Here is a 144,179-nt window from a genome sequence, read left to right on the forward strand (position 1 = left end):
TTGTAAGCCGCCCTGAGTCTCCGGAGAAGGGCGGCATATAAATCAAATTTAAAAAAAAAAATGTCCATTTTGCCAAAAGGAAATCAGGTTTTCTCCACTTAATAAATTTCCCACGTTAAAAGGGTATTTCTATCCACTTCATGAAAACAAAAAGAGACAGAGAATGTTCCAAGAATTGCATTTAAGTAAAGACACTGTATTTTTCCAATAAATGGATTAAACGTCTGGCCATTTTCTGGGAGAAAAAGTGTCACCACACTTATGAAACAGGGAAATTTTTCATTCCGTGCCATAGATAATTCTATTTAAAGAGTGCTACATACACATATATGTACACACTAATAAATATGTAAAAATATTTGACTGGTGGGATGTTTTTCACAAACATCTTCATGCAATAGTTCAAAACTAACTGTAGGCTTCTATGAACACACAAAATGGGCTGTATATTTTATATGAAGCTGTTTTTTTAAACTCCACAGTAGCTTATTTGAAACTTGAGGATAAATGTTTCTTTTGCAGTGCCTAAGCTTTCCAAAGCTTATGGGTTACCTATTTTCCGATCTGTGAGCATTTATAATTTACTCAATTCTTGGCTTCCCAACCTCACTCTACTGGCATGGTAGCATTTCACCTTTGCAGGTTGTTAATATACTGTAGCAAGGACTGGCTTGGAAATCCCAAAGGTGCTTTTTCAGGAGGCAACTGGACTTACTTGTTTTTTCTTTGAAGACGTTTTGCTTTTCATCCAAGAAGCTTCTTCAGCTCTGACAGCAGTGGTGGGATCCAAATAATTTTACAACCGGTTCTCTGTCCTAATGACTGGCTGGGTAGGCGTGGCCATGGTGGATGTGGCCATGGTGGGTGTGGCCATTGGGTGTGACAGACAGGAGCAAAAATGGGCCGCAGGGGGGAACAGACATGATGACCCCCATGCCCCGTCTTGGGCCTAGGAGGCCTCCCTGAAGCCTCCTGGGAACCAAAATGGGCTGTGGGGGGGACACGCCACACACCCCCCGCGCCCCATTTTAGGCTTAGTAGGCCTCCCTGCACTTACCTGGGAGCCAAAATGAGGCGCGTGGGGACTCCTGGAAGGGGCGGGGTGAGAAGGCGCGGGGCGGGGTCAGCCAGCAATTTAACTATCAGTTCTCCCAAACCGGCTGAATCCCACCACTGTCTGACAGGATAGTGGGAATGGAAGCATTTATATTCCTTGCAGAGGAAGCATTTACATCCTTTTAGAGAGTCCTTGAAACACTTGGAGGTTTATCTGTCTCCTTAGGGTCACCTGAATAGTGCTCCTGGTTCCTGTAGTCTGCAATTTTTTTCCCCTCTGGAAATCCATTCCTACTCCCACACCATTCGAAGGGTGTTCATCCCAAATTGTATAGCTAAAAGTCTGTAAAGATTCTCAGTCACCCAGGCCACGGCTATCCCAAAGGTGCTTTTTTCAGGAGGCAACTGGACTTTCTTGTTTTTTTCTTTTGAAGACATTTCGCTTCTCATCCAAGAAGCTCCCTCAGTTCAGAATATAAATCCTTCCATTCCCCACTATCCTGTCAGAGCTGAAGGAGCTTCTTGGACCTGGGTGACTGAGAATCTTTACAGACTGGCTTGGAACCTTCCCTAGCATAGCTTCCCATCATAGTGACAGAGGTGGGATAGGGAAGAGAGAGGAGAGGGTTAGGAAATTGTTTTATTAGCATGGAAGAGAAACCTTAACCCTAACCCTCAAAACGAGGCTATAGAGCCTTGGTGGTGCAGCGGACTAAAGTGCTGTTAAGTAGCACTTAGCTGCCAGCTGCCTGCAATTACTGCAAGTTCAAATCTCACCAGGCTCAAGGTTGACTCAGCCTTCCATCCTTTCAAGGTAGGTAAAATGAGGACCCGGATTGTGGGGGCAATAAGCTGACTTTGTATAAAAAAGAACACCACTTAAGGGGCTCCTGAAAGCCCTACTAAGCAGGTATATACAAAAGTATGAAGGCTATTGCTTAACGCATTGTAAGCTGCCCTGAGTCTCCGGAGAAGGAAGGCATATAAATCGAACTAATAAATAAATTAAATAAATAAATAGAGCACTGCACATCAAAACAACTAGACCCAAGAACAGTTTTTTCCCCGAACACCATCAGTCTGCTAAACAAATAATTCTCTCAATACTGTCAAACTATTCACTAAGGCTGCATTACTATTAATCTTCTCATCGTTCCCATCACCCATCTCCTTCCACTTACGACTGTATGACTGTAACTTTATTTATTTATTTATTTATTTATTTATTTATTTATTTATTTGTTTGTTTGTTTGTTTGTTTGTTTGTTTGTTTGTTTGTCCAATTTATATGCCACCCTTCTCCGTAGACTCAGGGCAGCTTACAATGCATTATAGCAATAGTCTGCATACGTTTTTGTATATACCTGCTTATTAGGGCTTTCACCCCCCCCCCAAGCAATGTTGTTCTATACAAAGTTGGTTTATTGCCCCCACAATCCGGGTCCTCAATTTACCTACCTCGAAAGGATGGAAGGCTGAGTCAACCGTGAGCCTGGTGAGATTCGAACTTGCACTAATTGCAGGCAGCTGGCAGCTAAGTGCTAGTACTTAACAGCACTTAACAGCACTTTAGTCCGCTGCACCACCGAGGCTCTTGTTGCTTGTATCCTTACGATTTATATTGATATTGTTTCCTAATATGATTTGGTTGCTTATTTGTACCCTATGACTATTACTAAGTGTTGTACCTTATAATTCTTGATGAATGTGTCTTTTCTTTTTATGAACACTGAGAGCATATGCACAAAGACAAATTCCTTGTGTGTCCAATCACACTTGGCCAATAAAGAATCCTATTCTAAAAAAAAAATAAAAAAATGAGAAGACCTTTGGTCAAAGCCTGATCTTTGCATTTTTTCCCCTCTATTGGCCACTGAAAGGATCTTCTGGTGATCTCTGCCTATTTTCAGCATATCATTATTAACTGAAATGAAGCTTCTTGCAGCTCACTTTCAAAGTGCCTTGTGAAGGATTAGGGACAAGAGATGTTGACACCAGGGAAGCTATAAATAGTTGCATAAAAGATGGAAGATCACTAGATCTTGCATTTATCTGTCAATGCACCATTCTCATCCATTTTTTTCCACTGAATGGGAAAAAGAGTGTTATTATCCCCAAGAGAGTAGCAAGCAAGAGCAAGGAATTCTAGCTGCAGTCACACGTAGTGGGTTGTTATCTTGGAAGCAGCTTTGGGAAATGCCACAGCCAACTTCTTTCACTTGCAATTAAATCAGAGATATTCTAAGGAGGAAGTAGGTTGACAGCTGTCAAATGTTTGAGAGGCAATAGAAATAATTGTTCTCTTAACTGTTATTTGCTTGATACACCAAGGACAAGATTTTTAAGGTTTAAATTACTGACATGTAGGTGTAAGCCAAATGAAAATTTGCCGGCTATCAAAGTAATTATGCAGTGGATTGCAATTTAAGGAAGAGCTGGAAGAATGCAAAAAAGGTCATGCAAACCCCCCCCCAAAAGGAATGGAGCAGTTTGTCTAGGACACAGGTGTCAAACTCAAGGCCCATGGGCCATATCCAGACTGCTAGGGTGTTTAGATCTGACCTACGGGCAGTGGTGGGATTCAGCCAGTTCAGACTGGTTTGGGCGAACCGGTAGTTAAATTGCTGGCTGGCCCTGCCCCACCCCGCCCCTTCCAGAAGTCCCCACATGCCCCATTTTGGCTGCCAGGTAAGTGCATGGAGGCCTCCTAGGCCCAAAATGGGGCGTGGGAAGGGTGAAGCACAGTCCCCGGTGGCCCGTTTTTCTCCCAGGAGGCTGCAGGGAAGCCTACTAGGCCCAAAATGGGGCATGGGGGACGGCACTTCCCCCCCCATGGCCCGCTTTTGCTCCCAGGGAGGGTGCAGGAGGCAGAGTGCTGCCTGTCACACCCCCTGGCCATACCCACCATGCCCACGCCCACCCAGCTGGTCATTAGGGCAGAGAACCGGTTGTTAAATTGTTTGAATCCCACTAATGCCTGCGAGGCTGCCCTGGGAACAGCCCGTGGTGCCTCTGCTAGCAAAAATGGAGCTCGGGAGGGCCACACACACAGCCCTGCTGACCTCTGTTTTCACTGGCAGAGCATTCCGGCCACTACAGGCTCCCCCAACACCAGTGATGTCGAGCTGGCCATGACCCCTGCCCTCCCCCCCACCCCCCGAGGTCAAACACAACCCTGATGTGGCCTTCAATGAAACCTCCTGGTCTAGGAGAAATGAACAGGTAAATAGCAACATGAGCCCAACAGTGTAACTATTACACCACTCTAGCTCTCAATTTATCAACTCATAATTTCTATGTGTGGAAGACATACTATTCTGAAACAAACCAAAAGGGACGTCCTGATTCTTGGATTAACTATAACTGGATTCCCACAACATTCTGAATGACCTACTATCCAAGTCTCCCTTCCCCCCTTGTGTGTATGTGTGCGCACGCACGTGTGCCATCAAGTTCTTGACTCCTGGTGACCATTTGGATAAATCCTTGGAAAGATTTTCTAAGGTGGTTGGTCGTTGCCTCCTTCCTAGAGCTGAAAGATAGTAACTGGCCCAAAGGCAGCCAGCTGGTTTCAAACCTCAGGCAGAACTAGAACTCCCAGTCTCCTGGTCTCCAGCCTGTTGTCTTAAACCACTCAACCAAACTCATTTTCAAGCCCATTTTAGCTAATCTAAAATACAAAGGTAATTCTACATTGAATTATACTGCTAAAATATGGAATTAGACCAGTGGTGAAATGCAGCCAGTTCTATCTGGCTCGGGCGAAGCAGTAGCGCCGGGGTTGGGAGGCTCTGCCCATTATCACGTCCCATTTTTGACACTCTGCACATGCACAGAAGGTCCTGTGCTTGCACAGAGGCGTGCATGCAAGCGAAGTGAGTGAGTGCGCACGCTCTCATTTGCAAACTGATAGTGAAAGTAAGTGGATTTCACCCCTGAAATTAGACAGTTTTATGAAGGACTCTGGCTCTATTGAAAAAAATTGCTCATGTTAAATGAAAACACTCCTAATGTTAAGAGTAGATTCCAGAAATGAGTCCTCTATTGATCTTTGACTCATCCTTATATTAAAAAAAATATGGAGTATATGGTCCCAATATCATATTAATTCCTTTTATTCTTCAGTTTTAATTCACTTTAATCAATGTTGCATATAACATTTCTTTTTACTGGATTATCATTACATTATTCTTTCTTCTGTTTATTATATTTTGATGATTATATTTTTGTTCTCTGCGTGTATTGTACGAAGATAGTAATTGTTTAACAGCTCAGCAATATCCAATGAATTTGAATGTAAGGAATTCAGGAAAAAGACAAAGAACTACTAGTTCACAAAACATACAGTTGTGCTGCAGAATGGCTGCCTAAAAATTTCATGACATCCAGTAATTTAGAAATGGCCACCTGAACTTCATCCCATTTTAAAAAGAAGTTAAACGTGGAGGAAAGGCAGGGGTGAAATGTTACCGGTTCAGGGCGGTTCGCTCGAACCGGTAGTGAAAATGTTACTGGTTCGCCCAAACCGGTGATAGTTGGTTTTCCTGGTCACATGACCACCAAGCCACACTCACCAAGCCACGCCCATAGAACCGGTAGGGAAAATTTTTGAATTTCCTCACTGAGGAAAGGGCTATTAATAACTAAAAGTGTGACAGCTACATTTTTTTCCAGCTTAAAAGGAAGTAAACCTCTTCCTACTGATTGTTATAGAACATGAATGTGAGGTTATTATTATTGTAGGAGTCCTTGTAGCCATCTTAAAAGAATCTAGTTGCCCAATATAAAATAGAATGATATGTAGGCCTCATTAGATTTGGTCCATTCCAACACCCCATTTCTTCTGTTCTTACTGCTTAAGAATTTTCCAAAGTAACCCCTTTCTTATGAATTGCATATAATATGGGATTCAAGATGTAGAGGAATAAAGAAATATTTTTAACTTGGGGAAAACCTCTATTTTCTATTTAACATAATTAAAGTGGGGAAACTACCAGTGGTATAGTTGGCTTGCTGTCACGGTTCCGATGGATGCCCAAATTAAATCATGAGCCTTGAGCCAAGCTTAAAAAGAAATCCAGTTATTTATTAGGATCTCTATGTCGGCATATACCCAAATGAAGCCAACTCGGACCCCACGTAATTTACAGCCCTAATCATGACCCTCTTCCCCCCCCTCCCCCATCCCCTCAGGGTGTGTTATCAATCACATTTGCCAACGGAACAATTTCACAGGTTGTAGAGACCACGCCCCTCCGGCTGCTGTCGGTAACCCTGGGAGACAGCCTTGAGAAAGATATGTCTGGAATGTGCTCCTGTCTGTGGCTGCCGTGTTGCTTCATTGGTTTCCCATCCCCCTTGCCTATGGCAACTCAAGAGCAGGCCAGGGATGCTTTGCAAGTTGACAATAATGCTATGGAAATCTGCTGTGGAAAATCTCTGTGTAAATGCCTTATTCCTTTCTTAAATAAGAATCAAAAATTAAGAACTGCCTTGTACACTTTTCCAGAGTTACAGGCCATCGTTCTCCACCATCTTTTCTTGAACTTCAGTTAGGTGAGCTGCTTAAGCCATAACAAACTTCCATTCCCTGCTTCATGGCTCTGGGTGGAAAATCCAAGTAATAGCCTTTCATCTTGTGGGAAGAAATATCCACCTGGTTCAGTTCCAAGCCAGGAGAAAGACACTGGAAACATGGAGGCTCATTGGAAAGATGGTTTAATGATGAAGCAGAACCACATGGGTTCTGGGCAGCTGACTACATGGAGTTGAGAGTGGGGGGGCTTTTATACCTTCTCTTGGGCTTTGCACTTGAGCTTCCTGTTCCTGTGCAAGAGCATGTCCTTTAATATTCTGTTGGCTGTTGTCAGATTCCTATGTGGGTCATGTAAGGGTTATGTAGGGGTCATCGCTGGCTCTATAGGCAAAGTACAAATTCTAGGTGTTTGTCTGAGCTAAGTTTGGTTGAAGATTCTGAGGGTGATGCAATGAAGGGGCGTTGGGCAATTCCCTATGACTGGTGGCTTTTAGACGCAAAACCTTCTGCACATGCGCAGAATTGCTGCGTGCTCGCGAAGCAAGCCTGCACGCCTGCACGCTCCCAATAGCAAACCGGTAGCACCAGGATTTGAATTCCACTACTGCTGCACATCCTTAATTACTATTGTGATTAAGAGAAAGAAAGAAACTGCTGATATTCTGATCAAACAATCTCACTGGGGAAACCGGCACATATGATTTAGAGCAGGAACCGTAGGTCTGGAGCCCTGAAACCATTTACCACGGCTGTAAATTTAATTTAAACCTACACCCAAGGTAATGACTCAGTAAATCTCTCAATAAGTGTCTTCTGTAGCTGTCTGAGTGGCCTAAAATAAGACTGCCTTTTTCTGGGTTAATGAAGACATTGTGATAAATGGCCAAATATACTATCACCTTCTGTACTGTAGGATCAGCAAACAATGTCCATCAAGTCTTAGAAATATCTTTTTCTCTATGGATCCAGACAAATAATGTATGTTTCTCTTATTAACACAGAGCTAGCTCACATATTCAGATTGATCTGAGCGTCAAGTCAAGCTGAACCAAGAATATGTTGAGGCCAGCAGATTCAACCCTCCTTTGCTGAATCATCAGCAAATGTCCTTGCGTTGGGCTAATAAAATGTGCTTTACATTATGAACAGGAATGTGAATTTTGCCTTATCATGCATCAACTGCAATTCCCCTCTATTCCCAAACATCCAGTTTAGCTTTTGGAGCTTCCTTCACAAGATTGATGTTGTTGGAAATGTCTATAAAAGATCAACTTGGCTAATTCTCAGCTCTGGGAACTATGATTGTAACACATCCAGGGAGCACCAAATTAGAGAAGGCAGCTCAACGCTAAAAATGTTATTGGTTCACATTTTCATTTGAGTCAAGCAAATATAGGTAGTCCTCGATTTACAGCCACAACCGAGCCCAAAATTTCTGTTGCTAAGCGAGACGGGGTGAAATGAATTTTCCCCCATTTTATGACCTTCCTTGCCATGGTTGTTAAGTGAGTCACTGCAATTGTTAAGTTAATAACATGGATGTTAAGTGAATGGTCACTAAATGAACTGTTGCTAAATCAAGGATTACCTGTACATCCTTCTTAAGAATAGCAAAATAACATAGTTGGAAGGGACTTTGGAAGTCTTCTAGTCGAATCCCTGCTCAAGCAGGAGACTCTAGACCAGGAATGTCAAACTCGATTTCATTGAGGGCCGCATCAGGGTTGTGTTTGACCTCAGGGGATTGGGTGAGTGTAGCCAGGGTGGACATGGACTGCTTGATATCACTTGTGTTGGGGCACCTGTGGTGACCCAAGCGCTTTGCCAGCAAAAATGGAGCTCAAAAGGGCCACATGTAATGCTTCCGAGCTCTGTTTTCACTGCAGAGGCACCCCAGGCTGTCCTTCACTGTTTCCAGGGAGGCCCCATGGGCCAGATCTAAGCACCCTGTGGGCCAGATCCAGCCCATGGGCCTTGAGTTTGACACCCTTTTTCTAGACCAGTGATGGCTAACCTTTTTGCCATCGCGTGCCAGGAGGGGGGGGGCAGGAGGGAGGGTCACGCATGCACGTGCCCATGCGCATGCGCACACAACCCCACCCACCCCCGCTCCTGGCACATGATGGCCTGGTAGGCCCATTTTTCTTTCTTACCTGATTCCAGATCCTTTCTATGCATCTGGGAAGGTCGAAAACAGCCTTTCCCACTCCCTTGGAGGCCCTACGGAGGCTGAAAGGGCCCATTTCCCAACTCTCGGTGGGACAGGAAGTGATGTTTTTTGCTGTCCCCAGCCTCCAGAACCTCTCTAGGAGTCTCTAGGAGCCTCTCTAGGAGTCTCTAGGAGCCTCTCTAGGAGTCTCTGGAGGCTGGGATAGGAAAAAACATCACTTCCTGTTCCACCGGGAGTCGGGAAATGGGCCCTTTCAGCCTCCGTAGGGCCTCCGAGGGAGTGGGAAAGTCTGTTTTCGCCCTTCCCAGATCCATAGAAAGGATCTGGAATCAGGTAAGAAAGAAAAATGGGCCTTCCCACCCCCCACCAGGCCCTCCAGAGGCAGGAAACAGCCTGTTTCCCTACTTCTGGTGGGCCCAGAAGACCCAAAAATCAGCTGTCCAGCACGCGCATGCGCCCCAGAGCTGAGCTGGCGTGCCCACTAATATGGCTCCACGTGCCACCTGTGGCACGCGTGCCATAGGTTCGCCATCACGGCTCTAGACTATTTCAGACAAATGGTTGTCCAATCTCTTCTTAAAAACCTCCAGTGTTGGAGCACCTACAACTTCTGAAGACAAGTTGTTTGACTGATTTATTGTTCTGTCAGGAAATTTCTCCTTAGTTCTAGGCTGGTTCTCTCCTTGATTAGTTTCCATGCATTGCTTCTTGTCCTACCTTCAGGTCAGTGGTGAAAATTTTCCCCACCGGTTCTGTGGGCGTGGCTTGGTGGGCGTGGCTTGGTGGTCATGTGACCGGGCAGGTGTGGCTTGGTGGTCATGTGACCGGGTGGGTGTGGCTGCACAACTGACTCACACACTACAGAGTGACTACAGAGAGCTCAAAAATCAACTATCACACTTTAAACAAAAATAACACAAAAGCTGCACAACTAACTCACACACAATGCAAAAGCAGCTGGATTTCACGCAAAATGCCCCCTGCAACAGGCAGGAACCTCACAGACAATCAGGAACAGCTGATTGTCTCCCAGCTGATTGGTAGTAAAAAATACTAAAAAAGAAAAGTAAAAAAAGTTCTGACATTGCCCAACACAGCTGATTGTTGCATAGCTGATCTTTGGAACTTTTTTAAAAAAACTTTTTTAGCATTTTTTTACTAAGGTTTGGGCAAATAGGTAGTAAAAAAATGCTAAGAAAAAGTAAAAAAAAGTTCCAACAATCGCGTGGCACAGCTGATTGTCGTATTTTTTAAAGCATATTTTTACTAGGGGTTCGGGGAGTGGTAGCAATTATTACTACCGGTTCGGGCGAATCGGCCCAAACCAGTAGCATTTCACCCCTGCTTCAGGCGCTTTGGAGAATACATTGACCCCCTTCTTCTTTGTGGCAGTTCCTTAGATATAGGAAAACTGCCATTATGTCACCCCTAGTCATTCTTTTCATTAAACTAGACCAGTGATGGCTAACCTTTTTGCCATCGCATGCCAAAAGCGGGGGAGCACAGGGGGGGGGTTGCGCATGCGTGCCCACAGCCATACTTATAGGCACCCTGCCCCCCATGCATGTGTGCGTGCCCTCCCTGCTCCCCCTACTTCTGGCACACGATGGCACGATGGGCCTGGTAGGCTCGTTTTTTGCTCTCCCCAGGCTCCAGAGCTTCTCTAGGAGCCTGGAGAGGGCAAAAACAGCCTTCCCCACCAGCCCGGAGGCCCTCTGGAGGCCGGAAACAGTCTGTTTCCCTACTTCTGGTGGGCCCAGAAAGCCCGAAAATCAGCTGGCTGGCACACGCATGCCCGTCGGAGCTGAGCTCACGTGCCCACCGATATGGCTCTGTGTGCCAACTGTGGCACGCGTGCCATAGGTTCGCCATCACGGAACTAGACATATCTAAAGCCTTCATGTTTATGATATTTTTACAGTGAAACTTTCCACACTGAAAATGCGCACATGAGGAAGCACTGTTTTTTGTGAATGGAAAGCATTCCCATCCCAAGAGGTTCAGCTACTGAAAACAACCAGATTAACCAGGCAACATCACTGTCAAAAGAGTCAAAGTGCAAAGTTAACTGTACAACCCTCAAATAACTGTTGTTGGGAAATCCCATGAATAAATACAAGTGGCTGCCAGTTACCCACCAAAGGTGACTGTAGAGAAGACAAATGATGAAATGTCCATCATGACACAAATTATGCAACTTACATACTTGTGTCAGACACCAAGGTGTGTAACGGCATGATTTGCATCATGTTATCACTGTGGAACATTATCATTTTTGCATCATCAGATTTGGCTGAGGCTGCTGCTGCTGTACTCTCTTTTCATAGCAATAGCAATAGCAACAATTTGGGTCCTCATTTTACCCACCTCGGAAAGATGGAAAGCTGAGTCCACCTTGAGCCTGGTGAGATTTGAACTGCCAAATTGCAGTCAGCCGGCAGTCAGCAGAATTAGTTGCAGTGCTGCACTCTAACCACTGTGCCACCGTGGCTCCCCATACTTCGTGAAGGCTTGTTTCTTCATTCGTCATTCTTCTTCATTCTTCATTATTACTGTCTTTTTGTTTAAATTTTTATTTTAAAGGATTATAATAGGAAAAATGGCTCTTTCAGCCATTATTGTCTTTATGACTTCAGTGATGGTCAAAATAATAAAACCGGTATTTTTGACTTACTTTGTTTATCTGAACAAATAAGGTAGCTAATGTTTTCTGTTTCAACAACTTATCCAAGTATTATACATGGTCAGGATTCAGGGTCTGAAATAAAAGATTAGTAAGCTATACAACATATGAAAATTTAGATGTATTTATATAATAGAAATACCATTATAGAGCAGTGGTGAAATGTAAAATTTGTTACTACCGGTTCTGTGGGTGTGGTTTGGTGGTGGTGGGGTAATGTGACTGGGTGGGCATGGCCAACTTTTTTTTTTAACTTTTAATAGCATTTTTACTACAACCTCTTCGGCTGAAGAGGTTGTAAAAAAAATGCTTTTAAAAGGGTCTGACAATCAGGCAACTCAGCTGGGATCGTCAGAACCTTTTAAAAACATTTTTTCTTTTTTCGGCCAAGAAAAAAGTAAAAAAAAAAAAAAGCCTCCGATGATCGCGCAGCTCAGGATGGGCAGGGATTTTTGCTACCGGTTCTCCGAACCACCCACTGTCATCGCTACCGGATCGGGCGATCCAGTCCAAACCGGGAGCATTTCACTGCTGTTATAGAGAGACCCATTTTGGTATCTTGTTAAAGGCACCGGTCTACAAAGTGAATAACTGAACTGTAATTCTGCTTGAGACATGAAGTTGGCTGGGTGACTTTGAACCAGATACTCTCTCTCGGTATCCAAAAATGGTGCCAAGAAAACTTCAGGGACATGTCCAGGAAACTGCCAGGAGTCAAAATGGACTTGAAGGCCATAAACAAACAAATATGCAGAAGCAGCACCACCATCATAAATGCAGATGCCAGGGAACTTAACTGGGAACAGAGACCAGAAGGTAGAGACAGTTTTACATTTTTTTTAAAAAAAATGGAATGTCTCATGGTCAAAATATTTTAAGGGAAGAAGAAACACAGGATGCATGAATGAATATTCAAGCTGAGTCTGGCATCTGGTTCCCAGTGGTCTCCCGTCTGATGAGCTAATAAAACAAATGTATTTATCTTGAGCTGTGGTGGCGCAGTGGTTAGAGTGTAGTATTGCAGGCTACTTCTGCTGACTGCCAGCTGACTGCAGTTTGGCAGTTCAAATCTCACCAGGCTCAAGGTGGACTCAGCCTTCCATCCTTCCAAGGTGGGTAAAATGAGGACCAAAATTGTTGGGGGCAATACGCTGACTCTGTAAACTGCTTAGAAAGGGCTGTAAAGCACTGTAAAGTGATACCCAAGTCTAAGTGCTATTGCTATTGCTATCTTCAGCAATCGATTTGTTATCTCTTTCATGGCAGTGACCGATAATTTGCAAAGAATGATGCACAAAACCCTTTCTTTGGGACTCCCCCAAACCTTGAAAACCATATCAGCAAAATGTAGTTGCAAACAGCTGAAATACAAAGACATGATTTTCCCTCAGTTCAAAAGGAAGGGAGGGAGGGAGGGAGGGAGGGAGGGAGGGAGGGAGGGAGGAAGGAAGGAAGGAAGGAAGGAAGGAAGGAAGGAAGGAAGGAGATATTAAGGCTTTGGGTAGAATCGACCCCCTGAAAACAATTTAACATGTTCCCATGAATTCTAATCCTTTTTACTAACATAATTTCATTTTCATACATCCCTTGCACCCTCTGCCCTATGTATACTGACTTTTTGTTTTAAAGGAGGTGTAATGGGGGCGCGGTGACTCAATGGCTAAGATGCTGGGCTTGTCGATCAGAAAGGTTGGCAGTTGGCAGTTCGAATCGCTTAGCGCCGTGTAACAGAGTGAGCCCCCGTTACTTGCCCCAACTTTTGCTGACCTAGCAGTTCGAGAGCATGTAAAAATGCAAGTAGAAAAATAGGGACCACCTTTGGTGGGAAGGTAACAGTGTTCCATGCACCTTCAGCATTTAGTCATGCCGGCCACATGACCACGGAATTGTCATCAGACAGACATCAAACTCTTCAGCTTTGAAATGGAGATGAGCACCATCCCCTAGAGTCAGGAACGACTAGCACATATGTGCAAGGGGAACTTCTACCTTTACCTTAATGAATGAAGTTGACTATTCTAGATGTAAACTATTCCCTATCTATTCTATAACTATCTCTGAAACCATTCTTTCTCAATCTTGGTAACTTTAAGATGTCTGGATTTCGATTCCCAGAATTCCCCAGCCAGCATTGGCAAAGACTAAAATAATTTTGTGCATTTCTCAATGGTTCAGGAAGTTTGAGAGCCTAGCCAGTTAATAACATCAACGCTCTCCAGAGAGAAGAGATCTGATTGTGCTTTTTTGTAAAAAAAAAAAAAAAAAAAAAAAAGGCAAAACCAGCACAGTTGCGTCAATGCCTTATGAAGTGGTGATATTTCTAAATAGTCACAGCCTCAAAACAAGCTGGCTCTCATTAAAACTGTGGGCAGAAGCAGATGTCAAACTGGGTGAATGACAACCCTTTCTCTCTAATTAATTTAATTGTAGTGTACCTGTTTGGATTTTAAAAAAATATATATCTGGAGAACTATTGCAACTTCCAGAAAGGCAGTCTTTTTATGTGTGTATATCTACATAGAAGTGGTGTATATATAAACATATTTTCCACAGCTTTTTTGGAGCATTTCCCCCCCTCTTTTTTTTTTGTTTGCTCTATTGAAAGTCATTTTCAATTTTATTTCCTGCATGATATGAAGAATTAATGGCTCTTTCCTCCACAAGCTGAAGCTTGTTTTGAATTGTCATCCTTCACAAGTTTAGGTCTTCTAATTTTCAGGTAGAAATAATACATTTAAAACACATGTACCATAACAACAGCCATTACCACCAACCACCAGAAGATATAAGGAAAGCCATTCCAAAATTAAGTCAAAACTCTTGAATATAGAATTAATGGCAAAAAAGCTGGAGCAACTAAAACTTAAACTTTGAGGCACAGCATGGAGATTTTGGTCTAGTAAGGAAGATAGAGGTTAATTATTGGGAAAGGCAGAATTAAAATTCCCTTGAAGAAATAAACTTGAAGACAATATTTTATATATAAAATTTATTGGCCATCCATTTTACCACAGGGTAATTCTGGGTAACTTACAATATTAAATATACTGTACACACACACACACACATACATACACACACACACACACAATTTGTATTTTTTTTAAACAATAAGATTAAAAACTAGCACAAACAAGTGAACTTTTCTTCTGAAATGGCTCCTTTCAAAGAACTGAGCCTATGATTCTATGAATAACCTTGTCTGGATTGTACATCATGTTTTTTTTTCATTTGGCTTACCATACCGAGTAAATCTTTTTGATATAAAGACTACAGTTATAGCTTAATATGATGTTGCAGTGTAGCTATTGTGGCACATTCAACAGAGCATATCAAACCAAACCATGTTTTGGGAATAATGTGGGAATTAGGGTGGAAATAAGTTCTACTGAAGGTTAGCTGACAGAGATGCTTCGTGTTGGATGCAAAACATCCAGATTTTGTCTTCCTCTGACTAGTAAACAAAACTAGAAACTCCCCTACAAATTCCTGTATCTACTTCATAGAATAAGTAGAAGCAACATCAAGAGATGTCTGTATAAAAGGCATATATGACTGGGGCAAATACATTCTGATGTGTAGCTGAGGTGAAGAGAGGACGTATAGGTTTCTGTGTGAAAAGAAAATAGAACCACAACAGGGATAAAACTGCTTCAAAAAGAAGTCAATGGATTGGGTTTACAAATCATTTTAGGCCAGTGACTGGTTTGTTTGCATTGTTCAATTGACTATTTTAAAATCCACCGTTAGCGTTAGGTATAGGTGTGGAAAATAAGCTTCAGTGGAGTATAAGGCTAGCAGGAGAAGGGACTCAACTTTTTTTCCAAAGCACCAGAAGGCGAGAAAAGAAACAATTGATGGAAACCAATCAAGAAGACAAGCAACCTAGAACTAAGGAGAAATTTCCCAACAGTGAGTGAGAACAATTAACCAGTGAAACAGCTTGCCTTCAGAAGTCTTGGGTGCTCCATCACTGGAGGCTTTTAAGAAGAGACTGGACAGCCACTTGTCTGGATTGGTATAGATCCAAGGGGGGTTGGACTAGAAGACCTCCAAGGTCCCTTCCAACTCTGTTATTCGAAACCATGATAGCTACATATTAATTCTAATCCTGAGCACCATATGCCTTTTGCTGAAGAACATGGGTAGCAGGTAGCACTTATTTCAATGACCTACTTATGGGCTGCCCACTCATTGTAAGAGAAGGCTGAACTTGTTTGATCCAGCAAGGTTTCCTCATGCTCTTTTAGTTTTTACAAATAGACAGTTTCTGGGATACTAACAGTCTCTAGGGATCTTTTACTGTGGTGTCTATGGATTTAGGACTGCTCAATAAATGCTTTCAAGGGACGTGGTGGCTTAGTGGCTAAAATGCTGAGCTTGTCGATCGAAAGGTCGGCAGTTCAGCGGTTCGAATCCCTAGTGCCATGTAATGGGGTGAGCTCCCGTTACTTGTCCCAGCTTCTGCCAACCTAGCAGTTCGAAAGCACGTAAAAAATGCAAGTAGAAAAATAGGGACCACCTTTGATGGGAAGGTAACAGTGTTCCGTGCGCCTTTGGTATTTAGTCATGCTGGCCACATGACTATGGAGAAATCTTCAGACAGCGCTGGCTCTTCGGCTTTGAAACGTAGATGAGCACTGCCCCCTAGAGTCGGGAGCACATATGTGCGAGGGGAACCTTTATCTTTTAATGAATGCTTATGATAAATTTCCATTACGCTTCTACCCATCTATTTATGATTGCAAATAGGCTTTGAAAGCAATTGGAAAATGCATATTTTGAAATGAAATTGGTTGGTGGGGCGAAGCTAACCAACAACAGAGGGTGGGAATCTTATTTATTCTATCGCAGCCTATTTTCAACTCCACTAGAGGGCAAAATTCTGGTGTAACAAGCACAATCTATTTTCATTTGCTCAGTTTAATGCAAATCCCGGCAAGGATTTTCTTAACATGAATTTAAAAAAATAAAAATAAAACACAACTCCTTTACTATTTCAAACTTAGTAAACGGTTAAAAAAAAGTATTTTTAATAGCATAGCATCAATAACAAAATATTTTTCTGTTATAAGTGCTGTAATATGAATGCCAAATAAAACTGTGAAATAAAATGGCTTTCATTATTCCCCTCTGTCTTCCTTATTTCTGATGTCTTCGGGCATTGCTAATTATCTTGCCATTCCCCCAAATCCAGCTCAGTTCCCAAAGGTTTTTGTCCTTCACCTTCTCTGCTATCGCTTTCTCTTAATAAGCTTTCCTTTTTTTTTATTCTTGTCACTTCGCTTTTTTTTTTTAAGTTATTTAAAAACCAGGCTTTTGGTGGCAATTTTGATTCTGCTATCAAATCAAACTGGACAGACTGAATATCTGGTAATAGAAGTTAATTAAAGTGTCAGGATTTTTTAGCATCAAGAAATGGTTTGTTCTGGCATGAATCTCAAGGTCTTTTGACAAGCGCCTATAAAGTATACTCTCGTATTTAGAAAAATAAAAGGACCTCATAAAGAATAGAGGTGGAGCAGAGGTGAAATCCAGCAGGTTCTGACAGGTTCTGGAGAACCGGTAGCGGAAATTTTGAGTAGTTCGGAGAACCAGCAAATACCACTTCTGGCTGGCCCCAGAGTGGGGTGGGAATGGAGATTTTGCAATATCCTTCCCCCAGGAGTGGGGAGGGAATGGGGATTTTGCAGTATCCTTCCCCTGCCATGCCCAGCAAGCCACACCACGCCCACCAAGCCATGCCCACAGAACCGGTAGTAAAAAAAATTGAATTTCACCACTGGGGTGGAGAAGCATAGAGGAATAGGATTAGGAACTGGAACAAGAGTGATTTTTTTTTTTTTTTTGGTAATAGAGAGAAACAGAATAATTTCCCATGATGCCTTTCATGAAGGATAGTCAATGGAGTAAACTCAATTCATGGAGTTAAAAGGGCTAATCCTTTTAGCTCAACATGGTCTACACCAGTGTTTTTCAAACTTGGTTACTTTAAGATGTGTGGGTTTCAACTCTCAGAATTCCCCAGCCTGCAGACTGGGGAATTGTAGTAGTTGAAGTCCAAACATCTTAAAATTGCCAAGTTTGCACAAAAATGGAAAAACACTTTAATACCTACTGTAGGAAGTTAGCACCCACCCCTTTCCTAGAAGAATGAAATATTTTAGGAAATATTAAAAAGGCAGAATGTTATGTTTCCCTGTATGAGAAATGGAGAAGCATGTTTTAAAGACAAAGCAGCTCCCACCTTCCTGCCCCCCCCCTTTGTCAATGGACCATCATCTGCAACACAGTAGGACCCATCTAGCAACAGAAACTAACACAATAGGACCCATCTAGCAACAGAACCTCACCACATGGCACCTGGGAAGATTACATCAGCCAGCAAGGCTAGCTAAGAACCCCACCCCCTGAAAGTCTGACAACCAATCAGGATACTCTTTCGGGGCCCCAGGAAGTTCAAAGCCAGAGAGGGCATAAAATCCGGGGACTCACTGTGTCTCGCCCCCTTTTCTGTTCAGGAACTCAAACCATGTGATCCTGTCCACCATTAAACCATATTTCCAAGCAGTCTCCATATTTCCAGTGTCTTTTTCCCCACTTGGAGCTGAACCCAGAAGGATATTTCTTCCTACACTACCATGGAAGAATGGATGCAGAAGTTGATGGAGTTGGCTGAAATGGCAAACCTGACGACTGGTTTGAAGAAAAGAACATAAGTACAGCAGCAAGAATAATATGTGAACAAAACTGGAAAAATAATAATACACCAACGGAAGAAAATTTGATTAGAAAAGTTTTGGACAAGCTCACAAAAGAAATACAAGAAAAGGAGGAAACAATACTACATGGTATGGGAGAAATGGCATGAATGGTTAGAGGAGAGGTATAAAGGCCAAGGAAAGAGTAAATGAGGAAGATATAGGAGTTGAAATGTAGTAACAAACTAGTGGAAATGGAACCGACACAGAAAGTATGATTGAAATTGAGTACATTGTTATCTTTATGTATATAAATCAATATTAGAATTATATGTATAAATGGTAAATTGAAGTAAGGGAGAAAAATGGATATGTAAGAAATGTTTACTGATGCGAAAATGTCGAAAAGAAGAAAATTGTAAAAATTTTTTTGTTTAAAAAAAAAACTGTTTAATAAAAATTATTTAAAAAGGGAAAGGAAAGAACATAAGTACTTTTGTTTCCACATGGAAACTGCTTCGGAATTTCGTGCTTGATGTGGAAAAGAATGTAACTTTTGACTTTGCCACAGAGTCTGGTAATGTATTCCAGGCATTAACTACTCTGTTACTGAAGTCATATTTTTTGCAATCGAGTCTGGAGCGGTTCACTTTAAGTTTGTATCTATTGTTTGCTTGTGTATTGTTGTGGTTGAAACTGAAATAGTCACTGACAGGTAGGACATTGTAGCAGATGATTTTATGAGCTATGCTTAGGTCATACTGAAGGCAGCGTAGTTCTAAATTTTTTAAACCCAGAATTTCAAGTCTGGTGGCATAAGGTATTTTGTTACGAGCAGAGGAGTAGAGGACTCTTCTTGTGAAATATTTCTGGACGCGCTCAGTTGTATTAATGTCCAATATGCAGTGCGGGCTCTTACAGGTGCAATATTATTATTATTATTATTATTATTATTATTATTATTATTATTATTATTATTTTATTTCTATACCGCCCTTCTCCTGCGGGACTCAGGGCGGTGTACAGCCAAGATAAAACATTGCATATAAAATTTAAAAACAATTTAAAAAACAATTAAATAATTTCGGCCCAAGATATTAAAAACAACCCAATTAAAACCAAATTCAATTAAAACTGAGAGGATGGGATCAAGCCAGCCCAGCTAGATGGAACAGGTGTGTTTTCAGGGCCCAACAAAAAGTCCGGAGGTCTGATATCGTGCGTATCTCAGGGGGTAGGTCATTCCAGAGGGCAGGTGCTGCCACAGAGAAGGCTCTCCCCCTGGGGGTCGCCAGCCGACACTGTCTGGCCGACGGCACCCTGAGGAGGCCCTCTCTGTGTGAGTAAACCGGTCGGTGGGAGGCTATTGGTGGCAGAAGGCGGTCTTGCAGATAACCCGGCCCTAAGCCATGGAGCGCTTTAAAGGTGGTCACCAACACCTTGAAGCGCACCCGGAAGACCACAGGAAGCCAGTGCAGCTCGTGCAGGAGAGGTGTCATATGTGAGCGCCCCGTCACTCCCATAATCCCCCGCGCGGCCACATTCTGGACTAACTGTAGCCTCCGGGTGCACCCCAAGGGGAGCCCCATGTAGACAGCATTGTAGTAGTCCAGGTGGGAAGTGACGAGTGCTTGAGTGACCGTGCGTAGGGAGTCCCGATCCAGAAAGGGGCGCAACTGGCGTATCAGACGAACCTGATAAAAAGCCCCCCTGGCCACGGCCGTCATGTGCTCTTCTAAAGACAGCCGTGGATCCAGGAGGATGCCTAAATTGCGAGCCCTCTCCGTGGGGGCCAGTGATTTGCCCCCAATAGCCAGTGATGGCACCAGCTGGCTATATCGGGACGCCAGAAGCCACAGCCACTCGGTCTTTGAAGGGTTGAGTCTGAGCCTGTTTCTCCCCATCCAGGCCCGCACGGCCTACAGACACTGGGACATCACTTCAAGGGCATCATTGGGGTGGCCTGGGGTGGAGATGTACAGCTGAGTATCATCAGCGTACTGATGGAACTCCACCCCGAAGCCACGGATGATCTCACCCAGCGGCTTTACATAAATGTTGAACAGAAGGGGCGAGAGGACCGACCCTTGTGGCACCCCACACGCAAGGCGCCTCGGGGTTGACCGCTGCCCCCCTGTCAACACAGATTGTGACCGGTCAGAGAGATAGGAGGAGAACCACCGCAGAACGGTGCCCCCCACCCCCAGCCCCTTCAACCGGTGCAACATGATACCATGGTCGATGGTATCAAAAGCCACTGAGAGATCTAACAGGACCAGGATAGAGGAGCAACCCCTATCCCGAGCCCTCCAGAGATCATCCACCAACGCGACCAATGCCGTTTCCGTGCTGTACCCAGGTCGGAAGCCGGACTGGAGCGGGTCTAGATAGACAGCTTCATCCAGGTACCGGGGAAGCTGCCGCGCCACCACACTCTCAACAACCTTCACAACAAAGCGAAGGTTGGAGACTGGACGATAGTTAGCCAATACAGCCGGATCCACAGAAGGCTTCTTGAGGAGGGGCCTCACCACCGCTTCTTTCAAAGCGGCCGGCAGGACCCCCTCACTCAAAGAAGCGTTAACAATCCTTTGGAGCCAGCCTCATGTAACCTCCTGGGAAACCAGTACCAACCAGGAGGGACACGGGTCCAATAAACATGTGGTCGCGTTCAGCCGTCCCAGGATCCTGTCCACGTCCTCGGGAGCCACAGGATCAAACTCCTCCCAGATAACACTCTCAAGCCTTGCCTCAGCCATCCCGTCCGGACTTACCCAGTCAGAGGCCAGGCCTTCCCGAATCTGAGCGATCTTGTCATACAGATAGTGCACAAAATCCTCAGCTCGACCCTGCAAGGATATGCAATTGGGCTCTTACAGGTGCCAGATGTTTGTCCTTGAAATTTATAGGCAGCTAATTCTCCTTTCAGCTCACAACTGCCACCTCATTTCCATACCTGTCAGAAGTTTTTTGGCTTTTTTTTTTTAATTAAAGGATTAGCATTATTTTAAAATAGCACCATTTCTGAAATAATGCCATTCTGGAAGAGCAGTAAACCCATTCTCAAAAGGGGTCTGATCATCAATCTCCCTATGGATGCCCCCCATAACAACACACTTGTGCAAAAGCAGAGGAGAGCTTTGGCTGCTGGCTGTACCTGTTGCTCCAGTTACCTTTCAAATCATGCCTCCATCTGCAGCTCCCATTACAGAAAGCAATTTGTAGATGCTTTTCCAATTAGCTGGTGCTGTTTGGTGAGAATGCAAATGAAGCCAGGGGAATCCACCAAATGACTTCTTTAATTTGTCTTTCGTTAAAACTTGGAAGGACGATGTTGGTCTTCTGCCTCATTCCTGCAGCAGAATATTGCTAAGCAAGGGAGGCAGTGCAAAGAATGCCAACTTTTTTTTTTTTTTTTTTTGCAGCCTCAAGAATGGGAGGAAAGTCATGCATAATGAATCTAGGACAGGTTTGTCAACCTCAGCAAGTTTAAAGTGTGGATTTCAACGCCCAGAATTCCCCAGCCAGCTCTCAGGAATGCTAGGAGTCAGTGGTGGAATTCAAATTATTTTTACTACCAGTTCGGTGGGCGTGGCTTGGTGGGCGAGATACCAGCCAGAGGTGGTATTTGCCGGTTCTCCGAACTACTCAAAATGTCCCCTACCGGTTCTCCAGAACCTGTCAGAACCTGCTGAATAGCACCCCTGCTAGGAGTTGAAGTCCACACTTTTTAAGAAGGCCAGAAAATGTGGAAACTTTAGAAAGGAATTAAAATGAAGCTTCTTGGGAACAGTTGTTGGAGGACATAACAGAGGATTATTATGCTCAGGGACTTTGGTTTGGTTTGGTTTTTTGAAAACAAAAAAAAGCTGTCATCGATTCTGTTGAGAAATTCCTTCTATTAAGATAAAGGGTTGTCCCATTGAAAAAAAAAAGTTCTACTTCAAAATCATCCAGCTCTTAAAAGCATCGGAGCAATGGGACTGTTTGAAGCTACCCACCCCTCTCCTAGAAGGATGAAATATTTTGAGACATATTAAAAAAGCAGAATATTATATTTCCCTGGATGAAAAATTGAGAAGCATGCTCTTGGAGACAGAAAGCAGCCCTCATCTTTCTTGATGGCCCTCAGCAGATGTCAGCACTTAAGAGGTAAAGAGCTTATTGAGATCTAGGCAGCTCTATTCATAAGCAAATTCCCTGCAGCAAGGTCTGAACAAAGGTAGGATTGGCCCTCAGCCATAATAGGAATTGCCCATCAAGCCTCTTCATTGCATTAGCAGACCAAGCTTCAACCAAGCTTGGCGCAGACAACCTACAGAATCAGCTATAACCCCTACAACAGCCAATAGAATGCATGTTCTTGCACAGGAACAGGAAGCTCAAGTTCAAAGCCCAAGAGAAGGTATAAATACCGCACCCCTCTCAACTCCATGTGGGCAGCTACCCAGAATCACATGTGCTTGGTGGTTCTGTTTACCATTAAACCCGCTTTCCAATCAGCCTCCATGTTTCCAGTGTCTCCTGTGTCACTTAAAATCCAGTGTTTAATCTCCTGGCTTGGAACTGAACCAGATGGATATTTCTTCCAAAAGGACATTAAAAAATATCTTGGGGACATCAAATTTGGAGAATATGTAGCAAAATGTATAGTATAGAGACACAACAGAAGTTTAACTAAACAAGAATTATTCCTATACATACATCATGCAGCATGGTACGTGTAATCATGTACAGATTGATTTTTAAGAGGCTTTAAATGCTTGTAAATATTACAAATTAGTAGATATATAAAAGCAGGGAAGTCAGGAATTCAACAGCTTCTTTTTTCCTTTTCTATTTTTATTCTGCTTTTGCCTTATTTTATATTTTTTAGTATTTCAAATTTGCTAAGCTTTTTCTATTTGTTTGTTTTTCTCAGTAACCTATTCAAAAACATACAGTACATCCATATTTATACACAGAGAGAGAGAGAGAGAGATGTATGCCCTGCACCATGCAACAACACAATGGAGATTTTAATATCAAGTATTTTATCTTAAGATTAAACATTTATTATAAAAGAAATTCCTTGATGTATGTTCTTCCTTCAGTTTCTCATTTCATTTCCAATGTTATATTTAATTTTGAAGAAAAGTCAAATAATTATAAAGCTTGTAATATCCGCTCCCTCCCCCTTTAGCTGCGGTCTAAATCTTAAACTCTAAGTTGCCTAAATAAAAGAATATTAAGATTCAAAGTCTGTTATATAAATATCATTGTACTGAAGTAACATATTATACCAAAACTAAGATGGAACAAGAGATGGTCTAGAAGGCTAGATTTAATAATATGTGAAAGATTTTGAGCTAGTTCTATATGAATATTTTATGGATATATTTCTAGCTTCTACAAATGTCACTGTTCAGTATATTCTTTTCTGATTTTATTAGCGCTCTTATATTTTTGATTGTACTTCATCATATCCTCTGGTTATTATTCTTGCCAGTAATATTCTAGTAGGATATGATCTTCTGGAAATCACGCCTCCTTCTGTAGCTCCCATTACAGAAAGCAATTTGTAGATGCTACAAATTACAGGTAATCCTTGACGTACGACTGCAACCGAGCCCAAAATTTATGTTGTTAAGTGAGATATTTGTTAAGTGAGATTTGTACTTAACACTTTTCTCACCACCATTGTTAAGTGAATCACTGCAGTTGTTAAATTATAACATGGTTGTTAAGTGAATCTGGCTTCCCCATTGCTTGTCAGAAGGTCGCAAAAGGGGATCTCAGGACGCCGGCACAATGCAATCGTCATAAATATGAGTTGCTAGAAAGAAAGGGTCAGCATATGGGGGGTGGAGTAAAAGGATGGTAAAGTATTATATAATCTGTTATTAATTTGGGTTTTATTTTGGAGAAGCCACGGGGGGAGGGGAGGGTGAGGGGGGGGGTTAGGGAGGAGGGGGGGAAAAGGGGGGGGGAAATTTGTATTTGAAAAACTTTTTCAATAAAAAATAAATAAATAAATAAATATGAGTCGGTTGCCAAGCATCTGAATTTTGATCATGTAACCTTGGGAATGCTGCATAAGTGTGAAAAATGTTTATAAGTTCCTTTTTTCAGTGTTGTTGTAACTTTGAATGTTCACTAAATGAACTGTTGTAAGTTGAGGACTACTGTATCCAAACTACCCATTCTTACCAAGTAAGAATGATGTTCTGGAAATTATTTAAAAATCAGCCTTTTTCTCTCAAGTCATCAGATTGTATGGTTATGGAGCCACCATTGGTTGCTTCATATGATGTTTATTGGCATGTATAGCTCCTTCTTGATGCTTTTTGGCTTAGGCCACCCAAAGTCATTCTGCAACTGGGCAGCTTCTAAGTCAACTAATAAAAAAGGAGCAGTCCAAGGGCCACTTAATTTCAATCAAAATAGAGGTGGAAGCAGTGGTGAAATCCAATTTTTTTTACTACCGGTTCTGTGGGCATAGCTTGGTGGGTGTAGTGTGGCTTGGTGGGTGTGGCTTGGTGGGCGTGACGGGGAAGGATACTGCAAAATCTCCATTCCCATCCCACTCCTGGGGGAAGGATATTGCAAAATCTCCATTCCCACCCCACTCTGGGGCCAGCCAGAGGTGGTATTTGCCGGTTCGCCAAACTACTCAAAATTTCTGCTGCCGGTTCTCCGAACTGCTCAAAATTTCCGCTATCGTTTCTCCAGAACCTGCTGGATTTCACCCCTGGGTGGAAGGGACCTTGGAGGACTTCTAGTCAAACCTATGCTATTTCAGACAGGTGGAAGAGTTTTTAAGAAAAGTCCAGTCTCTTCTTAAAAACCTCCAGTAATGAAGCACCCACAACTTCTGAAGGCAAACTGTTCCAATGGTTAATTGTTCTCATTGTTAGGAAGTTTCTCCTTAATTCCAGGTTGCTTCTCATCTTGATTAGTTTCCATCCATTGTTTCTTATCTTGCCTTCTGGTGATTTGGAAAACAGGTTGACTCCCTCTTCCTTATGGCAGCCTCTCAAATACGGGGATACTGCTGTCATGTCACCCCTAGTCCTTCTTTTCTCTAGAAATTCCTTCAACCGTTCTTTGTATGTTTTTGTCTCCAGACCTTTAATCATCTTAGTTGCTCTACTTTGCACTTTTCCCAAAGTCTCAACATCTTTTTTGTCATGGGGTGACCAAAACCTAATGAAGGAGATATGCATTTTGAACACTGGAAAAAGGAAAGGAAAACCAAGAATCAATCCACAGGTTTTGCGTATTGTGGGTGGTACAATCAGTCAAAACAAATCCTTGCAAAGACATCAATTAGACACTAATTAATCTTGCACTCAGCTTTCTGGCAATGGATTTGTTTGGATACAGTCAGATTCCCCTGCGATGAGTTTCCCCAAGAATTCGTGCTTACAGATTTAAAGGAGCTCCTAACAAGGTTTTGCATAAGTTCTTTCTGTGACAGCTGTAGGAAGCATCTGGTGGAGAGAACACACACTCCTGTGCTAGGGGAGAAGTGAGCCCCATGCCATCATGTGCGTTCTGCTTTCTGTTCTTCCCCACACACTGTGTAGTTACAGGTATCGACAAGCTGCTCATGTGGTTTGAGCTTGTTTCTGATCAAATCAAGGGACGGAACTTGGAGGATGGATGCAGGAGAAGACATTTTTGGAGCCTCGGAGTGGATGGTAGATTATTCAAGGCAGGGGTGAAATGCTCCCAGTTCGGACCGGATCGCCCGATCTGGTAGCGATGGAGGCGGGTGGTTCAGAGAACCGGTAGCAAAAATCCCTGCTCACCCCGCCATGCCCAGCTGAGCCGCACAATCATCAGAGGCTTTTTTTTTTACTTTTAAAAGCATTTTTTCTATAACCACTTCAGCCAAAAAAATGCTTTTAAAACTAAAAAAAAAAAGCCTCTGATGATCGCGCGGCTCAGCTGGGATCATCAAAGGCTTTTAAAAGAAAAAAAACCCTTTTTTTCTTTTAAATGCCTCTGACGATCCCAGCTGAGCCGCACGATCATCAGAGATTTTTTAAAAAGCCTCTGATGATCAGGCAACTCAGCTGGGATCGTCAGAGCCTTTTGAAAGCATTTTTTTTACAACCTCTTCGCCGAAGAGGTTGCAGAAAAAATGGTTTTAAAAGTTAAAAAAAAATTGGCCACGCCCACCCAGTCACATGACCTCCCTCCCACCAAGCCACGCCCACAGAACCGGTAGTAACAAATTTTAGATTTCACCACTGATTCAAGGGCAAGGATAAGAAAGATGGGGGAGGCATTATTGCCAAAAGTGGAAAGTGGAACTCTTGAATAATTTAAGATTGGTGATCTGATCACACTTTATATCTAAAGTAGGCTGAATACAGTGGCTAGTCTTGCAGGTTGATGACCCTAAATCGCTATCTATCTATGGAAATTCTCAATCATCTGGGCCATGCAGTGCGGCCATGGAACCCGCACTGCATATCGGACATTAATACAATTGAACGTGTCCAGAAATATTTCACAAGACGAGTCCTCCACTCCTCTGCTTGCAGCAAAATACCTTATGCCACCGGACTTGAAATTCTGGGCTTAGAAAACTTAGAACTACGCTGCCTTCGGTATGAACTAAGCGTAGTTCATAAAATCATCTGCTACAATGTCCTACCTGTCAATGACTACTTCAGCTTCAATCACAACAATACACAAGCACACAATAGAGACAAACTTAAGGTAAACAGCACCAAACTCGATTGTAGAAAATATGACTTCAGCAACAGAATGGTCAATGCCTGGAATGCACTACCTGACTCTGTGGTTTCATCCCAAAACCCCCAAAATTTTAACCTTAGACTGTCTACTGTTGACCTCACCCCATTCCTAAGTGGTCTGTAAGGGGCGTGCATAAGAGCACCAGCGTGCCTACCGTCCCTGTTTCTTCTGTTTGTATCTATTTTATGTATCCAATCCATGCTTATACTTATTACCAAATACATGCTTGATAAAAATAAATAAATAAAAATAAAAATAAATAAATAAATGGTTGTCCCAAAGGTGCTTTTTCAAGAGGCAACTAGACTTTCTTCGTTTTTCCTTGAAGACGTTTCGCTTCTCATCCAAGAAACTTCTTCAGTTCAGTTCTTCAGAACTGAACAACTGGACTGAAGAAGCTTCTTGGATGAGAAGCGAAATGACTTCAAGGAAAAAGAAAGGAAGTCCAGTTGCCTCTTGAAAAAGCTTCTTTAGGACTAAGTGGCCATCAAACAGAGCAGAGCACGATAACGGACAGCATTCTTCCCAAAACTTTCCCTGTGCTTTGACAATGTTACCTTTCTGCATCTTCGTCACAGATATACATCATGCCACCTTCAGATACATGTGTAGCTATGCAGTTATAGCTGCTTCCTGGCCAATACAGTTCCATGCAGCCTTCATATGGCTTTCTAAGCTAGGCTAAGGATTATCTAGACCCAGTTTGCCTTCTGTTCCATGAAGTCAGTTGACCAAATTACTTTCTAATCACAATTCACAGTTCACTAACTCACATTGCTGTGAAATTCAGATGAATTGGCTCTGTAGCCTAGTCAAAAATGGCCAGCTATTCTAAAAGTTGTGGCTAATGCAGAGAAAAATCCATAGCACCATATAGTTATGTTACATTAGGAAATAAATGAATCCTGAGAAAGGGGGAAAAAAACCAAATTCTTAAATAAAGAAGAAATAAATAACATTTACATTCTGCTTTTTGCTTAAACTAGACAATGCAGTCTTTTATTCATTTATGACATGCTTCTCTATTTTGTGGTTTATGAGCAGAATCCTCTACAAAAATATGGGAAATACAGGGGCAAAACCCTCTAATTAATTAATAAATCAACTAACCACACATAGCACACATCATGAATACTCAAATCTCCTACAGAGACTTAAAGCAAATACTCAAAGTCATAGAACTTGTGGCCTTAGGTAGTATTGTAAGCAAAGAATTCAGAAGTATGAGTGGAGCAAGAAGGGACATTGTTGGACCTACACTCTCCATATTTCATACATAGAACCTCAGCAAGTTTCCTTGTGTGAATGTCAGATTGTGTTATCAATATCCAGGAGCCAAGTCATGTCATGTTTTAATGGTAATATAAACTTATAAAAATAGGGAGGCGTACATTTCTGTGATTTTGTTTTTTTAATACTTACTTGATCTACTTGATCACCTTATGAGAGAAAGACCAGATCAAGAAACTGACTCCATAGGAAGACTAGAACTATAAATTATTGACCTAGGCTAATAGCAGAATCCTGCAAGTCTGAAAGGTAAAATATTTTACTTTCCTCCCTTTTATAACCTTCTGAGTCAAGAACTGCCTCCTGCAGTACTCCGGAAGCCCTGTTTTGGGCCTGGACGGCCTCCTGGACCACTCTGGAGGCCCCATTTTGGGCCCGGAAGGCCTCCTGGACCACTCTGGAGGCCCCGTTTTGGGCCTGGACGGCCTCCTGGACCACTCTGGAGGCCCCATTTTGGGCCCGGAAGGCCTCCTGGACCACTCCGGAGGCCCCGTTTTGGGCCCGGAAGGCTTCCTGGACCACTCTGCAGGCCCCGTTTTGGGCCTGGACGGCCTCCTGGATCACTCCAGAGGCCCCATTTTGGGCCTGGATGGCCTCCTGGACCACTCTGGAAGCCCCATTTTGGACCTGGATGGCCTCCTAGACCACTTTGGAGGCCAAAAGCGGTTGCGGGGGGCGCATGCCCCACCCGTGCCCCATTTTTGCTAGCAGAGGTACTGAGGGCCGGTCCTTTGCTATTTCCAGACCAACCCCATAGGTCAGATCTAAGCACCCCGCGGGCCGGATCCAGCACTTGTCAAACTCAAGGGCCTTGAGTTTAACATCCCTGCCATGGACGCTTCCACTATGTAATGCTTGCAATTTTTTAAGCATGTGTTACGTTTACATTATAGTTCCACAGGCATATGAAAAGCTTTAAGCAAACATCAGGTTGGCCTTAATTCATAGACTGCAGCAAAATGAAGGAAAGGAGAAAAAAGGGGGAAATAACTGCTGCAGTAAAGAAGGAACAAGGGCTAGGAACTTGACACTATTGGGAAGTGTGTTAAGAAATCAGAGCAGGGTAACACATGATGGAAAACGTTACAGCTGAAAACGGCTCATGGGCCAGCTGGCAGGAAATGAGCATTAGTTTCTAGAATCATGATTTCATCTCCCTCGGGAGTTATTGCTGCCAATGGAATTGGACACTTGGACATCACTTTGCCGTCACTTTATGAGCCATGCGTCAATCCTTTGGCAGGACGGCTGCTCAAATGACCTGTAGGTGCATCTGATACCTCTGCCTGGAGTAACAGAACCCTTGCTTCCTCCCTCCCTCCCTTCTGTTCTATTCTTATTTCTTCCAAAACGGGAGGGAGACTTTTAAACATTTTATTCCCATTGCAAAGTAATCTCTATTTATAGTGCCAGACCAGTCACACATGCTTGTAATGCCAACAGTGATATATTTCAATCAACTGAATCCTGTCCTAACATGTCCATGATAGTGGAGTAATTAAGAAAGTGAAAATGCAGGGACATCTTACTTTCTTACAATGCTTCTATCTGAGAGCATTATGCTGAAGAACAGAACAAAGAAACTGCACACAGAGAGCAGTATCCTGACCTAGGTCATAAATCAATATTTTAGTGAAAATGACTGAAAATATTCCTGCATCCCTACTGCCAGAAAAGTGGATAGGAAGAATTCTGGATTTTGTAATCCTTGGTACTGTGTGAGCTTGGTTGTTTGCAGATGTTTTAATACCTGACTAGGTTACATCATCAATCCACCCATTCTGGACTTGGAAGATAATGCCATACCTTAAATTGTATACTGCTCCCTTCTCCAACCCAAAGAATACAAGATTCTAATGTGTGACCCACATCTGTTAGATAGAGAGATGAGAGATAGAGATAGAGACAGAAATAAAGACAGAGACACAGAGTTAGAGATAGAGAGATAGAGAGATAGATAGAGAGAGAGAGAGAGAGAGAGAAAGAGAGAGTCAGACAGACAGAGACAAAGAGAGAGAGAGATGATAGAGATAGATAGATCTATCATCTATCTATCTCTCTATCTATCTATCTATCTATCTATCTATCTATCCATCCATCCATCCATCCATCCATCCATCTATCATCTATCATCGTCTATCGTCTATCGTCTATCGTCTATCGTCTATCGTCTATCGTCTATCGTCTATCGTCTATCGTCTACGTCTATCGTCTATCGTCTATCATCCATCTATAGATCTTAGGCAACAAAGCAACTATGGCTCTTTTCTTGTTAAAGAAAATTATCAGTGCTTCTTAAAAAATATAGATTTTGCTAGTGAGAACATTGTTGGATGGTCCAATCTTGTAAATTGGGTTAGGCCCATGGGACTATGATTTCCCATTCTTCATTAAAAAACAAAAACAAAAACCTGAGTCTCCTTCTTTCTTCTTCAGTTTACCTCTAGAGACTTTGTTGTGATGAGGATATTTTGAATGAAGTCAAAGTGTTGATAAAAAAAGATAGGCATAAAAGATTAATTTCAGCAAAAATGAGGCCACCTATTGTAAGTACTTTTCCCGGCCTCCCTTTTTTGGATTCTGTAGATAGGAAGAGAACATGGCATAACACTTAGTAGTGGTGGGACTGAAGCTTGCTACAGTTAATTTTTAGCAAGGGCAAAAATATGTGGTTTAGTTCTCCCGAGACAGTGCATCCTCCTAGATTGCATATGAGCAAAGCCCAATGTCTGCTAAGTCTAGATTCATATTTTCTCCCCTAAAGCCAAAGATGTAGTCCAAGGAACACTTGTAAGTAACTTTAAAGTGAGATATTGCTAACCTCCTGCTGCTCCAAAGCAGGGGTCTCCAACCTTGGCAACTTTAAGACTTGTGGACTTCAACTTCTAGAATTCCTCAGCCAAAGGAAGTCCACAAGTCTTAAAGTTGCCAAGGTTGGAGACCCCTGCTCCAAAGGACACAACATTAAATTCATTATTTAGGTGAGTGCTAGCTGGCTAGAATGACTGGCTTATATCCAAGCAGTCAGGAGGCTATTTGTTTAACTGGCCAAGTAATGAATTGCTAGTCATTTTATTAATTCTACATCTTCATTTTAGTGGACTCTCATTTATATCTCCATGGGATGAAAAAAAAAAAAAGAGTTCACCTGAAAAGATCTCAAAACTTGGCAAGATGCGTAATTCTCTATCCCATTATTAACAGTTTCTCACAACTAACCCAACCAGCTTCTTCTTTGCTGAGCTACAGAAAAGTTTCTTTTTCATCTCCACTGCAGATGGTTAGATGGGTATGTGGTTTTTTTTAAGCAGGTAGCCCGTGAGGTCCCATTCGATAGTTGTTTCTCTAGACCAGGGTGTCAAACTCAATTTCATTGAGGGCCGCATTAGGGTTGTGTTTGACCTTGAGGGGCTGGGGTGGGTGTGGCCATCTCGACATCACTTGTGTCAGGGGCGCCTGTGGTGGTCCAAGCACTCTGCCAGTGAAAATGGGTTCCCGAGCTCTGTTTCTGGCTGTGACCAACTCCTGCAACCTTCTGCCAGTGAAAACAGAGCTCGGGAGGTCTGCACGTGGCCGTCCGGAGCTCCATTTCGCTGGCAGAGGCACTGTGGGCCAGTCCTTCAATGTTTCCAGGGCAGCCACACAGGCCAGATCGAAGCACCCCGTGGGCCAGATCCAGCCCATGGGCCTTGAGTTTGACACCTCTGCTCTAGACTGATATACTTTCTGGAAAATCTGTAACAGTAACAGAGTTGGAAGGTACCTTGGAGGTCATCTAGTCCAACCCCCTGCTCACGCAGGAAACCCATACTAGGGATTTGAACAGCTGAACTGCCAACCTTTCTGATCTACAAGCTCAGTGTCTTAGCCACTTGAGCCACCTAGTCAGGCTATTTCTTCTTGACTCTACATTAACATCCCTAGATAGCCCTGGAACATTTCATGATGAACTTTTACAAGCCAGCAGACTTCCGTAAGCCTTTGACACTGTGCCATACTTAATTTAGTGGTTCCTAAGAGCTAGTTTGGAGCAGTGGTTGAGGCATCAGCTAGAAGCCAGAAGACCCGTGTGAATTTTAGTCACACTTTAGGCATGAAAGTCTAGGTGACTAAACACCTTAGGCCATTTGGTCTCCCAGACTTAGAAAGCCGATAATGGCAACCGCTTCCAAAAATTTTGTTAAGGATACTGATGACTTGTCTAGACAGTCATCAGGAGTCAAAAATTGACTCTAAAGTAGAGAAAAAAACACTACTCAGGTATTACTCTTCTGCTAACAAATAGGAGAACAACAATGACAAGTTGACAGGAACCAGAGGTGTCAATCCAAAATGAACTGGTCGATCAAGGATGGAGTGTGAGAACGGAATGCAAAACTCCACCAAAGAGGCACTAAACCTCAAAGCCATTCCCAAAACATCAAAAACAAATGCTATTGGACACCGATGGACTGGTCAAGGGGGAAGGGCCAGGGAGATGGGGAAAATGCAGGTTTTGTGGGAATATTCTGATCCAGCTTTGCTTACGCTGTAACTGCTTGAACTTAGTAAAAGGTAGCCTTTCACTTCACCAATGGAGTGAATTCTGAGTTCCTAAGAATCCCAAGTTTCGTGGATTCCTGACACACTACTTTATGTGGCTTTCCACATGTGATGAGCTAGAAAAAAGCCTCTACAAGTATAAAAATAAACCCTCTCTTCTTTATGAAGACAGAGATTGACAATAGGAGACACCGATCAATGCCTATGTTCCCCAACCCAGTAAGGAGGAGTTGATGTTATTTTCCTTTAAAGTGCTTTTAAGATTCAGTTGTGTTGTGCCCTGGTTCCCCAGGCTGAGTCCCTGCTTCTTTGATAATTGCTGTGGTGAGCAATGAAGCATAAAGCAAGATAAACATTCATTGCAGATGGGGAAAAGCAATAACACACACACACACACAAAAAAAAAAGAAAAAGAAAGAAAAAGAAAAGAAAAAGAAGAAGAGCCCTTTCTGTGGGTCATCATAATTGGATGGATTCTGGACAAAATGCAATGTGATCTGCATTCTGATCCAATACTTTGCCACCCAGAAAGGAGAATGTGAATTCTAATTTACCTCAGAGTTGGCTAGCAAAATTCTCCCATTTTGCAATGCTGGGCTTCTGGGATAGAAACTAGGAATTTTCAGGGGCTCCTTTGGTGCCCACCATGCTTTCCCTGCCTCACCTTTCTGAATGTTTTTATAAAGATGATGCTAACATTAAAAATATATATATAAATGGGAATCTGGAACATGACGAAACAGTTTTCTGTGAATTATCTTTATTTTCACAATTGCTTCTGGTCTCCACATCAGCATTCTTTGAAAATAAACACGATTGAGAGATACAGCCTAGCTTTCTGTTTGGAACAAGGCTGGACAGTGAAAAGCGTTTTCATCAGTTTCCCCCCATCCCTTCCACAAAAATACATGTTGTGTGAATTTTCATACATACAGATTTTGGCCCATATTTGTTACATGAAGTTTCAGATTTTTATGATTAGCATGACTTTCATAACAGATTTTAAACAGATCATAGGCACTAAAATATTTCTCATAACTTTCATTTATGTCTTTCGTATCAGTGTGGTTATCTTGTTGACACAGTGTTATTTATCTAGCACATAATAATGGCCAAGGAGCATGTACCTCTAGTTTATTTCTAGTGTAAGCAGAATGCCCTCACTTTAAAATTTATTAGCCCATTTCCGGCTCTACCAGCATCTGTGCAGAGGTTGAAGGCCAATTATAGATCTGCTCTATCAATAATTTTAGCTGCCCCCAACAAATCATAGCAAAGTGACCAATTTTGATGAGGCAACAAATCAGCTGCGGATTTCACCTAACCTTCTGTAATTGATGTATGAGCCAAAAGGTTCTCAAGTTGTAAAAATGAGACACATTCAATATGCAAGTTTATGGCTCAAAAGCTTCAGTGCCATCAGCTACTAATTAATTACCACATTTACTGCATTTCTTTCTTAGCCACAGATCACAGTTTCTGACTTCCAGAAGAACCTAAACTAAAAGAAATTTCAACCATTGCCTTCATAAAGTAAGGAAATGGGACTGTATCTTATGTACAAAGAATTATCACATATACATAGATGTGCACTCATGAAATATAGCTCAAGATACTTAGAAGGGAGGAAACTAACATTGTTTCCATATAGGGTACCTTGGAGAAATTTCTCAATTGTTATCATCTCCCATTTAAATACAGAGGCAATATTAATAGAAGAGAGGCATTCACATTGAAGTGAGCATCATAAATTATACAGAGGTTCTCTTTGGATGCAGTGAATTGACCAATTGGAATGGATTGGAAAATAATTACAGATGGAAGGTTGGTTGACTTCCAGACCTGGACCAAACTGGAATAGAAGCCATTCACATGCTAAATATCTGCAAGTCAGAATATTGTGGCAGGCCAGAAGTAGGGATAATAAAAAAACAAATTAGTAAATTGGCAACTTTACATGGATCATCTTATTTGCATGAAGATGATGAAGACAAGAATGTTTCTTACGCTTTTGCTTCATAGTGGACAATTAGGAATGTATAAGTTAGACATATAGTACATATGTGATATGTTCTTAGTTCATATTTTCATACAGACAAATCTGTTTTTTCTTTCCAGTCAATATGCCGAATGAAACTGCTACCCTTTGGCATTTACAGTTTTCTATATTCAACAATGCAATTCTTTTTTTTTTTTTAAAAAAAGGCATAGAAAATGCACATAGCATGATACAGTGCCTACAAAAATGCTTATCTTGGTGAAAGTGCATGGCAAATATAAAGATTTTTTTTAGAAATAAAATATGTGCTTATTAGACAAAATTTGTAAAATGCATTACATTAGAATACAAAAGATGTATCATTTTCATGGATTTTTTTTTTTTAAAAATCAAAGGATCAGAAACACAATATAGCATTACATCAGAAAAATTAAAAATTGGAAGAAACCAAAACGTATTAATTTGGTCTGACAGGAGGAACCCTCTACATGAAAAATGTCTGCGAAGGGAATGTTGATGGGAAAGAGTTCCCATCCTAATCATAAAATTTCTATTGAATGAATGTATGAATGAATGATTGAATCAATGAATGACAGTCATAAAGTCACCATGCACCTATACTCATTAAAATCCCTTTCCTCCTTCCAAGTAAACTAAACATGTAGTTTACAAAGCACTTTGATCAAGGATTATAGATAATGGAGATTGATACAGAATACAGAATACCCAAGTTATTCTGCAGGTCTTCTAGTTCAATCACCTGCTCAAGCAGGAGACTCTCTCTCTCACTGATAAGCGATTCACTTATCAACTGGGGCAAGAAAAGATGTAAAATGGGGCAAAACTCACTTAACAAATGTTTCACTTAGCAACAGAAATTTTGCGCTCAATGGTGGTTGTAAGTCAAGGACTACCTTTACCACGGGTGTCAAACTTGCCACGTCACATTGCCGTCATGTGACATTTCATGACGTTTTCCCCCTTCGTGGAGCTGCGGTGGGCATGGTCTGTGCAGGATGCATCCAGCCCATGGGCTGCCAGTTTGACACCCCTGACCGGTACTATGTACTTACACTCAGATAATGAATATAATATTTACTTTCATGTCAAATAAACCTTAAAGGAAAATCTTAGTTCCATTTTTCTCCTGCAGTCTGAAATAGCATCGTGCAACCTGGTAACAATAGAAAAGTTCCTGCTTTGGACTATATTATTTAAAGGTAGGCTGGAAGCAGGACTGTCAGTGGCAATCCAAATGGGGACTACAACCACACTAATGAAGCCCCACCCCTTTTTTTCCACGCATCACTTGTGCAACACATGTAAAATGGGAGGCAAGGCTTTAATTTTACAATTATGGTCATCGTTTTGACTTTTTTATACCTCTGCTGAAAAGTCAAATTCACCAGCACTATTACAGCAAGGGACAATGACTTCAATTGTATGTACAGTTCCTTGGAAGCTGCCTTGCTTGGGACACAGGGCATTTCTGAAAACAGATGCAAAGAAACAAAGAATTCTGTCAATTTGTAGGACTACTAAATGCCATGGGAGAAATTCTGAGTACATTCATGCTGCATAAGAGCATATTAAATTGTCCTTTTTTAAAAAAAATAAAATAGAGCAGTTACATAAGAAATAAAGGCAGGCAAACCAGCTCGCTCTGCACAACTCTCGTTCTTCTGGCTGATTGTAAGTTGCATTTCTTATTTTTTACTTTTGTGTTATAAATCATATGCAAGTTTTTGCATCGCTGTGCCAAGATACGTGTCCAGGAGTGGGTCATTCTCAAGTTGATTATTTCTTATGTGTTTCCCACACACACTAAGGCAATTTTGGCATTTTCTTTTTGCAGCATTTCCCGCACGAGTCACATTTTTTTGTTTTAGTTTTCCAACAACTCAAGGATGCTACACGGAGTAGTGTCAGATGAGGTATATTCAAACTGAAAGACTGTCAGCCTTTCAGTGCCAATCTTTTCTCCAAAAGATGAAGGAGAGAATGTGAAGGCAGTATCTCACAAAATTATTTTGCTTCCAATTTGCCACTTTTCTCTCCTCTGGGCTGTCACCAGTGGGAGAGACTGTTCAATCAACTTTAATTTAGAAAGTCCAAATAGATGAGTATGATGTTTGTTGAAAGAAGCCCTCACCTGTAGCAGATTTATGTAAACCATTGAGAACAATAGAAAAAAAAAGTAATCCATCAAACCTGTCCAAGACGCATTCATCCTGCGGTTACAGAGTACACATTTGGCTAATCTCAGAGGTTCCTGGATTAGGGTTTTTTTCACAGAATTGTTAACCATTTGTATCAAAGAGTGGAGGTAGCAGTGGAAGAATGATTAAAGAAATGATGAATCAGGTTGACCAGCTTCAACAGATAATTTTCAGATAACCTGATCATGCTGCGTACTTAATTCTTGCAAACAGAACACAACACCATTCAAGGATAGAGAGTGCATATGCAGCATTCACAAAGTGATAGCTCCTTCTCCAACAATGTTAAGGAGAAGGGTTTCATGGAGATCTTGAGCCGTGATCCTCACCGTGATGGTTTTACAGTTCCTCTTGTGCAGATGGAAAAACAAGGGTTGGTTCTTTTCCATCCAATGGTCCGTTCTTAGAAATCGCTGACATCTTAAGAGAATAAGGAAGATCTCAGAGGAAACTCAACCTGGATATAAGCAGAAGTCTTCTGAAATATGAAGAGACTCTTCCAGAATGTCAGAAAGCTCTAGAAGTTGGTTTCCTTCCCTGTCTTGCCAAGCACTTCCTTGACTGGATGCTGGGATCCCACTTCAGAACATTCCCTTCCAGAAGTGCCCATCAGATGCTTCTTTGGCTGGGGCAAGTCTTCTGCTGGAGCAGTGAGCTGGCGTAAGCGCTGTGGAAAGACAAGGAAAATGTCAGGCAGTATCTCTGTTAATTAAACGATCAAGCAGATCGACATCCAAATTAATCTGCCTCAGTTGGGGTGGACAAAGGCAGTCCAAAAGCCCATCCATGAAATTTTCATAAGGCAAGTTTATTGGAACATACATTTAAAAGAGCAGATGGGAAATGGTTTAATACTTTGTGCTATTTTGCTTTTAGGTTCACTGCTTGTTGACGTATGATAGCACACAATAAAAATCCCAACAATGCTTACAGTAGGGATGTTTTTAATAGATTGCATACTTACAAAAGCATGAGATTAGGAAGAAAAAAACACTCATTTGTTGTGGCAATTAGAGATGAGAATTTTGCTTCCATTAAGGCGTTCGGGTTTTTATTTTCCAAACTTAAATTTGTTTTGTCCTATTCCTATAAGAATTTGCTTCTTTGTTTTTACTTCTCATGAGAATATGTACATTGTCACTGTCATTTCTCCACTATATGCACGTTCATGCAATTATGGCTAACTAGATAGCTTTATATTCAATTTTTAATCAGAAAAATACATTATAAAGCTTGCAATATCATTGTTTTTGGTTCATATATTGATTTGAGATGTGTAAATTAGATAAACATGCATTTAAATGCACAGCAAACTAGCTATTCTTTCATACCCATGAGGGGAAAGGTTTCATAAGTCAGACTCCTATGTGAATAGTTCTGTCTCTAATAGCTTTGTAACACTCAACAAACTTCAGCTTTTCTTTCCGTAATGGTCTCATGAATAAACTAAACATAGTTTCACAACCTGGAGACCCACACAGGCCATAGATAGGACTTCAATGGCCTTCAACTTCACTTTGAAAGCCCTCTGCAAAAAATGAGTTAAGACGCCTGAAAAATGCTATAGATTTATCCCCTGCTGGCCTCACTCTTTCAGAACTTCCACTATCTGTTTCTCTAGTTCACCCAACGCTAGTCATTTGAGAAATGAGTGTATGAAGATTCTCATACAGTGTTGATTCTCAGTTTTTTCCTGAGAACCATCTGTTCTTAAGGCTCTAATACAACTGTGGTACTACAAGAATAGTATCTCCTCAGAAAGTTCATCGTGAAGATGGAAGGGGAGACACTGTTTCTATCATGGAAACTGGTATAAATAGTAAATAAAATTAATGAAACCATTTTTTTTCAATGAGTTGCTCAACCATCAAGACACCTCCACTCAATTTAAGAGGTCCTTGTGCAACTCTGGCTTGCTCATTTAGATTGCTACCCATCCAGTTTTCTCTACGTAGAAGAACAAAATATTGTCGCCTCCTTACTAAGATTAATGTAAGAGCTCTTAGTTTTCACAACTCCTGATGTTTTCTAAGATATTCTCTTTACATTCACATGGAGGTTTTATCATGTGAGAAGTTGCCAAATGGATGTGATTAGGCCACCTCCGACGCAAATTGCTGTACTCCAGGAGTTGTATGTACTGAACAGTATGGCTGCTCTCTAGAGTGTTTCAATATCATTTTTGTAAAATGATTATGTTCTCTTGAATGGTTGCGCAAATGGAAATATTAGTAGTTATAGTACTTATATTATTTGTTTATAGCACCCAACAGGAGCCCTATAATCAAATCCATTGGCGGGGTGACTAGTATGTTTTTTAAGGTACTTGGATAGTACAACACTCATAAACCAAATGTTAGTTTGAAGAGCAAAACTGGAGCTGACTGTGCTTTTCTCTGTGGAAGTAATTTTAAAAGTTTCTACTTCTGGTACTATTAATTAACAGATTTTCTCACTATATTGTTCCGCATCTCTACTTTTCTATTAAATGATGTGCAAAATTTACTCTAGGTCAAATGTTGTTTTTTTGTTGTTGTTGTTGTTTTAATTATTATGTAATAACTGATGTTTTTAACATTTGCTCCAGCTGTTTGTGTTAATTATATTCTGTGTTTTTTGTTTTGGCCTTTGGCAATAACAATAAGCTGAATTGCAAAAAGCAACCCTAATGTAAATTATGTTTTGCCCTCACCTTCTTCATTTAAGTCTTGTTACAGTCTATTTCATCAAGCAAAATTCAGACTAAAGTCATGCTGTTCCACATTCAGATTGAAAGGATTCTACCCTAGATTTAATGCAATGTGGTTTCCCCCATTCCAATCCATAATATACATTTGCAGAGCAAAATGGGATGTAGAATGACTCTCCCTAGCACTTAGATTTATATACCGCTTTATAGTGCTTTACAGCCCTCTCTAAGCGATCAGCATATTTCCCCCAAAAATTTGTGTCCTCATTTTACCCATCTTGGAAGGATAGAAGGCTGAGTCAACCTTGAGCCTGGTGGGATTTGAACTGCCAAATTGCAGGCAGCCGGCAGTCAGCAGAAGTAGCCTGCACTACTGCATTCTAACCACTGCGCCACCGAGGCTCTCCCTGATAGACAACCTAAGGTAAACTCCACATGCTGGATTGATCCTATTTTTTTTTAAAGAAGAGCACAAGTTTTTTCTAGATTACACTTCCTCAATTGGAATATTGTCGATGAAGAATTTGAAATACTCAGAATTCATGACCTGATGTAACAGTTGCTGAGATTTTGAGAGATGAAGTCCACATAGCGGAAGGATTGCCCAGGTTGGCAGTTAAAAAGTAACTTAAAAATGACTCCCAACACTAAGGTGCTACCTCAGAGGAATATCTGCAATCTATCATCATCTTTTAATGACCCCATAATCCCTTGCAGGGTGGAGTCTGGACAACTGATTGGAGCTAGCAGAGTGTTTAATGGCCAGATGCCCTTCCTGTCATCAATGCAGAGTTTTGTTTAGCAGATATATTATCATTGTTCATAGAGAGAGAGAAATATCAGCCTCTACCTAGGATCGAACTTACTGCCTCCTGATTATGAGGCAAGAGTTCCACCTCTAGGCCACTGCACCACTCCTAGGAATATCTGCAATCTATGTAACATGTAAACAAACAAATGAAGATGATTTCAGAGGAAATGGCTAGTAATTACATCCTGGTAATTTTACTATTTCTTTCAAGTTTACGCTCCAAATGATAGAGATGTACAAACTTAAGGTTCATAATGTAGGAGCTACAACAGGAGTAACTCTGGAATACACACACATGCACACAAATTATTTGTGACAAATGAGTGGACAGAAGTGAGAACTAATGGACCTTAGAGCAGGGTGTCCAACCTTAGCAACTTTAAGACTTGTAGACTTTAAGCCCCAGAATTCCCCCATCCAGCAAGACTGGCTGCAGAATTCTGGGGGTTGAAGTCCACATATCTTAAAGCTGTCAAGGTTGGAACACTTGGAGGGAAAGATTTGAGTTAAATTGGCAAGAGCTGGTTTTCCAATTATTTAACAATAAAAGCAACAACCCAGGTAGCCTTGTATAAATCAAACTGCTGAAAAGAAGATTATTTTAAATATCCATAAGTGATATGTGAGCTGTCACTTCAGAACAAATTTCTAATCTACAAACACATGAATTATATATTCTGGTTGACCTTCAGTTTCTGACAAAAAATGTCAGGTAGAACTTTCAAACTCAAAGAAACTAATTCTTGGTTTAAGATGGACTCACGCACATATTCAGCATAAATCCCACTCAATTTCATGGGATTTCAGTTTGTGCAATCTTCTTGCAGCAGCTAACTAGGTATTCCACTATTTCTTCAGCTTCTTTGCAAAGATGGCATTTTCTGTCTGCTTATCATTATTGCCTTTTTAATATTTTAATTAAAAACATAAAAAGAAGATTAAAAACTAGCAAGAACTAATACAAAGTAAGAGAAAAAAAAGAAAAAAAATAGGAAAGAAGCCAAAAGTATATTAAAAAAAAGAATGAAAAGAAATAGAAAAAGATTATTTCTGATTTCCTTTGCAGTGGTTATGCAGTGGTTGTAATTTAATACAAAATTACCTCTTACTTTATGCTTACAAAAAACCCTATTCTTTTCCATACACTCTGTAATCTACAATATCTATGGTTTTTCCTCAAAACCACAAAACCAAATCATAAGATCAACTGTTTCTGTTTCATGCAAAAAGTCTATACTATAAGAGGAAATCCTGTAAGAGGTTTCCAGTCAGCAGTATATGTAGATATTGTCTTTTCTCTAACCAAGTAAGTCAATTTAGCCACCTCTGCAAATTCCTCCTCTTCAGCAATTGTTAATCTTGGCTGCTTTTGATCTTACCATATTTTGTTTCAAGCTTTACTTTCTTTCTCTTGGTCTCTGGGTCTTTGTCTTATGTTATCTACCTGAGATGGCTATTAAATCAGGGCTGACTTATAATGTCATTTGTTATTACATCAATATCGTTAATCAGTAAATAAGGTCCTCTGGGGACATGGCATCATCTTTCTAAACTCTTGGGGATGGCATTGCTGCAAAGTTTATTTTAGGACTTGTGTGGGATTTCCCAGCCTTTTGAACTGGATTACAATTCAAATTATTCCACTAAGATAAATGTTCATGTCCATGAAAGTATTGAGTTCTATTGTTCTCCTCTATTGTCATTCCATAATCTTCATGTATCAGTGAAGAATCATCTATCAATGAGAAGAAATGGCTGGGTTTACACATTGGCTTCTGCCGTGGCTTATTTTAATCATGGTTTGTGGAAACACAAATCTAGGGCTTTTTCAATGGTTAGATAAATCATAGTAGTTGAACATGTAAAATTAAACTGTCACAAACGCATTATTTATAATGCTAAAATCAAACAATTCACATAATGGATCAGTGTGATTTGTGAATTCAACCAATGATTACCTGTAATCTATTACAGGTATGTTGCAATAACTATTACCTGATATTGGCTCCCAGTGGTCTTCCGGGTGCACTTCAAGGTGTTGGTGACCACCTTTAAAGCGCTCCATGGCTTAGGGCCCGGGTACTTACGAGACCGCCTTCTGCCACCAATAGCCTCCCACCGGCCAGTACGCTCGCACAGAGTGGGCCTCCTCAGGGTGCTGTCCGCCAGACAATGTCGGCTGGCGACTCCCAGGGGGAGAGCCTTCTCTGTGGCGGTGCCCACCCTCTGGAACAACCTCCCCCCAGAGATACCTACAATAACAGACCTCCGGATTTTTCGTTGGGCCCTGAAAACCCATTTATTTCAACTAGCTGGGCTGGCTTGAGTTAAATTTTAAATTGATTTTAAATTGGGTTGTTTTAATTTACGGCCAAAATATTTAATTATTTTAAACTGTTTTTAATTTTGTATGTTCTGTTTTTTTTACTTTGGCTATTCACCGCCCTGAGTCCTATTTGGAGAAGGGTGGTATAGAAATAGGAACAAATAAATATTGCAACATACTATTTTAACCATAGTTATAACCCGAAGCAAGTTTTGAATTTTATAGGCACTTCTTAGTTTGGATCCCATTTGCTCAGTGCCTCAATTTTCTGAGGTAGAGCAACAATTATAACTATGAGTGTCAATTAGACAGCATAACAATCTATGATTGGCAGTGACTGATTCTGATTTGTTAACATTTGCACAGGGTTAAGTTTCGAAGTTAGAAGACAAAAAACTCGTAACTAGAAGAAATAAAAATTGCATTTTGTCAGTTTGAAAAAGGATTGGGGTGTAAAACATTTCTTAAGGATTTGGGGATTATTTCTCCATTCTGTCTTTCATTATTTGCACATATTTTCCACTTGATTTGATCAGTATAATAGCAGTAAGGATTCAGAACAAGAGGCAGACAAACTAGATATGTTTAAAATACACAAACAGCCTTTCTGAAGAAGTCTTCGAAGCACTTCGGCAGGGGTGTCAAACTTGCATCGTCACGGCGGTGTCACATGATGTATCGCAAACTTTTTTCCTCTTTGCTAAACTGGGTATGGGTGTGGCCAGTGCATGATGCATCTGGGCCGCGGGCCACGAGTTTGACACACCTGCACTAAGGGTTTAGTCTTCTACAATTAGTAACCAAAATTTTTTTTAAAAAAATTTGATTTATATGCCGCCCTTCTCCTGAGACTCAGGGTGGCTTACAATGCGTTAAGCAATAGCCTTCATACTTTTGTATATTTATACAAAGTCAGCTTATTGCCCCAACAAACTGGGTCCTCAGTTTGTACTAACAAATTTGCTTTTGTTAGTTAGTTTTTATTTTATTTATTTATTTTCAATGTATATACCGCCCTTCTCCCTGAGGACTCAGGGCGGTGCACAGCCAGAATTAAAAACATGAAATACAAATATTAAAAACAATTAAAATCTACATAAATTTGGCCCAAAATTTAAAAAACCACAAACCAATTAAACATTTAAAAATTTTAAAAAATTTCTTCCTAAGCCAGCCCGGCTTGCTGGAAAAAGTGGGTTTTAAGGGCATGGCGGAAGGCACTGAGGTCTTGGATTCTCCTTATCTCTGGGGGCAGCTGATTCCAGAGGGTAGGTGCCCCCACAGAAAAGGCTCTCCCCCTGGGGGTCACCAGCCTACATTGTTTGGCTGATGGCACCTTGAGGAGGCCCTCTCTGTGGGAGCGCACGGGTCACTGGGAGGTCGTCGGTAGCAGCAGGCGGTCTCGAAGATAGCTAGGCCCTATGCCATGGAGCGCTTTAAAGGTGATAACCAACACCTTGAAGCGCACCCGGAAGACCACCGGGAGCCAGTGCAGCTCACGCAGGAGCGGTGTTACATGGGAGTTGTTTCATGTATCAGAAGGCTTTCTTCCATTATAAAGAGGCACCAACCCAGCTTCCATGGTGTGGATTTACTTTAGGCAGAGGTGGATTTCAGCAGGTTCTGACCAGTTCTGGAGAACCGGTAGCGGAAATTTTGAGTCGTTCAGAGAACCGGTAGTAAAAATTCTGACTGGCCCCACCCCCATCTATTCTCTGCCTCCCAAGTCCCAGCTGATTGGGAGGAAATGGGGATTTTGCAGTAACCTTCCCCTGGATTGGGGAGGGAATGGAGATTTTACAGTATCCTTCCCCTGCCACACCCACCAAGCCACGCCCACCAAGCCACACCCACAGAACCAGTAGTAAAAATTGTTGAAACCCATCACTGACTTTAGGGCTTATGTTATCATGGAAAAACAATTATCCTAGGATACAGAATATATCTTTTTCAGTAATACACATTGAAAGAACCTGTCAGTTCTATCTCTTATGAATGATCATGTAAAATAACCAAACGAAGGTTCTGTGACTTCAGAGAAGTTCTGTTCTTATTACCTCTTTGACAGATCCTTTTGTTTTCAGGAAGCTGAATATAATGTAGGACGGTATGCAGATCATAGACGACAAGGCCAACACCCAACCCACTGCAATCCCCCATGGAGGATACTCATAAACATTGTTGTATTTGAGGGGTTGGTATCTAATGAGTGAAAACAGGAAGGTAGCCTGAGGATGACAAGAACAGACAGCATGACAGCTATGCAGTAGTAAATTAGAAGCATCTGTAAGAGATAATTAAGGAGAAGAAAAAGTGCATTTAATCAAGGTGACCTTTTTCAGCCCTGAGCAAACAGAGCCTATAGTGAACTCCAATCACATCGGCAAAAATTGAGATGTTTATTAGGATCTACTAACTGACTGCTGGCTTTAGCTCAGACTTGGGCTTTAGCTTTCCATTTTTATTTTTATTTTTGCTTTTCGTCCCCGAGTATGGGAAGTCCTTGACTTATGACCACAATTGAGCCCAACATTTCTGTTGTTAGGTGAGACATTTGCTAAGCGAGTTTTGCCTCCTTTTACAACCTTTCTTGCCAATGATTAAGTGAATCACCATAGTTGATAAATTCAGTGAATCTGGCTTCCTCATTGACTAGCACTGATGATGTTACGTGGTTTGGGTAATGAAACATCTGTAAGAAAATAAGCAAGCTGAGAGAGCACCAAGTCCCACCCACCCACCCACTTCATTGACTTTGCCTGTCAGATGACCTTGGGACACAGCTACGGTCATTAGCCAGTTGCCAAGCATCTGAATTTTGATCACATGACCATGGGGATGCTACAATGGTTGCAAGAGTGAAAGATGGCCATACTTTTTTCAGTGCTGTTGTAAATGGTCACTAAGTGAATGGCTGTAAGTCAAGGAGTCTTTACAGCTGGAATGGTTATATTAATCCAGAGTGTCATGTATGATTTCTTGGGCAGCTCAGCAGAACATATTTATTTTGACTCCACAACACTTTCCATACAGGGCAGTGGTGGGTTTGTACCGGTTCACCCTGGTTCGGGTGAACCTATAGCGGCAGTGGCGGGAGGCTCAGCCCATCTGCCCGGACGTCATCACGGATGTTCTGCACATGCGCAGAAGGTTCTGTGTATGCACAGAAACACTGCGCGCAAGCGCTCACAGTTCCAAACCAGTAGCGAAGGTAAGTGAAACCCACTACTGATACAGGGATGGATTTGATTGAGAAAGGGAAGGTTGCTGTATTTTCCCTTCAAAACCCCTGATGGCCTGTCATTAAGCCTGGCAAGAATGAAGGCTGTATTGTGAAGGAGAGGGAGAATTTTGTATAAATACTTAAGAACAGATAAAGGTTACAAAGGTCAGTGTTGAAGTAGTAAAAAATTCTGCTCCTGTGTTCCTTCTGTAAATCTAGATCACTTGTAAGGCTCTCTCAGACTGACCTAAGAATCCACAAGAGGTCAAATTTGAAGCGATGGTATATGTCCGTGAGGAATCATACTTGTTGACAAGGAATAACTCCATGCAATAGGCAGCTTTTTTCCCCCAAATTAATTTTAGAAAATATATCAACTGGAAAATCCTGGTGCAGGGCTATTTTGATACATAACCTTGGTCCAGCTTCAAGCTGGTGTTTTGAAATGCAATGAGGGACATGGCGTACCGCTCTTAAGCACCTGGATTGAATTACCTCCAACTTTTTGATGTCTTTATAGGCATAATTTCCATGCCATCAAGTATTAGCTCAGCATTTTTGCTCTACAGTATAAAGTGAGATTGCAGTGGAAACATAATTATTTCCCTGCTGGCTGGCAAATCTAATTATTACATCAGATTTTTTTTTTCCTGCATGAGATGAAATATATTTTTTCATACCTTTCCTCCAGGTATTAGAAGATTGAAACACAATTCCTGAGCCATTACATGTTATGATGTTTAAAGATCTTAATTTCCTCAATCAAATTGCCAGTAGCTTTCCATTCATGGATGACCTTAATTCATTGCTTTGTGGATACAATCACTTTTAATTTACTACAATTAATTCCTAATTTTTGGTTCCCCACAATAAGCATCTGAAGCTTGTAAACTCTGATGAATATCAACTTCAAGGTCTTCAAGAAGTTGATCACATCATCTCTGTATACAAAAACACTTTTGCTAGCGCTAAGGCAGACGTGTCAAACTCAAGTCGTCACGGCAGCATCACGTGACATATTAGGACTTTTCCCCCCTTTTGCTAAACTGGGCGTGGGCATGGCCGGCACGTGATGCATCCGGCCAGGAGTTTGACAGCCCTGCACTAACGGGTGAAATTCAGTTTTGTTTAGGATCTGAGTTAAGGAGTGGATTAAATAAAGATTAACTAAAAAGCGGAGCAGAATACAACCTTGTTTAATTAGTAATAGCACTTAGACTTATATACCACTTTACAGTGCTTTCCAGCACTCTCTAAGCGGTTTACAAGTCAGCATATTGCCCAGTGGTGGGATTCTACCGGTTTGGACCGGTTTGGGCGAACCGTTAGCTCAGACTTTCAGCCGTGAGCGAACTGGTTCTCTCTTTCTTTGAAATGGGCTCACCTGCCCGCCCCTGCGTTATACTCACCTTTATTTCTGCTTCTGAAGCCCAGCTGATCGGGGCAGCAGAGTGGATTGCCGCTTCTGAGCTGTTTTCCTTGCTCTCAGCAATGCGGAAGTTCAGTTTTCAGCAAACTGCGCACGTTTTCACAGCGCGCATCTGACACGCGCACTCAGCAAACCAGTTGTTAAACCAATAGGATCCCACCACTGATATTGCCCCCAACAAACTGGGTCTTCATTTTACTGACCTCAGAAGGCTGGAAGGCTGAGTCAATGCCTGGTGAGATTTGAACTGCCAAATTGCAGGCAGCTGGCAGTCAGCAGAAATAGCCTGCAGTACTGCACTCTAACCTCTGCGCCATCGCGGCGCTTCCTCTTATAATGAGAATTGGGACTGAAACAACTCTGGTTACTGTACAATCGACCTATAAATATCTTGTAGCACATCATAATTAATCTAGTAAGACAGAAATCCATAGATGTCTTTAATAATTTCTACCACAATCCTCCCCTAGAGATCAAATTTTCAAATCTATAAAGGGAGCAACAAGGAAGCCTCAAGATGAAGAGTAATATTTTTCTGTTGGATGGTTTACAAAAATAAGTATTCAATAGTTGCTTGTTCTCTCTTGAAACGTATTTCTTAGTCAGTCGAAACTTGCTCTTTTTCTAAACAATCACTAAATTTCTCACATGGACATTTGGCACCTGGTTTATTAAAACATTTCAGAGGTTGATCAGATGGAATTTAGCAGGATTAGACTTATTGCCTTTCTTAATGATTGTAACAATCATTATCGGCATAAGTGGTATTATCGGCAATAATTATCGGCATAATCGCTATTATCGGCAATAATACCGATGTTTAGGCATCTGGAAACAGCACTCAATATGTGTGAAGAGGGAAGCCGACACAGAGGACTGCCATTCTGCATTAGCTTTTCTAAGTTCTGCAAGAATCAGATCTCCTCAACTGCTTTTCCATTTTTTTAGATGGGATATGAGGTTATAAGTTTCCAGTGTTGAAACTGGAAGCCTGCCAAGAAGGGACTTTATGCACTAAAAAAGACTGCTAAAATATTCAACCTATTTAATAACAACAGTTTAACAGAGATATTGAGTTTATGCCTGGGCAATGGTTTAGGTCAGGGGTCTCCAACCTTGGCAACTTGAAGACTTGTGGGCTTCAACTCCCAGAATTCCTCAGCCAGCAAAGCAAAGCTGGCTGAGGAATTCTGGGAGTTGAAGTCCACAAGTCTTCAAGTTGCCAAAGTTGGAGACCCCTGGTTTAGGGTGTTGAACTGGCAATCAACAGTCAGAAGGCAGTTTTTAATTGCCTGTAAGAATTTTCTCCACTTTTCTGTTTGTTCTTTCTTTGGAGACATACAGAACCTGATCTTGGGTCCATCTATGTACCCTTGCTTCTCCTACGTGACTTACTTCCTGGAAGCTTGAAGGGTCATTTCCTCAAAGTTGAACCTGTAATTCATTCAGATAATCAGAAAGAGAGCATTCTAAACACCCTGTCATTATTAATGGTTCCCAGGTCATGATATTATAGAATATATAATATATATATATATATATATTTCCTCAGGTTTTCGCGGGTGTTTGTATGTAGGTCTTTGGTTATTCGGGTCTTCTCCCACGTAAAATTGGAAGTGTCTTGGCGACGTTTCGACGAAGTCTCATCCGTTATCTTCAGGCTGGTGTTCTCGGCTTCGTGCTTCCAGGAGTGATCCAGCTGTGATCTCACATTGCTCCTGGAAGCACAAAGCCATGCATTGCATTGCACTTCATGTTTTCTGGAACTCCCCTAACTACAGTCTTCTTATTTAAATAGGACCATGTCTTGATGACATTTTATCTACCTGTAAATCACTTTCATTTTGTGTTATGCCATCTATTGATGTAAGTACCAATAGAAGAGTATAACTGTAGCTCAGGTTTAACTGTGGGCTCCTTGGTGCTGTCTAAGCTTGGTGATTTTCTTGCAGGTGTTTCATTACCAAACTGATGATGTTACCTAGTTTGGTAATGAAATGCCTGCAAGAAAACCACTAAATTCAGAGAGCACCAAGGACCCCTTTGATGTATTTGCAAGGTATAGCTGGATCTCTATCTCTCTCTTTCTGTAGATTCCTACCTTTGGCATCTCATTGTAAGCCACTTGAGTAGCTCATGACGTGTAAAAATATTTAAACTAAATTAAAAATAGCTAACAAGGACTACTACAGCAAACAATGCTAATAGAAAGAATTATACAACAATTAATAGTAACATTTCTGTATTGTCAGGCAAGGGACATTAAAGAAGGATTTTTTTCCCTACACCATCACCACCCTTGCCATATATGTGTAAAAGACACAGTCAATGTACTTACCAGACAAAGACCAGGTGTGAGGTAGAGCCAGCAGTATTTAATCAGGGGCCAGGGTTTGTGGCCAATCATATCTTCAATATTGTCATAAAAACGATCAGCTCCTTGACCATTACAAAAAGAAAACTTTATATAAACCTCATGCTGTCAAAAACCAGTCAGATAAAGAAAAAAGCCAACCCTCTGGCCTGGAATTCAATTGTATATCTTTCCTAGGAGATCAAAGCCATCTAAAACTCTCCATAGGGATCTGCTAGCTTAAACCAATTTTCTCTAACCCTCCAATCGTTCAATATTTCTCACGATTCTGGATTAGAATTCTTACCATTCTTTTAGAAAGTGTTATCTTCGTGGTAAATTGGATTATGGCTGCTCTAATCTTTAGCCATCATGGGCAGTAGAAGAGACACTTGTATTATTAGATATTAGGCAAATGTGAGGTCGTCTGAATGATGGGAACTGTAGTCTAACATATCAGCAGGCTGAGAAAGGCTGGTCCAAGGGATAAAGAGGCAATTTTGTCACCTTCATGAGTGATTAGAGTTTTAAACCAGGCTTCTCAGACCTCTGTACAATATACTATCATTATTAATATTGATCATGTATGAAAAAGCAAATAAAAGGGATTTTATCCAAATTGTTAGATATAGTCAAATGATAACAGAAAAAAGTCAGTACTGATGAATTTATAGCAAATCTGTAGAAACCTTTCATATTTATTTACCTCAACATCTGTATGAAGACTTCTAGAACTAATCCTTTCAAGATGACAGACATACTAAAATGCATATTTTTAAAACTGAAATGAAAGGTGAACATTACAGTTTTTATTGAAACATTAGACTAATAACAATGGAATCAACTTAGTAGTAAATGCCTACTAAATTCAAGGAGACATATGGCCATAAAAAGCCTTTATTACTGAGTCCCAGATAAATTGGACTTTAACTCTTATAATCCTTTAGCATAAAGGCAGGCAATCCATTGCACTAGTGGACATTTCTAATTTGTATTTGTCAAGAGGTATATATGGAAGAGCCTGATTTAGCAACAAAATGGTGGCCACTGCATCCTCTGACAAATGCTACCAATGGAGGCAATTGCATAATTCAGGGAAGAAAAGAGCTTAAGAGGCCTTCTTGTTCCATCTGAGCCTTTCTAAACAACATACCATAGGAGGACAGTTGTGTAGTTTACGATGGCAAAAAAACCCCTGGTAGGATCTTCTCTGAGTAACACATTGTATTAAAAGGCAATAAATTGTCATAAACTGAAGCTTGCGAGATGCTACAGTACAGTAGTGGGTTGCAAATCCCGTCGCTACCGGTTTGCTCATAGGTGCATGTGCACTTGCGCATGTGCTATGCTTCTGCGCATGCCCAGAAGCATCTGGGCGGGTGGGCGGAGCCTCCCACAGCCGCTGCTACCGCTTCGCCCAATCCAGGGCAAACTGGTAGCAACCCACCACTGCTACAGTAGCTAAAGTGATGTAGGATTGAAATTGAAGTGGGAGGAGCGACTAGAAAGATAGGTCAGTTACACAAAACCAGGTTACATGTGAGGCAAATTCCAAGCACCTCATCAATTAACAATGGTGATGTAGGAGATGAGGCTGAGGGAGGCTGAGCCCGAGGGAGGGGTCAAATATGTCATCAGTCATGAGTTCCTTTATGCCCACAAGAGATCTTAGTCCAGCCCTCCATGAATTCCTTATTTACTTCCAAACTGCTTTGACCACTAGTAGTTCCAGATTCATGTAGACATCTTAATCTTACAATAAATCTATCTACCCATTCGAACTGCCTCGCTCTCCTAATTTCCCTGGCGCTTGACAGACAATGTATTAAAAACCGCTGATGTATTACTATAATCTTAACTGTTTTTTGGGGGACCAGTTCCCCTCTAGCTTATTCATCATGCTATCTGATTTGCCTTTCGGTTCTGAATTATTTCTGGCCATGTCAGAGCAGCCTTTGACGTTTCTTTATATAACACAAAGGCAGCGCTCTCTTCCCGCCATTCTGCAAAGAAGTTCACTTCGTTGAGATTTGATAGTTGTGACTCTCCAGAACTGTGTTTCTCAATTTTTAATAACTTTTAAGATGTATGGATTTCAACTCCCAGAATCCCCAGCCAGCAACGCTGGCTGGGGAATTCTGGGAATTGAAGTCCAGGCATCATAAAGTTGCTAAGGTTGAAAAACACTACTCCAGAGGCTCCTGCACTGCAGCTTCCCACATCCATCACTATCGCCTGTGCTCTCTAAATTTTCTACAATAATCTCAATGGATCTGATCTACCCCTGATCTTGGCAGCAGAGAGAGAGAGAGAGAGAGAGAGAGAGAGAGGGAGGGAGGGAGGGAGGGAGGGAGAGAGAGAGAGAGAGAGAGAGAGAGAGAGAGAGAGAGAGAAATCTGTTCTTTTGCTCTTCTGTAACCTAAACAGCAAAAGAAGATAGCATGAGCCTTCACATCGCTGGTAAGTGCCAGAAGGGAATGAGTTGTGCCCAGTTGTTAAGGCAACATGAGGACGCTTGCTTAGCTTCCAAAACAATGCTACCATTGAGAATGAATATTCCCTGGTTGCTAAGCAACTGATTTCCAAGGCTGTAGGACCATCCTGGAAGTTATACAATCGTCCCTGCGCTAACAGTAAAATGAATGTGCAAAACTGGAGGTAGCCACAGTATAAACTATACCGACATTCCTACTACTGGTTTCCTTCCTTAATTTCCATTCCCAATAATAAGCAATAGCAAAGAGATGCGGTTTTAGATCCTGGCTTCTAATTTATGACAATTCCCAAAAGTGTGTTAGGTTTTGTAAAAAGCAGGATTCCTTCTACTTTTTTGCAGTCCTCGCAGGCTGTCTCCTTTGGCAGTTGCAACAACAGCAGCAACAACAAGCTGGCTGGAAACTAGAAGTTCTTTCAAAGGAATAAATCAGAATGCAGTAAATCCTCACTTTTTAGCAACAACCATCTGCTTGACAGGCGGGGGTGGGGGGGAATCCTGCCAAGCTGTGGGCGTTATTTTCGAGGCTGACAACAGACAAGCGTAGAAACATGTGTCTTTATTCGCAACATTTGCTATTACGCTTCATGGTGTAAACAAAGAGGATCCGGCCTGCCAAATCAGACACCCTGGCCATGAGTTTTTCATACCAAAACTGGGGGAGGATGAGGGAGAACTGAAGGAGTGAAAGATAAAGAAATCAGGGAATTCTTGATCATTTCCAGATGCACTATTTTGATACAAAAATAGGGATGAATGTTTTGCCTTGCAATAATCTAAAACAGCAATAGTTATTCAGGGTAAATGAGGAGAATGTTCTTTTACCCAGTCATGCATAGGGTTGAACTAGATCTTCCCCTTTGGTTATGTTGTAGGAAAATCTAAACCCAATCAATTGACCCATTGATTGGGGTCTCTGGCCCCCTCCTCCTCTTCCTCTAAGTAAAAGAAGGAGTGAGAAAAGCTGAAAAAATTTCCTCAGTTACAAAACTAATTTAACAACCCAGAACACAACTCTCAAACAATGATTGACTAAGACAGGCCAGTCCCTTTGCTAATGGGAAAGTTTTTTTTTTTTCATTTGATTATTGGTATCCCGCTTTTATTATTTTTACAAATTTTTACAATAACTTTACATATAGTAGGGAGACATATCCAACACACTTTTTTCCTTCTATTTTCCCCAAAACAACAATCCTGTGAGGTAGGTTGGGCTGAGAGAAAGTAACTGGCCCAAGGTCATCCAGCTGGATTTCATGGCTAAGGTGGGGTTTGAATTTAGGATTTCTTGCTTGCTTGCCTGGTGCCTTAAATGACAATGGGTAGCATGATTTTATGTTACCAGAGACACAGGTAAAAATGGATTGTATTAGTGGCTAACTGGGACTGAACAGGCTGTAGGAAGTGGATTATTCGGATCCTTTAAAATTAGGTTATAGCGGTATTTCCGGTTTGGCGTCACAGCGAGACAGCCGGGGAAATAGCGAGCTCTGATGAGCCCTGCAAAAACCCCGGCTGCTGAACCGCCGTCAATGGGTCTTCAGACCGAATCCGTCTTGTAGGGGCGGGGGGAGAAGAGGGGTGCCACGGACGACCAAGAGTAACAGGCAAATTCCTCAGAGGTTGAAGGGAACCCTCTGTGAGTCAGCGGCGGGGGGCGGCAGCAATGGCGGCTGCCACGAAGCTGTGACAAACCGAAAAAGAATTGTGCAGGAAGAAAGAAGAAAAGAACAATCTGCTTTGAAGCCGGGTGAGTGACACCAACCCAGGCAAGAAACAACGTTAAAGCATGGATTTTTATAAGTAAGACTTCTAGCCTTAAACAGCAGCTGTGGATTTGCGGGGCAAGAAGAGTTACTAAAGCAATTACAGGAGGTAAAGACCCATTAAGGAATTTTAAATACAGACCAATTTGGAATAATTGACATGCTAGAAAAATGGGGGGAATTTTTTTTTTAAATTGGAAATGACGATCTTTGGAGAAGGGGAAAAAAAGGGACAACACCTTTAAAATTTAAAGGGAAGAGACAAATGGATGGCTACATAATTGTAACAAAATGGAGACTGCTGTGACTAAGGGAAAGTGATGATTGCAGAAAGTCACCTTCTGTTTGAAAAAGAAACAATGTGATTTATCATTTATTCTGGATTACTTTGAAAATAACCAAGGGTTTTTGGTTTTGGAGATTCTTATTCTGTCTATGGGTGATTTTATTGGTGGAAAGAAAGAAGAAATATAGCGGAACTATTAAAATTGAAGCATTGGCACAGGAACAAAAGAAGGAAAGCTGATGGTTTTTGCATGGAATAGAAGCAACTAAAGAATTAAAATGACACATAGAATTTTAAATTTGCCAACACTGAATTTGAAATGGAATATCTATGGACAGATAAGGAAATAAAGAAATAAAATATACTTGGTTTTGAAATAAGAATATAAAATAATTTGATTGAAAATAAAAATGTTATATTTAAATGAGCTTTGAATTTAAACAGGAGGTGTTTATAGAATAATAAGGATGGGTAATAAAATAAGGTAATTTAAATAGAAAATTAATGTAAAGGTGGATAAAGATGGTATTTTTATAGAAGAATAAGAACATACATGAATATAAGAGAAACCTAAGAAAATGTATTTGTTCGTAGGAGAATATGTGGAGAATATATATAATATGTTTGATGCAATAAGTCTCAATGTTAAATTGTAAATAAAATAGAGAATGGTAAATATGATTAAATATGAATGTTTAATGTATTGTTGGATGGTAAAATAAGATTTACAGACGAACTAGTAAATTAAGATTGATGTAGTTTGGAAACGGTTAACATTTAGAAATATGCAGGGAATCACCCAGGAAGAATATGTTGAAAATTAGCTAAACAATAGTTGGAGGAGTATATGCTGAAAAGCAGCCAAAATAAAATATGCTGGGAATCAGCCAAACAATAGCTGGAGGTAGGAGAATATGCTGGAAAACAGCTAAAATAAAATATGCTGCGAATCAGCCAAAATAATAGATAAAACAATAGATATGGGGTGAAGAAGAAAATGTTGGAAGATTATTAAAATGAAGTGAGATGAATATGAAATGATTCTGTGTAAAATTAAAAGGGTAATTGATGATAAATTTAAGGAAATTATATGTAAATTAACAGAGCTTAAGACTTAAAGATTTGATGAAATGGGTCCAGGGATGAAGGAGTATAGATAGAAAGTTGATTTATAAATGGAAATAAAAATAGAGTTGTGTTTATTTGAAAATTAAGATTTGTGGTGATAAAATAATAAGGTAAATATTTAGATTAAGATGTTAGAATATTTGTTAAAAATTTGTGTTTTGATTTTTACGTTAAAAGATGCAATGGAGGAAATTCGGGAAAGAATTGTTAAAGAATTTTAAGCGAATGTACCTATTCATAACCAGATCAAGGATTTTGTTCTTAAAAGATGTATTTTATGTCTATGTTTTTTTAAAAAAAATTAAAAAAAATTTCAAAAAAAAAAATAGGTTATAGCGGAGGGACATTTTAGACCAATTACAAAAATGTCCTACAGAAAGTAACTAAATAATGAGCCTGTTCTGACCTTGAATAGTACTGTCATCATCTCGCTAGCGGAAAAAGAAACCCTTCAAATTCAAATCTAGCAGCACAACAAAATAAGTGCAGCCTATTCAGCTAGAAAAAAATAAATAAAAATAGGAAATGAGGTTTTCATCCTAGTTCTAAGTATTATGAAGCATTTAAGAGCCTGCAGATAGCATCTATTTAAGATGCTTAAAAATGTTACATAAGAAGTGCGCTGGATCAAATCAAAGCCCTGTCAGGTTCAGCATTTGATTCCCACAATAGCTACCAAATGCTAAAGGGAAACCCTCAGCTGGATTCAGTAATTCCTCTTGCTTTCTTCCTTAGCAACTGAGCTTCAACATCAGTTCCCTCTAATGCTTTAGAAATGCAGAATCATCAGGACCAGAAATCTTGGCAGCTTGAGCCAGCAATAAGTGGGGAAAACATGTGTGCTACTTGTCTTTTGTTTTTCCTGCTGTAAAAGGAGATATTTCTAAGGCTCAATACTTTCAATATTCATTTTTTGCATTGTTTTCCTTGGTATTATGTAATTATATGATAAGCCAGGTTGTGGTGGCTGTATTTAAAAGAGAGGGGGAAAACCTGCAGTACTCAATTCAGATCAAAATATGAACCCTTGAACTTCATATACCCAGTTTAATCTAGTGGTTAAGACACCAAGTTAGGAACTGGGAGACTGTGAATTCTAGTACCACCTTAAGCATGAAAGCTGGCTGGGTAATTTTTGGGCCAGTTACTCTCTCTCAGCTCAATCTAGCTCGCAAGTTGTTTCTTTGGGAAAAAAGGAGAAGGAAGGGGTAGTATGTATGTTCACCTTTAGCTATTTGTAAAAATAATAAAGGTGGTGGGATATAAATAAATAAAATAATAACAATAATAGTAATAGTAATAACAACAACAACAACAACAACAACAACAATATGTAGCCCATCAGACTCCATGCTGCGACTCTTGAGTAGACGGGGTCAAAAATCTGACTCCCCCCTCTTTTTTATTTTATTTTTTTCTTTTCTTTTCTTTTTTGGGGAAGGGAGAGTGAGTAGTTTAGGGTTTGGAACAGTTTTGTCCAAATGTCTGCCTTAACTCTTGCCATTGTTTAAAGCGTCATGAAAAACTATGCAGAAGCAGACAGGAGTTGTGTTTGTCTAATGCAGAGGTGCCAAACTCGATTTCATTGAGGGCTGCATCAGGGTTGTGTTTGATCTTGGGGGGCCAGGCTGGGCATGGCCAGCTCAACGTCATTTGTGTTGGGGGCACCTGTGGTGGCCCGAATGCTCTGCCAGCAAAAACAGGCTCCGGAGCTCCATTTCCAGCTGCGATGGCCTCCTGCAACCCTCTGCCAGTGAAAAAGGAGCTCGGGAGGGCTGCATGCGGCTGTCGTGAACTCCGTTTTCGGCTGCAATCCATGTGGCCCTCTTGAGCTCTGTTTTTGCTAGCAGAGGCACTGTGGGCCGGTCCTTCACTGTTTCCAAGACAGCCCTGAGGGCCAGATCTAAGCACCCCGTAGGCCAGATCCGCCCTGAGGGCCTTGAGTTTGACACCCCTGGCCTAATGTATGAATTGAAAAATGAGTGCACCAGCAGGTTCATCCAGTTAAAAGAATTGGAATAGGCATAGCTAAATGAGAGATAAAAGGTGAGATGCAAAAAAGCTGACCAAAAGAGAAAGAAATAGCATCTGCTTGGACCTGCTGCCTTGTGGGTATGTTGGATTACAATTCTCGGAATCCCCCAGGCATGCAATTGAGCAATGCAGCCTTGACATATCTAGAGAGCTGTTCTACTGTGTCGAACATGTCTTCATTCTTAAAGGGAGCCCTGTGCATCAAACGTTGCCTGCATGTAATTGGAGGCCTTACGTACCGTAAACCCACGCAATGCAGATGACTTCAAAGATGGCAAGAAAGAGAAGGCACGTGCCACTGGCTGCATAATAATCAAACAGCTGGAAGATGTACATCCCACCCTGCAAGAACCACAAAGCAAAAGGGTCAGAACCCAAAGCAACAAACATTAAAACCATTTAATTTAATGACGACCACTTTAAGTTATGGCAGCACTGAAAAAAAAAACATTTTTCACACTTAGAACCATTGCAGTATCTCCGTGGTCAACATGATTGTTAGGAAATGGGTATTGCCTAATTGGTTGGCCAGGAAATATATAAGCCAACATTGTATGTTTGTATTATGTGAATGTATTATGTAGCTTTAAGAATTGTGCTGAGTCATTCTGCATCCTGATTGGCTGAGCTCTGTAGCCAATGTATTTAAGGAGAGCTAAATTATGGTTAGCCGGAACACTACACCATTTTTATCTGCTGCTACTCTGTAACTCTTTTTGATCTCTCTATGGTCAACTGTTTGATCATGATTACTGCTTTCTGATATTTATTGAACTGTTTTTATATTGTTCCTGATTGTTCCTTGTATTTTTCTACAAACTAGTAAGAAGATTTTATATCCCTGGATTGATCTTATATTGCACTTTATATGGCTAAGACTTGGATTGTTAAAGGATTATGATTTTGCTTTTCCCTAAAAGTAAAATACTATCAAACCCAGTTTGTCTGTATGTTATTCACAATTACTCTCAAACCGTTTCTGTGCGTAAAATTCCAAATGTACTCTGCTTTATAAGCCACAACTTTGGGTGTAACTCAATAATATCCTTAACAATGATCAAAATCCGGACACTTGGCAATGAGGTTGCAGTGTTTCAGGGGCCATGTAATCCTCTTTTGCAACTCTCTGACAAGCAAAATCAAGTGGGAATCCAGATTCACTTAACAACCGTGTTACTAGCTTAACAACTGCAGTGATTCACTTAACAGCTGTGGCAAGAAAAGTTGTAAAATGGGGCAAAATTCACTTAACACTTAGCTGTCTTGTTTAACAATGGAAATTTTGGCCTCAATTATGGTCGTACATTGAGGACTACCTGTACATATTGTTTCTCATGCTGTGCTATAGAAATCAAAGCATGAGCAAAAAAAAAAAAATCTCTTCCTTTAGCTTTAAAACAAAAGGCTAATGCCAAAATCTGAACCTATCAACCTTGGGGGGGGGGGATCCTATTGCCCCAGGAATGTTTTCATAAATTTGCAGTCTTGTCACTTGTCTGACATCTACTCCTCTTCTCCCAATCAGTAATAAACTTCAAGCATTTTATAAATGGCTTTTTATCCTACATCCAGTCTTGATTTCCAAAAATCACAGGTGGATATTATAGCTGCCGTACGCTATCCATTCAGAGGCCCTGAACATACTGTAGTGCACTGTCCTGGGAAATATTGTTTCACTATGACCAATATATTAATGTTATGGATGAACAAGATTCAAATTCCTGCCTTCCCCCACCCAAATTAACATTTAGGAAACTGTAGCCAGATTTGGAGGACACAAATGGCAAAGCTTCGTGGTTACCATTCTGATTGTCTCCATTTCTATAGCCCTGAGTTGGAATTTGAGCTGAGAGACCAGCAACAAGAAAACAAAGCATTCTGGGTAGAAGTGCAATTGGCATATGCCAGGTGTGGGCAACTGTGGCCCTTTTACAACCTGTAGACTTCAACTCCCAGAATTCCTGAGATAGCCAAGCTGTCTCAGGAATTCTGGGAGCTGAAGTCCACAGGTTGTAAAAGGGCCACAGTTGCCCACCCCTGGCATATGGCATACTGAAGAAAACCAGCTGCCAAAAAACCCTTCCACAGATGCTGATGGCTGAGCAAGTATTTCGGACGAAACTACAAATTAGCTGTCCAGGAAAAAAAAAAGTGGGTGTCGTAACTTTTGATTTAAGGTGACCAAATCCCAAGAGAAAGCTGTACTGGTTCAAGATTATTTTTCAAATGCAGTCTTTGAAAACCTGTCATTCCCACCCCTTTCAAGATTCTGAGGGAATCTTCAGGTCCTACTCTCAGGTCAGAGGTTGAGTTGTAACCAGTGGCAGCAAGCAGTCAAAGGCCTTTTGGAGCTGTCCAAGGTTCAAAAGCTCTCTCAATCTTCTTGCCTTCTTCTCCATGCAACCTGGCTTTCTCCTGTGGATAAGTGGTGCCCCTTCCTTGCTCTCTCACAAATTCAGTAAGCATTCTTGGTATTTTTGAAGCTTAATTGGTTGGTGCAGTTGTGTGATAGAAAGCTGAAGGTAAATTATTTAGCTTATTGAAATATTACTGATTGCTTCCTTAGGACTAATGTTAGGTTTCTGTTGATTCTTTAACATATTCTATCTGCATCCATTTATACACTTAAAACTTATGTGGCAGCTCTCCTCTCCTCTCCTCTCCTCTCCTCTCCTCTCCTCTCCTCTCCTCTCCCTTTTGACATCTTCTCCTGTTATCATGGCTTTATGCCATCCCCTTTAGCTCTTTCTCCTATATAACCCAGAATAAGAGTAAGAAATAAGGATAATAGCTCTTATATCTTTGTAGTTGTCTCCATATCCACTATTACTCCTTCATTAAAACATTTCTTCATGTCCAGGATAATGAATCTCATTACCTGCACTAGGCTTTTCTCTATTTGGTTATGACCAATTGATCATTAAAGTTCCATTTTCAAGTTTCAATTAAAAAAATAATACCACAATGACTATACTAATTATAGACATTCTGCACCTTAAACCCACTATGCCATCTTCAGTAAGTACCTTTGAAGGAAGCAAAGTAACACACTTGTTACTTGAGTAGCAATCAGAAAGGAATTAACCATTCAGTCTGGTTAATTGAGGGGATTAACTGGGGAGACAAGAATGCCATAATTTTTTTAAAAAATCCTGTTCATGTGTTTAATAAGTTCAAATTATCACTGTGCACATGTGATGCTTCCATACACTGTATGCATATCTATTAGCAAGAGTATATCCTTCCTTCCTTCCTTCCTTCCTTCCTTCCTTCCTTCCTTCCTTCCTTCCTTCCTTCCTTCCTCTTTCTTTCTTTCTTTCTTTCTTTCTTTCTTTCCTTTTCTTTTCTTTTCTTTTCTTTTCATTCTTTCTTTCTCAATCAAATTTTGAAACAGTTCATCTCCTTCAGAGAGGGACAGAATGGATTCAATCTATTTCCAGAAATTTCATTTTTAGAACTTGGAAGAAAGGTGACCAAAGAAAGATGGTATATTATGTGTGACATTCTAGATGTTGGACTACAAGAATCAGTATTTCTAAATACTGACTATGTTGCATTGGGTGACAATTGATGACAATTAGAACCCAAGAACATCTGAAGCAGCACCACTTTTAAAAGAAAGCACAACACGGGATAGTGATTTCTTGGAATAGTTGCCTGAAAATAGGGAAGAATGCTGGGGGAAGGGAAGGGAAGAGAAGAGAACATATGTAAATAGAATGCATTTTGTGACCTCTTGATGATTTGGGTAACTTAATCATAGGGGCTGAAGTGTTGGAGAATAGTTGCTAATTTCACAGTAGTAGCATGTTGTTTGCAGTTGTCTTTTTTCCTCCCCACTGACCTCCACTTCTCACCTCCGTGACCAGCAGCAAGCCAATGAGATAGCAGATCACAGCAATGCCCAGGATCAGCAGCTCCCTACGTCCTTTCTTACGGAAGACTTCCGGGAACAAGTCAACGATGGCAGTCACTAAGCTCTCGACACAGACAAACTAGGGAAGAAAGTATGTCAGAAGACAAATTCCAAAGTTGCTAGCTCTCAATCTGTTTAGCTTTCTCCCTCTCGTTCCTTTCCTTTCTTTGCTAGCTATCAGCTTCCTGTAGCAATTTTAGCACATGTGCATTTCTCAACACATCCTGCATTAGGCTTGTGATATATTGCTACATGTCAAGAGATTTTCCCATCGTTCACAACACACACACCCAGATGAGTTTTAAGAATTCTTCCTACATGCACATGAATGAACTCTATGGTAGAAGAAACCATAAGTTTTGCCTATGGAGGGCTTCTAATTCTTAGGATTTTTCTGTAAAAATCTATTCAAATCCAGAGTCTGAATAAAGAACTCTGCTGGACAATCCAAGAGCTGCAAGAACAACATTTAGCTAAAAGGATCAATGGTCTGCAAAAGAAACCATCCACTAGCATTATGCACCTGGTGGCGATGTGCATCATATGTGAATATATGAGTAAATCCTTTGCCAACTTCTTACTTCTTTCTTAAGAGCTACTTGAGGGGGAAAAAAACAGCTCATTTCAAAGAAGAAAAGGCGAAAGAATCCATCACAAGAGAGTTTACACCTGCATTTGTATTGCAAACTATCTGTACATCTTAGCTGCATCAGATCAAAATTCTGCTCTCCCAATTTATATAAGCAATTAATGCTGAGCATCACTTATTCATGGGGCTCCTTTCTTTGCAAAAAAAAAACAAAACAAAACTGTGTTTCTTCTGCAAGATGTATTACATACAAAGATATAAAAATATTCTATATTCTTCAAATTAATGGAGTTAAGAATACATTAGAGCAGGGGTGTCAAACTCAAGGCCCAAGGCCTGGATCCGGCCCATGGATTGCTTAAACATGGCCCACGGATCTGCCCTGGAAACAGCAAAGGACTGGCCTGCGGTGCCTCTGCCAGTGAAAATAGAGCTCAGGGAGGCCGCACACGAGCCAGCCAGGCTCCATTTTCAGCAGCGACAGCCTCCTGCAGCCCTCTGCCAGTGAAAATGGAGCCCAGGCAGGCCATGCGTGGCCTCCCTGAGCTCCATTTTTGCTGGCAAAGGGCTGCAAGAGGCCGTCGCGGCCAAAAATGGATCCTTGATGAGTGACATCGAGCTGGCCTCGCCCACCCTGACCACAGGTCCAGCCACACACACACACACACACCGCCCCCCCCCCCCGAGTTCAAACACAACCCTGATGCAGCCCTCAATGAAATTGATGTTTGCATTAGAGGGTCTAATTGTTTTTTTTTTAAAAAAATCATCATACTTGACTGTCCAGCCCCAAGAAGATCAACATAAGGAAGAACAAACAGGCCCACAGCTGAGATATAGGCATCATGGTTACTGCTTTGGGGTAAGCAATAAATGCTAGGCCAGGACCTGTCAATCAAACAAAAAGAAGCAAAGCAATGTTCTATTAGCTTAAGATGAGGCACCGGCATCCTTTCAACAGTTATCAGATCACAGTTCCTGTTAAAACTTTATCCCACTGGATATGATGATTGGAGTTGAATGGGAATTCATGCAGAGAATACCGGTTTTCAGCTTCTGCTTTATCAAACATGCTTACTGGATTAAGATAGACAAATACACAGTTATCAGAGACTACCTGTGTTTTCCAACTAGTGCCTTCTGGATATGGGAGACAAAACCAGATAAGCATGGAGAACATCAACAAAATCAGACATATGTGAGTTTCTCTATCCATCTTGTAGAGCAGGGGTCTCCAACCTTGGCAACTTTAAGGCTAGAGGACTTCAACTCCCAGAATTCCCTAGCCAGCTGTTCCAAGTAAAGCTGCCTTTCACAATTGACTGATGGTGATGTTGTCAATGCCAATGGTGTTCAAGTGGTACTCCAGTTGTTTTGGGATTACTCCCAAGGCACCTAGAACTATTGGTACTATCTTTGCATTCCCCTAGCCAGCTGGCTGGGGAATTCTGGGAGTTGAAGTCCTCCAGCCTTAAAGTTGCCAACTTGGAGACCCCTGTTGTAGACAACTTGTATGGATATTCTTTAAGGAAGGCCTCCCCCAATTTAGCACAGGTGACAACTCACAGAATTCAAACCAGCATGGCCCAAACAGAAAACCAGATTGGGAAAGAGAGTCTTATGTTTATGTTATGGCTCCTATTCCTAAAATATAGACCCAGTGGGCACGCCAGCTTAGCTCTGGCGCGCATGTGCATGCCAGACAGCTGATTTTCGGGCCTTCTGGGCCCACCAGAAGTAGGGAAACAGGCTGTTTCCTGCCTCCGGAGGGCCTGGGTGGAGGGGGCAAGGCCCGTTTTTCTTTCTTACCTGGTTCCAGATCCTCTCTGTGTATCTACGGAGGGTGAAAACAGCCTTTCTCACTCCCTCAGAGGCCCTCCGGAGGCCTGAAAGGGCCCATTTCCCAACTTCCGGTGGGACAGGAAGTGACTTTTTTGCTGTCCCCAGGCTCCAGAGACTCCTAGAGAGGCTCCGGAGGGCCTCTGAGGGAGTGGGAAAGGCTGTTTTTGCCCTTTCCAGATGCATAGAGAGGATCTGGAGCCAGGTAAGAAAGAAAAATGGGCCTACTGTGCCATCACGTGCCAGGAGGGGAGGGAGGGGGGTTGCGCACGCAGGGCAGGGCACGTAGAATTATGGATGTGGGCACGCACACACGTGAACCTCCCCTGCCCCCCCTCTCCTGGCACGCAATGGCAAAAAGGTTAGCCATCACTGATATAGACCATAATTTCTATTTAGCTATCTCCTTCTGCAGCCAACAGCTCCTTACCTGATTCAGCTACTTTTGAAATGGGGACACCTTGTTCCTGCGCCATGAAGCCCAAGACAGAGAAGATGGCAAAGCCTGCCGCAAAGCTTGTGGCACTGTTCAGGAAACAGAGCATGAAGGAATCTCTGTGGAAAATTCCAGAAAGAGAGAGAGAGAGATTGTTGTCATTGGATGGTGTTAAAGATATTGTCAGAGTATGCAAGCTGTTCCAAGTAAAGCTGCCTTTCGCAATTGACTGATGGTGATGTTGTCAATGCCAATGGTGTTCAAGTGGTGCTCCACTTGTTTTGGGATTACTCCCAAGGCACTTTAGGACTATTGGAACTACCTTTGCTTTCTTTTGTCACCGTTGCTGTCAGCTTTGGAAGCCATATTAGGCCGGAAGCTTCAATGCTGCCACCTTATTTATTTTTATTTTATTTTAATCAAATTTCTATACCGCCCTACTCCCGAAGGACTCAGGGCGGTGAACAGCCAAGATAAAATACAGATAATACAAATATTAAAAATCCCTTAAAATTATTAAATATTTTGGCCGAAACACAGATTAAAACACCCAATTTATAAAATCATGAATTAAAAAATTTAAAAATTTAAAAGAGGGGAGTTAGGCCAGGCCAGCTTGCTGAAATAGAAAAGTTTTGAGAGCACGGCGAAACGTGCGCAGGTCCGGGATCCTCCGTATCTCTGGGGGGAGCTCGTTCCAGATGGTAGGTGCCCCCACAGAGAAGGCTCTCCCCCTGGGGGCCGCCAGTCGACACTGTTTGGCTGACGGCACCCTGAGGAGCCCCTCTCTATGGGAGCGTACTGGTCGGTGAGAGGCTATTGGTAGCAGAAGGCGGTCTCGTAGATACCCCGGTCCGATGCCATGGAGCGCTCTAAAGGTGGTAACCAAAACCTTGAAGCGCACCCGGAAGACCACCGGGAGCCAGTGCAGCTCGCGCAGGAGGGGGGTCACATGGGAGCGCCACGTCGCTCCCATAACCACCCGCGCGGCCGCATTCTGGACCAGCTGGAGCCTCCGGGTGCTCCTCAAGGGGAGCCCCATGTAGAGAGCATTGCAGTAGTCCTTCTCATGTGTCGGAAAATAGGCGGGGGGGATTAAGGAGAGGGGTTGTTAGTAGACATAATAGCATTCTTCCTGTTGGTCAAGGTCAGGGCGATCCAGCATCTGGAGAAGGAGTGGTCAGGGGGCTGGATTGAGATGGAGCGGACGTTGATTGGAGCATGTGATTGACTGAGGGGAAAGGGGATGGTTTTGGAAGCTTTGACTTACTGAAGGAAAACCTGGGCTTTTCAGATTCGGGTTTTCCCAGATGTGCCAGTTTGCCTATTCTAGTAAAGACAACTTCGGAAAAATGTTTGCTTCCACGTCTTTACTTGGAGTTGGGGTTTTTCTGGAACGCTGACAGTTGTTTTACTTCTATTTCCATGTTTATTTGTTCGCTCTTAATTATTGTTAATTTTTTTGCTTTATTCCCCTTTAACTATTGTTTTTGGAAAGTATTATCTGGGTAAGTTGTTATGCCATTATTGAACAAAAAAGCCTACATGTCAAATAGCTTGCTGGCCTTCACTGTAAAGTATTGTAACAATGAAGACACCAATTTAGCCCACAGTATCTCCACAAAAAAAAACGTGAGTCTGGGGAACGGATTCCAATTAGATTAAAGTAGATATTTTACGCAAATGGAAAAAAAATATGATTCAATATAAGGAGGTTTCGTGAGTGTGTGTTTGTATGTAACCCAGGGGTGAAATCCAGCAGGTTCTGACAGGTTCTGGAGAACCGGTAGTGGAAATTTTGAGTAGTTCAGAGAACCGACAAATGCCACCTCTGGCTGGCCCCAAAGTGGGGAGGGAATGGGGATTTTGCAGTATCCTTCCCCTGGAGTGGGGAGGAAATGGGGATTTTGCAGTATCCTCCCCCTGCCGTGCCCACCAAGCCACACCCACAGAACCGGTAGTAAAAAAAAATTGGATTTCACCACTGATGTAAGCATATGAGAGGCAGGGAAAGTCCGTAGACACACAGATACATATGTGTATTTAAAGTATATTTTCTTAGATATTTTGATCATTGAAGTAGAAGAAATCCATGCAAAGAACGCAAATATAAAATCATGTCTTGTTGTTAGAATGTCTTCACAGAACATATAAAATATATTAAAGGATATTATACACATAGACTAGAGATAAATTTCATTTCATTTCATTTATTCGAATTTCTATACCGCCCTTCTCCTTTCGGACTCAGGGCGGTGAACAGCCAGATAAAAAACATCTATACAAACATCACAGTTAAAATAAAGTTAAAATAATTTATAAATTTGGCCCATAATTTAAAACTTGTCAATTAAAATAAATATTAAAATTTTAAAACTAACCCTAAAATCAGGACAGACCGGCTAGCTGAAAAAAATGAGTTTTTAGGGCCCGACGAAAAATCCGGAGGTCGGAGATCACTCGTATCTCTGGGGGTAGATTGTTCCATAGGGTAGGTGCCACCACAGAGAAGGCTCTCCTCCTGGGGGTCGTCAGCCGGCATTGTCTGGCCGACGGCACCCTGAGGAGGCCCTCTCTGTGGGAGCGAACCGGCCGGTGGGAGGCTATTGGTGGCAGAAGGCGGTCCCGTAAGTACCCTGGCCCTAAGCCATGGAGCGCTTTAAAGGTGATCACCAACACCTTGAAGCGCACCCGGAAGTCCACCGGAAGCCAATGCAGCTCGCGCAGGAGAGGAGTCACACGGGAGCGCCCCGTCACTCCCATAATCCCCCGCGCAGCCGCATTCTGCACCAGTTGGAGCCTCCGGGTGCACCCCAAGGGGAGCCCCATGTAGAGAGCGTTACAATAGTCCAGACGAGAAGTGACGAGTGCTTGAGTGACCGTGCGTAGGGAGTCCCGGTCCAGAAAGGGGCGCAACTGGCGTATCAGGCGAACCTGACAAAAAGCCCCCCTGGCCACGGCTGTCATATGCCCTTCTAAGGACAGCCGCGCATCCAGGAGGACACCCAAGTTGCGGGCCCTCTCTGTGGGGGCCAATGATTCGCCCCCAATAACCAGCGATGGCGTCAGCTGGCTATACCGGGACGCCGGCAGCCACAGCCACTCGGTCTTGGAAGGGTTGAGTCGAAGCCTGTTTCTCCCCATCCAGACCCGCACGGCCTCCAGGCACTGGGACATCACTTCCAAGGCATCATTGGGATGGCCTGGGGTGGAAATGTACAGCTGAGTGTCATCAGCGTACTGATGGAACTCCACCCCAAAACCACGGATGATTTCACCCAGCAGCTTCACATAAATGTTGAACAGGAGGGGCGAGAGGACCGACCCTTGCGGCACCCCACAAACAAGGCGCCTTGGGGTCGACCGCTGCCCCCCTGTCAACACAGATTGCGACCGGTCGGAGAGATAGGAGGAGAACCACCGCAAAACAGTGCCCCCCACTCCCAGTCCCTCCAGCTGGCGCAACATGATACCATGGTCGATGGTATCAAAAGCCGCTGAGAGGTCTAATAGGACCAGGATAGAGGAATAACCCCTATCCCGGGCCCTCCAGAGATCATCCACCAACGCGACCAATGCCGTTTCCGTGCTGTACCCAGGTCTGAAGCCGGACTGGAGCGGATCCAGATAGACAGCTTCATCCAGGTACTGGGGGAGCTGTCGCGCCACCACACTCTCAACAACCTTCGCAATAAAGCGAAGGTTGGAGACTGGACGATAGTTAGCCAAAATAGCCGGATCCAGGGATGGCTTCTTGAGGAGAGGCCTCACCACCGCCTCTTTCAAGGTGGCCGGCAGGACACCCTCGCTCAAAGAAGTGTTAATAATCCCCTGGAGCCAGCCTCGTGTAACCTCCCGGGAAGCCAGCACCAACCAGGAGGGACACGGGTCCAATAAACATGTGGTTGCGTTCAGTCGTCCCAAGATCCTGTCCACGTCCTCGGGAGCCACAGGATCGAACTCCTCCCAGATAACACTCTCAAGGCCTGCCTCAGTCATCTCGTCTGAACTAACCCAGTCGGCGGCCAAGTCTTCCTGAATCTGAGTTATTTTATCATCCAGATACTGTACAAAATCCTCAGCTCGGCCCTGCAAGGGGTCCTCCCGCGCTCCCAGATGGAGGAGGGAGCGGGTCACCCTAAACAGGGTGGCTGGGCGGTTATCTGATGACGCGATAAGAGCGGAAAAATAGCTAGATTTCGCCGCTTTTATCGCCACTAGGTAGGTCTTAATATGAGACCTTACCAGTGTCAAGTCAGACTCGGAACGACTGGCCCTCCAACTGCTCTCTAGGCGTCTTTTCCGGCGCTTCATCTCCCTCAGCTCCTCGGAAAACCAAGGAGCTAAGTGAGTTCGGTGCCGGGTCAGAGGCCGCAAAGGCACGACCCGGTCCAAAGCCCCGGCAGCCGCCCTATCCCAGGCGGCCACCAGGTCATCAGCCGAGTCATGAGCTAGAGTCTCAGGAAATGGCCCAAGCTCCATCTGGAACCTATCAGGGTCCATCAGGCACCTGGGGCGGAACCACCTGGTCGGTTCCGCCTCCCTGCGACGGGGTACGGCGGTCAGAAAGTCAAGTCGAAGGAGCGAGTGGTCAGACCATGACAAGGGTTCGATATCTACATCCCCTATATCAAGGCCACTCAACCACTGACCAGAGATAAAAACTAAGTCCAGAGTGTGTCCCCCCATATGAGTAGGGCCGTGAATTACTTGGGTCAGGTCCATGGCCGTCATGGAAGCCATGAACTCCCGAGCTACCTCAGATGTTTCACTGAGGGATGGCAGGTTGAAATCCCCCATGACCACAAGTCTGGGGGTATCAGCCGCCACCTCGGCTATAACATTGAGGAGCTCGGGCAGGGTCATTGTCACGTGGCAGGGAGCCAGGTACGTGATCAACAGACCCATCTGCGCCCCACGACCCCACTTCACAAAAAGGGACTCACATCCGGCTATCTGAGGTACAGTGGTCTCCCTCGGATCAAGACCTTCTTTTAGAATGACCGCCACCCCCCCCGCCCCTGCCCTGAGCTCTCGGCTGATGAAATATCGAAGTATCTCTCTCTTTGTGTGTGTGTACATGTTTGTGTGTCTATATCTATATATTTACAGAAATGAGTAAATAGTTGTTATATGAAGCAGGCAGCAGGATAGAAGATAAACTGCAATGATTTCAACCATGGTGAAAGATCCTGCGTTTCAGAAGAATTGTCAGACTACAGGGAAATATATATTAAAGAATCCAGTGGATCACGAACACAGGTGGTCAATACACAATGACTGATACTACAAAACTCTAAAAGTCTGCAGAAATTAAAACTGGTGTTTTTACTTCTACCTGTAACAATTGTTGTTATATTTGTTGTAGCTGCCAAGAGCCGTCAAGCATCCTTGGCAAATGGCATATGAAAAGAAGATCTGAGTACCTGCATCCATCCATACCTGAAACAAGAAAAGGACAATAATTCTACAGTCAGGAGGTACAGTAGATCATCAAGAAGAACATGTTAACAGGTAAATGCCATCCCTAGAAAAAAGAAGAGAAGACGTTGAAGTGGAAACAGATGTCCTTGGTTGAAAAATTCACAAATATGGTAGCTGGATCCACCAAATAGAGAGGAATTTCCTACATAGGAAAAAGATCAGGGCAGATCTATTTAAATATTAAAGTATAGGTGCATCACACTGAAAAAAATGCATATTGCTGAATTCATGTGCTTTTCTAGTAATAACATATGGCTGTGAAAGTGGAACCATAAGAAAGACTTAATGAAGGAAAATGGATGCCTTTGAATCCTGGTGCTGGAAAATCTGTTGAGAATACTTTGGACTGTCTTTGAAGAGGAACAAATAATTCAATATTAGATGAAATAAAACCAGACTGCTCACTAGAAGCATTAATAATGAAGCGAAAGCTTAAAAATTGTGCATACGCAATGCAAAGGCAAGAGTAACTACTGTAGTGAAGATCCCCAAGGCTTAGAAAAATTGAAGTCAATGGAAAAAGAAGTCAACAGAAGATAAAGGGGGCTGCTACTATCACTGATGATACAAGCAGGAACTTACAAGAACTCAAAGATGCAGTTACATTGGACCATGAAGAGTTGGAAGTGATGAAACAAGTGATCAAATCAAAGGGTGCATCACTGAAAAATTCACAAATTATACATGTATAAATTGAAATCTAAAACCTTTTATATCAATGTGAAAATTGTTCTGACCTAGTCTCCCTTAAAAAGCAGGAAGCAGAGTCTTGCTCCTGGCAAAACCCCTTTTATATACACGACTATGAATTCCTTTCATTCACAGTCAGCAAGGCCTGGCAAACAATCTTTTCAGAAGAATATTTATCAACACAAACCTTATCTCACTTGGAAAGCTGCCAGATAACTAGTTTCCAAATGCAGTGCAAGGCAAAACTTGGCACAGTCTCTGGGAGTCAGGGACAGATCTTCCCATTCTTGAAACAACCAAACAAACAAATTGTTTCCTACAAAAGCCCACTCCCCATTTGCTCCTCTTTTGTTTCCTATGGGAGGGGCCAATCACCTCCAAGGTGTGGCTTTACTCCTAAATCGACCCTGCTTTCTTAGTTCTTCTTGTCTTCTGGCAGCTCTGCGCATGCGCACACTGGGAACAGGCTCCAGCTGTTCCTCTGCCTCACTGCTGTCTAGCTCCCTCGTTGCCTCCGATGCAAAGCCCGCGTCCGAGCTTTCCCCAGCCCCCAGGACTGGCTCACGTTCCTCCCCAAACTCCTCACTGCCAGACTCTGCTACCAGCTCTGCTGGCCACTGGCAGGCCACCACAAAAATAACTTACTTTGCAAATCTCCACAAAAGATTCTGAATAAATTTCTCTCACTCAGATCCTTTTGTCTAATAAAATAGTTTTTATCCTTTGTACTCCTTATAGTAGTACAAAGTCCAAAGATGGGGCACGAGACAAGACAAAAGCAACAACCTTTTCCAAACTGGTGGGCTGAAAAGCTGCAGGACTTCCATAATTGAAGTAGTCATTGTCTACGTTGTCCAGAAAATATGGGAGCTGAAGTCCAACACATGTCATGTGGAAAATATTGAGTTGCAGAAGAAATAAACAATTGTATTTTCATGAACACACACATTCTTGAAATACTCGATAGAGCCTCTAAATAGTCTGAAACTAGACTAGCCAAGAAGGCTGCCTCTCTAATGTAAACTTTCCTATATACTCAATCAATATTACATTTTCTAGGTTTAGCTATGTCATTCCAGGGTCAGAAGTCTAGCAAGAGAATGTGTGAGATGATAAAATACCCAACAATAGCAAAAATAAAACCAGCAAAAATAGCACTTTTGTTATTGTTTTAATATTTACAAATATTAATTTGTATTCATATTAAAAATATTGATTCTGTAAACTGCCTTGTGATATCTCTAAGAATTAAATATAAATTTAACAATAATAATAATATTTGGCAGATTGATGCCATACTTAGAAAATCTGAGCATTGACAAAATTTCTATCTGTCGATTGCAAAAGGACACATTGCTTGGATCCGCACCTATACTACACCGATACATCACAACATCCTAAATTCTAGGGAAGAACTCAATACATATGAAGGGCAATACCAGCTAAAGAACTGACAGCAATGATTTCACACTGTTGTATATATAATAATAACAAGCAACCATTTATATATTTGAGGACTACTTCATTTGAATGTGTGTACTGGTTTTTGGCTGGTTGGTTTCGTTTTTGTTTTGTTTTTTAATTTTAGTTTGATTTAGATTTATAAGTATTTTATTGTTATTTTATTTGTTTTAATATTTATTGATTTAATAAATGTATGTGCTGCTCATCTCTCCAATAGGTTAACTCTAGGGAGATGGGAGCAGTGGTAGGATTCAAATAATTTAACAACCGCTTCTCTGCCCTAATGACCGGTTGGGTGGGCATGGACATGGTGGGCATGGCCAGGGGGTGTGACTGACAGCACTTGACCTTGTGCACCCCCTGGGAGCAAAAATGGGCCATGGGGGAATGCAACACTCACCCACCCCCGTGCCCCATTTGGGGGGTAGTAGGCTACCCTGAAGCCTCCTGGGGACGAAAACAGGTCATGGGGGGGGCACACCACACCCTGCGCCCCATTTTGGGCCCAGGAGACCTCCCTACACTTACCTGAGAGCCAAAATGGGGCATGTGGGGACTCCTGGAAAGGGCAGGGTGGGAAGGGGCGGGGCCAGACAGCAATTTAACTACCAGTTCGCCTGAACTGGCCCGAACCAGCTGAATTCCACCACTGGATGGGAGGTATCTTTTGCTTGTGGTGAATTATCTTTTGGCGTGAGTCAAACTCATTATTTGACTCAAAAAGAAAGTAAAAATTTTCTCAATAATAAGGGTGTCAGCGTTCTTCAAATCCTTCAAAGGGATTTAGTAGGCAAAAGTTCAAGCTTCTCCTCTCTTTATATATGTCAGTACTGGGACGCTGACAAAGGGATTAAAAACATGATCAGCTGAACCTTCCTCAATTCAAAATGAGCAGTGAAACACAAATTGCATCCAGTTTAAAGTAAATTGTAGTAAAGAAAATTTAAAGACACAGAATTCTGTCTGCACCCTAAGAAATCTTTTTGCTGGGTTTCTCTTGCTAGGAACACCAGTCCCTCGGGGGAACTTTGGATATTAGACATGAGAAACTTGAACCAGTTCCCAGTCAATTGGAAGAGACATTATCTTTCTCTTGCCAAATCATTTTCAATTAGGACATAGCGAAACCATCTGTCAGATGTTGAAAATTTAATAGAAGAAACGGCAGTGCTGTGCCTTAACTGGTAGTGACCAGGTATATCTGTACCTGTGTGAATCCTTCAGTGAAGCTGGAGCTGCTTTTTAGGAAAGGTCCTTTGCCTTTACAATGGCATGCTTGGACCTGCCTTTCGAAGATTAAGTTTTCGCTAAGTCATGGGTGTCCAACTCACCACACCACGTTGCCATCGTGTGATGTTTCACAATGTTTTTCCCCTTCATGGAGCTGGGGTGGGCGTGGTCTGTGCATGACACATCCAGCCCATGGGCTGCCAGTTTGATGGAATGGGACTTTTCAGCTCCTACCATTGGCCGCACCTGCTTCTCCGCCAGGTCCCACCTCCACTCATTAACCTCTAGCTTTTCTCCTCAGGTGGCCTACCCTCACCATTTGCCAAGGATAGGAGCCATTTGCCAAGGATAGAAGCCATTCGCCAAGGGTAGAAGCCACACCCCCACCCATTCACGGCCAAGGGTAGAACCCAAAAAGTCCTAGATCCCCAGTTGATATCCCTGCCCTAAGTGACTAAAACAGCTTTGTCTAGGGCCGTGATGGTGAACCTATGGCACACATGCCAGAGGTGGCACACAGAGCCCTCTCTGTGGTTATCAGATTTCTGAGGTGTGCATGTGCCAGCCTGCCGGTCGTCAGGTTTCTGAGGTATGATGTGCACCAGCCAGCTGGTTGTCGGATTTCTGGCACTTTGGTGCATACATGCGCATGCGTGCACCTTGCGGGTTGGGCACTCTGTGCCTAAAAGGTTCACCATCACTGGTCTAGGATCTAGCAACACACAGCACAGATGAATAATGACAAGCACAGTAGTCCAACATGATATGTACATCCAGGTTGGAGAAGTCCTCTAAAATACACTTGGGAACACTGTTCACGCTAGCTGGGTTTGCTAGAAATTCGAATTCAGCCCTACCTCCAGGACCGCAAGTTCTCTGCCTCTAGTATTAAGCCCTGTTCAGAGATTCCTACTTCCATCCCTCACTCCTTATTATAGCACAGTCTCTCTGAAGGATTCTCCAGGCCAGCTCTCTTCTGTTTTATATGGGCTGTTAGGCTGGGCAAATACGGTGGTGGCTTTGAAATAACTTTTCTGTGATGATATGCCTAGTAACCTCATTTATTTGTTTGGATTTTTTCATTAGAGTTCCATGGTACGCTGTGACTGTTGGATTGTTTCAAAGATTACAAAACATATTGAAGAATTGCTAGCGCCCAGGTTGAATGTTTCCAAGTTATTCAGAGTGCTACCATGGGAGAGCTCTTAATGTATGTGTTGCAATTTTCCCCAACGTAGCAATTTCCAGATGCATCAGACCATAACGCTCATCATCCCCAGCTACCAGCACAACGGTGGCTAGGGACAACAGGTGTTTAAGCCAATGCACCTGGAGAGGACCCAAAAGGGAAAGTGATAGATGGTATTTTATGCTTTCATGTGCATTTTGTTTGACTGGATTTATTAGGTCACGCTTAAGATGTTATATTACTGACAATCCCTCAGGTAAGCAGTTAAGAGTAAGCATGTCAGATAAATATTTCAAAGAGTTCTTTTCAAGCAAATGGTGCAATCATCCAGGAAGGAATTTGTTGCAACAGGAATGAGCATGCAATCATCCACAGGGTCTGCTAGAATTCTCTTGAAAGATTCTTCTGCTTAAACATAGGCTTTTAAAAGTGAATACTTGGAAAAATTGTATGCAAAACCTGTATATCTTAGGAAAAGATAGGCACAAAATACACATATAGCAGGCAAAAATCAATACAAATTATCCTATGTGAAGGTTTGCATAAATTTGTAGATGATGCAAAACTTTGAGAGAAAGGAGTAACACTGAATAAATGACAATAACTAAATGTAGACTAGTTTATGCTCCTTATATTAGTTAGGAAGGAGCTCTGATCCTACGAAATTCAGCTGCCCCTATTTTATAAAACTCTAAGGACATCAAAAATCAGTTTGACCTGGCCAATAGGTCATCATTTATTTATTAGTCCAATTTATATGCCGCCCTTCTCCGTAGACTCAGGGCGGCTTACAATGCATTATAGCAATAGCCTGCATACTTTTTTGTATATACCTGCTTATTAGGGCTTTCGGGCCCACCAAGTGTTCTATACAAAGTTGACTTACTGCCCCCACAATCCGGGTCCTCAATTTACCTACCTCGAAAGGATGGAAGGCTGAGTCAACCTTGAGCCTGGTGAGATTCAAACTTGCACTAATTGCAGGCAGCTGGCAGCTAAGTGCTAGCACTTAACAGCACTTTCATCCATTTAGTCATTTCTTTAAAGCATCCACATCTTTTTCCCTGGTCGTTGTACAAGCCTGAAAAATGCCTCTGCTTTAAAAGTCACTTAGCTTTAGTAACTTGTGCTTTAGTAAAGCTGCAATGACTCTTTCAGGTTTGTGCAGGAGTACTGTGTCCATGAAAAGCTAGAAGCACATCTGCCAAATCCATTTGAAACGTGCATGATCTGCCTATTGAAATGCAATAGAAGTTACAACTCACCTGAGGATCAGCCAATCTGGAAATGTCTGGGTTTAAGTAGAATATAATTCCATCTAAAGCCCCAGGGAGAGTGACTCCTCGAATTAGCAGCACGATCAACATTAGGTAAGGGAAAGTGGCAGTGAAGTAGACTACCTGGGAATAAAACAAAGATCATTAAAACTAGCCATGACAGGGGTGAAATCCAGCAGGTTCTGACAGGTTCTGGAGAACCGGTTGTGGAAATTTTGAGTAGTTCAGAGAACCGGCAAATACCACCTCTGGCTGGCCCCAGAGTGGGGTGGGAATGGAGATTTTCATTATCCTTCCCCCAGGAGTGGGGACGGAATGGAGATTTTGCAGTATCCTTCCCCTGGAGTGGGGTGGGAATGGAGATTTTATAGTATCCTTCCCCTGCCAGTAGTAAAAAAAATTGGATTTCACCACTGAGCCAAAACCCCTGGCCTTCAGAGCTATTAACAGACACCAGAAGAAGAACAGGGCAGACAACCTCTGGCCCCAAAAACTTTCAACCCATTGCTACAACTCAAGTGTCTTGACCACAACTTCAGAAAAATCAAAATAATCTAAAAAAAATCCCAACCAACCACTCCGTCACGCACACAACTGCCAGTTGGATGCAAAAAATTTGTAGGGAACAACCTAAAATATGCATAGCATCAACTAAAAACGAAATGGGTAAAAAAATCCTAGCCCAAAGTAATAATAATAATAACTTTATTGTCATTATATGTGTATACACAGTATACCCATACAACAAAATTCACTTAACACCCAAAGACCAGGTCCAACACACATAACAATCTCCAAACACACCCACACCCACCACAAATTTCCCGCCCCTAAACCACCCAAACATTCACACAACAGACCAAGTAATGCTGTCCAACAGCTCACTGATGGTGGCCCTTTAGTTCATTGTTGAGTGCAATTATAGCTCTGGGATAAAACTATTCAGAAGACCGTGTGGTCCGAGTTTTAATTGTTCTGTATCTTCTGCCAGAAGGCAACAGTCCAAAAAGATTGTAAGCAGGATGGGAAGAATCTCTGAGAATGTTATGCAACTTCCTCAAACAGTGAGATTCCAAGATGTCATCCAGGGCTGGTAGCTGGTGATATTCTGGGCAGTTTTAACGATTCTCTGTAGAGCCTTTTTGTTCGCTACAGAGCTGCTCCCGTACCATGCAAGAATGCATAATGCATATGATTTGGCTTCAATTAACTTGCACTATCACATCATCTTCAGCAGGTTAATACTAAAAGGCAGATATTATTCACCACTTTAATATCTTCATTGTCAGTTCTGAGGCTGGTTATTCTATCTGTTGTCAATAGTTTAGTCTCCTTTGTGTGCTTAATTTTAGTCCCTTTTTTCATTGTGCTGCTTTACTTTTATTACCAGCGGGTGCAGGACATTTGCATTTTAGGCTATATAGGTTTCTCATGAGGACAATGAGATGTTCTGATTTTTTTAAAAGCAGAGTCTACAACTGAATGTGATCCATGCAATCAATTGCCTTTTTATAATCAATGAAGCACATAATGACTTTTTTTTTTCGTATTCTTTGGCTTTCTCATTTATCCAGTTGCATTAGAAATGACATGCCACATTATTCCGTCTTTTCTAAAGCCACTTTGAACATCTGTCATCTCTTTTTCCATGCAAGGCTTGAATCTGTTTTGGATTATCCTATTATTTTTCTAATATGTGAAATTAAGAATACTGTTAACACCCTGTTAAGTCTCCCTTTTTTTGATATTGGAATGTAGATTGACCTCTTTCAATCTGTTAGCCAATATGTCATCTTCCAAATTTGCTGGCATAGCTTTTTAGAACATTTACTATTCCTTCTTCTATTGCTTGCCAGGTTTCTACGGGCAGAATGGGACAACTTGCTGAGGCCAACTCATTGCGGCCAACTCGCCACAGCCAACTCGCCATGTCCAACTCACCACAGCCAGCTTGCCGCAGCCAACTCGCCACTGTCAACTTCTTGAGGGATAACTCACCATGGCCAATTCGTTGTGAGACGACTTCCCGTGGGACAATTTAACAATTCAATTTAATTATTTAAAATGAATAAATAAAAAATATTTTAATTTTTGTCATCCACATTTCATTTTGTGCCTCCTTTTGCATCCTTTCTTTTAATGATACTAGCCCACCATTTCTTTGATACTAGTGTAACTCTTCTCTTGCAGCAAGTTATACTGTGGTGAGTTGGCTATGCATAGTTGTTCCGTGGCAAGTTGGCCGCAGCTTGTGTGAGCAGCGTGGTGGCCTAGAGATGAAGACACTCGCCTCCCACTCAGAAGGTTCAGAGTTCAATCCTAGGCAGTGGTGAATGTTTCTCTATTAGGGCGCAAAGAAAAAATATCTGCTGTGAACTCTACATAGACGTCAGGAACAGCATCCGGTCAGTAAATTCTCAGCTCCATTCAGTCGCCCCAACTCCACCTTTAATCCACAAAGGGATTAAAGGGTTGTTAAAAGAAAAAAAAAATAAGACACTGTCAAGCAATGTGCTTCATCACCCTCCACTGAATTTGATTCTGGTCAGATTTGAGTAAGAAGGAAGGAAGGAATAAAAGGAATTAATAACAGTATTTCAGAGCATATGGCACAGTTCAAATAATAAATGAATGAAATGAATGAATGAATGAACGTTGCCATGTGAAGGTCTCTGTCCTTCCAAAAGAAATAGCACAACCTATTTTAAATTATGGTAGTGCAGCAGCTTGGGTTTTCCAGCCTACAACAAGAGTATGATGGAACTGACAGAATGGTGAAATATCCAGTGTTGTAACAGCAGTACATGATGCAAGTACATTTTGAAATCCATATAATGATCTCTGTGTTCTCTTGGAATCAATAAAAGCATGTTCTTTTCCCTGAATAGTATTCACTTGCATTTTCTTAATTCAATGTAACTTTAATGCAATGCTAATTTAATCAAACCGATGCTTTCTATTACCACTGGATCCTATAATGTAAGTAGCCAAGTGGGAATATATTTATATTCCACACTATGTGTTTTGGCTTTCAATTAAGGAATATCAGTTAAGATCTTGAATTTGCCTTGTCTGATTTATATTCCTCATTTCTATCCTGGCAAATACCAATGTGTCTTAACAAAAAATGTTAAATGAAATTGAATATTAAAAATTTAAAAACACAGATTAATATGAATAATTCGCAGGGTGTTGTTGTTTTTTTAAATTGGGAAAGTGGAGACCCAATGCAACTTCCAAGAAATGTGTGTCATAATCTGGGGGGCAAATGCAAGAGAAGACAACTGTATTTCCTGCTTGCCAAAATGATGGGCCTCTAGCGATGATGGGAGTACTGTCTTTTAATAATCAGACACTTCCTAACTGCAAATGTGCTCCTAACCATTCATAGCTTTAAAAATTAACACCGTCAACTTTAATTCTGCCTAGTAGGAATTGGCAACCAATGCCACTTAGGGATTGGTTAGCAGTGTAGCTGTGCATTTTACAGCAACTGCAACTTCCTCATACTTTTCAAGAAGAGACCCAGTTGATCTATTTGCAGTAGTCAAGTTGGCATACAATCAAAGCATGAACAAATATTGCCCAAGCCAACAAGTTCAGATCCAGTTTCCTCTTTATCTACAACACCTCTCTCTTTTCTAGAGGTAACGTCAGCCTGTTTTTCTCATCTAGCCCATTATTAACTTAGGCAACGTTCAAAAGTATGAAGGCTTCCCTGAAATTGAGTGGAATGATGTAATATTCCAGGTGACCTCCTCCAGCCTAGACTATTAACCTATGATGTTCCGTAGAACATCAGAGGTTAACAATCTAAAGATTAAACAATAGTTTCCCAATGTTACCTCTAAAAAGGGCCCCAACAGGAAGGTAAGGAATTATTGTTAACAATGTTCCTTAAACCCAATCTCACAAATGGACTAGATGTACCCTGTTTCCCCCAAAATAAGACCTCCCCTGATAATAAGCCCAATCGGGCTTTTGAGTGCATTGCAATAAGGCCAAGCGCTTATTTCAGGGTTCAAAAAAAATATAAGACAGGGTCTTATTTTTGGGGAAACACAGTATTATCAATAATAGTAAGTTTCTAATATTGGCTACTTCAATGGTTCTGGGAAATCCAGAAGCAGGAGGATTCTTCTGCCTCTGATTTCTAACAGCTAGTAAAACCTAGAATAAGTTGGTTCTACAGGAAGTTTACAAAAGTTGAACAAGACTATTGATACCTCAAATGCTGGTATACCTGCACTCCATGAACTTTCCTATGTAGTAACTATTGTCGCCTCCTACTGAAAAAATTCTCACAAGTGAATGCTATTCTTGAAATTAATGTAGGTCCAAGCTACAGTTTTTGATCAGGGAATGTGACCCAAGTATGGACTAGATCAATTTTCCCAACCTGGAGTCTTTTGCATATGTTGGATTACAGTTCCTATCACTCTGTACTACGCTATTGGCTGTCATGGGATTTGTAATCTGAAATATCTGAAGGTACAAAATTGAAGTTTGATTGTGATTTATTTATTTATTTATTTGGTTCAATTTATATGCCGCCCTTCTCCGGAGACTCAGGGCGGCTTACAATGCGTTAAGCAATAGCCTTCATACTTTTGTATATACCTGCTTAGTAGGGCTTTCGGGCCCCCCAAGCGGTGTTCTTTTTTATACAAAGTCAGCTTATTGCCCCCACAATCCGGGTCCTCATTTTACCTACCTCGAAAGGATGGAAGGCCGAGTCAACCTTGAGCCTGGTGAGATTCGAACTTGCAGTAATTGCAAGCAGCTGGTACTACTTAACAGCACTTTAGTCTGCTGTGCCACCAAGGCAGTTATTGCTATAAGAATTATGGAAAGGACTCTAATTTGACCTTTTTCTCAGGTCTTAATACCCACTAAAATGGATCAAATTGTTTCCAATATTCCTCCTCCACATAGACATGCATATATTCCATGCATACTTTCATCCTGCTACTCTCTGATGCAAAAAGACTGACAGGACAGAGCAAAGCAAAGCAATTTAAGCATTAACCAAGCAAAGAGTAACTCCTACTTTGCCAGTGGACTTGACTCCTTTCCAGATGCAGAAATAGCAGATGATCCAGGCCAGCAAGAGGCAGAGAGCCAACTCCCAGCGCACAGTGCCCAGATCGTGAAGACCTTCTGTTATTTTCAGTGTTCGCCTCCTGAGAGGACAGATGAAAAGATGGGGGAGGTGAGGCATCTTTCTGCCAGCTCCTATTAACCCTTCATACCTGCTTCCTTGATAGCTTTTCCTCACTAAAGGTCTTGAGTTGGCCATTGCAGGTTAGACACAACAGTATCTGTCAGCCCAGGGGTGTCAAACTCAATTTCACGGAGGGCCGAATTAGTGTCGTGTTTGACCTTGGGGGGGGGGGGTTGTGGCCAGCTCGACATCACTTTGTGGCCAGCTCGACATCATTTGTGTCGGGGGTACCTGTGGTGGCCTGAGTGCTCTGCCAGTGAAAACAGGCTCCCGAGCTCCATTTTCGGCTGCAATGGCCGCCTGCAATCTTCTGCCAGTGAAAACAGAACTCGGGAAGGCTGCATGCAGGCCTCCCAAGCTCCGTTTTTGCTGGCAGAGGCACCGCGGGCCAGTCCTTCATTATTTCCAGGACAGCCCCATGGGCAAGATTTAAGCACCCTGTGGGCCACATCCAGCCCCCGGGCCGTTAGTTTGACACCCCTATGTTAGCCTTTCAAAGTCCTCAAGCCCAAAAGCACAAACTATTATTAACACTTATTGTAAGCTAACAGAATCTTGCAAGTTTGAAAGTACTTTTCCTTCTTTTACTTTTCAGAAAAGGGTCCCTAATGAGATGTCCCCATTCCAACTATCCTTGTGTGGGCTGAGATACCTTATGCATGATTATTGTCAAGGCTGTGGCTCTTCCTCCTGTCTCCCAAGGTCATTCTCACAAACCATTCCTCAATCTTATCAGAATAATGATAGTGCTGGTTATCCTTGCTATCCAGACTAAAGGCTACAAACTGTACAGTCTTTATTGGTGACAAGAGTGTTGAGGGAGAGAGAAAATATGTTGACGATACTGATAAGCTTATGGATAGACAATGGTGTGTATTTCCCACTTGCCTTCATAAAATTTAGCCACTTTCCCCAGAAATTAATCAATGACTTAATTAGGTTTGAGTTGATGACATGTATGTTCCTCCTCAAAAAGACAGTGGGGGTGGGAAAAAGCAGCATAATATTTATACAGTATAGTTTAGCACTATGATTCAACATGAAAAACTGGTCAATTTTTGCAATATAGATACTTTTTGCAATAAAAACTGCAAGTGCAGAAAGCCCTAATCCTATGAAGTATTTCATTTAGAGCCTACTGCTATTATCATGTCACCATCAGGTTGCTTTCCTGCTGATTGTTTACCTTCTCTTATTAACCTAAATATTTGGATTTCTCTCTCTGCTATTCTCAAAATAGCCTCCTTGCCCAGCCATCATACTGCAACTGCAGTGATATCTGAGTTCGGGATGAAACGTAAGATAAAAATGTGACAAATAAATATATAAGAAAGTCTACCAACAATTTACAGTACATGCCTCACATTATTTTAGAGGCTATATTTTTGAGAAGATGCTGTCTGGATGTTTAGGACGGTAAAGAAATCTGGTAGGAAGAGGGAAAAAGCAACCATCAATTGCAGATGATGTGGAATGCAGTGCTGCCATCTTGATATTTTTTTTAACCATCCCCGCAGACACCCCTGGGATGGTGGATATGCTGTAGATGTATGCAATGCCTGCTTTTTCTGTAGGCCTCACTACTTCAAAAACCTGAGGATGAACCCCATGTTTTCTCCACCTGCAGCCTATGAATTTCCTTCCCTTTGGACTTCAGCAAGGCCAAATCTACATATATTCCCTCTAAATCCTAGGGAAGGGATTTAAGGAAAGGAAATAAATAACCCGAACAATTGAAATACGTACTCCCAAAACTCGATAACTGGAGAAGTGGCATTAGTATTATTCACAGAATCGGAGACATTCAGAACATCCACACAGTATTCTGCCAGGAGAAAAAGAGACACATGTAAGAGTAGGAAGAGATCTTGAAGGTCAACTGCTCCAATCCCATAATCAGTACAAATCTCCACGCGCTTAGAACATCCATTCAGAATCCAAACTATCTGGTGTGGTACAGCAACCAAATAGGACAGGTACGGACACCAACGGATAGTTAAGACCAGGGATGAAATCCAGCAGGTTCTGACAGGTTCTGGAGAATGGGTAGTGGACATTTTGAGTAGTTCAGAGAACCGGCAAATACCACTTCTGGCTGGTCCCAGAGTGGGGTGGAAATGGAGATTTTGTAATATCCTTCCCCCAGGAGTGGGGAGGGAATGGGGATTTTGCAGTATCCTTCCCCTATCACATTAACCAAGCCACGCCCACAGAACCGGTAGTAAAAAAATTGTATTTTACCACTGGTTAAGACTGCAGAAAAAACATTGCAACCAGCCTGTTTTCCATAGAAGACCTGTATATTGCATCATCAGAGGCTGATTTTTTTACTTTTAAAAGCATTTTTTCAGCCGAAGAGGTTGTAGAAAAAATGTTTTAAAAAAAAAAAGCCTCTGATGATTGCGCAGCTTAGCTGGGCATGGGGGAGGTAGGGATTTTTGCTACTGGTTCGCCGAACCACCCGCCGCCATCGCTACCAGATTGGGCAATCCGGTCCGAACCGGGAGCATTTCACCCCTGCCTTAACCCATTTGAAAATCTATGGAACCAACTAAAGAAACTTGCTAGTCAGAAGTGACCCAGCAATAAAACCCAGTTAATAGAAGCAATCATTCTTGGTTTCACATTATAACAGCTGCAGAACTAAAAGACTTCGTTCACTCCATGGGAAGATGTTGTAAGGTTGTAATTCATGCTAAAGGTTACCCAACTAAGGATTAACTGATGTGATAATTTTTGTATATCTCATTCTTTCTATGGTGATCATTTTTGTATATCTCTTTTTTCTATGGGTTTCATTTTTATTCTTTATACTGTAACTGCTATTCTAATAGCAAATCCTTCATAAAAGTTATTGCATTACATTCTTGATTAAATTATCTTTCCATTGATATATAATTTTATGGTACTACTCCAAAAAAAAAAGGTGGTGTTATTAGCTAGTTTTAGAAAATACACTTTTCCCAAAAAGTTTCCACAATTTTGGCCACTACTGTACTGTGGCTGTAATATTATTACTTATACTTATTATCTTCTTTACTCCCCCTTTTATTGGCTGTATTATTATTATTATTTTATTTTATTTTATTTTATTTTATTTTATTTTATTTTATTTTATTTTATTTTATTTTATTTTATTTTATTTTATTTATTAGATTTCTATACCGCCCTACTCCCGAAGGACTCAGGGCGGTGCACAGCCAAACAATAAAAACACATACAATACAAAATTTAAAAAATAGAATAAAATCAAATTAAATAATTTTGGCCCCGACAAATTTAAAACCCCAAACTTTTAAAACCAATTTAAAATTGAATATATAAATACTAAAAGATATTTAAAATTTTAAAAATCTTTTATAAAAGAGGGGGAAAATTAGGCCAGGCCGGCCTGGTGAAATAGTAAGGTCTTTAAGGCGCGGCGGAAGGTGCGCAGATCCGGGATCCTCCGTATCTCTGGGGGGAGCTCGTTCCAGATAGTAGGTGCCCCCACAGAGAAGGCTCTCCCCCTGGGGGCCGCCAGTCGGCATTGTTTGGCTGACGGCACCCGGAGGAGCCCCTCTCTATGGGAGCGTACCGGCCGGTGGGAGGCTATTGGTGGTAGTAGGCAGTCCCGCAAGTACCCGGGTCCTAAGCCATGGAGCGCTTTAAAGGTGGTAACCAAAACCTTGAAGCGCACCCGGGAGACCACCGGGAGCCAGTGCAGCTCGCGCAGGAGAGGTGTTACATGTCGCTCCCATTACCACCCGCGCGGCCGCACTCTGCGCCAGTTGGAGCCTCCGAGTGCTCCTCAAGGGGAGCCCCATGTAGAGAGCGTTGCAATAGTCCAGGCGGGAGGTGACAAGGGCATGAGTGACCGTGCGTAAAGAGTCCCGATCCAGAAAGGGACGCAACTGGCGAATCAGGCGAACCTGATGAAAAATCCTCCCGGTCACGGCCGTCAAGTGCTCTTCTAAAGACAGCCGTGAATCCAGGAGGACGCCCAAGTTGCGAGCCCTCTCCGTGGGGGCCAATGATTCGCCCCCAATAGTCAGTGATGGCGTCAACTGACTATATCGGGACGTCGGAAACCACAGCCACTCAGTCTTGGATGGGTTGAGCCTGAGCCTGTTCCTCCCCATCCAGATCCGTACGGCCTCCAGGCACCGGGACATCACTTCAAGGGCATCGTTGGGGTGATCCGGGGTGGAGATGTACAGCTGAGTGTCGTCAGCGTACTGATGGTACTCCACCCTGAAACCACGGATGATCTCGCCCAGCGGCTTCACATAAATGTTGAACAGGAGAGGCGAGAGGACCGACCCTTGCGGTACCCCACATATGAGGGGCCTCGGGGTCGACCTCTGTCCCCCTGTCAACACAGACTGCGACCGGTCAGAGAGAAAGGAGGAGAACCACCGCAACACAGTGCCTCCCACCCCCAACTCTTCCAACCGGTGCAGCATGATACCATGGTCGATGGTATCAAAAGCCGCTGAGAGATCTAACAGGACCAGGACAGAGGAGCACCCCCTGTCCCGAGCCCTCCAGAGATCATCAACCAACGCGACCAATGCCGTTTCCGTGCTGTACCCGGGCCTGAAGCCCGACTGGAACAGATCCAGATACGTCGTTTCATCCAGGTGCTGGGGGAGCTGTTGCGCGACCACACTCTCAACAACCTTCGCAACAAAGCGAAGATTGGAGACCGGACGATAATTTACCAACATTGCCGGGTCCAGGGAAGGCTTCTTGAGGAGAGGCCTCACCACCGCCTCTTTCAAGGCGGCGGGAAAGTTATTTATTTATTTATTTATTTATTTCACATTTCTATGCCGCCCACTCTCCAAGGACTCTGGGCGGCTTACACCAAAGACAGTATACTAAATAGCATATTGCCCCCAGCAATCTGGGTCCTCATTTTACCCACCTCGGAAGGATGGAAGGCTGAGTCAACCTTGAGCCGGTGAGATTTGATCCGCTGATCTGCTGAACTAGCAGTCAACTGAAGTAGCTGCAGTACTGCACTCTAACCACTGCGCCACCTTGGCTCATTATTATTATTATTATTATTATTATTATTATTATTATTATCATCATCATCATCATCATCATCATCATCATCATCATCATCATCATTATTATTACTATTCTGTTGCTTTGCATATACACTAAGTGCTTTTGTACCGGAGATAAATTCCTTGTGTGTCTAATCACACTTGGCTAAATAAAGTACTCAATTCAATTCAACTTTGCTGAGAGGCTTTTAGCAATATAAATGTTTCTGCTCCAAGAAAACTGACTCTGAGAGAAACCCTGAGGCTTTATTAAAACATCCATCCTTCCTTTTATTGGATTCCTCCTGTCTGGGGCTCCTGAACGACATGGCAGTTCCTCAAACATATATGAAATCCAGATGTCTCTGGAATGCAGATTGTTATCAAGTCATGCTGACTGTCGTAATTTAGGATTGCAGACCCAAACCCCTTCCTTCCTCTTCACATTTGTCTCTCTGTGTACATTCTGTCCCCCCACACCCTTTTTCATGTATGCAGCTGCCCCAGCAAAAGCTGTTTGTAAAAATCATCTAGAGACAGAGGACACCACCAAAGCATCTAGGAGTGTTAGATAAATAAGAGGATGAGAGGATATTATGGAAAAAGTGTGACTAATGTAGAGAAGAAAAAGTAGGAGAAAGGTCACGAAGCACAGAATGGGTGGCTGTCGAATACTCTGCATACCTTGCCTTTAAGGGGCTTGGAAGTGTAAACCGGGAGGAAGGACTGAGTAGACAAAGGTTTAGTTTGGGTGTCAATATGCTGCTGTTGCAAGAAAGTTGCTTCTAATAAACAAGCTGTAGTAATCCATTTAATCAGGCAAAGGCATGTTGCCACAGAACCAAATGTTACTATTTTTATGAAAGAATAATACTGGTTTTATTTCTCTTGGAAAGAAAATGATGCACCGCAGAAGAGATGGAACTGACATCGGATAAACATTCTATAGTGCCAGAGTCTGCCTGTGGTTCAAAATGTTGACAGTTTGGCACTTATTTTTTATTTTATTTTATTTAGTTTATTATATTTTCATCCAACCTTTATTATTTAGTAAGTAACTCAAGGCAGCAGATATACATCATACTCCTTCCTCCTCTTATTTACCTCACAACGACCACACTAAAATCCAGCCGGATCTATCTGGCTCGCATGAACTGGTAGCGCCAGCAGTGGGAAGCTGCACCCACCCGCCGGGACATCATTACGTCCTGTTTTTGATCCTCTGCGCATGCGCAGAAGGCTCTGTACATGCGCAGAAGAGGCGCACACACTCCCATTCCCAAACCGGTAGCAAAGGGAAATGGATTTCACCGCTGGGTGTGCTGGGCTGAGGGAATGTAAAAGCTTTCGTGACTAGAATTCACTTTCTAGGACTAGAATTCACAGTCTGCCTGGTTTTTAGCCTGGTGCCTTAATCACTAGATCAATCTGGCTCTTTTCAAGCCCAATGACTTGTCAAACTAAAATTCAAGTATGTTTACCTGTAAAGGTAACTTTTGGTTATATAGTTCAGCAGCAGTTTTTACGGTCATGGGTAGGAGAGGTTTGCAGCATGAGACCTGAGGAAATTGAATGGAGGGGTTACACCATTACATCTAAGCTACTTCCAGGTCCTTCTTCAGAGAATGTAGTGATTGACGTTGTAGGACCCTTTGATAGGATTCCAGTGGGTTACCATTGTGCTATAATGTTGCTTGACTATTATAAGTGGCCAGAAGTAGCTTCACTTCAGCAGGAAAGACTGAATATTGAAGAGCCGTGGTAGCGCAGTGGTTACAGTGCAGTACTGCAGGCTACTTCTGCTGACTGCTGATTGCCAGCAGTTCAGCAGTTCAAGTCCCACTGGCTCAAGGTTGACTCAACCTTCCATCCTTCCGAGGTGGGAAAAATGAGGACCCAGATTGTTGGGAGCAATATCCTGGCTCTATAAACTGCTTAGAGATGTCTGTAAAGCACTGTAAAGCGGTATATAAGTCTAAATGCTATTGCTATTGCTATATTGTTCTGTTGCTTTTAGTAGGGAAGGAGGCAATGGGAGGCAATTTACTGATGAAAATGTTTAGCAAAGAATAAAATTACAGAGGAGGGCTTCAATGTATTATTATCAAGCAAATGGGAGATTAACATGTTTGAGAGATTCAACAGAATCTGAAAGATAGACTATTTACAGCAAAGTTATAAGGAAAAAGTTAGGAAAAATTGATTATGGAACATTAGCAATTATATGTCATTGAATAAGACAGAGAAGTATTGCATGGAAGCTCTGGTATCGAGAAGACAAAATGGTGGAATAGTCATGATGCAAGCCTTCCTTGTATCATCATCATCAACAACAACAACAACAATACACACACACACACACACACACAGTGGATGCCAATACATGCAAGAGAGAGACCAGATGAATGTGGCTGGCTCGGAATATCAAAGCCAGATGCTGATTTAGGAGAGCATATGAGGAAAAGAGTGGAAAAGACATGAGATAAATTTTAAAAGGCCAGGGTGGTGGTGCTAAGGGTTAGAAATGTACATGTGATTGATGTATAAAAGATTTTAAAATATAGGTACTAGAGATAAAAGAGATACAGTAGTAGATTTATACCTTTTGTAAATGTTTTAAAAGAAATGGGTTTCATATGTACAAATGTTTGATGGATAGGGGGGAGGGGGTAGAATGCTTCCCACTTTCCTATGAGATAGGGATATCCACAGAGAAAAACAATCATGGCTGCTATCTTGACTTTTGACACACATCTCCTTATTTATTATTTAGTTAAACTTATTATTTAATTAAGTAGGAAGTACGGGAAACCTTTGACGGTGCTGTATGAGCCCCAGGTTGACCAGTCAAATCAGAAAAGCTTCACAGGAGGTAAAGTTGAACAAAATCAGTGACAAGCTGAAGCTGAAAGATGGCCAGTCCAAACAAGACATCTGCCAAGTTGGACAAAACATTGGGTTATGTAAAAGCTGAGTCATGCGATGTTCTGAGGGAGAGAAATATACCCTCTGTCTTTAAGGAACTTGGGAGAATAAGCCAGCAGGGAGACAGGAGTAGCCAAAAAGGAGGTTTGGATGTTGAAGTAGTACACTGTGAGGAAATTGCACCTGATAAACATCGTGTGAGGTTTTATTACTGCCTAGGGGACACAACAGAAACATGGGGGAATACATAATGCTGCACACCATCCTGTAAATTTCTTTCTTTGCTAGGACTCAGCTTCATTTCTAGTGGTGCCATCAATGGAGAACTTAGAAGTTTTAGATTCCCTCTGGTAAAACTAGCTAAAGGATTCCCAAATACAGCAAGATTGGGTCGTTATTTTTCAAAGGAAGTGAAATGTCCATTGCTACCATCTCTGGGAGGGTCTATGACAATTTGCTGAGGCCAACTCGCCACGGCTAACTTGACATGGCCAACTCACCATGGCCAACTTACTACGGCCAACTTGCTGTGGGACAACTCACCATGGCCAACTTGCCACAAGACAACTTGCTATGGGACAAGAAATACTAATATCAAAGAAATGGTGGAATAGAATCATTACAGAAAGGATGCAAAAGTAGGGACAGAATGAAATGCGAAGGGCAAAAATTAAAATAACTTTTTATTTACTTTAAATAATTAAATAGAATTGTTAAATTGCCTCACAGTGAGTTGTCCTGTGGTGAGTTGGCCGTGGTGAGTTGGCCACAGCAAATTGGCTGTGGCAAGTTGTCCCATTCTCCTCTGGGAAGGTAACCCCCTCTTTTACAACACTAAATCTGGGTTTTAAAGTTGTCTAATTGCCCTGCTGTCTCCTAGAGATGTGTAGAGAAAAGGTTGACTATAGAACAGAAGTAGAAGGTGTGTCTACAGTGGGACATAAACATCTGGTTATAGGGAGATATAGAGGGTAAGGGAATGGCCTTGAGAGACAGAAGGCAAAGACAATGGTCAGAGAAAAGGGTTCTGTGTTCAGGGTAAGAATGTAATGTGAGTAAATGTCTTACATAAAGATGAGGTGATGGGAATGCATTCAATATTCTAGGATTCCATTAGTGTAGATTAACGATAAACATATTACAGACATACATGACATTGATTTAGTCTGATCTACCTTGAAGGGCTGAATGACGGAGGATGGAGAATAACACTCATATTCTACATCCCACCCACCCCCAGAGAAAGGAGGTAAAGTGAACATGCAAAGCAGAGTACATCAGAACATAAAAATGTTCAGAGGTCAACCTGAACCATTATTGGGTTGCCCTGCTTTTCCAGAGTTTATCCATTTCCATAAAATAAAACAAATAGAATTCTGCCTAAATAAAGACATGGGTAGCCACTGGCATGTAAGAGGTAGGCAAGGAATTCTGCTGCATCTGATTACTATGGGGCAGACTCAGTTTATGCCATCATTCTTGAGGCCAGAGGTTGAGATCAACTTTTTAAAAATGGTCTGCATCCCAAAGAATCAGAGAGGTGTGCTAAGATTGTAGAGAAGAGTTTGAATTTATTGATGGGAGAATGGTTTTCAGCCATCTTCACTAAAGGAGCCTGGTGGCTCGAGTGGTTGGAATGATGAGCAGGAGGTTAGCAAGCCCATGTTCGAGACCCAAGAGCTGCCATGGGGCAGGGTTGAGTTCTCATCCTTCACTCCAACTCCTGCCAGGGACATGAAAGGAGCTCTCAACTGGGCATGCCCAAGACAACAGTGATGTCACTGGCTAATCCTTTCAACCTAGAAGTGCTTCAGTGCTTTTGACAAAAGTGCAAAAACCACCTCCATTAACCTACCGTCCAGATATGCTGAGATCAGAAGTGTGAAAATGATAGAAGTAGGACCATACCATTGTGACATACGTTTCATCACTTTCATATGAGTATATCATAATGCATGTACAAAGAAGTAGAGCAAGAGTGTCAAACTTGATTTCATTGAGGGTCGCATCAGGGTTGTGTTTGACCTCAGGGCCAGGGTGGGCATGGCCAAGGTGGGCATGGCGAGCTCGACGTCACTCGTGTCGGGGGCGCCTGTGGCGGCCCAAGTGCTCTGCCAGCAAAAATGGGCTCCCGAGCTCCATTTTCAACTGCAACAGCTTCCTGCAACCCTCTGCCAGAAAAAACGGAGCTCGGGGGGGGGCTGCCCGCGGCCTTTGTGAGCTCCGTTTTCAGCTGCGACAGCCTCCTGCAACCCTCTGGCAGCAAAATAGCCTCCCACCAGCCAATTCACTCCCACAGAGAGAGGCTCCTCCGGGTGCCGTCGGCCAAGCAATGTTGGCTGGCAACCCCCAGGGGGAGAGCCTTCTCTGTGGGGGCTCCTGCCCTCTGGAATGAATTGCCCCCCAAGATGCGGAGGATTCCCGACTTACACACCTTCCGCGGGGCCCTCAAGACGCTTTTATTTCAACAAGCCGGGCTGGCCTAATTTTTTTAAAATTTTTAATTGTCAATTCTTAATTTTTTTAAAACATTTAAATCGGGTAGTTTTATTTTAATTTGATATGGGCCAAACTATTTAATATTTTTAAATTGTTTTTAAATTTTATATTTGTGTGTTTTATGCTGGCTGTACACCCCCCTGAGTCCCTTTGGGAGAAGGGCGGTATATAAAATAAATAAATAAATAAATAAATAAATAAATAAATAAATAAATAAATAAATAAATAAATAAATAATAAAAATGGAATTCAGGGGGACCATGTGCGGCCCTCCCATGCTCCATTTTCGCTAGCAGAGGCACCGCGGGCCGATCCTTCACTGTTTTCAGGGTGGCCCCCTCGGCCAGATCCGGTCCGCGGGCCTTGAGTTTGACACCCCTTAAGTAGAGCTTACATGATGTTGGCATGACAATCCTTTCATCATCTGCTCCCTCTTGAGCCTTAGCCTACCCAAAGCTACTTCTGCATCATTTTTAATGGGATGGGATTTTTATTCCAATTCATTGGAGGTGTGAAAAGTTGGCTGGGTAAGTAGGAAAGAAGAGATGGAGATGAAGCCTCTCTGCTTCCTATCCAAACAACACAAACACAAATCTGGTGGTTGCAATCCACTTATAATTTTGCAACCTTCCCTTAATGAGGAGCTGCATCAGCCCCCCCCACACACACACAAATACAACCAAAACAAAAAGTTCTACAATTTTAAATGGTCTTCTTTACATAAGGAATTTGTTTTCTAAGTGAAAGAATGCCAAGGTTGTTCAATTTCAAGAAGTTCACGTATGTAACACATTTACTGAGTCAGAGAAAGAAAACATAACATGCCATTCACCTAAAGCAGTGCTTCCTAAACTTGACAACTTTAAGATGTGTGAACTTCAGCTCCCAGAATTTCCCAGCCAGCCTTGCTGACTGAGGAATTCTGGGAGTTGAAGTCCACACATCTTAAAGCTGCCAAAGTTGAGAATCACTGATCTAAAGTTACTGGTGCACATATCATAAGTCCATGTTGTTTTGTCACTCAAAGCCAGTAGTAGATGTACTGTTATTACTGTTGTTATATGCTGCAGATAGTTGCAGGTATGCACCTACCTGAGTTCCAGTAATTGTTGCAATTGGACCAGGGTAATACAGCTGAGAAGGAGTTAAAGAGGTAAAATAGGGCCCAAGACAGAATGACAATGTAATAAATATTCAGATAAGATTCAATCACTTGTGAAGCATATCCAATTCCTGAAAGAAGAGAAAAGATAGGTAAGAGTTCAATCAGGAAATGGGAAGCGGGCAACTAACTTTGATTCAGGGGTGCTATTCAGCAGATTCTGACAGGTTCTGGAGAACCGGTAGCGGAAATTTTGAGTAGTTCAGAGAACCGGCAAATACTCTGGCTGGCCCCAGAGTGGGGTGGGAATCAGGGGTGGGTTCTCCTTACCTTTATTACCGGTTCACAGCGGGGCCGCGCATGCACACTCGCTTCACTCGTGCGTGCGCGCTCTCTTCTGCGCATGCACAGAAGCATTTTGGTGACGTCAGGGTCGGTGGGCGGGGCCTCCCACCAGTTTTACTACCGGTTCTATAGAACCAGTGCGAACCGGGGGCAACCCACCACTGGTGGGAGTGGAGATTTTGCAATATCCTTCCCCCAGGAGTGGGGAGGGAATGGGGATTTTGCAGTATCCTTCCTCTGGAGTGGGGTGGGAATGGAGATTTTTCAATATCCTTCCCCTGCCATGCCCACCAAGCCACACCCACCAAGCCACGCCCACAGAACCAGTTGTAAAAAAAAATGAATTCCACCACTGCTTTGATTCAATGAGTGTTGATTAGAGAGTAAATGGAGTCTTCGTCATTTTTAATGCTAGGACTGCATAGAAGGTGTGTTTACATAAAACACCAATCCATGGGTAATCAAAGTGTGGTTTGTTCAATTAACACTTTTCTGGGTTTACGTGTTCACACTGAACTAACTATTTACAGGGGTGTCAAACCCGATCACATTGCAGGCCGTATCGTGACATATTACGATGTGTCTTGCCTTTGTGGAGCCGAGGTGGGTGTGGCCTGCGCGGGTCATATCCGGCCTGTGGGCCGCCAGTTTGACAGGCCTGAACTATTAGCAATATTAGCTAGTTTTTCAATAATATGCTAGCTAAAATTGATATCCTTTGGACAACATCCAAGAGACAATAAGATTCTTCCCACTTCCCCTCCAAGGTCAGGCATAGACGTTGAAGGAGGAGGAAGAAGAGGAAAAATCCAATATTGGTTTTGACAGCTTCTTTGTTATGAATTTTTTGGAAGCAAAACTCAGCGCAGAGTTTTATTTTGAAAACGGTGCAGTGCCCTTGATCTACATCTCAAATGAAATTGTTAGATTGAGCATTGTTGATGAAATATGTATTTATCATCACATGCAATTTGGCCTTTAGATTGGTCATGCATCATAGCCCAAACATAGCTCTTGTTTGAAATATGTACAATGGAAAGCCTGTGGGATGATTGAACTCTTCTTTGCTGATGTTTCTGGATGCTAACAATATACATGAGACAAAATGGAAAACTCTGGGAAAAAACAGTAGATTCAGTCTATGCAATGTAAGCTATAGGATACCGGTAAGAACTGTACTTTCACACTGTTTCATTGTACTATCAACTTAACCCACCTTAACTTTAGGTCTGCAGTTTAGGGTGCAGGGGTTAGGGATCTTGTATGCTTATTCTTTGCCCCACCCTAATTTATAAGATGCTTTATTGGTTCTTCTTTTGACACCACTCCAAATGTTGACGCTGGCCCAGCTTGGTTTAAAAATAATCTGCAATGACGCAGCAACGTTTCCATCAGGACATTTTTCAATGACCATAGTCAGAAATACCACTTTCAGTTTGGCACTATAGATTTGGTGGGGGGGATAACTGTCATAATCTGTGCTTTGTTTGCACCAACATGCATTATATAAATAAAATATTTTTTAAAAAAACCCTATCAATATACACTTGAAAAAAAACCCTTGCTTTTCAATTTTTTTTGTAAAGTTGTTTGTAGAGCAAAGCATATAAACTAATGTACAATTTATAAATTTTGTTCTTATTCTGTTGGCCGACTTCCTTACAGTTGCTCTCATTAGACACATTCTAACGCGGATGGCGTCTGTTGTATTTCTGCCAACCCTTCTCATTTTGCTGCCTGAGATAGACCCAATGAGCACCCTCCCATTCTATTTCCAGCAGCCAATTGGGATTGGCCTTTGAATTGTATTCAGCACTGGTTGTAATCCATCACATCTGGAAAACTGCAGAAGACTTAAGGAATGCTGAACTCTCTGCGTAGCATAAATAGGAGAATGGAGAAGGAACAGCTAAGAAGCTCTACCTGATCCAGGAAGAATAATTTGGGGGACAGAGTGGAGGAGGAGCCCAGTACTCAGCTGTGTGTTCTAGCAGTACAAATGGCTGGCTGTATGATGTGTGGTGTACCATCAGTTACTAAACATCACCAGTAGTGGGATTTAAATCCCGGCAGTACCAGTTCGCTATTGGTAGCGTGCGGTGCTTCTGCGCATGCACAGAGTGTTTTTGATGATGTCTGGGTGGGTGGGCGGAGCCTCCCACCACCACCGCTAGCGGTTCGCCCACTGAACATCACCCATAATGAGTGGACACTTCTAACTGTGCAATCCATCTCTCTTCCACTTCTCTGTACACAAAAACGGCCCTTGATCTCCAAACCTCTCTTTATAACATGGTTGAAAATGTCCTCCTGTTTTAGAGCTGAAGACAAAGAACTTGGGGCTGGGGAATTCCGGGAGATGAAGCCCACAAGTTTTAAAGTTGCCAAATTTGGAGACCTCTGCTTTAGTACATCCAATGTTATTCCTATTTTCCTCAGCCTATCTCCCAAGCTGTTTCATTGTTGTAAACTGGGGTCCGGCACATCTGCAAAGCCCCATGCATGAAACTTTTGCTCATGAGAAATGATTAAAATCGACATTTCTCATCTGCAGGTTGAAATTATGTAAATTGGTTGTTTTTGAACAACCCACTAACACAATTGATTGAGGTTGACTGAGACACTGATTTGCAAACTGACTATATACTTTGGAGTGGTGCAACCCACTATGCTAAAATGTGTTAAGCTAGTCCATGATCTGAATGGAGCCAAGAGTCTTCTCTACTGGGCAGGACGCAGACTCTGATTTGCTGGCTGGCCAGAAGGAAAAGAACTGAGTGCATATTTAACATAAATAAAATCTAACTCTTGCAAGAGAGGATTAACCTCTACGCAAAAAGTTTTCGATATCCAGCTGCTTCTTGAAAGAGATGCCTTCACAAATCTACCCCAGTCCATAATTTGCTTTGCTGCTACTTTCATCTAAATCCCATCACATGTTTAAAAGTAACCACTGGCATGTCTTTTTGTTTTGATTCCAGATTCCATTTCCAAGTATCTGCCCTTTGCTTTCTCCAGCATCCTGGACATGTTCCAACTCTAGGCATGCCTTGTCCCAGTCCCCCCCAATCTGGTCGTTTCTTTACCTCTCTCTTTGTTACGCAACACTAATTCTACCTCCAACAGAGAATCTCTGGATGACTCACACTTTTATCTTTGAGGATAGGATGAAACAGGTGCACTGTCAGCCTTTGGCCCTCAGCCATGCCCTGTGGCTAGGAAACTCAGAGGGAATCAAATCAAAAGGTACACCAAGTTCTTGATGGAAAGTTACCAGGATTTCTGATGTACCACCAATGTACCTTCAAAGATAGGACAGATCTTTCTCCAGGCAGTGATTCCTCCTTGACTGGTGTATTGTCCCAAGGCTGTCTCCAAGAGGAAGAGTGGAATTCCACAGATAAAGAGAAAGATGGCATATGGAATTAAGAAGGCCCCTGTTGGTAACAGAAAGGGAGGAAATGTTGGTGGAACAAATGTCATTTGTTAAATGTGCTTTCAAGAAGAAGAAAAAAAAAGAACATTTCACACTAGGGCCATGATGGTGAACCTATGGCATGCGTGCCACAGGTGGCACGTGGAGCCATATCGGTGGGCACGCAAGCTCAGTTTGCCGACTTCCGGAAGTTGGGAAATGGGCTGTTTCTGGCCTCCGGAGGGCCTCTGGAGTAGGGTAATTATGCATATTTTCCACCGAAGTTTTGCAGCACTTGTAATTTCTTACCCAAAAGGTATTTAAGAGCAGGTGAACTACAAATGTCCCAAAGCTGCTTTTGAAAAGATAAGTTTCAAAAGGCAACTGCCCTTGGGACAACCATGACCTGGATGATTGAGAATCTCCATAGACATGTGGACCAAAAATCTAGCACTTCTTTGCAGCTTTTTTTAAGCACCCTGCTTTTTTCCAGAATGATGCAACTAGGACATGTTCTACAAGATTCTTTCCAAATTCCTTTTTGGGAATTGCATCTGAAGCACTTCACACCCTTGTTTATTAATTAAATCTATATATTGCCCATTGAGGCAACTCTAGGTGGCCAAAATGTGACCCAAATTCTTGTATCAAGCCAAGAGTAAGGCTTGATACAAGATATTGCTGACTTGCAATACTGTTCTTCTTTCCAAGCAGGTCATGCTTCCTAGGAATATTGGTAGTTACTGTTCATCAACATCTGGAGTATCACTTGCTGTTTATCATTAAATCCGATCCTAATGAAAACTGCTTGAGAAAGAAGACAATGGTGAGAACATAGAAACAGTAAGGAAAGTTAAAGGCTTGGGGTTATACAGATTGTAATCCAACCAGCTAAGGAAGGCTGTGTTATAGAATCAAAAAGACACTGAATGGTTATCATGTATGACTAACATATCCGGCCTTGTAAAAGCTAATGGTTTCTCCATCTCTTTGCTACTGTTCAGTGGCATCTGGATTTCAGCAGCCCAGAAATGGTGGTCCTAATATTAAGATTTCTCCAAATAGGGGAAATTCCAAAGCTGCAAGCATTTTAGCCAAAGTGTGATTGTCCTGGGAACCAGGCCAGATGACTCTTAAGAATGTCTTTTGTGATACATGGTTTATTTAGCTATAAACCACAAGCTAAACAAAAGTAGAAATCAGCCTCATTAATATACTAGCAGATTCTTTGAGATGATTGGTGATTTATTTATTTGTTTGCTTGTTTGCTTGCTTGCTTATTTATTTTATTTTATTTTATTTTATTTTATTTTATTTTATTTTATTTTATTTTATTTTATTTTATTTTATTATTTTATTTTATTTTATTTTATTTTATTTTTCTATGACCACCCATCTCCACAAATGACTCTGGGCAGCTCACGATATTCGAAAATATATGTATTACAATTAAAATCTTAAAAACATTCCAAAAGAATAAAAAGAATAAAAACCTTTAAAATGCAAAAAAAACATTAAAACATCTGAGCACAGGTAGTCCTCAACTTACGACCACAATTGAGCCCAAACTTTCTGTTGTTAAGTGAGATATTTCTTGCCACGGTTGTGAAGCGAATCACTGCAGATGCTACGTCCTTAACACGGTTGTTAAGGGCATTAGGCTTCCCCATTGACTTTGCTCGTCAGAAGGTCGCAAAAGCAAAAGACATCACATGACCCTGGGGCACTGCAACCGTCATAAACATGAGTCGCTTGCCGAATGTCCGAATTTTGATCACCTGACCATGGGGGTGCTGCAAGGGTTGTAAATGCGAAAACTGTCCTAAATCATATTTTCAGTGCTGCTGTAACTACAAGAACTGTTGTAGATTGAGGACTATCTGTACCATTCAAGGTATGTAAAATGCAAATGAACTCGATGGATCTTTGGACTTGAGAATGCTGAAACAACCCTTTTTGTCTTTGCCAAACTTACTCTTTTCATTTGTTATCTTATCAGCACAACCTCTGTGCAAATTGCTTCCCAAGTCTATAAAAGTTGGTTGAAAATAGAATCATAGAAGCCAAAGATAGTTCATCAGCAATGGCTTTTTAATAGAGTAGACATTCATTGATTTAAGAATTTCCCACTTTCTTCCTTAACTGAAATACAAAAGCAGCACCATTAAAGTGCTAGTTTTTTTTTTTAAAAAAAATGATATTTCACAACTTGATTCCGCACTTTTGGCCAAGGCGGAGATCTGTGAATCAAAACCACCAAGTATATTTTCAGGATGTTTCATGATTCTAATCTCTCCATAGACCAGGAGTCCTCAAACTTTTTAAGGGGGCCAATTCATGGTCCCTCAGACTGTTGGGGGGGCCGGACCGGCTGGGTGGCGGTGGCTAGGTGGTCATGTGACTGGGTGGGCGTGGCCAATTTAGCAGTCCATTAAACAATACACACAAATTAAACTTTAATTTGTTTTACTCCTGGGGGTGGAAAGCAGGTTAGTGAAGGGATGCAGCTGCCTTGGGGACAGGTGAGGGACTTCTGTTGTGTGTGTGTGTGTGTGTGTGTGTGTGTGTGTGTGTGTGTGTGTGTGTCTCCCTCCCTCCCCCCGTGTGTTTCTCTCTCTCCCTCTCTCCCTCCCTCCTTCCCTCTCTGGAGGCTGGGGAGGATAACAGTACCACTCCAGTACCACTTTGCCGCCCACTTTGGCCTCCTGAGGCCTCCACGTGTCCCGTTTTTGGCCTTGGCCTCTAGAAGGCGGGTGCGGGCCGGCAGGTAGGTGGGGTGATGTGGGCGGGGCAGCCTCATTATCCCACACGGGCCAGAGTTTAAGGACCCCTGCCATAGACTATGTGCAAATCCGCGTACATTAGATATAAAGATAAAAACAGGCCTTCTTTCGCACTTGAATTTGGTACTTTTCACTCTTATTAAATCACTCTGTCAACGTCTGAGACTGCGACATCAAGGCCACAAGTGAGGAGGATGGAGGGGATTGCACGGGGCGCACAGATGGGTGTGAGGGGTGTAGTCGTGAGGGACTCATGGGCGGTGGGATGAAGGAGCGAGGAGTAGGAGCAGCGGTGTTTGAGGCTGGCGAAGACACCCAATACCTCACACCCATCTGTGCACCCTGTGCAATCTCCTCCCCGCTCCTTGCTTGTGGCAACTCCGAAACAGCACTTGGGGGCATGGCCTCAATGTCGCCATCTCGGACATTGACACATTCACTTGATATAGAAAATCTGGAAAAACAACTGATTTAAGCCCTGATTATGTATCAGAGCCTACAGGACTATCAGAACTGAATTAGCAAGGAAGGCAGTAATAAGAAACTAAAGTCCAGTTTTTGTTCTGAACATAAGATTAAACTCTTAAGAATTTGTGGGCATGGTAAATGAATAAAAGAGATGGAGGGAATAGGCAACACCACAATAGCGCTTAATTTACTAAATAATCCGAGACTCAACGTTCTGGGGCCTTTAAGTGAATAAGAACTTTGAATCCTCAGACTTTTTCAAGAGTTTTCGGGTATTTGTGGAGCTTGGAGTTGTGGAATGCAAGAATTTTCTCCCTTGGACTTTTTAAATTTATTTATTTATTTTCAAAAAAGTTTTTATTTTTATTTCTCATAAACACATTTACATTTACAGTCATTTATCCATCATTTTTCATTCATCTTATCTTTTAACTTTCATTTTTCATTTTTACTTTTTTGGGGCTGCTCTTTTACCATTTACCTTTACCACAACCTTTCTTCTTCTCCTCCCCTTCTCTTCCTTCCTCTTTCTCCTCCTACTTTCATTGTTCCTCCTCTCCTTCTCTTTCCTACTTCACTTTCCCTTCCCCCACTCCTCTCTTCTTATCCCCCTTCTAGCCTTCTCTTCTGCTCCTCTTTCCCCTCTCTTTTCTTCCTCTCCTTTTCCCTTTCTTCTTTCTCTCCCTCTTCTCTCCTCTCTTCTCCCTTCCTCTCTCTCTACTCCTTCCCCTCTCTCTTGTTGTTTCTCTTTTCGGTTCAATCTAAAACTTTTTATTTATTTATTTTTATTTATTTGTTTGTTTGTTTGTCAACAAGTACAAGGAAACAAATAACAGTATAGACATAAACATGGACACATGAAAAAAATTTGGCGCAAATAAAAGGATATAAATAAGCAAAACATAGCCATAAACACATAAAATGAGTACATATAAATGGGGACAGTAGGACAGGGACAGTAGGCATGCTGGTGTGCTTATACACGCCCCCTTAGGGACCTCTTAAGAAATGTGAAAGGTCCACGGTAGACAGTTTAAGGTAAAAGGTGTGGGGATTAGAGAGACTAACAACAGGATCAGGTAGAGTGTTCCAGACATTTACTACTCTATTGCAGAAGTCATATTTCCTACAATCAAGATTAGAGCGATTTACATTGAGTTTGAATCTATTGATAGCCCTTGTGTTATTACGGTTGAAGTTAAAGTACCCATTAAGAGATAAGACGTTATGGTAAATAATCTTGTGTGCTAAGCTTAGGTCGGAAGGTAGACGGCGTAGTTGGAGGCTATCGAGCAGGGGTGAAATGTAAAATGTGTTACTACCAGTTCTGTGGGTGTGGCTTGGTGTGGTGGGGTTAATGTGACTGGGTGGGCGTAGCCAACTTTTTTTTTTTTTAACTTTTCAAAGCATTTTTTCTAATGCTTTGAAAAGCCTCTGGCGATCAGGCAACTCAGCTGGGATCATCAGAGACTTTTCAAAGCATTTTTTTTACCACCTCTTCGGCCAAGAGGTTGAAGAAAAAAATGCTTTGAAAAGCCTCTGAGGATCCCAGCTGAGCCGCGCGATCATCATAGGCTTTTTTTTTTTTTACTTTTAAAAACATTTTTTCGTCGGAAGAGGTTGTAGTAAAAATGCTTTTAAAAGTAAAAAAAAAAAGCCTCTGATGATCGTGCGACTCAGCTGAGCATGGTGGGGGGCGCACAGGGATTTTTGCTACCGGTTCTCCGAACCATCCGCCGCCATCACTACCGGATCGGGCGATCCAGTCCGAACCGGGAGCATTTCACCCCTGCTATCGAGGTCTAAAATGTCAAGGCTGGTGATATTGGGAATTTTATTTCGAGCAGAGGATTTGAGGACTCTTCTAGTAAAATATCTCTGGACTCTCTCTAATGTATTGATGTCTGAAATACAGTGAGGGTTCCAGGCAGGTGAGCAGTATTCAAGGATAGGTCTGGTAAAGGTTTTGTATGCCCTAGTTTGAAGTATAGACTTTGTGTCTTGCAAGCTATCCTTCCTAATTTGCTCAAATGAATTGTCTCAGTGGCCAACCCAAAAAGTATAAGCTCCATCACTTTGGGGGGGGAAAGGAAAAAAAAGGAAAAGGAAACACTTGCTTTGTGACCCATGTTTTCTGGACTGTTGCAATAGTCCATCTGTTTGCAATACTCACATTCTGTTTCCTAGAAAAAAAAAACCCTGATTTTGTTTTCTATGGTTGTTTGTCTAGTCCCAGCAACAATAACTCTGAGTGAGATGCATTCCCACGATGGACAATTAACTACAAGGCCTCAGCAAGGAGCATTTCCCTCTGGCCTGAATGCTGGTCATAGTTAAAAACATTAGACCTCTGACATCCTCAACTATTTTCTCAGTACCAATTTAAATCCGGATAACTGGAACTTGAGGTCGAAAATAACGATAACAGAGTTGGAAGGGGCCTTGGAGGTCATCTAGTCCAACCCCCTGCTCACACAGGAGACCTATACTAGGGATTCGAACCGCCGACCTTTCTGATCGACAAGCTCAGTGTCTAAGCCACTGAGCCACCTAGCCAGGTATGTTAAAGGCATGTTAATTTGCATCCATACTGAACCCAATGAGATACATGGAATAATGCATTGTCAGCTGTATTTTACACAAATGTGGGTCATTCCCACATGTACAGTTTCAAGTACATCGAGTGTGCAATATTTAGTTAGCCTTTGGTTACCAAAACTTCGTCAAGCTCTTCTGCTGAAGGATAGCATCTTCCCAGTTTCTCAAGCACAATATGTTGTCTCTGGGGAAATGTGATTTCCTGTCCCATTATTTAGTCAACAATCTACACTGAGACCGCAGGTGGAATGTAGCAGTAGAAATGTGAGGAATCCCTATTAAACAAGGTCTGTCATGCTATTAAAGATCCTGATGACTCTACCACTCTGTGTAGGTTCTCCCCATGATTATCTATATTTTAAATTAATTCTCTGGGGGCAGTGTGCTCATTTATTATATTCATTCACTTTGGTATTTGCAATGGAACTTAGGGGATCAGAAGATGAAGCAACACAATATTGTAATGCAAGTCCCACCTCTTTTCTATATGCACTATGAAGCAGTGGCGAAATGTAAAATTTGTTACTACCGATTCTGTGGGCATGGCTTGGTGGTGGTGGTGGGGGGGGGTAATGTGACTGGGTGGACGTGGACAACTTTTTTTTTTTTTAACTTTTAAAACCATTTTTTCTACAACCTCTTCGGCCGAAGAGGTTGTAGAAAAAATGGTTTAAAAAAAAAAATTGGCCACGTCCACCCAGTCACATTACCCCACCACCACCACCACCACCACCAAGCCATGCCCACAGAACCAGTAGTAACAAATTTTACATTTCACCACTGGGTTAAGGTCTGGGCTATTCCTAGCCCATTCCAGCAGTGGAATATGATTATCTTGAAACTCCAAAAAAAAGTGGTGTTATTAGCCCTCAAACCTCAATAATACACTTTTCCCAAAAAGTTTCCACAATTTTGGCCACTACTGTATATGGGTTAATAGACATTAAGCAGCAAATTAGGTGTTCAGTAGAGTGATGGCCAGTACAGTTAGGATGCAGTGGCTCAGTGGCTAAGACACTGAGCTTGTTGATCAGAAGGTCGTCAGTTCAGCGGTTCGAATCCCTAGCATCGCGTAACAGAGTGAGCTCTCGGTACTTGTCCCAGCTTCTGCCAACCTCTTAGAGGTTGTAGAAAAAATGCTTTTAAAAGCCTCTGACGATCCCAACTGAGCCGCGCGATCATCAGAGGCTTTTTTTTTCTTTTAAAAGCATTTTTTCAGCTGAAGAGGTTGTAGAAAAAATGCTTTTAAAAATAAAAACAAAAAGCCTCTGATGATTGTGAGGCTCAGCTGGGCAATGGGGGGGCAGGGATTTTTGCTACTAGTTCTCCGAACCACCCGCCATCTTTGCTACCGGATCGGGTGATCCGGTCCGAACCAGGAGCATTTCACCCCTGCTATGAAGTATGATACACATATACAGGTAGTCCTGTAGTCCTCGACTTACAACAGTTCATTTAGTGACCATTCAAAGTTACAATGGCGTTGAAAAAAAGTGACTGATTTTCACAGTTGCAACCTTTGCAGCATCCTTGAAAGAGGCGGTGGTGAGGCCTCTCCTCAAGAAGCCATCCCTGGATCCGGCAATATTGGCCAACTATCGTCCTGTCTCCAACCTTCGCTTTATGGCGAAGGTTGTTGAGAGTGTGGTCGCACGACAGTTTCCGCAATTCCTGGAGGAAACATCTTATCTAGATCCGTTCCAGTCGGGTTTCAGGTCTGGGCACAGCACAGAAACGGCATTGGTCGCGTTGGTTGATGATCTCTGGAGGGCTCGGGACAGGGGTTGTTCCTCTGTTCTGGTCCTGTTAGACCTCTCAGCGGCTTTTGATACCATCGACCATGGTATCATGCTGCACCGGCTGGAAGAGTTGGGGGTGGGAGGCACCGTGTTGCGGTGGTTCTCCTCCTTTCTCTCCGACCGGTCGCAGTTTGTGTTGGCAGGGGGGCAGAGGTCGACCTCAAGGCCTCTCATTTGTGGAGTGCCGCAGGGATCGGTCCTCTCGCCTCTCCTGTTCAACATTTATGTGAAGCCGCTGGGTGAGATCATCCGTGGCTTTGGGGTGAGATACCACCAGTACGCTGATGACACCCAGCTGTACATCTCCACCCCAGGCCACCCCAATGATGCCCTTGAAGTGATGTCCCAGTGCCTGGAGGCTGTACGGATCTGGATGGGGAGGAACAGGCTCAAGCTCAACCCTTCCAAGACTGAGTGGCTGTGGCTCCCGGCATCCCGATATAGTCAGTTGACTCCATCACTGACTATTGGGGGCGAGTCATTGGCCCCCACAGAGAGGGCTCGCAATCTGGGAGTCCTCCTGGATATGCAGCTGTCCTTGGAGGAACACCTGACGGCTGTAACCAGGGGGACCTTTTGTCAGGTTCGCCTGATCCGCCAGTTGCGGCCCTTTCTTGATCGGGATTCCCTGTGCACAGTCACTCACGCCCCCGTCACCTCTCGCCTTGACTATTGCAACGCTCTCTACATGGGGCTCCCCTTGAGGAGCACCCGGAGGCTCCAGCTGGTCCAGAACGCAGCAGCGCGGGTAGTGACGGGAGCAGCATGGCGCTCCCATGTAACACCGCTCCTGCGCGAGCTGCACTGGCTCCCAGTTGTCTTCCGGGTGCGCTTCAAGGTGTTGGTTATCACCTTTAAAGCGCTCCATGGCATAGGGCCTAGCTATCTTCGAGACCGCCTGCTGCTACCAACGACCTCCCATTGACCCGTGCGCTCCCACAGAGAGGGCCTCCTCGGGGTGCCATCAGCCAGACAATGTAGGCTGGTGGCCCCCAGGGGGAGAGCCTTCTCTGTGGGGGCACCTACCCTCTGGAATCAGCTCCCCCCAGAGATACGGAGAATCCAAGACCTCAGTGCCTTCCGTCGCGCCCTTAAAACCCATTTATTTAAACAAGCCGGGCTGGCTTAAGATGAAATTTTTAACTGTTTTTTAAATGTTTTAAACGTTTTTAATTGGTAATGAGTTTTAATTGGGCCAAATTTATATATCTTTTAATTGTTTTTAATATTTGTTCTGCATATTTTTTAATCTGGCTGTACACCGCCCTGAGTCCTCAGGGAGAAGGGCGGTATAGAAATCCAATATAAAATAAATAAAATAAAATAAATCCCCGTGATCAAAATTCAGATGCTCGGCAACTGATTCAGATTTATGACCATTGATGTGTCCCAAGGTCACGTAATCCCCTTTTGTGACCTTCTGACGAGCAAAGTCAATGGGGAAGCCGGATTCACTGAACAACCAGATTACTAACTTCTCATCCGCAGTGATTCACTTAACAACTGAAGGAAGAAAGGTCATAAAATGGGGCAAAATTCATTTAACAAATGTCTCTCTTAACAACAGAAATGTTGGGCTCAATTGTGGTCGTAAATCAAGGACGACCTGTATAAAGGGAAGTCCCTGTATTGTGACAATGTGCCATAATAGCCACAAAGGCTATTTAGGTTTGTTAGACTTATACGTCCTATTGTTTCTCCAGAAGATCAAGAACCATACCTAGCACTTCCTCCTCCAAATTCTTCCACAAGTTAGATTGGAATGGGAGAGACTGGCTAGGGCAGGGGTCTGCAACCTTAAACACTCAAAGAGACATTTGGACCCATTTCCCACAGAAAAGAAAACACCAGGAGCCACAAAACCTTTCCCGTACCTGACTATTTCTGGAGCGGCCACAAAACTTGCTATGTAGTTGAATTAAACATTCTGTTTTCTTCTGAAACTTTTCTTGGATTTATCTATGGTTGGCCTACCAGGGTTTGAAAAGCTCAATAAATTGGGTGCCGGCGGGTGTCGCACATTGGCAGTTGTGACACATATTTTGAGTGACAGGGAGCCGCAGCAGAGGGGTGAAAGAGCCACATGTGGCTCCAGAGCCGCAGATTGCTGACTCCTGGGGTAGGGGTAAGTTCACCCTTATTCATTGACATTTCATGGCTTGCATTCTCCCTAAATCTGTTCATTTCTTTAAATACGACACCAGTGCTACACCAGTCATATAGACTCTTGCCAAGTATAGTAGATATGTAAAACTCCAGACAACAGCTGCTACTATCAAATAGTCATAAATATAAATAGGAATATTTATGACCATTTGACATGGTCATTATCCATTCTCATTCCTCGTCCGTTCTACTTCTTCCCTAGACCAAGGATTTTGGCACAATTTTAAAACAGAAAGTCTAACATATGGAAGGCTGTGCAGATTTGTGATTTTCCTACTGATAAGGACAAATATGCGGCTCGTAATATTTTGCATTGCCAGCACAAACAATGTGCAAACAATCTGTCACGCCAGATACGGTGATGAGATGTTATCTGATGATTCACAGGTTGGTCCATCACCCGATGGCTTTATTGTGAGTTGTTCATTTTACATTGTAAATGTTTATAGCCAGTTTTATGCTTTAATCTCTCTATTGCACATGGTTTGCTAATTTGCAACTTCACATTTGTTTCAAAGCTCTTGCATAATAAGCAACGATCCCAAGCAATTACATGACACTGACAAATTATGAATATTGGATACTTACCACCTCCGTTCTTGTAGCAGAGATAAGGAAATCGCCAAACGTTTCCCAGACCGATGATCTCTCCAGCCACAGAAAGCACATACTCTACTTTGTTAGTCCACTGGCCTCTTTCTTCTAGCTCATCCTTCCCCTTCCGTGGGTTTGCCTTTGTCTCCGGCACAATCACAGTCCCATTGAGTTCCACATCCCAACTCTTTTTGTTCCCCATGGCCCTGAAAGTTTAGGAAAGAATGAGAGAAAGGAAGATCACATCTCCATACAAGATGCTGGCATCATAGGATGCTTGTTCAGCATCCCGAGCAGGTTTCCTGGAGTGCTTGAAAATGACCAAAAAGAAAAGCCATGAATTTGTTATTTGGAAATGAACAGAAATGGTACAAAGCACTTCGCTGCATGGAATAGAATAGAATAGAATAGAATAGAATAGAATAGAATAGAATAGAATAGAATAGAATAGAATAGAATAAGAATAAGAATAAGAATAAGAATAAGAATAAGAATAAGAATAAGAATAAGAATAAGAATAAGAATGACAGAGTTGGAAGGGACCTTGGAGGTCTTCTAGTCCAACCCCCTGCTTAGGCAGGAAACCCTACACCACTTCAGACAAATGGTTATCCAACATCTTCTTAAAAACTTCCAGTGTTGGAGCATTCACAACTTCTGCAGGCAAGTTGTTCCACTGATAAATTGTTCTAACTGTCAGGAAATTTCTCCTTAGTTCTAAGTTGGTTCTCTCCTTGATTAGTTTCCACCCATTGCTTCTTGTCCTACCCTCAGGTGCTTTGGAGACTGTGGAAACTATTTTTCGGATGGCTGAGATACTTCTTATCTACCGCCAACTCTTTTCCATTTATTTTTCCGTCAACCATTTTGCACTTGCTGTGCAAATCAGCCTTGTTGTGTCTCAGTCACCTCACCCTGCATCTTTTGTCATCTTTTCTTACAGACATTGTATCTGGCTAACCAGCTAAGCTGAAAGTTCACTCAAAGCAGATTCCTCCTCCAACTTATTACTTCAGTGCTCAACAGATTGATAACAGTGTTTTCTAAAAGAACCTTAGTTGAACTGTCACTCCAAATTGTTACTACAAATGCAAATCATTCAGCACAATGGAGTCTTCCCACCCCTGCATTGAAATTATTGAGATTAGCATCAATTCATTGGCACATTAAGGATGAAACAAAGTAAATCTACATTACTATTTTAATTACTGTAACACTATTACTATTTTAATTACCGGTATTATTTATTTTAAGAGGATGATAACATGATCTTTCTCATTGAACGCTCAAGTAGCAGACTCACCCGTCAATAGATTGCTGTCCCTAACTTTATGATCTCCAGGTTTATCTCCAAATCACCCTAGATTATCCACTTGGGAAGTTAGATGTGCTATAAAGTGACAGAGCTCAAGTCTGCCTTCCCTTTACCATGCTGGCATAAATTTCTTGACCCTCTTGCAGAATCTGAAATCCGAGATGCAGAGCCACAAATGCAGAGAGGCAGATTCTACTGGAAGAAATTCCTAACAGTGCTAATAATTTAAATATTCTGCAGAGAAGTGAAAGAATTTTTTTCCACTGGATGTGTTGAGATAGAGTCCGATCTGCATCTTCTGGGAATACATTAGTTAGACTTGTAGTGAGAAGAGTATTTTGACTTATAAATTGGTCCCAACTTTCCACGGTGAAATGCCAGACAAACCATATTTTGACAAAATGATTAAACTAGTGAACCAGAGAAATCCTGAATCCATAGTATACTTGGACTTGAGTAAGGCAGACCACAACCTACTTCTTGGTAAGATAAAAAAAATATGGAATAGGCAGCATCACCACCAGATGGAATCATAACTCACTGAGATAATCCTCAGTGGAACTACATCTACATGGGGGGAAGCATAAGGAGGTTCTGTCTTAGGCCCAGTACTTGTCAACATCTTCATAAATGATGTTAAATAAATGAGGGGACAGAAAGGGAAATCATCAAGGCAAAAAAAAGCCAATTACATCCTAAGCTGCATCAACAGAGGGATAGTATCAACGTCACATTAGTATCTCTTTATCCTGCTTTGGTAAAATCACATTTGGAATACTGCATCTAGTTTTGGTCAATAGAAAAAAGATGGTTAAATTTTAGAAAGAGTGCAGAGAAGAGCAACAAAGGTTATTAGGGAGCTGGAAACTAAAGCATATTATGAACAGCTGCAGGAACTGGGTATGTCTAACAAAGAGAAGGACTGTGGTGACATGATAACAATCTTCCAATATTTGAGGGGCTGTCACAGAGAAGAGGTATCTCCAAGGCACCTGAGGGCATGACAAGAAGTAATGAATGGAAGCCTATCGAAGTGAAATCCAACCTAGAACTAAGGACAAATTTCCTGACAATGAGAACAATTAATCAGTGGAACGGCTGGCCTCCAGAAGCTGCAGATGCTCCATCACTGGAGGTTTTAGAGAAGATATTGGACATCCATTTGCCTAAAATGGTATAGGGCAGTGATGGATAACCTTTTCCAGACCGAGTGCCCAAAGCGCATGCACATACCCACACCCCCAAAATGCAATGCGCATGCAGCCCCTGCATGTGCCCTGCCACCCTGTGCATGTGTGTGCCCCCGCATGCGCCCCACCCACCCACGCATGTGCATGTGGCCCCCACATGCACCCTGTCCCCCATGCATGCATGCACGCCCTTGCATGCACTCTGCCCCCCACGCATGTGGGAGCACCCCACACACATACCCCGCCCCCCCATGCATGCACGGCAGAGACCCGAAGACCAGCTGGCCAGCGGGAGGTCCGCACACATGCACGGCGGAGCTGAACTGGGGCAAAGTTCACATGCCCACAGAGAGGGAGCTGTGGGTCACCTCTGGCACACATGCCATAAGTTTGCCATCATGGGTATAGGGTAGTGATGGCTAACCTTTTTGCCGTTGCGTGCCAAAAGCGGGGGGAGCACAGAGGGGTCACGCACATGCGTGCCCACACCCATAATTCAATGCACCCCACCCCCACACATGTGACCCCGTCCACACTCCCCCCACTTTTGGCATGTAATGGCCCAGTGGGCTCAGTAGGCCCATTTTTCACCCTCCCCAGGCTCCAGAGGCTTTCTTGGAGCCTGGGGAGGATGAAAACGGCCTTCCCCATGCCCCCCGGAGGCCAGAAACAGCCTATTTCCCAACTTCAAGTGGGCCCAGAAGGCCTGAAAATCAGCTGGCTGGCACGTGCATGCATGCTGGAGCTGAGCTAGGGCAACACTCGCGTGTCCACTGATATGGCTCCACGTGTCACCTGTGGCACACATGCCATAGGTTCGCCATCACCGGTAAAGGGTCTCCTGCTTGAGCAGGAGGTTGGATTAGAAGACCTCCAAGGTCCCTTCCAACTTTGTTATTCTGTATTCTAAATGAAGATAATGGAAGAGTGATTTCAAAAGCATAAGAATTAATACCAAGCAGTCAGGGAGTACAAAGTTCCTAATCAATGTTGCATGGCTTATATTTTCCCAAAACAGGAAAACAGACCATTCAGAAGCTCCAGTCCTGCAAAATAAAGGGCTTCCTTTAAATCATTTGGCCCAGAACCAGAAAAGGCTGACTAAGCTCTCAGAAGGAGCCAAAATCCAACATCTAAGATATGTCCAAAGCTGATTTTTAACTGGGGCAAAGTCTTCACGTGGAAGCGTAGAACAGTAGAGAAGAACTGGGCACACATACCCGAGGCAAAATGGAATCCATTTGGTAAAGCTTAGTATGAGTCAGATTCTTCAATGTCCACAATATTGGCATCAAAAAAAGATAAGGTTTGGTAGATCTGCATTCAGCTATTTTCCCTAACTGTGAAAGTGTTATAAAGGCAGATTTAAGCCCTGTATAACATAGAATGAGATTTGCAGAACCCAAGTCATATGTCCCTATAATTATAGTATGAATAGTAGGGATGTGCATGCATGCGTGCAGGTGTGTGCAGGCGTGTGTGGTATGAAAGAGAAAAAGGGAAAAACTGGGAGGGGGGATTTAATAGCATCTCTGAAGTCTATATTGCCAACATGACAAACAAGAGAGCATCAATAGACAAGATAATATTTTCTTTATTGTATATCCAACTCTTTGCCATATCACCTGACTTTAGTCATATCATCTGGTCTAATTAAAGCAAATTAAAATCAACATAAATCCACATCTTCCAAAATCCAGCCTTATCAATTTGCTGGGAAAATGATAAAGGCTACAACAGTGTTCGGAAATGAACCCATCCTAAGTAGAAAATATTGAGCAGGGTTAGAAGAAAGTGTCTTGTGAACTGTGATAGCAAGAAAGGGTGGTAGACAGTGGTGAAATGTAAAATTTGTTACTACCGGTTCTGTGGGTATGGCTTGGTGGGGGGCTAATGAGACTGGGTGGGCGTGGCCAACTTTTTTTTTTTTACTTTTAAAAGCATTTTTTCTACAACCAGTTCTGTGGGCGTGGCTTAGTGGGCGTGGTGTGGCTTGGTGGGTATCGCAGGAGAAGGATACTGCAAAATCCCCATTCCCACCCCACTCTGGGGCCAGCCAGAGGTGGTATTTGCTGGTTCTCTGAACTACTCAAAATTTCCGCTACCGATTCTCCGAACTGCTCAAAATTTCCGCTACCGGTTCTTCAGAACCTGTCAGAACCTGCTGGATTTCACCCCTGATACACATAAAACACAATTTGCAAATAAAACATTGAGACAGAAGTTGACAAATAGCAGCTTCTGAAGCTATATGGGCTTCACATATACATATTCATACACACAATTCTATTTTATTCTACTAAGTTTATATTAATAAGGCAACATAACCTTTTAAACCTTTTAAAATATACCCTCCACTTTAATTACTGGAGGAAGCAGGGACTATACATCAAACAAATAAATAAAAATGCTTTTGTGCAAAACTTTCTTTAAGGTACAACGTTTTAAATAAATGTCTTTGGAATCCTTTTTAAAAGAGAATTCCCTATTTAATATTTATATGATATATTATTAAAATGTATTTTAAAATATACTTTATGCAGGGCTTTAAAATGTACTCTAAGTGCTCTTTTTTAAAAAAAAAAAATCCCACTATTTTTGGTATACATTTTTCATAAACAAATGTGCATAGTGTGTATGATTTGAATTAATTACTTGGAAAAGTCTTCATTCACTTTCGTCCTCAGTTCCTTAGCAATGAAAGTCTGTTTTGAAGTTCTTCAACTCCATTCCCATAGAAGTCGCTGGAAGTCTTCTTTTGCAATCCATTCCATTGACATTTTCTGTCTACCGCAGGGGTGTTAAACTCAATTTCATTGAGGGCCCCATCAGGGTTATCTTTGACCTCAGGGAGCTGGAGTGGGCGTGGCCAGGATGGGTGTGGCCATCTCGACGTCACTCATGTTGGGGGCGCCTTTGTGGGTCCAAGCTCCATTTCCAGCTGCAAAGGCCTCCGGCAACCCTCTGCCAGTAAAAACGGAGCTCGTAAAGGCCGCCCACGGCCCTTGCAAGTTCCGTTTTTGCTGGCATAGGCACCACGGGCCGATCCTTCGCTGTTTCCAAGGCTGCACCGCGGGCCAGATCTAAGCATCCTGTGGGCTGGATCCACCTCACGGGCCTTGAGTTTGACACTCCTGGTCTACAGTGTAGACATATACCATGTTTCCCCCAAAATAAGACCCTGTCTTATATTTTTTTTGAACCCTTAAATAAGCACTTGGCCTTATTGCCATGCACTCAAAAGCCTGATTGAGCTTATTATCAGGGGATGTCTTATTTTGGGGAAAACAGGGTAGACAAGATGGGGGTGTTTGGGGGTGTGCCTTTGTTCCTTTGATTTTTGCTTAAAAATAAGCTGGTGGAGATTCTCGAAGTGTTGATTTCAGCAGCAAGAAAAGTGAGGTCAAATGTTGACAATGCGCTCAATGCTGAGTGTTAAATGACTGCCCAGAATTTCCAAGGATGGTCCATTCAAGAAAAATTAAATAGTTGTCCTTAGTTAATGATACATGGACCGATATGAAAGTCAACATGATAAGGCATCAATCCTTTTGTAGTTTATCACAAACGACACCCAGCCGAGCTAATGTCTACTTGGATTTCTCTGGAAGCCAGTGAGCCGATGTTTAGATCAGGACTGCCAGTCCTGGCTCTGGCAGAACTCCAGTAGTAAAGTCCAAGTCTGAGGAACATGCAGCAGAAAGCTAGGGGATTGCAGCAACTTTGCTTTTCATTTACAAAGTGTCTGTAAGAACTTACATAGATTTTCCATTTAATTATTTATAATTTTTATGCCGCCCATCTCCCCTACAAGGTGACTCTACATCAGGGGTCTCCAACCTTGGCAACTTTAAGACTTGTGGACTTCAACTCCCAGCAAGCGGGCTGAGGAATTCTGGGAGTTGAAGTCCACAAGTCTTAAAGTTGCCAAGGTTGGAGATCAGAGGTGGGTTTCAGCAGGTTCTGAACAGTTCTGGAGAACCAGTAGCGGAAATTCTGAGTAGTTCAGAGAACTGGTAGTAAAAATTCTGACTGGCCCCACCTCCATCTATTCTCCACCTCCCAAGTCCCAGATGATCAGGAGGAAATGGAGATTTTGCAGTATCCTTCCCCTGCCATGCCCATCAAGCCACACCACACCCACCAAGCCACACCTACAGAACCGGTAGTAAAAAATTTTGAAACCCACCACTGTTGGAGACCCCTGCTCTAGGTGGCTTACAGGTTACAAAACAAATAATAATAATAAATTAAAAGATTAAAACAACATAAAGTTAAAATATTATTAAGAACTACAAACTGAGCTAAGAGAGCTAAGAGCCAGACGGGATGGGGATGAAGTCTTCTTACCCTGTCAATCACCTCCAGCAATGAGCACCCTTCTTGGGGCTCCAGGTCAGCTGGCAAAGCCGGGTTTTGATACCCTTCCGAAAGACCAAAAGGGAGGGGGCAGTTCTCCCCTCCAGTGATAGAATGTTCCACAGCAATGGGGCCACAGCAGAAAAGGCTCTTCTCCTTGACCCCACCTGCTTCACCTTAGCAGACGGGATCTGTAGCAGGCCTCTTCCGCTGGCACAAGTAGGGTAGGCGGTCCCATTGGGGAGAGACAGCTCCTCGGATACCCTGGTCCGGGGTGGTATTCACTTACTTTCGCCACCAGTTCACAAATGTGAGCACGCGCCCCCTCTGCGCATGTGCAGAACCTTCCGCGCATGCACAGAACCTTCCGCGCATGTGCAGAGTGTCACAAATGGGATGTGATGATGTCCGGGCAGGTGTGGGGAGCCTCCCACAGCCACCACTACCAGTTTTCCCGAACCAGATAGAACCGACTGAATACCACCACTGCCCTGGTACTATGCCATGTAGGGCATGGGTTATTGTATAAAGTATTGACAAAATTATTTAAAGTATATCTTGCAAATTTACTGGCACATCTTATCCGTAGTCATTCATGCTTTTGTCACCTTCTGTTTGCATTTGTACAATGCACTCTGGACGGTTTGTCCTTGGACATCCAGATGTTGCAACTGTTCCAGAACTCAGCAGCACTTGCAGTTTTGAGTGGTCTTGAAGTTCATCCAAGTAACACCACTGCTGTATGAGATGCATTAGCTCCCAGTTGCTTTCTGGATGCAATTTGAAGATCTGGTTATCACCTTTACATCCCTACACGGCACAGAGCCAGATTACGTGGGGGATTTGCCTTTCCTTGAGGGTATCAGCCCATCCTTCTAGTTTAGGATGGCTGTGCTCCAGGTCCCCACCCTTAAATGTTGCTGATGGGATCTCAGAAGTTTGCCTTCTCAGTGGCTGCCCCACTGCTCAGACTTTGGAGCATCTTCCTATATGAAATCCACGAATCCCTATCCTTTTAGCCTTCTGGAGGCTAAAGCATTGGGCTAGGATGGGGGTTGAGCTGCAATGATGTTTGGCCTGGCAGGAAGAGGAATTTTGTTTTTAGCCATGTTTTTATGGATTGTTGTGAGCTATCTTATTTTAAATTGATTTTAAATCGGATTGTTTTAATTTACGGCCAAAATATTTAATTATTTTAAACTGTTTTTTAAATTTTGTATGTTCTGTTTTTTACTTTGGCTGTTCACTGCCCTGAGTCCTATTTGGAGAAGGGCGGTATAGAAATGGAAACAAATAAATAAACAAACAAATATCCACAGTCCTAGGACATAGGCAGCCATATGTCCAATAAATAATATACATTTAAGAACCTAACGCCATAATCCTCTAATGGGTTCGTTCGGTATTTCTCAACCCCAGCAACTGTATATAGACTTCAACTCCCAGAATTCCCTAGCCAGGATGGGGAAGATCTTAAAGTGGCTGAGGTTGAGAAACACTGGACTAAGTCATTCTTTATTTATTTATTTATTTATTATATTTCTATACCGCCTTTCTCCCATAGGACTCAAGGCGGTGTACAGTCAAGAAAAATATAGATACACAAACATCATAAAATTGCTAATTAAAATTATTATTATAACATAATAATAATTCTAACAAGCGTATACAATATTCAGCATTGAAATTATTCCAGCAACAACAAAGATCCTGCCTAACGCACCATTTGTTAACGATAAGTCAAAGGCTGGAATTTGTAATAGTGTGATTAGCTGGTGCTGAAAAATTTATAACACATTTCTCTGTATTCTCACTACCAGTTCCCACTGAATCTAACAAATAAGCAGATTTTGGTTTCTAAATGGCAAATCCTGGTGGATCCAAAGCATAGAAGCTAACTTGTTGGAGGATAAAATTGCTCTAGCAGCTTACGAAGAGTTCAGTTCCAAGGGTATATATTCCGTTATTCTTAGCCCTGGATCATACAGTCCAGAATTTGAGATGTCAACTTGCATTCCCTTGAAAGCAGAACCAATGAGAAGGGACAATTCCCCAACATTTCCAAGGCTGTTAAGTCCCACATGTACTCCAGCCATATGTTATTCATAAACAGTCATCTGTATGAACTGAAAACTCATTTGATCCATGCCTTCTCAATAAACCTCCTCTGTCCCCAGAGTCTTTCAGATGTTGGTTGTGTTTGCTGGGAAATGTGGCAATTATAATCTAATACATCTGGAAGACACTATGTAGATTCAGGATACTTATGCACAGATTTAAAAATAATTACTCTTCAGAGTTGGGATTTTGCTAATTTTTGCAATGCATCAGGTTCTGCATCACCTCCCTCTCCCAGGAAAGTAACAAAAAATGTTTTTCAAAGTATGTTTTGCAATAAAGTTTATTTATACATGCCACCATCTCAATAGATTATTTTTTTAAAATACTAGTTTTGGGGAGAAAGAAATGCACACCTAAATACGCACACAAATATATGGAATGATCATTCATCTCTGCTTTTTAAAAGAATCCTACAGTCAAGAAAAAAAAATCAGAAGTAATCCACTAGACTAGAAGTACTGTAGAGTAATCTACCTTCACTTGTCCTCTCGTAGATATAATAATTTCTTCTTGTATCCTTGAAACACTAACAGATAATAATAACAGATAGTATTTCCCATCACATGAAAACAATACAGATGTTAAAAGTCATAGACACTGGTATCAAACATCTGATTCCATACTAAACAGTCCCCTTTTGGACATGGGGAAAGTCAGAGCCAACTAGAGGTAGCCCAACCATTAGCCAAAAAAAGCAACTGCCTCAGGAACAGCATTAACACTTCCTGACTATAACTCCTTGGTGGCCCAGCTAGTCCTTCTCTTGAGGGACACTGTGCAGCTTCTCCTAAGGCTATGCCGGATGGAAGATCATCTCCCTTGGCCAATGCTAGAAAGCCAAGTGGGCATCCCACAGACTCTGATACATGGAGTATTTATTTATTTATTTATTTATTTATTTATTTATTTATTTAATTTATATACCGCCCTACTCCCGAAGGACTCAGGGCAGTGAACAGCCAAACGGTAAAAATACATAGATACAAAAACTGGAATCAGTTGCCCCCAGAGATAAGAAGAATCCAGGACCTCAATGCCTTCCGTCGTTCCCTGAAAACCTATCTTTTTAAGCAAGCCGGGTTGGCTTAAGAAGAAATTTTTAAAATTTTTAAATTCTTTTAATTAGTCTGTGATTCTTAACTTTCGGGCCAAAATTTATATATATTTTTAAATGTTTTAATATTTGTATTCTATGTTTTTTTTATCTTGGCTGTACACCGCCCTGAGTCCTCAGGGAGAAGGGCGGTATATAAATTGGAAATTAAATTAAATTAAATTAAATTAAAAACAAAGTAAAATCGAATTAAACAAATTTGGCCCGAACGTATCAAAACCCCAATCATTTAAAAAACCAATTAAAATTTGCATAATTAAAAGAGGGAAAAGATTAGGCTAGGCCCGCCTGGTGGAATAAAAAGGTCTTAAGAGCGCGGCGGAAAGTGCGCAGATCCGGGATCCTCCGTATCTCCGGAGGGAGCTCGTTCCAGATAGTAGGTGCCCCCACAGAGAAGGCTCTCCCCCTAGGGGCCACCAGTCAACATTGTTTGGCCGACGGCACCCGGAGGAGCCCCTCTCTATGAGAGCGTACCGGCCGCTGGGAGGCTATTGGTGGTAGTAGGCGGTCCCGTAAATAACCAGATCCTAAGCCATGGAGCGCTCTAAAGGTGGTAACCAAAACCTTGAAGAAGCATTCCTTGCTTCCCCTAGCTCTATTAAGTTTGGAAAGTAGTCATCAGGTTTAGAACCTGTTTTCATGAGGTCACCTTTGTCAAACACATCTGTCAAGTGTGGCAGGACATAGAGAGAGCCAACATGTTTTCTCAATTTAAGACAACCCAGTTCCCAGCCCAGATCTCCAATCCCATTTATCCATGTTGCCTTTGCTGCTTTATTTGCTGCCCTTGACCTGTGGTGGGATTCAAATAATTTAACAACCGGTTCTCTGCCCTAATGATTTCTTCCAACAACCAATTCACCAAACTGCTCAGAAAGTTAACAACCGGTTCTCCCGAAGTGGTGCGAACCGGCTGAATCCCACCACTGCCCTTGATTTTCTTGAACATTGCTTGCCGGCATCCCAGCCTCTCTCTCCTTTCCAGGAGCAAACTTCTTCCTGCCTCTTTCTCCTGAATCCTTGCCACTGCTGGCAGCTCAGCATCTCCTGCAATGCTGTTCTGTACAGAGCTGCAAAATACACATTAGTCTCCAATTCCCCAATTCCCATGTCTCCAGGGTCTTGCCTCATCTCTTTGGCTCCATTCACTTTCTGGTTTTGGTGGAAAGATATCATGAGAAAAACAAGATTCCAGGAAAGCTACCCTCAAACCAGCTCATTTTCTTCAGCTGGAGCCCCTAACAAAACAAAACCCGAGATTAAATCCTCTTGGAGGGCCTGGCTTTTCCCACTGAGTAAACTAATGTTTGGGGGGGGAATGAAAGATTGCTTTACACTACTGTTCACACGCAGTAATTTTCCCTCCAACGCCCAGATGTATAAGTTCGATCAGGTTACCAAACATGGAACGGGCAAAAGGAAAAGTCACTCACCTCTCCTCTTAACTTGTTCCCCTAGAAATCAGCTGTGGAATAGAATGAAAAATGAAGAGGGGAAGAAGTTCAGGGCCATGTGGAGGAAAAAATCCCGTTGTTTGAGCAAGCCGTGAATCTGCTCCTCCCTCTCCCCTCCTCCTTTCCCTCCCCTACACTACAAGTGATTTCAAATAAATGATCACCAGAGGTCTGGTGGGGGGGGGGTGGAGGTCTGGAAGGAAGCATGTGTGTGCTTGTTTGGATATTTGGTTGCAAAGGGAGGGAGGGTGGGTGGGAGGAGGAAGGGGAGACACCCACAGCTGCTCCAGCCTCATAATATTTCTCCCCTTTATGAAGTTATGCAAGAGGGAGGGTGGATGGGGACGGGACCTGCCAACAGGCAGGTTGGCTGGCAGACAAAACACAAAGAATTAACTTCTTAGGGTATTGAAGGGGGAAGGAGACTGACGTTTTGCATATACTTGCAAGGAGCCTCTTTTTTTTTAATAGGGCTGGGGTTCAAGACCACAAATGCAGCCCTGTGATATAAATGTGTCTGCTTATGTGTGTGTGCGTGTGTGTGCCTGCCTGCCCCCTTCCCCCCCCCGCATCTGGGACATTGCGTTATGGATTTCATTTGTATTCCCTGCCTTGTTTCCTTCAAGAATTTCAGGCGTGGATATTAGCCCTACAATAGCCCTTTGAACGAAACACAGCCGAGGGCGATTGGCAGACTTTCCTCATTGACAGGGGAGCTGAAGAGAGTTCCTCGCATTGAACAGTCTAGCTGTCTTCTGTTGTTGTTTTTTTCTCCTGCCCGGCCAATGTTCAGAGAATGCTAGGCAAGAGGCACCAGGGGGTTTCTAATGCCCTCGTCACCTCCCGCCTGGACTACTGTAATGCTCTCTACATTCCCTCGTCACCTCCCGCCTGGACTACTGTCACTCATGCCCTCGTCACCTCCCGCCTGGACTACTGTAATGCTCTCTACATGCCCTCGTCACCTCCCGCCTGGACTACTGTCACTCATGCCCTCGTCATCTCCTGCCTGGACTACTGTAATGCTCTCTACATTCCCTCGTCTCCTCCCGCCTGGACTACTGTCACTCATGCCCTCGTCACCTCCTGCCTGGACTACTGTAATGCTCTCTACATGCCCTCGTCACCTCCGGCCTGGACTACTGTCACTCATGCCCTCGTCACCTCCGGCCTGGACTACTGTAATGCTCTCTACATGGGGCTCCCGTTGAGGAGCACCCAGAGGCTCCAACTGGTCCAGAATGCAGCCGCGCGGGTGGTTATGGGAGCGACATGGCGTTCCCATGTAACACCTCTCCTGCGCAAACTGCACTGGCTCCTGGTGGTCTTCCAGGTGCACTTCACGGTCTCAGTTACAACCTTTAGAGCGCTCCATGGCTTAGGAACTGGGTACCTACAAGACCGCCTTCTGCCACCAGTAGCCTCTCACCGGCCAGTACGCTCACACAGAGAGGGACTCCTCAGGGTGCCGTCGGTCAAACAGTGTTGACTGGCGGCCCCCAGCGGGAGAGCCTTCTCTGTGGGGGCACCTGCCATTTGGGACGAGCTCCCCCCGGAGATACGGAGAATCCCAGATTTACGCACTTTCCGCCGTGCCCTCAAGACCTTTTTATTCCAGCAGGCTGGGCTGGCCTAACTCCTTTTAATTGTTTAATTTTAATTTGTTTTTTTTAAAAAAACGGGTGTTTTAATCAGTTTGGGCCAAATTTATTTAATGTGTTTTAAATTGTTTTTTAAATTTTATACTATATGTGTTTTATCTTTGGCTGTTCACCGCACTGAGTCCTTCGGGAATAGGGCGGTATATAAATCCAAACTAAACTAAACTAAACTAAACTAAACTAAACTAAACTAAACTAAACTAAACTAAACTAAACTAAACTAAACTAAACTAAACTAATATTTAACAGAATAACAGAGTTGGAAGGGACCTTGGGGGTCTTCTAATCCAGCCCTCTGCTCAAGCAGGAAACCTATACCATTTCAGACACATCGTTGTCCAATCTCTTCTTAAAAACCTCCAGTGATGAAGCACCCACAATTTCTGGAAGCAAGTTGTTCCACTGATTAATTGTTCTAACTGTCAGGAAATTTCTTCTTATTTCTAGCTCGGGCCTCTCCTTGTTTACTTTCCATCCATTGCTTCTTGTTCTGCCCTCAGGCGCTTTGGAAATAGGTTGATCCAGTGGTGAAATCCAATTTTTTTTTACTACCGGTTCTGTGGGCGTGGCTTGGTGGGCGTGGTGTGGCTTGGTGGGTGTGGCAGAGGAAGGATACTGCAAAATCTCCATTCCCACCTCACTCCAGGGGAAGGATACTGCAAAATCCCCTCCCCACTCCTGGGGGAAGGATATTGCAAAATCTCCATTCCCACCCCACTCTGGGACCAGCCAGAGGTGCTATTTGGCCAGTTCTCCAAACTACTCAAAATTTCCACTACCGGTTCTCCAGAATCTTTCAGAACCTGCTGGATTTCACCCCTGGGTTGATCCCCTCTTCTCTGGGGCAGCCCTTTAGCTTTGGAAGATGGCTATCATGTCACTCCTAGTCTTTCTTTTCATTAAACAATCCCTGCAACCACTGTTCATGTGTTTTATATAATGCAGAAAGGCTAAATCCCACAAGGTCACAGATAAGGAGCCTCTTTACACAATGCTTTATAATGTAGCCCACCTCAATACTGTCTTCTCAAAACCAGTTCTTTCTACAAGGGTTGTCCTTTTGCTCATGCACAGAAGATCGCACAGCTAGCTGGTGTTGGTGGAAGAGACATGTCCGATCACCAAGTCCAAGAGGTGTGGAAGATACTAATGACATCGAGTTCTCATGAAATATACCAGGAAATATCTTACCTTCCATGAAGTACGCAAGGAGAAAAGTTGACACTTCATCCAATAAAGGTCCTTCACCCCTATGTCAAACATATCACTAAAGTGAATAATTTTCTAGCGGATACCTACATATTGTGAACTGAAAATCAAGCAGGAAATCCTAAGAAAATAATTCAAATTAAGTTTAAGAATGTCTTTAACGCCATTTCTTCTTCTGTTTTTTTTTAAAATTAACATAGGAGGTAGAGAATGTGACAATCCCAGATATCTAAATTAACGCTTGTTCCCATGCCAGCCTACTTTTGCATGGACAACATCTGTGATAAGATATGGCCGGAAAGGGAGAAACTTCTTAGTGTAGCTCTCCATCTACATAATTCTTTCTCTGGAGACTACTGAGGCTTTTAATTTTCCCAGTTTTTAAAATATAGTCTATTTTGTCCTGCAAGTTTTTGAACTGTGGAAGGATGTCTCATGGGACCCAGACAGGTGTGAGTGTGTGTTGAATGCTCCCCGCCCCCCACAAAGCCAGAGTGAAAAGGTTTTTGGATCACCTATCTGCTCACTGGTAAAATCACACTATAATATATTGAGGTATGTTATCAATCTGTGTTTAACGTCTTTGTTACATGCCTGAAAAGTTTATCTGAGAGGTGGCATATAATTTTTTAAAAAATTATGTTAAAAATTATTTAAAGAAGTATCAAGACTTCTGAAGGTTCAATAGTTAGGACAAAGATGATTGTTCATTAGATGTGGATTTTCTAACATTGTTGCATTATTTAAAATATTTAAAATAAAAGCTGGGGATGAATGACCTTCTGAAATTCTCCCTTGAATGTGTGGGCCTCAAGGACTGCAAAGATGCCTGTTGCAGATGAGGTTCCATTTCTGAAGAAAAATCAGGTTCGTGATTTGAAAGTGCTCTTCAATCTTCAACAATTCAAGTAGCAAGAAGCATCTGTACACAACGACATCTATTACGCCAGCCTCGACTTCATATGACGTGTATCAAGATTTTATATGTCTTGACTTTCTGCAAAGTGCTTTAAAGGAGGCTGCTTTTCAAAGCTGTCCAGAAAAAAAAAATGGGGAAAAGTCAGTGGTGGGATTCAAGTAATTTAAGAACCGGTTCTCTGCCCTAATGATTTCTTCCAACAACCAGTTTGCCAAACTGCTCAGAAAGTTAACAACCAATTCTCCCGAAATGGTGCGAACTGGCTGAATCCTACCACTGGGTAAAGTTAAATTGTAGGGTTATTTTTGAAATCCTAAAGTTATTTAGATGATGAGGTAAGACCCTTTTGAAGATACCTCAATTGCTAAACCTAATTTTTATAGTTAGAATAGAATAGAATAACAGAGTTGGAAGGGACCTTGGAGGTCTTCTAGTCCAACCCCCTGCTTAGGCAGGAAACCCTGCACCATTTCAGAGAAACAGTTATCCAACATCTTCTTAAAAACTTCCAGTGTTGGAGCATTCACAACTGCTGTAGGAAAGTTGTTCCACTGATTAATTGTTCTATCTGTCAGGAAATTTCTCCTTAGTTCTAAGTTGCTTCTCTCCTTGATTAGTTTCCACCCATTGCTTCTTGTCCTGCCCTCAGGTGCTTTGGAGAATAGCTTGACTCCCTCTTCTTTGTGGCAGCCCCTGAGATATTGGAACACTGCTATCATGTCTCCCCTAGTCCTTCTTTTCATTGAACTAGACATACCCAGTTCCTGCAACTGTTCTTCATATATTTAATTAGTTATTTAGAGCAAGCTGGCTTGGGTGTTCATACAAACGCAAAAGCAGAGTATGAATTCAAAAATCAAACAAACTAAAATGAATGGATCGTTTCATTACATTTCTCCAGGGGAGGGGAAAATTCTTCAACAGGGTCTCAAGAGAAGGACCCTCCCTTAGGGCTTATACAATCCCATCTACTGTATTCTTTCCCCCCCCCCCCAAGGATGCCTGGGAGATGACAGAAAACTGAAGAAATCATATCACCTTTGTTCTGAGTCAAGCGCATCAGAGCAAGATAGATAATGAAAGCTGAAAAATTGCACAAGACATTTAAAAGATCTTTGTATCAAAAGGTCAAACTCCCCAAAGGTTGTATTTCTTTATCATGGGTTATATTAAAGGATTGATAGAGCAATCTTAGTTGGGAAGTGGGCATAAATTGACCTAGCAAACAATCCATTCCATCCAAGCCCTGCCTACTAATGTTGGTCAGGGGTTATAGGAAGGGAGGGTTTTCTGAAAGGAAGCCAAGGAATTTTGTGCTATTTTGCCTTTTATCCTTATACCACTGTAACCAGCGAGGACTACATCAAATAGGCCAGCTATGGAATGCTATGGGTTTGAACCAGGGGTGAAATGCTCCCGGTTCGGACTGGATCACCCGATCCGGTAGCAATGGAGGCGGGTGATTCGGAGAACCGGTAGCAAAAATCCCTGCTCCCCTGCCCCCCATGCCCAGCTGAGCCACACAATCATCAGAGGCTTTTTTTTAATTTTTAAAAGCATTTTTTCTACAACCTCTTCGGCCGAAAAAATGCTTTTAAAAGTAAAACAAAAAAGCCTCTGATGATTACACGGCTCAGCTTGGATCATCAAAGGCTTTTAAAAGAAAAAAACCCTTTTTTTCTTTTAAATGCCTCTGACGATCCCAGCTGAGTTGCCTGATCAGCAGAGACTTTTTTTCTTTTAAATGCCTCTGACGATCAGGCAACTCAGCTTGGATCATCAGAGGCTTTTAAAAGAAAAAAAGCCCCTTCGCCGAAGAGGTTGTAGAAAAAATGGTTTTAAAAGTAAAAAAAGAAAAAATTGGCCATGCCCACTCAGTCACATTACCCCACCATCGCCAAGCCATGCCCTTAGAACCCATAGTAACAATTTTTTTTTTAATTTTATAAATTTTTATTTATTTAAAAATACAGACAAAACAAACAAATAACAACAAAACATACAAAACATGTAAACATGTAAACAAGAATTCAAATGTACATCTTATCCAATTTGTCGCAACTGTACTGTCTGTTCTTATTTGTGCTTTTGACTCCTCCTTGTTTGTCTTTCTCTTATATCTATCTTTATAATTCACTGTTAACCTGCATTAGTAGTGTATGTTCCTATTTTTATATTAGGTCACTCCATTTACTTCCTAATCTTTTTTCCTTTTTCTATCTTCCAACCATGTGTACCACTTTTCCCATACTAGATAGTAGTCATGTTCCTCTCTGTTTTGCAATTCTTTTGTGAGTCTGTCCATTTTTGCACATTCCATGATTTTACTAATTACTCTATCTTCTGTTGGTATGTCACTACTCTTCCAATTTTGTGCAAAAATTATTCGAGCTGTTGTTGTTATATGAATGATTAAATATTTTATTTCCTTTTCATATTGTCCATTTATTATGCCCAGTAGAAAGGTTTCTGGCCTCATTTCTATTCTTTGTTGTGCAATTTCTTCTATTTGTGTTCTGATCGTTTGCCAGTATTGTTTTGCCTTTGGGCAGGTCCACCACATGTGATAATAGGTTCCTTTGTGAAGTTTACATTTCCAGCATGTTGGAGGAGTATTGGGGAACATTCTTGCCAGTCTGGCCGGTGGGAGGTGCCACCTATAAAACATTTTGTACAGATTTTCTTTATAGGGTACAGACGGTAGTAACAAATTTTAGATTTCACCATTGGTTTGAACCAAGGCCACTTGGAGCCGTAAAAGCATTTTCAACTCTATAGATAACACCTGAATCAGTTTTCACCCTGGTGATAGAACCACATCAACTGTTATATACTCCAAACACACTTTCCTGTAGGTTCAGCTATATCCATGATGGCGAACCTATGGCACGGGTGCCAGAGGTGGCATGCAGAGCCCTCTCTTCTGGCATGTGCATCGTCGCCCCAGGTCAAATCTCTGTGGTGTTTCTTTTGTGAGCTTCTGTTTCCCTGCAAACAACAAAACAGAAGCTCATGAAAGAAAAAGATCTTACCTCTTGCCCTGCTGCCGGTGTTGGGATGCCCCGCCTCCTGCAGGCCAGCTGATCTTCAAGTCTCTGCTGCACATGTGCACATGCGTGCACATATCTCTGCATGTGTGTGCATGCCTGTGCATGCGTATGTTCGCATATGTCCATGCATGCGCACATTTGCGCTCGCATCTTTCAGTTTGGGCATGCGCATGCACGCAGTTTGGGCACTCGGTGTCTAAAAGGTTTGCCATCACTGAGCTATACTTTTATTTCCAAGCAAGCACGTATGAGACTATATCACAAACGTGGGATCCTTGGCACTCTCTGAGTTTGCTTGTTTTCTTGCAGATATTTCATGACCAAACTAGGTAACATCATCAGTACTAGTAGGGAATGGGGTGGGTCTCATTTTATTGACTAGTGGCTTCTCTTCTATCTATACCACAAATGCTATATAAAACTAGATTTTGACAAGCATTATGGTGCAAGCCATGGTATTCCCTATTGAAGCCTAAGCTGGAGTTTGAAGAAGCAAGATAGGAAGATTATTGAGTGAGAGTGCCATGGACAACCAAGAAAATAAATAAATGGTTTAATCAAATAAATCAAACCAAAAGTTCTCACTTGACGCACAAATGACCACACTCAAATTATACTACAAATTATCCTGGCCCTGAATTATGCAAAGACCCAGCTCTCTGGAGAAGGCTGTAATATTGGGAAAGGTGGAAGGAAAGACAAATGTCAGGGTTCCAAGAAACACCCCCAACCAAAGAAGTCTCCAAGGCAGTTCCTCAAAATTCCATTTTATTAGAGATGTCATATTGGCACATCTGGGAAAACCCGAATCTGAAAGCTCCCAGGTTTTCCCCACCCAAAGGAGAGTCGAAAGTCCATTCCCCTGCACCCACGTGTCCAATCAATTCACCGTCCCGACTGGGAGGAGATGCTTCCCAGTCACACCACTCCAGGTGCAGGCTGAACGTCCTTGACTCTCAGAGAAAAGAATGTTGTTATGGCTAAATACCTCTACCAACTCCATGCAAACCTCCCTCCTCAGTTTCCCACAGCACTAAGTGTGGCAGCCCTGAAGATCTAAAAGAAAAGATGGCCTCCAGAGCTGACAACAAGAAGAAAACAACCAGCAGAAGTAGGGGTGAAATGCTCCCGGTTCGGACCAGATCGCCGATCCGGTAGTGATGGAGGTGGGTGGTTCGGAGAACCGGTAGCAAAAATCCCTGCCCCCCCCCCCATGCCCAGCTGAGCCGCACAATCATCAGAGGCTTTTTTTTTTACTTTTAAAAGCATTTTTTCTACAACCTCTTTGGCTGAAAAAATGCTTTTAAAAGTAAAAAAAAAGCCTCTGATGATCGTGTAGCTCAGCTGGGATCATCAAAGCTTTTAAAAGAAAAAAACCCTTTTTTCTTTTAAATGCCTCTGATGGTCCAAGCTGAGTTGCCTGATCGTTAGAGGCATTTAAAAGAAAAAAAGTCTCTGCCAATCAGGCAACTCAGGTGGGATTGTAGAGCCTTTTGAAAGTATTTTTTACAACCTCTTCGCCGAAGAGGTTGTAGAAAAAATGGTTTTAAAAGTAAAAAAAAAAAAAATTGGCCATGCCCACCCAGTCACATTACCCCGCCCAAGCCAGGCCCACAGAACTGGTAGTAACAAATTTTAGATTTCACCCCTGAGCAGAAGGTTATAGTGGTTTCAATTACAGTGGTGATGGGGGGGGGCCTGGAAGGGAGTATTGGAATTGCTGAAGAACTAGGTTAGGGACAGATCATCAGAGAAAATTTATCAACAAATGCTTGAGGGCATACGGTCAATCAATCAATCAATCAATCAAGGTAATCTTGTTAATCTCATGCCCTCCCATTTGGGTGGGATTATAACTCTGAGCATTTGGAGCTGGGACTTCTTAGAATTGCCATCTTATATCCCTGCATGGTGCACAGTGTGAGAAAACTGCTTTAAATTCTTTTAAAATACAAGAATACAACTACTAAAGACGTAATTGTAGAATTTTCCTGAGAAGAAAAATGTATCAACTCAAATCAATATTACGGGCAATTAAGCATCGGTTCATATTAATTTGTTGCATCTTCTCAACCGTTTCAATTTGTCAATTTATGATGAAGTTGTTATGTGGTTGCATATTTATGAAACATCATTCTGCAGTATCTACTATTGTTTAATATCTATCTATGGCCTGAGGTTTAATCAATCAATGCATTATTTTCATGCATTTATAGTTAGATTATAACTAGAGTTATAATCTATAAGAAGAAAACCTTTAAATGAATCTGGCATTGGGACAAACCTTCAATATGTCTTGACTAATTCAAGCAGTTTATTTAAATGATTTCTGAGACAGTACAAATATACGCATTATATCAAATTATGTACACATCTTAGATAATTTTTATTCTAAATTGCACAAATTTAACATGTGTTTAATCAATATGTTAACAGATTATTGGACAAATATTCTTAATTATAAAACAGTCCTCAGAAAGCAATAAATATAATTGATTTGCTGGCCAAGACTGGTTTTAATAATATACCATAGACAATGAAAAGATGTTCTCGTTTATAATGAAAAAAAGCACATACTCAGTCAAACCTTCTAAATCCCATTAATCTCAATGGAAAAATAAATATCTCATAAGGTAAAGGTAAAGGTTCTAAATTATATGTGCTAGTCGTTCCTGACTCTAGGGGGCGGTGCTCATCTCCGTTTCAAAGCCGAAGAGCCAGCGCTGTCCGAAGATGTGTCCATGGTCATGTGGTCGGCATGACTAAACACCAAAGGCACACGGAACGCTGTTACCTTCCCACCAAAGGTGGTCCCTATTTTGCTACTTGCATTTTTTATGTCCTTTCAAACTGCTAGGTTGGCAGAAGCTGGGACAAGTAACGGGAGCTCACCCCGTTACGTGGCACTAGGGATTCGAACCGCTGAACTGCCGACCTTTCGATTGACAAGCTCAGCATCTTAGCCACTGAGCCACCGCATCCCTCTAAATATCTCATCGTGACCCTTTATTTATTTAATTAATCTTCATTTTAAAGCTCACTTTTGCTCTTATAGTTACAAGTCTACTAAGATAGATTGTAATAAAGACATTAAAAATGGACCTCTATATATACATTACAAGGTTTCTTCAAGGAAATCAGGACACTGTACATATATTTGCAATGCGTATATTTGAAATTGTCTCAGTGACCCCAAGATAACAGTCTAGCCGCCATGCCGTAACAAAATTAGGATGATAATTTAAATGTCCCAGCCTATCACTTAAAGGCAACAATCCAAAGTTGTTTAAGCTCAGTAAACAGATTTTCCTTTTTAAACAATCTAAAATTCTAAAAAAAATCCAGCAATCTAAAGGTACTCTCATACCTTTCTTATTCAATCAGCATGCACAATAATCCTATTATTTATTGTGTATAGTTTACACCCAACCCATATGGTTTGCCAAGCAATTTCTTGCAGTGTCTTAGCTCCCAGCATTGGGAAACTTTTGCAATGTCACTAGAAAGGTAAATTTTTTTAAAAAAAATAAAAACAAGGATAAAGGAGATTATCCATGTGACTAGAAAGACAAAAAGAGAGTAACAAAAACCAGCTGCTGTATTACGAATACCGCCATTTTCATTTCCATTGGCTAAGACCAGAAAAGCCACATAACATGTTCTCGGTGCTCAGAGAAATTCCTAGAACAGTGTCTACAGTATTATATTCTGCGAGAAACCCCTTTGAAATCTGTTGTTCAAGATAGGTAAGCACCTTGGGGTTCGTAAGCACCAAGATGCTGGAGTGCAATTCCAGTGGCATCTGTCAGTTTCTTACCTGCTCTGACTCTAATTAAAAATAAACATTTGAATGTAAAAAAAAAAAAAGTTAAACGGGAAGCAAGCCTGCCCCAAAGCAAAGCACCAATCTCTAGCACTCTGTGGTTTTATAATAATGTCTCTTGGTCCAATGTAAAGTAACACAGACCTTCTAAGAAAATAACATTGGCGAATAGATGTAACCCAGTGCTTTCCATAGAAATGGGCCCTACTCTCTACCCATAATGAGAGGGTGGAATGGCAGACAATACCATAGAACGGGGGTGTCAAACTCAAGGCCCAGGGGCTGGATCCGGCCCACGGGGTGCTTAGATCTGGCCCACAGGGCCGCCCTGAAAACAGCAAAGGACCAATCCACGGGCCCTCTGCCAGCAAAAATGGAGCTCGGGAGGGCTGCCCTCCTGAGCTCAGTTTTCACTGACAGAGGGTTGTAGGGGGCTGGCGCAGCCAAAAACCGAGCTCGGGAGCCCGTTTTCGCTGGAAGAGTCCTCAGGCCACCATAGGGCCCCCCCAACACAGGTCACATCGGGCTGGCTACACCCACCCTGGCCACGCCCACCCTGGCCCCTCAAGGTCAAACACAACTGTGATGTGGCCCTCAATGAAATCGAGTTCGACACCCCTGTCATAGTAGGATGAGGAGAAGGAGGGGAATAGCCTCTCACCGAATTTACCTTCTCATATATAGATATATTTGGTGACTGTATATTACACAAGGGCATAATAAAATGTACCAACAACCAAAAGCCATCAGAGACTGAACCAGTGAACTATAGTCCTTTCCTCAGAAATATATCCTAGAGATTTTTTTTCCCCATCCTGTTTTTAAATATTAAACTTTTATTGAGGCGTTTTGAAGCCCTGTGTGTCAATACTATCGCACGAATTGCTCACTAGAAAGGTTATTCGCTTTTTAAATTGGTTCTTTTTGCGTAATCAGCTTTGAAGAAGCACGTGATACTAGCCGTGTGAAGAAAAATGATGTGCTATATCATTTGTAGATAGCAATGCAAGGTGTCCATAATCTGACTTCCAGCCAGGGGTGAAATCCAGCAGGTTCTGACAGGTTCTGGAGAACCAGTAGCGGAAATTTTGAGTAGTTTGGAGAACTGGCAAATACCACCTCTGGCTGGCCCCCGAGTGGGGAGGGAATGGAGATCTTGCAATATCCTTCCCCTGGAGTGGGAAGGGAATGGGGATTTTGCAGTATCCTTCCCCCAGGAGTGGGGAGGGAATGGGGATTTTGCAATATCCTTCCCCCAGGAGTGGGGAGGGAATGGGGATTTTGCAGTATCCTTCCCCTGGAGTGGGGTGGGAATGGAGATTTTGCAGGATCCTTCCCCTGCCACGCCCACCAAGCCACACCACGCCAAAGAACCGGTAGTAAAAAATTTTGGATTTCACCACTGCTTCCAGCCCATTTTTTCTGGCTTGTCAATGGAAGTTAGACCTTCAAAATCAAATCCTAATGAAAATATAATGAGGACAAAGATGGCTGTTCCATGGAAAGTTAGAAATCCATTTCGGGACATCCCCTTAACCAGCCACAGCAAGGTTTTGCTGCAAATGTCTCTGGATCTTTTAACTCCTGCCCAGAGACAGTAGGCAGTCTGGAATCCAAACGGTTATTTTATTTATCATGAAGATTCAACGCTTTATTTTCTCTCTCCAATAAGCCTACTATAAAGCACAGGAGATAAATTCCTGAGTCCTATCTAAATGTCTTTATCTGAACAGATTGACATGTATGGTGTCTCATCAGTCCTTAAGCGGAGAGGAGATAACTCTCCATAATGAATTAATGATCTGGCCGGTAATTTGATTTTCTTTTAACTGTTCTTCTGTGTCTTCCAACTATCGCTAATCCTTAAATTATATAACTTTAGTCCAGTAATAATTGCTCTATTATAGCTAATAAAACAGACTGACAGTGTGGCAAAATAGAATTTCAGAGCTCCGTAAGACATCCCCATCAGTGGTGGGTTTCAAATTTTTTTACTACCAGTTCTGTACCAGTTCTTGATAGGCGTGGCATGGCTTGGTAGGTGTGGCTTGGTGGGCGTGGCAGGGGAAGGATACTGTAAAATCTCCATTCCCTCCCCAATCCAGGGGAAGGTTACTGCAAAATCCCCATTTCCTCCTGATCAGTTGGGACTTGGGAGGCAGAGAATAGATGGGGGCAGGGCTAGTCAGAATTTTTACTACCGGTTCTCCAAACTACTCAAAATTTCTGCTACCGGTTCTCCAGAACTGGTGAGAACCTGCTGAAACCCACCTCTGATCCCCATCTTCAGGAATTTTCTTTCCTTGCCAAAAGTAACAGGAAATAAGTCGGGGGTGAAATGCTCCCGATTCGGACCGGATTGCCCAATCCGGTAGCGATGGAGGCGGGTGGTTCGGAGAAGCGGTAGCAAAAATCCCTGCCCCCTCCCATGCCCAGCTGAGCCGCACAATCATCAGAGGCTTTTTTTTTTTACTTTTAAAAGCATTTTTTCTACAACCTCTTTGGGCAAAAAAATGCTTTTAAAAGTTAAAAAAAAGGCTCTGATGATTGTGTGGCTCAGCTGGGATCGTCAAAGGCTTTTAAAAGAAAAAAAAAACCCTTTTTTTCTTTTAAATGCTTCTGACGATCCCAGCTGAGTTGCCTGATCGGCAGAGGCACAGGTTTTAAAAGTAAAAAAAAAAAAAAAAAGGCCACGCCCACCCAGTCACATTACCCCCACCACCACCAAGCCACGCCCACAGAACCGGTAGTAACAAATTTTAGATTTCACCACTGGATTAAGTCCCATGTCCTCTTTTAAACAAAATACACAATTTCTGCCCAACAGTCAGCTAATAATATGAGTGGTGCGGTGGCCTAGAGGAGGAACTCTCACCTCACAATCAGGAGGCTGTAAGTTCGACCTAGGTAGAGGCAGACATTTCTCTCTGGGCACGATGAGAATATATCTACTAAATATAATTCCACATTGGCAACAGGAAGGGCATCTGGCCAGTAAACATTCAGCTCCATTCAGTTGCCCAAACTCCACCCTGCAAGAGATTATGGGGTCATTAAAAGGAGATGATGATGATGATGATGATGATGATGATGATATCAGCTAATAATAGGCAATCCCACTGAATATTTCAGAGACCTGCAGCAGCATTAGCTGTTCTCTTTCTCTTTCCTGCCCACCTATTTTTTGTTGAAAAATCTCTCCTCTTGAAATTGCTCACCTGGATAAATCTACATGAATTCCAGGACTGATATAAATTACACTCCAGTTTGGATCCATACTGGGGAGATGGTGCTTGTAAGCAAGGTGATGCACAGCTCCTTACTTGCATGATTTCCAGCAAATTTCACCATATCTTTTCTTCTCTGGAGGAAACTTTCTGGTTTTAGAAAGAAGCAAATTCAGAGAGATGAAGAAGATGCTTCTAATGTCATATTTCTCCTCTGGACTCACGAAACCCGCACATGCAGTTGGGCAGTCACATTGAGTTTAAATTGAGTTTAAATAGTAATAATAAACTTAATCAGCAATTGCCATCAGACTCACAACTCACTGCCTCAGTTTAACTATTGCAGTAAGGGTTGTTTGGCACTGCTGCAGCACAGACTGAGTGGGAACTCCTACCAGGGTGCTGCTGTTAGTATGTGTATGGATTTCATGAGCTGTGTGCATGCATTTCTTAGAGCAGGCGTATCAAACCCGATTTCATTGAGGGCCGCATCACGGTTGTGTTTGACCTCCTGGGGCCAGGGTGGGCATGGCCAGGGTGGGTGTGGCCAGCTCGATATCACTCCTGTCGGGGGCACCTGTGGTGGCCTGCAGTGCTTCTGCCAGCGAAAACAGGCTCCTGAGCTCCGTTTTCCCTGGCAGAGGGTTGTAGCAGGCTGTGGCAACCGAAAACAGAGGTCGGGAGCAGTAGTGGGCTGCAAATCCCGTCGCTACCAGTTCACTCGGGGGCACTTGTGTGCTTGCGCATGCGTGCAATACTTCTGCGCATGCGCAGAAGTGTCTGGGTGGGTGGGTGGGTGGAGCCTCCTGCCTCCGCCGCTACCAGTTCGCCCGATTCGCGGTGAACCAGTAGCAACCCACCACTGCTCGGGAGCTTGTTTTCACTGGCAGAAACACTGTGGGCCGGTCCTTCACTGTTTCCAGGGTGGCCCTGAGGGCCAGATCTAAGTACCCCACAAGCCAGATCTGGCCCCTGGGCCTTGAGTTTAACACCTCTGTTTTAGAGGTCACCATAGCCTCAGAACAGAAATATGACATTGGTCCCTGCTTAATCCTGACTATGGTAGTACCAGGCAGTCTTGTTGCTGCAGTTCATACAAGCTGCAAGCTTCTGCCTTTTCCTTCAGACAGCAGGCAGGCAGGTTTACTCTGGACCACACAGCCTCCGGCCCATAAAGAGTATCTCTGTCTAAAACAGGTTTAATTCAGTTCCCTCCTCCTCCCACAAAAGTTTTAATTAATATCTGTCAAGTTTCAGGCTGTACAAGGTCCGTGATGGCTGTTAACTTCATTAAAAGTTCAAATTTAAATTAATAATAACTATACTTCACAATATATCCAGAGAAGAAGAAAAGAAAGATGGGATGAAAGAAAGGGGATGCGTTTTGTGTATTTTATTTCAAATTTTTCCTTCATTACAATATCAAATTCCAAATAAAGAAAAGACATGCTAGAAAAATTTAATGCTTACAATATATTGGTTGCAACTATCAGTTATCAATGAATTTATATTATAATGAGCTTATATTACAGATAGTTCTCATTTAGCAGCCACAGATGTAACAACTTGGTCATTAAGTGATGTGCTCCCTAAGTCAAAAAACTTATAAATGCAACTATGCTTACTTTAGTTGTCCTTTTCCCCACTCCCCAATCTTTTGGAATGCCCATTTTGGTGCCTGGATAATTAGCAAAAAAGGAGTTGATATTTGTATTTACATTCCTTGAAGAGGAAAGGATTACAAGAGAGTAAACTGGTACGCAATAGGGTATGCACATCTAAAAGAATGTGCTGTTTGCCTTGAGTGGCTCTCAGTGGTTCAGACAGAGTTCTCCAACCCCTGGGCCTCGGCCCACTACCAGGCCTATTTGCAACTGGGCCGTGTAATTGGTGGACTGGCACACACATGTGTGTGCAGCTCAACTTGTGTGAGGTGTGGGCTGGTGCATGGGCACAACTTGCGCAAGTCGAGATGTGTGCGCATGCATGTGCGTGCCAGCATGGCGCTTGCACAAATTGAACTATGTGCATGCTGGCACCCCACTCGTGTGGCCCAGTTTTTCTCTCCCCTTCCCCCTGCCAGGCTGCCACAAAGATTGGGGGCTGCTGACTTAGGAGGCAAAGAAAAAAAAAGGTTGTTTAAGTGATTAAAGTCTTGTCAGTTACAGGCAGCATCTGCCAGCAGCTGATTAAGGTCACAGATCTGAGTTTATTAACTTGAGGTTAGCACTTTTTGGAGAAGCAGTTGCACTTTAGAAAAAAAGCAGCTCAGAAAGAGATTACTCGTTTAGGCAATTTCTTTGCTCTGTGAAAGTAAAGAGAGAGAAAATGGGACAGGCACAGAACAATGTGTACTAACTGTCTGTAAAGGTAAAACGATAACACAGAGAGAGAGAGAGAGATTGTAATTTTGTAAATTTGTAATGTAATGAGAAAATTTTATAGATCAGTATTAAATACTTCTCAAAATATCAATTTAAACTTGTCCTTGCCTCTGTAATAGCAATCGCACTTAGACTTATATACCGCTTTACAGTGCTTTATAGTCCTCTCTAAGTGTTTACACAGTCAGCATATTGCCCCAACAATCTGGTTCCTCATTATGTAATGATCATTATGTCCATAAAGCTATAAACCAGCCTTTTCCGATGTGGTGCCCTGAATATGTGCACCTTTCAGAAGGCCCAAATGATAAGGCTAACTATGAATTCCTTCAGTCATGTTTCACATTTTGGCAGGAAGTCCATTTGAAAAAAGTTTCCACAATGAGCATGGCAAATGTAACAGACAAGCCCAGGTTCTATTCTTACTGCACAGCTGCAAAAGATTCCAGATCTTGCCAATCATAATGGCAGTTCCGTTCTCTGTCTCTCCAGCAGCCCACTTTGAATGGGGTTTGAATATTTTTTATTTGTATTTATTTTATTAGTCATATTTCTATGCCACCTACTCTCCGAGGACTCTGGGCGGCTTACACCAAAGACAATATACTAAATAGCATATTGCCCCCTAACAATCTGGGTCCTCATTTTACCCACCTCGGAAGGATGGAAGGCTGAGTCAACCTTGAGCCGGTGAGATTTGATCTGCTGATCTGCTGAACTAGCAGTCAGCTGAAGTAGCTGCAGTACTGCACTCTAACCACTGCGCCACCTCGGCTCTATCAGTAATATCAGTATTAACCACACAAAAAAGACATCTAATCCCATCTGTGGATTTGTCCACTCTTTGCTGCCTTAATTACCCTTGGTGTTCTACACATTGATGTTTTGATGATCTTCTCACTGATTCAAAAGTGAATGACTGAAATCTACAAAGGTGGGACAGTTATAATAATAAGGTCTGGATGTAAAATGTTAAGTTTTAGCTTCCAATTTTCCTAAGGAAGGATTTAATGCTTCTTCAATAATCCTAAACTTTTCAGGCTCACAAAAATCTAAACTTTATGTATTTTCTATTTTGCCTATGTCCTCCCCAAAGTATCTGTTACCAGGTAGTGTGATGTAGGCTGTGCCATGACATCATCACACAAATGATTACAATTACATGATCATGACAAGTGCAATGACACTGGCCCCCTTGCCATGGCCCCTCTATTAGAAAGGGGGCATAACAATGCCAGTTCTTGTTCTGCCTTGCTACATTGTAAGGTTGTGATATTACTGGAGAGAAATTCTAACACAATCTTCAAAGTACCATATTTTTTGGAGTATAAGATGCACCTTAGTTTTTGGGGAGGAAAATAAGAAAAAAGCTGATTGGCGGGTGGATCGGCCTCCCAGAATACCCCCAGTCAGCTGTTCCCAGAGGTAAATTTTAGCAACAGGTTCCTTGGTTGTGAGCTCTGTGTCTTGCTTTTTTTTTGCTTTTTTTCCTGCCTCTGAAAGCCTCCGAAACAGAGCTTCAGGAAAAAAGCTTCTGAACCTCTGTTTGGGGGCTTCTTTTCTGAAGCTCTGTTTGGAGGCTTTTTTTCTGAAGCTTCGTTTCTGATGCTTTTTTCAGCCTCTGAAACCTCTTTGAGAAGCTGGGCAGGGCTACATTCAGAGTAAACGATGCACCCAGATTTTCACCCTCTTTTTTTGGGGGGGGAAAGGTGCGTCTTATACTCCGAAAAATACGGTATATCCTTTTACAATAAAAATGTTAAGCCAGGGGTATGAGAAATAAGCCCAGCATATTCAACAGACATAGCTCTAATGTGAAATACAAATGCAAATTGATTGTGTTGGTGATATTCTAAGGAAAGCTGTTCACGAGAAAATAAAGAAAAATTAGCTACAGTTTGTCAGAGTTTGTTGCAGCACACACAAGCAGACTATTAAGCAGGATTCAAAAACATCTTTATATACATAACAACACATAAGGCATACAATACCCTTGTAGGTTTTTCTACATTGTAGAGAAGAGAATTGGTAAGTACAAACACAGCACAAAATGGAAGCACAAAATGGAGGAGGCAAAATGCAGGAGGGAGAAGCTGATGCCCTCAAGCTTATATACAGAACAGTTAAGCCACACCGAGACTCCAAACTGTGTCTTATGGTCCCATAAAACAAATACTATGTTTCAGTTACCAAACAGCCCTCATTGGCTGACCTGTTGCTATGCCCTATTCCATTTCATGAATATACTCTGACACAGTTTCTCATCCAGTCAACATTATATAATTTCTGTTTCTATCCATAATATTGCATGTGCAGATTTTTTAAAAAGAAAGTTACCGAATAGTAGTATCAAGGAAGTTCATGCATGTTTCAGCAATGTCCAAACTGCAGAAGTACCTTTGGGAACCGAGGACCCATCATGCATGAAAGCTGAGTTATATACTCTTATATACTGTTATATATTGTACAGTATTTAATAACAGCAAATGCAAACATATACCTCAGTACTCATCGTTAATTGGTTCCAGTAGGCACGATGAGTACCAAAAACAATGAGTGCCAAACAATTTTTTCCCATAAGGAATCATGTAATGAGCCACAAGGCAGCCAACACCGACAAGTTCTAGCTTGTGTGTTGAGTACCAAACAAACAATGAGTACCGGGACAAAATTTTCACATCAAAATGCTGTTAAGTACCAAATTCAATGAGTTTCAAGGCACTTGAGTAACAAGGTACTACTGTACTAATCTTAAAAAGATCAAAGTGGAGAAAATGGAATTTATGGCAAAGAGCAAGGTGTATGGTGTTGTATTTCATTTTTCATTTTCATTTTATTAAATTTGTATACCGCCCTACTCCCAAAGGACTCAGGGCGGTGAACAGGCACGAAATAAAACACATAAATACAAAAGTTAAGACATGATTAAAACCCAATTAAATAATTTTTGCCCGAGACAATTTAAAACTCCCAATAATTTAAAACAAATTAAAATTTGAGTTTAAAAATTTAAAAGAAGGGGAAAAAATTAGCCAGGCCGGCCTGATGGAATAGGAGTGTCTTCAAAGCACGGCGGAAAGTGCACAGATCCGGGATCCTCCGTATCTCCGGGGGGAGCTCGTTCCAGATAGTAGGTGCCCCCACAGAGAAGGCCCTCCCCCTAGGGGCCGCCAGTCGACATTGTTTGGTGACGGCACCTGGAGGAGCCCCTCTCTATGAGAGTGTACCGGCCAGTGGGAGGCTGTTTGTGGTAGTAGGTGGTCCCGTAAGTAGCCATGTCCTATCATGTGCATTTTTGTTTTATGAATCAAGCAGAAACGTGAAGATGATGATCAGTTTATACTTTGATGTCGCCCAGATTGTAGGGCCAATGCTAAAGGATTGTGGGGGTTGTATTCTGAAGGCATCAGATCGCTAAATCTCTTCACCATACATCTTGACTTGCATACCACACAGTGGTGAAATCCAAATTTTTTTACTACCGGTTCTGTGGGCATGGCTTGGTGGGCGTGGCTTGGTGGGCATAGCAAGGGAAGGATACTGCAAAATCCACATTCCTACCCCACTCCAGGGGAAGGATACTGCAAAATCTCCATTCCCACCCCACTCCTAGGGGAAGGATACTGCAAAATCCTCATTTCCAACCCACTCTGGGGCCAGCCAGAGGTGTTATTTGCCAGTTCTCTGAACTACTCAAAATTTCCGCTACCAGTTCTCCAGAACCTGTCAGAACCTGCTGGATTTCACCCCTGATACCACAGCATCTAAGGATATACCTTACTCTCAGTCATCCTGGTTTGCCAATCAATATTTACAGTATGTGAAGAAAAGGCAATTTAGAATCTTCAAATGTTCTGGAATGCAGTTCTCATCATTTCTTGCCATACTATCTGAGGCTGATGGAAACTGAATTCTAAAACATTAGATGAATATCAGCTTTAGGATTCACATTGTGTGTAGAGCAAAATGGTAATACTTCATCCATACAACCACGGCGAAAACATGTGCAAACCAAGTTACAAAGAAATCCACCCATCCTAGATGGAAACTTCTATCCAATCAAATAATTCAAATACATTTATGCATATTCAATTTTAAGTTTGCATCACATTTTGGACATCTAAAATCAGCCAAAGGCTTTGGGGAAAAGATTGAACTCTTCCTAATTACCGAACTTGAGAGTCTAGTTATGGAACTTAAAAGTCCAAGCACAGATCTAGAAGCTCAAAGGAACTAACATCATAGGCAGCTAATTTGACAAGTACTAGCCTCATGATGGAGAACCTATGGAAGAGATGGCTAACCTTTTTGCCATTGCGTGCCAAAAGTGGGGGGAGAGTGGTGGGGTCACATGCACGCGTGCCCACATCCATAATTCTATGTGCCACCCCCCGTGCTCTCCCCATTTTTGGCATGTGATGGTGGGCTACCGGTGGGCCCAGTAGGCCCGTTTCTTGCTCTCCCCAGGCTCTAGAGCCTTTCTAGGAGCCTGGGGAGGGCAAAAACGGCCTCCCCCACAGAGGCCCTCCAGAGGCCGGAAACAGTGTGTTTCCTGACTTCTGTTGGGCCCGGAAGGCCCGAAAATCAGCTGACTGGCGCACGCATGCGTGCTGGAGCTGAGCTCGCGTGCCCACCGATATGGCTCCGCGTGCCACCTGTGGCACCCGTGCCATAGGTTCGCCATCACGGACCTATGGCATTCATGCCAGAGGTGGCACACAGAGCCCTCTCTGTGGGCACGTGCGCTGTCGCCAGCTGGTCTTCTGGTTTTCGGTGTACATGTGTGCACCAGCCAGCTGGTCTTCGCGGACACCAGAGCGCTGAAAAATGGCCTGAAAACTGCCTGAAAAACTGCCAAAAAAACAGGCCAGTTTCAGGCCAGTTTCCAGCTGTTTTGGGGGCCATTTTCAGGCTGTTTTCTGGCTGTGCACTGGCCAGCTGGTCTTCGGGTTTATGATGCTCTGGCATGCGCACATGCATACACATGCATGCACATTCCGGTTTGGGCACTCGGTGCCGAAAAGCCTATAACCTTGACTAGGATTAACATATTGGTGTTGAAAAGCTCTGCACAGCCAGTAGATGGCATCAAGGAGACGCAGAAAATAATAAGTCTTTATTGCCCTCTAATGGTTGTCTGTAGGTTTGTATGGTCGCCATTGCTTTGATGTAGTGGTTCTCAAATTGGCAGCTATAAGATATGTGGATTTGAACTCCCAGCATTGCCTAACCAGCATGGGAAAACAAGAAACAACTTCCACCTGTACAAAAACGGGATAGAAAATACAAAAGCTATTTACATGGAGCAAGGCAAGATTTTGGGGAATATAAATATGAATCCCCATCCAAACGAGGCAGGAAGGGCCAGAACTGTACAAATACCATACCAAGGATCCTGGTCAGGAATTATAAAAAGGATGTGAAAAAGAGATGTGGGAAAATAACTAAGGGATTTTGGACATTGGGAAAATATTGCAGAAGGGCATAAAAATATGCAATCAACTTATTCATTTCTAGACAGGACGAATATAACTAATTTTTCTTTATAAAGCAATGATATCCTAAAAGAAGGGTTTTAATAGTTTCCTATGTTTCATAAACTAAACATAGAGAACTGCTTCATAAACTACTTCAAAGTCAATAATTTCATAAGGCAAAAATATGTACCGTATTTTTCGGAGTATAAGACGCAGCTTAGTTTTTTTGGAGAAAAATAGGGGGGCGGGGAAATCTGCCTACCAGGTATTCATCTGGATAGCATCCTTAGTCTGGTCAGCTTTAGCACATTAGTTTGCTGGTTTTGAGTGCACGCGCACATGCTTTTTAACCCCTGCTTGGGGATAAAAAAAAACAGCTTCTAAAGCACAACCGATCTTTGGAGAGAGAAGCAATGAGAAAAGCAGGCAAAGCATGGAGATCGCTTCACTCACTAGCACCTCGTTAGGGCTGAAAAAAAACTTCACAGCTGAGAGTCGGAGGGAGCAGGCAAAGCACGGAAGATCGCTTCACTGAAAAAAAAGCTTCTAAAGCACAGCTGAGAGTCAGAGGGAAAAGCACGAGATCGCTTCATTTTCTAGCGCCTCGTTAGGGCTGAAAAAAAGCTTTGAAAAAGCTACATTCAGAGTATAAGACGCACCCAAATTTTCAGCATCTTTTAGGAGGGGAAAAAAGAGCCTAATGCTGGGAAAGACTGAGGGCAAAAGAAGAAGGGGATGAGAGAGAACAAGGTGGCTGGATGGAATCACTGAATTAGAATTAGAATTAGAATTTTTTATTGGCCAAGTGTGATTGGACACACAAGGAATTTGTCTTGGTGCATATGCTCTCAATGTACATAAAAGAAAAGATACGTTCATCAAGAATCATAAGGTACAACACTTAATGATAGTCATAGGGTAAATAATAAGCAATCCAGAAACAATATCAGTATAAATCGTAAGGATACAAGCAACAAAATTATAGTCATAAAGTCGTAAGTGGAAGGAGATAGGTGGTGGGAAGGCGAAGCAGTAGGCATGAGCTTAAATGGACTCCAGAGGATGGTAGAGGACAGGAAGGCCTGGAGGAACATTGTCCATGGGGTCGTGATGGGTCGGACACAACTTCACAACAACAACATTCTGAAAAATACGGTATATGGCCATTTACACAGAACATAAATACCAAACATAGCTTACTCTGATACAACAAAAGCCACATATAGCACATTACTTGGTATCAATAATTTATATATTGATTAAAATTTAATTGAGAGGCAGCTTGTAAGAGAGGTGAGAGTTCATGCCATCTAAACAATGAAAAAAAAAATCTACTTAAAGGGATAAAAGCAGTACCGGTTGAAGGATTATGGCTTAATATGTAGAGTGTGCCTTGTTGAAGAAGACTGCAATGTATGTATAAACCTCAACGAAGATTTAAGTGGCCCACTGAGACAAGTGTTTTGCAGCTCTAGACCATTACAAATGTGATTTTTACATCCTTCATTTACAAGAGATTGACTACAATGGCTATTTTGCACATTATTATCTGAATAACAAAGGGATCCCAAGGGCTATATCCTGTACCAAATCCTGTTTTAATTTGAAATCATCCTATTATTCTAGCAAAAAAAAAGCCAAGATTTCCTGCAGTCAACTAGAGATCCTTTCTATTGCTCCCAGACACAGCCAAGCTGTCCTTTACTCAATGCACAAATTCAATGTTTCATTAGCTATCATTAAAAAAATGGCCAATAAAACCTTTCAGAGGTTGAATAATGGATCCCAGCAGCAAAATTACTGGCTAAGAATACCAAATATTACACTTCAATGGTACCTCAGAATGTGACTCTACCTTTTGTGACCTGTGATAAAGATCACATATAAATAATGCATCTCTTCCTCATGTACCCATCTAGCATTTGATATAATAAGGTACCTCTCACCAATCCACCAATCCTTCTTTGAAGCTTTGCAAACACAGCATATTTACGGTCTTCTCAGAAACGACAAAATTTCTGTGGTACTTTGGCTTGATTTTCTCCTGACTGTCCTTAGGCCATAATCCAGGTTTGCAAAGCCTAACTCCCGTTATTAATTTCTGCATTTGAACTCTAGTAAAACCATGTGACATTCTCCCTATCGAGGGGGGCACAGGTGTGAGATTACATTTTGGCAATCAAAAACAATGTAACGTTGCCTCTGGAAATTTCCGTGGGATAGAGCAGGCAATCCAAGACATGTGAGATCTGCTTTAGATTTAGATTCTTGATCTTTTAAGTGTACCAGAGTCACCTAATGTAACCTCTCTCTATAAGTTTCGGCATGTATCAAAAATACACAGGATTTCATATGTTCATCCTGCCACTAGCAAGCTTTCTTGGAAATCAGAGCTCCCAAAGAAATACCTCTGCAATATAAATTTAAGCTGTCAGTTCTTCTCTAATGATCACTGGTAGCAATAGAGCAAGGCTAGATAACTTCTGCCTTTTCAAGATTCAGGGGAGAACAGGATGTTACAGTCCCCGAGGGAAAGAACGAATTAAATCCCCTATTTCCATTCCAGATATAGACATGACCCAACTGCTAATTGACTCTTGCAGGCTGGCACTCTCTGCTATATGTGTGGACAGCACATCGGTTTAAAGGATAAAGCAAGCCATCAGGACATTCAGTTCTGTCCGTCAAAGGAAGAGGTCAGGAGGAACAGCCAGAACAATACAGGTGCTGCCTTTTAGCACCTGCTGTTGAGCAGCTGCCTCACTATGTCTAAAGGTAGGACAGATATTACTTGGATGCCAACCTCAATCTATTCCAGCCACTATACATTAGGAAATAGTGCTAGCAATAACAATAGTGGACGTGAAGTTTGGCTCTCCAAGCTTGTGGGTTGGTTTCCGAATGTTTCCTTACCAGGTTAGATGTTTCCTAGTTTAGGGCATAAACTCTCCTAAACTGTGCTGAAGATGTTACATAGCCTGGTAATGAAATGTTCAGAAACAGGGGTGGGATTGAAAAATTTCAGCAACCAGTTCGCTGCCCGGTTGCTGAGTGGGCGTGGCCATGGGAGTATGGCCTACTCGGCTTCCTGCACTATGGTGGGAGGGGTGTTTTTGCCCTCCCCAGGCTCTGGAGGCTTTCCTCGAGCCTCCCGGAGAGAAAAAAATGGCCTCCCCTGGCTCTGAAGGCCCTCTGGAGGCCGGAAACGGGTCCATTTTCAGACTTCTGGTACTTCTGGTAGGCCTGTTTTTCACCCTCCCCAGGCTCCAGAAGCTTTCCTTGAGTCTCCAGGAGGGCGGAAATGGCCTCCCCCGGGCTTTGGAGGCTCTCTGGAGGCTGGAAATTGGCCCGTTTCCAGACTTCCAGTACTTCCAGTAGGCCCATTTTTCGTCCTCCCAGAGCCTCCGCACTTACCTGGCATCCAAAATGGGCTGCATGGAGACTTCTGGGAGGGGCGGGGTGGGGTGGGCGAGGTCAGCCAGTCCTTGGAACAACCAATTTGTTGAACCAGATTAAAATTAAGATATGGTTCCCCCATACTGGTCCAAACCAACTGAATCCCACCACTGTTCAGAAACCAAGCCACAAACTTGGAGAACAAACCTTCACCCTCATCCTATCCCAAAGCTACAGATATTCACCACTAATGCAATAGCAATAGAGCTTAGCAATAGCAATAACACATAGATTTATATATCACTTCATAGTGTTTTACAGGCGTCTCTAGACAGTTTACAGAGTTAGCATATTGCCCCCAACAATCTGAGTCCTCATTTTACCGACCTTGGAAGGATGGAAAGTTGAGTCAACCTTGAGCCGGTCAGGGTCGAACTGCATTCTAACCACTGCACCACCACAGCTCAGATGTTGGGAGTTGGGCTCTAACAAACATTTGGAAAGCCACCATTTCTACACGTCTCCTATAACCTCAGGTTATTCAACTGAATTTATCATTCACAGCAAATATAAAGTCTTTTTCCCCCCCAGAAATCTATCCATAAACCACACCATTTCTTAATTAAAGTAGTTATTTCAAATGTTACATTAAAATAACCTCCTGAGCATCAGGATGGAGAAGTTTAATGATGTACCAAAGAAGCACCCACTGTTCAGAACTTGTAAAAATGTTTTTCTGATTATAAGTAAATACAGGGGCAATTGGGCGCAACAGCCCTGTAAAATGAAATATATTGTTGTTCCTCAATAGCCAAGAGTTAATTGAATGATAGCAATAAATGCAATCATTGCTTTTTTAATTTGGAAATTTTACAGTGTGACCATGGTGCAAAGGTGGATACAATACGGTTATACATGGCTCCTGA

General features: G+C 42.3%; 1 protein-coding gene across 1 annotated transcript; it reads right to left on the minus strand.

Moving 5' to 3' along the window:
• Positions 1-36,754: 36,754 nt before the first annotated feature.
• On the minus strand, positions 36,755-118,172 carry LOC139319771 (sodium- and chloride-dependent betaine transporter-like). Its single transcript, XM_070947792.1, has 15 exons — positions 118,087-118,172; positions 106,549-106,760; positions 96,034-96,168; positions 92,377-92,517; positions 82,571-82,649; positions 80,651-80,783; positions 75,589-75,723; positions 69,605-69,708; positions 64,261-64,385; positions 62,767-62,879; positions 61,344-61,481; positions 57,726-57,828; positions 49,764-49,864; positions 44,831-45,001; positions 36,755-37,614 (listed from the first exon to the last, which is right to left on the minus strand). Exons 2-15 carry the CDS (start codon positions 106,754-106,756, stop codon positions 37,465-37,467), a joined length of 1,836 nt encoding a protein of 611 aa, XP_070803893.1. The 5' UTR covers positions 106,757-106,760; positions 118,087-118,172; the 3' UTR covers positions 36,755-37,464.
• Positions 118,173-144,179: the final 26,007 nt, after the last annotated feature.

This window comes from Pituophis catenifer, unplaced genomic scaffold, assembly GCF_029215685.1.
Source record: "Pituophis catenifer annectens isolate HBS135680 unplaced genomic scaffold, rPitCat1.0.hap2 SCAF_7, whole genome shotgun sequence".
NCBI lineage: Eukaryota > Metazoa > Chordata > Lepidosauria > Squamata > Colubridae > Pituophis > Pituophis catenifer.

Bases quoted from the DNA above. Each gene is read 5' to 3' on its own strand.
- LOC139319771 (XM_070947792.1), bottom strand. From the start codon at position 106,756: ATGGGGAACAAAAAGAGTTGGGATGTGGAACTCAATGGGACTGTGATT. The intron at 61,482-62,766 runs GTATGATGATTT...TTTCTTCCCTAG, and splicing joins TCTTGGGGCTGGACAGTCAA to TTTGTCTGTGTCGAGAGCTT. The intron at 37,615-44,830 runs GTAATAAGAACA...GTCTTTCCACAG, and splicing joins CAAAAGGATCTGTCAAAGAG to CGCTTACGCCAGCTCACTGC.